General features: G+C 42.7%; 1 protein-coding gene across 3 annotated transcripts; it reads right to left on the bottom strand.

Moving 5' to 3' along the window:
• Positions 1-7755: 7755 nt before the first annotated feature.
• slc8a4b (solute carrier family 8 member 4b) lies at positions 7756-123324 on the bottom strand. Of its 3 annotated transcripts, XM_085759414.1 has the most exons (19): positions 123303-123324; positions 107965-108001; positions 66835-67094; positions 64859-64998; positions 64409-64561; positions 64087-64314; positions 63576-63983; positions 62809-62892; positions 60540-60650; positions 60306-60458; positions 57959-58055; positions 57559-57750; positions 55296-55488; positions 23969-24075; positions 19822-19946; positions 18895-18930; positions 18130-18229; positions 16498-16770; positions 7756-11281 (listed from the first exon to the last, which is right to left on the bottom strand). In XM_085759414.1, exons 3-19 carry the CDS (start codon positions 67013-67015, stop codon positions 10902-10904), a joined length of 2961 nt encoding a protein of 986 aa, XP_085615540.1. In that variant the 5' UTR covers positions 67016-67094; positions 107965-108001; positions 123303-123324; the 3' UTR covers positions 7756-10901. The 3 variants fall into 3 exon arrangements, with proteins under 3 accessions (XP_085615540.1, XP_085615537.1, XP_085615539.1); XM_085759411.1 differs by lacking the exons at positions 62809-62892; positions 107965-108001; positions 123303-123324 and adding an exon at positions 116210-116395 and having other exon boundaries at positions 7778-11281; XM_085759413.1 differs by lacking the exons at positions 18895-18930; positions 62809-62892; positions 107965-108001; positions 123303-123324 and adding an exon at positions 116210-116393 and having other exon boundaries at positions 7779-11281.
• Positions 123325-129211: the final 5887 nt, after the last annotated feature.

The raw sequence follows: 129211 nt of genomic DNA, 5'->3' as shown, positions 1-129211 counted from the left end.
TAAAATAAAGGTTAAATAAAGATATTATGTCAAAACATGTTTGTATGTCTCTGAGCATGAAAATACTATATTTGCTGTGCGAGAGCAGAATATAAAGAGAGTTTAATGAAGATGTAAGAGATAATATTGGTTTTTCGTGTCATTAAACATATGTGATGTATTTTATGGCCTCTCAGGCACTGTAATTAGAAGTAAACACAACACTGATGGGTTTATGGGGTTGAAATGACCAAATGATTCCCCATTTACACTTCCTGCACAAACAAGACACACAGAGAGACGTTTTCATTTATTTGGAGTTGTGTTCCAGTATTCACGCTTCCTCGGTCTCTACAAACTCCTTTCAACTGCTGCATTTTACACTATCTGAGCTACAGCTGTTGGGCAGTGAGAGTGAACTAAAACTATGAGCTAAAGAAGGTTAAAACAGCTTAAAGGGGCTCCAGAGTTTGGATTCATTCTCTATTGTTTGAGGCTTTATTGAACAGACTAAGAAGGACTCTGTACCTTTATGATGTGTTTGATTGCAATCGAGAGTCCAACAGGGTAAACTGTTGTGTTTTGGTGGAAGAAAATCACATCAGCCACAATCAGGATATGATCCATTGATCTTTTGATTGCTCGGGTCAGAACCTCTCTCGTCTCATCTCAATCAGCTGTTCACTGCTCTCACTTTGCTTGGTTTAAATAGGACCAAATGATGGGAGCCCCTGTGGGAGGCTGATCTGACCTCCTCATCACAGTTTGACCAGAGGGAAAATGCTTGTAAATCCAGCCTAATCCCTGCTGTGGTCCCAGAGTGCATCAGAGTGGATGTAGCCTGGTGAATCGTCTTTGCTGTGACCACTCACACATTCAAACAGACCCCAGCTGAAAAGAAACATTGGAAAATGTTGGAGGATGTTCTGTTCTTTTGTAAATGCTCACTTACTAAAGCACAAGCATCAGTCACGGTGAGAGGGACTGAACGTACAGTTCTGTTACAGTAACTTGTTGCTCCCAGAGCCTGGAAAATCAATAGTTTTAGTTTTAAGTAACAGCTGAACTCTTCTATATTTAGAATTAAAAGTAATTCTGCCATTTACTTTTCATTAAACAAACTGCAAACTGTGTAGAGATTGTCATCTACAGTATTGGATCATTACTCACCTCTTAGCTATTAGCACCCCTGCTATTTTAACATCCATCCACCCACACTCACACTATATTGTATATTTCTGTATATTACAAATGCAGAGGTGCAGTACAGGCTTTAAAGCAGATCTGCAGTCACATACTATTTAACTAATAGTCTGTCTATCTATCAATCTCATTCTGACAAAATGTGTATGGTTGTATATCTGCTTAGTAATGTTATTCCCATCACCATAATGAGTGGCTGTTTCTCCACGGATGTTTTTAATGTTATTGTTCTAAAGTGTACAGTTTTTCTCACACTCACTGTAGCCTATTCATGTTTTATTATATTTTTCATGTCTATTCTAGGTGTCCTTCAAATTGCTGCCCAGGGATGAATAAAGTTAAAGTTGAAAATTGAATACTATTAGATTGAATAAAGTTGTGGGACTCACAAGAGACAGTTTAAGAAAGGCAATTAATCAGAGCAGACTTTTTCTCTTCTGTCTGGAATAAACTTTAAAAGTAATCAACAGCTTCTTTGTGTTGGACCCTTGAAATATTGTAAATACCCAGCATCTTCTAAACATTGTTACTGCTTTTCTCTTAGAAATGTATTGTTTCCAAACTCTTGACTAAGACAGATAAATTCTCAGTACATCATTTTTTCCATCATCTGACATTAATGTGCAAAACTGAGCTTTAAACCTCCTCCTGTCACAAATCAAAGTCACACACAGAATGCTAATGTGTGTTTTCCTCTCTGTCTTTGTTCCGCGCTCATTATCTTGTTTATTCAGTCAAACAACATCACCACGTTCCACCTTAAGACTGGAACGTTAATTAGCATTAATTTCTGTTTATGAGACTGACGCCCAGGCCCCTTGATGTGACACAATATTGATATTACAAGAGAGATCTGAGAACGACAGACATCACAGGATTTTCTCTTCTCACATATTTACTCGTTCCCCAGAGATTCATGCCGATCAATTGTTCAGATAATGGATCGTTTTCTAATTATTGAACTGTGTGTGGCAAATAAACACACTGACAGAGTGATACATCCATGCAGGTAGTGTATTGAAATGACTCAGTAACATTTTACAATAAGGGTCCCTTAATAAACATTAGTTAGTACATTATTATTATTTTTTTTAAATATATTTTTTGGGGGCTTTTTTGCCTTTAATTGACAGGACAGTTGAGAGAGAGACAGGAAATGGGAGGAAAGAGAGGGGGGGAAAGACACTCAGGATAGGGCCGCTTGATGCTGGATTCGAACCAGGGCTGCAGTGAGGACTATAGCCTCACCGCCCCAGTTAGTACATTATTTATCATTAATATATAAACTAATGTGTTAATTAATGCTGAGTAATGCATACATAATGATAACTATGGTAATTGCATTATTCAACTTTTATTATTACTTAATAGTATATTTACTAACTTTGAGTAGTAAACATTAATTAATTGCTTACTAATAGGCTACATTAATTAATGTTTCCTAATCCTAAGTAATACATAATAATGATTGTTAATATACATGTATTTGCAAACAGTTAATTAATGCTTAATAATGTACTAACTAACGTTAATTAAGGGACCCTTATTGTAAAGTGTTACCAATGACTCATTTGAAGCATTTTAATTAGGATTATTTTGAGTAACTGATTGTCTCTGATTGTGTCCTTTATTGTATTACAATACAGCATCCTGTGACTCTTCCTCTAGCGCCATCAGCAGGTCAACATTATACATGATATATTCTCTAGTAAAAGACTGCACAAGGTATTGATACAGGATGAGTCCAATCAAGCTGCAGTCATGTTACAGTACAGAGACTTTTCCACTTGTCTGTCTGGACTCTGGACACTGATGATGAAACTCCAAACCTCTGAGTTCATCATCTCTGTGAGTCTGTGGCTCCACAGCTGGAGCGGGGTGTCCACTAATTGCAGCATTGATGTTTGATCTAGAGTGTACAAACACTCTGCAGAGATGCTTGCAAATACAGATATAAACCAGGGGTTTATGTATCGACGGGCTAATCAATTCATTTCAAATAGAATTACATACTAATTGGAAAGCAATTAGTGAAATTAGCATCTTAATTTAGAAAAACATCCCCAACCTCATGAGAGTTCATGTGCGTCAGAAGAAAAGACAAGAGAGGCGCTCATGAGCATTTGCCAGTCAGGTTTTATTTCATCTTTGAGAAAAAGAAAGAGAGAAAAGAAAAGTTTGGTCTTTGTAAACATCTACATCATTTTCATGTCAATGTCATTTTCAGCTTTTAAAAATACTTCACTCTTTACTACGACATTTCCAACATCAACACTGTTTTCAGAATGAGTTTAGTTCATGCATCGACACACTCATGGACGGAATGATATGAGAAGATGCAAACACGCACACGCACAAACTTTCTCTCACACACACATACACTAATAAGTAATTTGTTCCTATACCTATTTGCTGTTCTACTCTCTGAGGGCTTTTTTCTTTAATGTTACAAAACAAATCACTGAAACAACACAAGACAATGAAAACAAATGCAACAAAAAGTACAATAATATAACAATAATAAAATAAATGGAGAAAAAAAATTATAGTATCAGATATTCTTTTTTATCAAAAGCACTTTGTGACCTCGTCAATAGGCCTGATGATATGTTCATGAAATTATGAGAGCAAAGTGATAAAATATATAAATATTTGTAAGAGATAGATAGAGAAGCAATAGAGCGGCTCAAACAGTATGCAGAGAGGGAGAGAACAGAAATTGATCAATATGAAGACACACACACACACACACACACACACACACACACACACACACACACACACACACACACACACACACACACAGAAATGGTTTTAAATCAGAAATGTGGCAAAGCAGAAAAATGTTAATACTTCAAGTTCTTCAATATTTCAAAAGCCTTCACACACCAATCCAGTCATGAATTATCATGTGTTCTTATAATAATGTTCAGCTGGTCAGCTCCACAGTAAAGAGAACCAGCATCCACTATTAGAGAAAATATTAGAAATAAATAAGACATTATAAAATAAATAATTAGGAATATATACTATATGTACTCCAAACATTAAGTTATCATAATCCAAGAGAAACAGAATATTTAAACCAAGATATAAACACAGTAACACATACTGTAGTGGAGTCCTGTGTTTCTGAGTGAAAAGTTTAAACAGGAAAAACTCTGAGTGTAGAAAATAACCAGCAGAAGCTTTGAGACGCAGGATGTAGCATATCAAGATTAGAGTTGAACAAACTGACTGGATTATACCACAATTTCAGGCTTATGTTTTATCTGAATTTATTTATTTATTTCATAATGTCTTGTCATGGATTTAACACTGAACACGTCTGGTTTCCATATGACAAACAGCTTTGCATTCATGTTTATATTCATGTTCATGTTCTCTCCTGCAGGTGAACATCCACGCTGCACAAACATGGAAATGAGGATCATGTAAATATGACAGCGGCCTCACTTCACCTGAACTCTAATACTTTACATAGAATCTTTCACATAATCTCCTCATCATCAAAGTCACAGACAGTAACGTCTGTTTACACCTCAAATATACTGATATTCACCAGCAGCCATGTCCTTACAGTTTGTCTCTGTAAGTAGTGACACTGATGGAAAACATTTGTTCTCACCTAGAACCCTAGGTGGTGGAACATTTCCAGAAACTTTCCATGGGAATTATGGGAATTTATGGGAATTAACTGGAAATTGGGGGTAATTTAAACAAACTGTATCATATCCAAACATAAATGTAAATATCTTGTTTTGTCATAAGCAGACATCCATGCAAAATAATACAATTAAAAAACATGACATTTCAGCAGATTTATTTGTGAGTAGAACTTTATCAAGTTTTAATTACTCACCCCCCCCCCCCCCAAAAGTCTGGCCTCCAGGGTTCAAGAAGTCATCTGTGCATGTTATTAAGGGATATTCAAGTGTAAATCAGCCAAAATTATGCTACAATATATTTTCCCCAACTATATTTAAGTTCCCTGTTAAGGGCCAACCTTCAATTTTGTAATTTTTGGATTTATTCCTGTTTATTCCCATATATTCCCGTTAATTCCCATGGAAAGTTTCCAACTTTGAAAATTCCCGGAATTTTGCAACCCTATTCTCACCTGTCTTTCATTTACAGTCTGTGTGTGTGTGTGTGTGTGTGTGTGTGTGTGTGTGTGTGTGTGTAAATGAACACTCATGTATATACAGTATGTAAGTGTTTGCATCTACAGTAGCCATCGGCCAATCATAGACTGAGGAGTTAGCAAAGTGTATGACAGAAATGCAGTAATGACATGTGTCACATACTGTAACGCACGCGCACACACACACTCCCTTAAAGAAAGTGCCACCATCTATTCCCAGTCTAAACCGACAGCCAGATCTATTATATATCTAATCTTATTTGACAGACAGACACACACACACACACACCTGGGGAGGGAGAGTAGGGCTACACACACACACACACTGGAGGGAATCCAATTTCCAGGCATTTTGGCATCCTAATTCATTAATCTAGCGTATGGGACTCAGCCAGGGACACACAGGGCGAGCCCCTATAAGGAGATTACAACACACACACACACACACACACACACACACACACACACACACACACACACACACACACACTCAAGGCACACATACACATGTAGATGTGCACACAATGGATACACATGCAACACAAACAGGGGAGGCACAAGGAGTGTAAAGTAAAACACACACACATGCTGAAAACAAATGTTGAAAATCACCTGCAGAGAGAGTGAGGGGGGGGGGGTCGTACTGTCAGTCACTACAGGAGAACAGAACAAAATGAGAAACATCAAGAGAGAGAATGACACACACACACACACACACACACACCAGCAACAGTCAAGAAGACAACGGCTTGCAGATAGATGGTCACTAAGCAACAGGCAAGAGACTAAAAATATGGTTGCATTTCTTCACTCTCTTAGAAAGCATGCATACGCACAAAGACACACACACAGACACACACACAAATACACACACTCGCGCACACTCCGCTGTCCTCCAGCCAGGCTTATCAACCTTTAAAAAGCCCACATTTCTAATTCAGTCCCAGTATTCTTGTGTTCCTGTGGCGTCAGCAGCAACTATTATCCTGCCCACTCATTCTTAAACTGGCAACTGTTACACAGGCTTAAGTCATTGAGAAAAAGCGTTTGGCCCGGCGGGCGTGCTGCCGTGTCAGTGGGCCAGGAGCCATGGCAACGTGCTGTACCAGTCATGTCAGAACTGGCAAGCGGCTGATGACCCCCGTCGCCTCGGCTCGGCTCCTGCGCTTTCCAGATGCTGCGTGCTGCGGAGATGAGTGAAGCAGCAGAGACAATGACAGCATCTGGGTGGTGAGTCAGTCAGTGCTGGTTCAGCTGGATGATGTGAACGCCGTAGCAACCGGCGAAGAGACTGACGCCATGGCATGTGTTTTGTTTTTTTTTTTTTACATTTGGCCATTTTAGAGATTTGTAATTTAAGATCAGTTGCAATACGCATCATGATCTCCTCTCTTTCTGCTCTCATAACTCATGATATACACAGTTTAGATTCAATGTGACACACATTATGGGATAATATCAGTATCGGATGTCCATTGTGAATACACATACATAAATCCACTGAGAAATCTAAAAGAAAACTCCATCATTTCCAGGCTCCGGCCTGGAAATGATGATTCTTCTATGTTTTCTTCAGCAGGGCCGTTGTATAGGGGAGAAAGGTGATGATAATTTCAGGGGCCCAGCGCCCAGTAGGGCCACAAAAAAACCCAGTAGTCTAATCTTTGTATGACTGAATTATTCTGCATAAGACCCTGACTAATATCCATCCATCCATCCATCCATCCATTTTCATCCGCTTGTCCGGAGTCGGGTCGCGGGGGCAGTAGTCGGAGCAGGGATCCCCAGACTTCCCTCTCCCCGGACACTTCCTCCAGCTCTTCCGGGGGGACCCCAAGGCGTTCCCAGGCCAGCCGAGTGACATAGTCACTCCAGCGTGTCCTGGGTCTTCCTCGGGGCCTCCTCCCGGTGGGACATGCCCGGAACACCTCACGAGGGAGGCGTCCAGGGGGCATCCTATACAGGTGCCCGAGCCACCTCAGCTGGCTCCTCTCGATGTGGAGGAGCAGCGGCTCTACTCCGAGCTCCTCCCGGGTGACAGAGCTCCTCACCCTATGTCTAAGGGAGCGCCCCGCCACCCTGCGGAGGAAACTCATTTCGGCCGCTTGTATCCGGGATCCCGTTCTTTCGGTCATGACCCAGAGTTCATGACCATAGGTGAGGGTGGGAACGTAGATCGACCGGTAAATCGAGAGCTTTGCCTTTCGGCTCAGCTCCTTCTTCACCACGACGGACCGATACAATGACCGCATTACTGCGGCTGCCGCACCGATCCGCCTGTCAATCTCGCACTCCATTCTCCCCTCACTCGTGAACAAGACCCCGAGATACTTAAACTCCTCCACCTGAGGCAGGAACTCTCCCCCGACCTGGAGGGTGCAAGCCACCTTTTTCCGGATCAGACCCTGACTAATACTCATAGTAAATTAGCATCAAAACAAAGTTAATAAAACGTGATAATACATACGTAGTCTAAGAAAAAAAGTGGAAAAGTCAGGGGCCCACTTTAGTATTCTTTCAGGGGGTCCAGAATTCCTAGCAACGGCCCTGTTCTTCAGTACTGAAGTAACACAGTGATATCTGTGTGCATCCATGGGTACGTTACATCTATGAGCTGCTGATAGCTGATCTGGGATAATCTGCCTAAATGTAAATAAATGGAGGCTGACTTTCTTTTTGGAGTCTGGCCAAAGGTTTCTGAGCACAGTTGTGTTGTTGTGTTGCAGTGGCTTCAACACAACCTCAGTATCTTTAATATTATTGCTTTGGTCCTACAGGTGTCCAACCTGCTGCTGAGCTCCAGGCCACTCCCTCCTCTCTGAGGTGGACACTCAGGGCGTGCCATCGTGTCTAATTTCTAGACAGCATTGTTAAATATTCGCAGCCAAGAGATATTCCTTTGAAACGGGGCAAGAGCATCATGGCAGGAGGCCAAACTCCTTCTATCTAGCAGAGCTGGACGGAGCCTCGCTGAAAAACAGCAAATCAGAGAAGCATTCACTGATTTTTTCAGAGAAAGTTTGGAATCATTTCACTTTCTCCTCTGGTTAATAAGCTGTGAGAGCAGAAAGTGCGAGGAACTGGTGTGGCATTTAAAATGTCACATCTGAGGGAGGGGTTAAGGTTAATGCAGACGGGCAGGAGAGGGGGGGTGGACAGGTAAATGACTGTTTTTTTTCTCCTTTGAGCTGCAGTGGAAGTGAAATCTCAGTTATTGTTTTGTCGGAGGAGGATTTACCTTGAAGCTCTCAGTCGGCATCGTGGGCAGCTGAGAAGAAAGGCCTTCGCTTCCTGCAGAGGTTTTCCCTGTTAACAATGCATTTCATAATAATCTGCACTGACAAGCCATATGTCATCCCTGCTGTCCAGCCTCAGTCTAACCCGTGGGCAGCGCGCGGGTATTAACACAAACATAATATAAATCTGGGCTTTAACAGACAGTCATATGTGGCATCATATTATCTATTTAAACTAGTTTGATATCTTATTTTCACTTTCACACAAACACACACACACCATGCCAGAGTCAATAAATCTTTCACAAATAACAAAATAAATCTGATACAGACTCACACCCATCAAAACACCGATGGTCGAGCACATGGAGCCGTAGTGTGTCCAACTTTATGAATAGAGATTTGCCTGTTTTTTGAACTCCAGCCTGCGGGACGTGTCTAACGCCTGGAGTGTGAGAGAATGAATGGCTCTCTACCTGTGAAATGATTCGTGACAGTGTTCTTCTATCAAATCTTTGGATAACAGAGACTGGTGTTTTTCTTTTTCTTTTTGTACAAAGAAACGTCCCGACTTTGCAACTGCTGCAGAACAGTCATGTGATATTTCAGAGCTGCCGTACTGTATGTTCCCCTCAGAGCGCTCCACTCCTCCTCCTCCTGTCCTCCACTCATCTCAGGCGTTGCGATGGAGTTCCTTAAACAGAGAAATAGAGGGCGTGTGGATCTTTCCCCGTCGTCCTTCGGAGGGTTTTTTTCCTCGCAAACTTAACATAAATAAAAGAAACAGTGTTCTTGCACACACATCAATAAATGTCTCTTATAATATCATGTACAAATAGAAACACTGGGTGTGGTCATAGTTTGATTTGTCATCATCGACACCGTCACGGCCTACGGTTGTTGTCTTCCTGATCCATCCTTCCTGTGTCTCCGTTATTGGCCTTATGTCATTTCCTGCTTTGCTCAGCGTCTTCACATTTCCCTGTAGTTGAATGATAAATAGTGTAGCTCACAATGTGTAGTGCACAATGCTCCTTCACTGTGACATTAACAGCTGTCACCGCTCACTCATCACTCCTCCAGACTCCGTTTCCTCCAGGTGTCGATGCAACATCTTTTCATCTCATCTTACTCTACGTGTGTCTTTTTTGTTTTTGTTCTGTTTTTTCTTTTTTTTTCTTTTACAATTGCACGGTAACAACATCAACACGTGACGCCATTGAAAAGTTTAGAAAAAAAAAAAGAAAAGAAAAAAGGGTGGGGCCAGGGTATAAGGTTTCCTTCATAGGATGAATGAGGCTGTGGTTTGGCATTTAAAGGAGACGGGGGCGTGTGATTGGCTCGTTTAGAAAGAGGGTTGGTGGGCGGTGACTACAGCGTTTCATCATCACGACTTGAAGAGCGTTTTCATACAGCGTTTCATTGTCACGACTTTAAGACAGTTCCTACGGGGGGAGGTAAGAGTAAGGCAAGAGGGAGGGGCAGAGGGGTGTGTCTGTAGGGGAGTGTGTCTGTGTGTGTGTGTGTGTGTATAGACTATTCTGCACAGTGTATTCAAGAAGAGAAGGAATAAAGAAATAAAAGTTGTCAGTTGTGTGTGTGTGTGTACAGTTGGCAGAGGAGAGGTGAAAAAGTCATAAGTCACTGTTAGTAGTGGATGGAGTTCAACAGGTGTGATGGGAGGATCCACTGTTCCCATGGTGACGAGATACAGTTTTGACAGAAGACACAAGAGAAAGTGAGGAGGGGGTCCATCTATTCTTCTTCTACACGTCCCCCTTGTCTTCTTCTCTATCATCTACTCTCTCTATCAATGTTCTACAGACTCTTCTTTACCTTCGCTGCCTCCAGCTTCTTCTCATCTTCCTCCTCACCTACACTCTCCCTCCTCCTGCTGGCTCGGCAGTATACTGGAACAATATCAGCCTGTTATTAACTATTCAACAGAGTCGTCCACTGGAGATGAACAACTACACAAAAGTGCTCTTTAAAACCCGCACTGCAATTTTTATCATTAATGTTTTAAGTTAATTCTTCATTCAGAGGGACACGGACATCAGTGGAGAATTTTAGTGTCTCTTGATGCTTAAAACTCTTTTCAGGAAAAGAAACCCCACGATAAACAGAAACAGAAAAACCCAAATTCTGGACTCTACAAAAAAAGACAATTGAAGATCAGCTGATTCATAAAAAATATCAGAATTGGCCCCAATCAGTCCAACTCAACTTCATATACTTCCTCATCCCTCTTCCTCCTTCTCTCCCTCCTTCTCCCTCTCCCTCCTCTCTCTCTCTCTCATATTGGCAGTGGGTCTCTCACCCTCCCCTCTCCTCTCCATTTAAAAAAAATTTAAATGGCAGTATGCCTCCAGTGAAGCCAGGAGGATGTAAATCAGCCACAGCGAGACGAACATCAGTGACGTGATTATTTTGCAAGTCCGCGGGCCGCCCAGCTCACCGCCGGCCACCGTGGCGCGCCGCCGGTACAGCAGCGTGAGCACGCACACCACGGCCAGGATGGTGAAGAGGGTGACGGAGAAGGCCAGGTTCCCCGGGTCCACCTTGAACGTCTTGCCCTCCGCGCGCCACGCCACGGCCGCGATGGTCCACGCCACGCCGATGCCCAGGAAGACGTTGACGGCGTTGGAGCCCGTGACGTTGCCGATGGAGGCGTCGGCGTACTGGTCCTGGATGGCGGCCACTTTGCTGGCGAACGTGTCTGGATGGAAAAAGGAAATCAGTCATTAATCCGGTGGTTCCCAACTTTCTTTGCCAAATTTCTGGCGACCCCGTGATCACCTGACTGTGATCATGCATTTTATTTGAACTCAATTTATATATTCGAGAAAGTGAAAGTATAGAATACAGTTGTTTAAGATTGTGTGTGGTGTTTTTAATCATAATTTAAATAATAATAAGTTAAAAAATATGTTTTAATCAGTAATTTTTTTTACTAGACATTTTTGGTGACCCCATTTGAATTCCGGGCGACCCCATGTGGGGTCCCGACCCCAAGGTTGAAAACACTGAATTAATCTTAAAGCTTCATTATTAATTCTATACTGTAAACAAACATCCTGCTGTTTTTGTCCTCATCTGTATAAATAAGCTTGTTTTTGTGATTTATCTTCAATCTTTTAGCATGTTTGAAAAATGACACAACAATAATAAGCATATTTCAAACTGCTAATCAAATCTGCAGCATAAACAAGGCAGGAAAAATGAAAATATATGAAATACGGCAACATAATGCAAATGAGCCTCATATGAGTAACGTTTGATGTTGTGGAGAATGTCTTTTCCACAGCCACTGAGGAATTACCTCAAGGTAACATACAGTACACAACCCCCCACTCAGTATTCTCATAGACACACACACACACACACACACACACACACACACACACACACACACACACACACTCTCTGTGGTGTATGTGTATGAAAAGATGCAAAGAGGTCATGGAAGATCAAGGCACTGGGTATCATAGGAAGCCATATGAACTAGTTGTGTCAAAGATGTGAGTGTTTATGGAAATAATTTATTTCATGTATGTTAGAGACAGAGAGATGAACTGCTGCAAAACAAGGAGAAATGCTGAGGGAGCTGAAAGCGTTGCTGTGAAAGACAGAACACATTTCAGTCCATATTTAAAGGACCAGGTTGCCTTTTTTAAACAGCTTCCTGTACAGTAGCACAATTATAGATAATCCTGTGAAATCACATGTGTCTTTACGACATCATTTTCCTTTGTGGTCATATGTTATTCTGGGTCCATATTCTGAGACATATAAATATAACTTGGATTATTTTCAGGAGGATTCAGGCTGTGGCTCTGCCTGGACTCTTTAGTCGTATGCTGGCATCAGCCTTCGCTGGAGCAGATGTGAGAAATGCTGTAAACGCTGTAGGTGTACATGAGTGAAGCTGTTTAGTGCTGAACATTTGAGGAGGAATTGGATAAAGAAGGCAGAGACGCTACAACTGGGTTGGCAGGGAACACCAGGGAAACAGCTGCCAGTTATTGTGCGCCTGTCTTGGCTTATTTCTATTTTTAGCCACGGCTGGTGAGACGAGTCTCGATTCTCATTTGAATGTCAGCGAGATTAGTTGAAATTCATATCCCAACATGAAAATATCCTCCAATTCTTATTCTTTCAGAAGAGAGGTGAATTGTAATCCTGACCACATAAAAAGAAATGAAAAGTTTGGATGTGTTGACACATGAGATTGTGGGTTTGATTGAGTCATGAAAGATGTACTGTACAGTACACACTGTTAAATTTAGAATTTAGAAACACACAGCATCATACACTTAACACCGGCCCAGTTTACCAGTTCTTCTCTCCTAGTCAAGAAACTGTTAAAGGGATAGTTCAACATTTTGGCAAATTGGACCATTGCCATAATCCCTATACTTTTAGGAGTAGGTTCGTTACCTTTAATTGTCAGTGCAAGCTATTTTTAGAACGGTGGATCAGAGCTGCGAGCTACGGATTTTATGTATTTACTGCCCATCAACAGCTAACAACACTGACCGCAAAGGTCCTGTCTTCTCCTGGGTATTGTATTTATGACAGCAGTGTGTTTCTGTGTGCTCGGCTGTCTGATGTCACCGTCTCCATTTAAAAAACAGCCTGACTTTTCCAACGTCTGGAAGTCAGGGGCTGTCCATCTTAGGTTTTAGAGAGATTTATAACACTTGTTGGAAAGATTTTTATTGCACTTAGCTTAACGAGTTATCAACCTGTCTCGCCTCTCCTGCTGCTGCTGGTGAGGAGGGAGGGGCCCACACACACACACACACACACACACACACACACACACACACATACAGACATACAGACGCATATAGAAAGAACGGGGAGAGAAACTGGACTGGAAATGACAGCAGAACACACACAGACTCTCACACCACAGACATGAAACAATTACACATCAATGAGGTAAATATTAGAGAAATAACACATGAAACTGAGCTCAGATCCCAGAAAAAACTTAAATCAGCAGTTTCTGTGTGTGAAAAACACAAAGACTGCTGAGAAAATAGGTCTTTTTGAAAAGTGGTTGAACTGAGTCTTTAAACCACTGAACGTGTCACTAATCAAAGAGCCAAGTTCTGTGTCGTAGCAGTGACTTCAGTCTGTGATCAGTGCAGGACTTCACATATTGAAACAACGCTAACACTGTTCAAATGGCTCAGGTGGTTACGAATGAACAGCCAAAAACATTTATTAGTTCCCCACGTTCAAACTGAGCATCTGATCCACATCTGCCTCTAATTGCCTGAATCTGCAAATCTGCTGTAAATTGGCCCGACAATCCTCCAGCGTCTCTGATGTAATATTGTAGAATGCTTTTATAAATCTGGAGGAGGGCTGAGAGAGAGAGAGAGAGAGAGGAGGAGACCAGAGACAAGATAAATGTTCCTAACAACTTTGAAGGGGATATCATACACACATGCACACACACACATACACACACAAGGGAGCACACACACACTCCCTGTGGAAGTTATAATGACCTGCTGGACTTATTGCACATAAACTTGCGTCACTTCAGCACCGCAAGCACACATCTTCTCCCACACACACACCTGGGTATGATGGATGACACAATAGTGAAAACACAACATCCAATAAGAGGACGGAGGAGAGAGAGCGAGGAGTAAGGTAGCACCTAGTCAGAATAATAAATTGACCGGGACGGGGCACAAGAGCAAGCGTAACAGATAAGTGAGGTGGAATATGAGAGGGTGAGAGAAGGACATAGAGAAAGAGAGACAGAGAGGGGTAGGTGTGAAAGAGACAAAACAAATCAGAGTGAAGGAGATTCAGAAAAGCCACATTAACGTCAAGACGGCCTGCGACAGGACAGGACACATGCACTGATAATGGATATCCAATCCAAATTTACAGCCTCCAATTCCAACACGCAACATAATATGGCTGTTGAGAGAATTGATTCAAACGAGAGAGCGGAGACCTCGCCGCACTGCATCAGAGTTATCGCCTGAAAGGGGAGCAAAGGAGCGATTTCTATAAATCATGCGGAGGGACAGGCAACAATAAAATGGCTGACGAAAGGAAAGGGGAAGTGAATTGAATTAGAGCTCTGGGCCGGAGCGTCCGCTGCGAGCGGGGGAGCGGCTCGGGCCCGGAGGCAGAAGGCTGTGATGGAGCTGGGGTCAGTTCTGATTTCATGCCTGCTTCCTGAGGGCAGCTGCTACCGAGATGAAGACGGAGGAGAGAGGAGCGGTCCCCCCGTCATTTGTTTACTCACTTTTCTGCCACATCGAGGAATCGAGGAAAATGTGCATCTTTCTTGTACTGTTTACTTATTATGTGTGGAAATAGAAACAAGAAATGCAATACTGTGGCTGTATACTGCATCATTTCCCAATCTCATTTTTTGGGCAAATTTATGGAGACTCATGTTTGAGAGCAGGTGGTGCAGACGTTCCTTTAACTTGCCTGGTGATTGGGGTACGTGATTGGCCAGCGTTGAAATCTGATGATTTTTTCCCCCTGGTTTTCAGAGCTTAGACATCTGCCCCTCTACAGCATTTAAAGAGATACGCCAACATTTTTTTTTTGTGTCTTGCCTCACTCCTGAGTTCATGACAAGCAGATAGACACCATCCTTTCGACTGTGCGTGCCGTAAAGAGGGAGAGCCCGTATCGCCCGTAATTAGCTTAGCTCAAATGCTGAAAGTGCATAGGTAGTGTTAGCCTGCCTCCACCCAAAGTCATCAGAGAAACTCTTCAGCAACTCTAAACGGAAACCGGCGGGCCGATCTTCGTCTCAGAGCTGACAAAACTCTCCGGTAAGGCATCTTGAGCGGTCAAACGCCGGTAACGGGACGAGATCGGTCAAAACGGAGGGTTCAAGCAGAGACAGTTTATTTTGGTTCAAGCTAGCTACATCGAGGGTAGGTTAGCTTCCTATTTCAAAGTAAAAGCACAAATTCTATTGTCATGGTTTTCTGTATGTAAAGGGCAACAGGTGTTTTATTTTGTGAAAGTAATCGGAAGTGCGTTGGTCACAACGGCTAGCTTGAGTAGCGCCGAATTCGTCAGAACAAAATTGTAAACAGCTGGTATTTAGACAAATTAACAACACACTGCTGATCTAAACGGCTACTTTCTCGCCTAAAAATGTTTGGAATGTCGATAAAATGATATATTTACAGAGTTTAGAGCTAAAATGAAATCAGCTTCTGACTGCTGATTTCGGATCGGGTAGGAGGCAGGCTAACACTACCTATACACTTCCAGCGTTTGAGCTAAGCTAATTTCGGGCGATACGGTTTTATCTCCCTTGTTACTGCACACACAGTCGAAAGGATGGTGTCTATCTGCTGGTCGTGGACTCAGGAGTGAGGCAAGACACGAAAAAAAAATGTTGGCGTATCCCTTTAACTTGAATGATCCCACACCAGGAAACCTTGCTGTTTCCATGACCTGGTTTTCAGCATGACTGAGCCTTATCTGGGCGAGGGGCATTATTGCCATGGGACTCAGTGCTGGGTTTTAATTAAGGTAACGACAGGAGAGCAGAGGAACGTTCCTCTTCCTCTCTTTGATGCTCTAGGACAGGGGAAGCCAGGTTAAATAGCTTCTGCTCGGACAGTTGAAAGTTAAATGTCACTATTTGTTCATGTTATTTCAGAGCATGTCGAGTCATCTCTCCTGCTCTCACACGTTCTGTCGTTCGTGGGTGCGGTTGTGGTTACACAGGACAGGAAGTCTGGTGCCCTCAGCATCACATGCATCATCCTGTGATTCTAATTACAGTAGGCCAGTGTAGCGTACAGGAACAGATGGAGACACACATACAATAGCAAATAACCAGTGATGATAAAAATGTACATCCCCCGTGGTTTCAGTCTGATTTTGGCCTTACTGTAAATAAACACTAATCTAATCACCAACCTGGCACTGAGGTCCCCAGCGCCACGAACACCACAGCGGTCACCGAGTCCTTTAGTCCTATCGTGCAGCCGAAGTGCGATGCCAGGTCGCCGGTGACCGCCGTCAGGACGCCGATGAGCGATATGGATACGATGAAGCAGGCCCAGCCGTTCCAGTACTCCGTGGGCGGGACGAAGGCGAACAGAACCTTCCAGAAGACGGTGAGGAAGTGCATGATGTAGTCGAAGCAGGACGGCAGCCGCTCCTCGCCGCTCTCCTCCTCGTCGTCATCTCCTTTCAGGTGTGTCAGGAAATTGAAGGTGTGGAAAATAGTAAGGAAGAAAAAAAAAGACAATTGATAGAAGGAGGAAGAGACGGGGGAGTGGACAAAAAAAAGAGGGAGGCAAGTGGAGTGAAACTGATGAATCTGACAGAGGAAACATTTTAACTTTCAATCACAGCGAGCATGGCTCTCTGCAAAGACAGCTAACTAATTAGCATGCTGATACTAAGCTGTGGTGACTTCCTGTTGCTGTTCACCTATAATATTAAAGGTTCATTACAGATAAAATACACAAGACTCTGGTAAATTAGTGAGATCTATAGCTAAAAGCTACATGTTAACCCCCATTCCCAGCCTTTATGCTAAAAGGGATACTTCAACATTTTGGCAAAGGAGACTATTGCCATAACCCCTATAGTCATAACAGTAGGTTTGTTCCCTTTAATTGTCGGTGCAAGCTATTTTTAGAACGGCAGAGCAGAGCCGTGAGCTGCTCAGAGCTACGCTAAGGAGGCTAATGGGATTTCTTGGTTTCCCTCATCAAACTCATCAAATACACAATCCCACAACTCCAAAATGCTCTGGTGGACAAGTTGTGACCTGCACATTCACCACGCTATGAGATAATAACGGAATATTACGAGACAAAGTTGTTTAGAGGTAAATTCATGCAAAACCGCTGAAGCGCATTCCTGTTGAGGGCAGTTTTTCGACAAGCAGTCTCAGCATTTGCCTTGGAGTTGTTGGATTGCGCATTCGATGAGTTTGATGAGGGAAACCAAGAAATCCCATTAGCCTCCGTAGCGTAGCTCTGAGCAGCTCACGGCTCTGCTCTGCCGTTCTAAAAACAGCTTGCACTGACAATTAAAGGTAACAAACCTACTCCTATAACTATAGGGATTATGGCAATGGGCCAATTCGCCAAAATATTGAACTATCCCTTTAACATAAGCTACTGTAACTGCTCTCAGCTTCATACACAGGGACAGATAAAGGAGGGGTGTCTATCTTCTTATCCAACGCGTGTTAAGAAAACAAAATAGTGCATTTTGTTAAAGGAGGATTAAAGGAAATGTTCTTTTTATCTAGTGTTAATGGGTGAAATGGAGAAAAAAAGTCTATAGAGCCTATTAGGATCAGTGTGGCAGTGATGAGAGCTGCATAACAATCAGACTGAGGGGTGAAAATAAATGCATGAAAAGCTTCAAAATAAAAATGCTGATGTAAACATGTAGAAAATGTTCTTTCTCATCATCCATCATCCTTTCAAAATGATGTCAAGATGTCAACCAGTACCACTGTTCATTAATCAAAATGATGCTTTACATCCTTTGTTGGTATGTGTGTGTGAGTGTGTGTGTGTGTATTACCTGCACTGACGGTAACAGCACTGACAAACTGTTCCCTCCAGCTGCTGCTTCCCACTACCAAGGCCAGGTTTGTCTTCTTGATCAGCTTATCTACAGTACTCTGCACACACATACACACACACGCACAAACGCACACACACACAAAAACAAACATGCAAGTGCACACAGACCAGAAAAGGAAAGACACATCCCTCAAGTTGTTAATTCACCCTCAGCCACACAGATAGGGGGATAATGCTGATTTCATGCCTCTCAATTTGCTTCCACATTTCAAAGGTACGATTACAAAGTCGGCGCTTCGCGACTCTGAGATTTCGAGGTATAGGATGTGCTAATTAATGCAATGCAGTGAAATTGTCTGTGAAGCCAGTTGCTCTGCTGATGCTCCCAGTGAAATCTAGGGAAAAGCCTTCAGGCAGATTGGTGGGGTTCTGTGTCTAAAGGAAGAGGAATAATAAGAGACGTTGATGCAAAACAGCTTGCAGCAGCTATGGAGCATCACATCAGCAGTCATTATCATAACCCAGCTGACAGGGCTTTGTGAGGAGAAAGCCCTGCATGGTGTATTATCTAGTAAGTGAAAGGCAACATAAGAGAACCCCCCACACACAAAACACAAACACAAATCAGCCGTTTCAGGAAGAGTAAGTCCAGTGACAATTAAGGGTTTAAAGATACATTACAGGATGTCAGCATCCCATGGAAAATAGAAGAATTGTCTTTGCATGCAAAGGAAAAACTACAGCATGAAGGAGGAGAGATAACCTGGTGATCCTGCCAAAGAAGTTTGTTTACTGCTCTCTGCACACACACACAAACACACACACACAAATGACACAAATGGACAAAATGAGCAAATGAAATCTGCAACAAACAAACACAGTATGATTGGTTACATTTAAAGACATGAACAAAATCATAGACTGAGAGAAGCAAACATGACGGTGTGTGAAGTAATGATCTGAACAAATGTGAGAATTCATCAAATAATTAAGTCAATATAGTTTCTATATCACCAGAGGAACTGTGAACTGTATCAGAACTATTTCTCCCTCTCGGGGCCTGTCGTGTCTGAAACAGGACGTCAGCTCACTTTGAATAAATTACTTGTTGTCTTTTGCATGTCTCTCATCAAAATGACAGGGCTCTCATTATAGAGTCCATTACATGCTAACAAAATGAATCATTCATCCTGCCGACTGGGGCAGCTTTGAATCATTTTCGATCCAATTTGCATTTTAAGTAATTTTGATCTTTGTGAGATGTTTTCTGACAACACCAAAGAAAAGAAAGGACAGAGTCTATATCTGCTCTAGAGACTTGGATCTTATTGACTGCAGGGGACATTCAGACCCTCAAAGACTCTTTCTATGACCGAACAAGCCGATGGGGAAAGCCGGCTCTGTTCTGAGATGACCGCTTGACCCAGTGGAGGGGAGAGGGCGACGGGCAGACGGGGGCTGAGCTAGAATCCCTGTTGGGGATCAGAGTGTCCTACTGACATTTTTCAGTTGGGGCCAGTACATGAATACTGTATCATATCATATCTGATCGGATTGAGTTGCATCATGTCTCATTAGCACAGCTGATTTGATTGATGCCGTATGCACATGAGAATAATTGAAATGTATTGATGCAATATGCATCCACACATCCACACAAACACTAACACACAACAACACACACACTTACCTTGAACTCGTAGGACTCTTCTATGATCACTTCTACTTGTGTGTGTTCACCCAGACTGGGACAGCCCATCTTGGCCACCTCCTCATCCTCTGCTCCCACCAAGGGCTTGTTCTCATTGGAGTCACCTAGGAGACGGCAAAAGGAGAAGTGGTCAGTTATGCAGATGTTATACAGTACCAACTTTAGGAACTTTCCTCTTCCAGTTTTGATGAACATGTATTGTTGATATACTCTGCCAGGACACTGATCACTGACTAGATCAGCATTAACTCTGACATGTCGGCCTCAGTTCCAGTGCTGTCCTCTCCTGTGGTAGATACGTCCTAGTGCAGCCATGTTCAGACTTCTCTGATCATGTGATTTCTTACAGTCGGCCACTTTACTAACCAGAGCAGGCAAAAAACACATCTCATCCAAATCATAAAAAAAACACTCAGAGATACAGATTGTTTCTCTCCTCACTAATGATATGGACTGTGCTGGATGACCTTTCCATTTAAAATGTCAGATTCCTGGAGTCCAGCCTCTCATCAAGCCTCATTTGAAGTCATGGCCACACTCTCACAAATCTGGCCTCAATGTTTCTGCACAATAACACACTACCACCATTTCTACCCAAGTTACACAGTGTGAATATAAGTAAAAAATACTATAAACAATTTCATGCTGTTTCATTTTTTCAGCAAATCTCTTAAACTAATTTCCAATGGGCACTGACACTGTAGTTTTTAACAAATGTTACAAGAGCAAATAATTCTTTTTTTTGTAAAGGCCTTTGGGGGACTCATAATAAAGTTTTTATTTTAATTGATCTGCCAGTCTGACAGCTTTTGCACGCCATCTTAAGTCCAATCACGACCCATACAGTTTTCTTCATTTGCCTGATTCAAACCAGAGCATGAATTACTTTAGTAGTTTTGCTGAGACTTCATTTTATTAAACGTATGCAATCAGCTGTGAAAGACAGTCATGTAAATGCAAATATTCTAACGCTGATGTGTCACATGGGAATCCAGGCTATTAAGCATCTCATGCTATTAATAAAAATATGAATACCCAGAAGGAATTTACTTAATTCTGCGCCATGAAACGACTCTTCCATACGTCTCCTCACTCTCTCTTCATGCACAGTGACACTCATTAATTGAGTCAACTCTTATCAGTGCAAACCTGCTGTAAGTGAAAAGCTGTGTACAGTTATGTTATATAGTGTGTGTGTGTGTGTGTATGTGTGTGAATGTCTGTCCGCTTGCACTGTGACAGTGTAATAAAATGAATTATATTCCTGTGTAATGAAACATGCCCCGGGCTGTCGGCTCTTCATGTCTGACATCCAGAGTGCGGACCCTCGCGCCACCAGGAAGAGTCTCAGTGTGAGTGTGTGTGTGTGCGTGTTAAGAGGCAGAGAGGGAGATAAAACACTTGTCGACCACCGTGGAGACTTGGCTTTCAATCCCAGACTGTGGCTGCAGGCTCCATCAAACACAGCCACTACGGCTAACAAGAGGAACCTGATAAGGGATCATGTCCTTGTTATGAACACTATAAGGAAGAGATGTGGCTCGGCCATAGACTGTGCCAGCAGGCTGATAGTCATGGCTGACAGCTTCATGTCTATTGGAAAAAAGCACCTGTCCAATGGTGAGTCTTAAAGGGATAGTTCAACATTTTGGCAAATTGGCCCATTGCCATAATCCCTATGGTTTTAAGAGTAGGTTTGTTACCTTTAATTGTCGGTGCAAGCTGTTTTTAGAACGGCGGAGCAGAGCCGCGAGCTGCTCAGAGCTATGCTATGGAGGCTACAGTAATGGGATTTCTTGGTTTCCCTCATCAAACTCATCAAATACACAATCCAACAACTCCAAAACGCTCTGGTGGACAAGTTGTGACCTGCACATTCACCACGCTATGAGATAATAACACAACGTTACGAGACGGAGGTGTTTTTGAGGTAAATGCAGAGATTGCTTGCTGAAAAACTGCCCCTGATGAGAACACGTATCAGCCGTTTTGCATGAATTTACCTCAAAAACAACTCCGTCAACTCCTCTGTAGCGTAGCTCTGAGCAGCTCGTGGCTCTGGTCCGCCGTTCTAAAAATAGCTTGCTCCAACAATTAAAGGTTACAAACCTACTCCTAAAATTATAGGGATTATGGCAATGGGCCAATTTGCCAAAATGTTGAACTATCCCTTTAACGAGAGAGACCACATTTGAAAGGATGACGGTCTACGGCCAAACTAGTGGCTTAGACAGGTGTTGTGAATTAATACTTCTCAGCGTGCTAATGGCCTCACCATGACAACGCTGATTAGCAGGTATAATGTTTAGCTAATTTGATAATTATCTTTGAACGCAGATAAGAGGCTGTTACAGGTGTTTGAGCATAAACCAAAGAACTGGGCAAAAAGTCCTGATGATGACATCAGATGTAAAGTGATCATGATATTTGCATATGCTGACTCTTTAGGTTGTTTGCTGTGATCCACAGTTCAAGAGGTTAGAATAACACTCAAAATGCAAAGTACATACTGTAGAGCTGCAGCCAAGAGGAAATTAACAGGGATGAGAAAGATAAACATAAACATAAAGAAGTCAAATGAAGTCCAGATTTGTTGTTGAAATTATTTCAATTAGGAGCAAACAGGGAAGAGGAGGGAAAGGCAGCGCGCACAGCTTTGACGAGCCACAACCAAACCTCACCAGGCGAAAAAAGAAGGTGTGCACAGTGTGGCTGAGAGATATAATGATGTGTTTGTTATTGCCTCTGTCAGTATTTCCAAATAGAACATCATTTAATTTGAACTGTGTTTGGAGCAATGCAATATAATGTGCATCAATTGCAAATAGCCTGCTGCAGTCTGTATGCTCATCATCACAGTGTTTCTATGACTTCCTACAGCGTTTCTCACTAAAAACACACAGTAGGTATCCCTGAAGTCTAACACATGCTTAAAAAGCCTTATTCCGTCTACATAAAACATTTGCAGAGCTGATACGTTGAATAATTTAAATCATGCAATGTTTATGTCCATGTTGTCTTCTTTACTGCCTGTGCATGAAGCGCTGCTTTGCTTCTTTGCATGACGTCGCCTCCATTGGACAAGTGTTACAACTCTGCATCAGCCATGCACTGCATGTCCTTTGGTACTGTGCGTGTAATTTATAGAAACAAAACAGAGAGCCACTTTAAGCTGAATTATACAAGAGTTTGTCTCATTGAAGTAAAAATGGAGGTTACTTCAGATTTCCTTCCATCTTGTAAAGTTCCAAAATCCATTTGAAAAGAAATATCAAAGCAGAGCGAGCTGCAGAAATGAGTTATTGACTTCCAGCGTTAGTTCCCTTTAGCCTTGATCACCTGCCAGAGATTAGCTGTCTGTCTGTAATGAGTCTTTCAGCTTCCTACAATCTCGCAAATGTTGGGGAGTGAAGTGAAATGTTTCACACTGATCGATTTCTAAGCTTTTTGGCAGCTATGCAAATTCAGAAAATAGGAAATGACACAACAGAGCTGAGAGAGGAACTTGATCAAAGAAGTTCATTAGTCAGGAATGAACTGCAAATTGTCCAATCTGCTCTTTTCTTGCTGCTAAGCTCGGTGAGTTTTTTTTTTTTTTTTCAGTGATGACCTCAGAACACACTCAGTGTTCAGAATAGCATCTGGTTATTTATATTCTGTATATCATATCACTTATTTATGTGTAGCAATAAAGTGGGCCAAACACTGTGCGGGTTAGGTTATTATTCCTGTTGTCTGGTCCAACGTGATGCATCATGGATGCTGCCATATCAAACGGCTCGCTGCTCCAGCCTGCTGCTTATTAAATCCAAGCCAAGCTCCTTTGTGCTTCCAAGTAAAATGTTTCCCAAGATAATCAGAGTTTTAGATCGAAAGGCTCAGACGATCAATGCAGGTCTGGGCCGGTTTATAGAGGACAGGTGTGCAGGAGGCCTGAGACGCGGGTGGCAGTTAGACAAAGACTCCATTCTGTCTGTCACACTCTGATTGTTCCTGGCCCTGCTCCTGAATCCTTGATATTCCCTTTAAACACACACACACACACACACACACACACACACACACACACACACACACACACACACACACACACACACACACAAAGCAGACTGGCAGACAGACCCACCATGTTTCTGTCCTATCTCCAAAAGAACCGGCTCCCCCAGCTCGATGGTGAAGGTCTTGTTCTTCTCATACTCTTCATCATCAATGATCTTCACCTCGATGATCTTCCTGTGGAGAAGCAGAGAAGTGAAAGATGAGACTGAGTGTGATGCAGATACTTAACCTTTGCGGTTTTATGCTCTTCGTCATAATAAAAGCCAATGTGTTCTGTGCAGTCTATTAAGTAGAAGAGTTTCTCTCTCTCTGGTTGTAATTAGCCAGGAGGTAATTTCTGCTGCTTAGACAGAAAAACACAGAAACATGAGTAAGGATGGCACCAAGAGCCTCATTACTATCAAAGTACCTTATTAGCCCACCATAAGTTACAAACAGGATAACATCACAGAACACTAAAATGAACATAATTAAATTTGCACTCCTCTGCTTTCTCTTGCAGATGACGGGGAGCCTGTGCAAAGACGGAGCTTGCAGCCCAAGTCAACACAACATGAGGCTGCTAATTTGTCTCCAGCTGATGGTGATGCAACGTGTGTGTGCAGCACAGCCACTGTTGAGACATTTTCAATTAGGAGCACCCGGGGGAGAGAAGCCAAACGCAGCGTAAGCAGTCAACAAAGTGACGAACGCCACAACCCAAACTCAACAGGTGAAAAAAAGAAAGTTTGCACAGTGTGACTGGGAAATATAATGATGTGTTTATATATACGCCTCTGTCAGTATATATACAGATAGTGTCATTCAGTTTGAACCGGGTCATATGTTGTAGCCTATGGACAGAAGAACAGAGACGGTTTTAGTCACTTGAAGAAAAACTCATTTGCTCTTCTGAAAGTTTTGCTCTTATTGCTACAACTTCCAGAAGCGTTTCTCACTGAAAACACTGTGGGTATCCTTGAAGTCCAACACATGCTTAAAGCCTTATTCCTGCTACATAAAACATTTGCAGAGTTGATACTTTGAATAATTCAAATCATGCAATGTTTATGTCCATGTTTGCTAGCCTTTTGTCTTCTTCTCTGCCTCTACATGAAGCACCGCTTCACTTCTTTGTGTGCTGTCGCTTCACACTGGTAAACACTGGATAAATGTTATGACAGAGCAGTTATGTATCACCAAGCATGTGCTTGTGTTGCATGAGTGTGCATACTCATGCAACAATCCAACATTTAACACCACTGCTCCATGGTAATTCTAATGGACAAGAACTTCATGCATACCTGCATCTGCATCTTAGATACCTGAACCAAACAATGTCTTGAGAGTTCAGTAACCACAGCCACAATCTTTGCCTAATATTGAAATGTGCATATATATATATAGTAAAATATTGAATATACACTGTTGCCAAAGTTGGAATAATTTAGTTTTCAAACCCATTCCTCTTTTTATTCCTATTTCTACACTTTGACCAGCTGCAATGACATTCTGAGTCCCAGTTACCAGTTTAGAGAAGATATACACTTTCAAGAATGAATCACATTGTCACAATCATTTCATAAGAAGAGGTATAAAAATATTTTATTCGAACTTTATGGGCCACAGTGTATTATATATATCCTGTACACATTGAAAAGTAAAAGGAGTGGACACATGTGATGCAGATGTGCTGGTGTGTTAGGTTGAATATTAACTGATGGTGTCTGCAGAAAGATAAAGGGGAAGTTACTGATTAGAAATGTCCACAACAAGTTCTGCAACTTCTCCAATTTCAAAATGTTCATGCCACCAAACTGCACGCAAGGTTTATATAGAAATCACATCAGTTCAGTCTCTTCCTATCTTGTTTCACCCAGAGTATATCATCTTCATTTCAGCACTCAGTCTGTGTGTGACAGGCAGAGAGGAAGAGAGAGAGTTCATTTCCACCTGGTTGTGTCATCATATGCTTCACTGTCAGCCATGTTGACTCTGACGCCGCAAATAGGCTTCAGTTCAACAGAGAAAAAAACAGGAGGGAGATGGAGGGGGAAGATACCTGGGAGGATGGAGGGAGGGAAAGGAGAGAGTGATGGAGGTGAAGAGAAGTGGAAGCACATTGTTTTCATTGGTGGGCTGTCACAGCAACAGTGGATAAAACCGGCTGGATTTGCTATTTCTAGCATCACATCGGCTCGAGCAGCCAACTCTCCACAACGGTCCAAACTAAATTAAAATTTAGTGAAGTCAGATGCAAAACAGAAAAGGAAAAACACTAAAACTTTATGTAAACTCATTTGGAGAAGAGGGGGAAGAGAAACACATAAATATATCATATTTTATCACCATGTGTTTGCTTTTTTTTGTTTGCCTTATCTGATCTGCACTATAAAACATAGTCTATACAAAATGAATCATTATGTGAATGACTGCTTGTAAAAAGAGTCTTTTTTTAATCTTTCCAAAACCAAAATACTCATGTGTGTGTAATGGCTATATTTTTCCACATCAGACTACATTAGCTAGATTTGCATATTTAAGACCTGTTTTTATCTGAGACTCTTGGGTCAGCCAAAAACAGCGTGTTTAACCAACCATCTGAGCTAATGGTACTGTAGCTTAAATAGCTACCAAGACAGAAACTCCCAAAGTCGTTTCCCCGCAGTCGTTGGCTAGAGGCCGGCTTTCTTTCTACTATTGCTTCAGTCAAGGAGTCATATGCTCCAGAAACAACTAAAGATTCTGATGTTAATTGTGAAAGACTGACAGGTGCACCGACAGGAAAGATGGAGGTAAGAGAGACAGAGAGAGAGAGAGAGAGATGGGAGTGAATACAAAAAAGATGAAGACAGAGACAGAAGAGGCGGGAAGAGGAGTATGAGTAATGCACAGACTTCACTGAGATATGAAGGGTTACGATCCAATACACTCTGAGTTCACTCAGGGGGAGCACACACACACACACACACACACACACACACACACACACACACACACACACTGAGGGATCACAATTTATATTTTTATTTGCATATATGAACATAAAGAAATTATATAATGTATAATGGTAAGGAACATGTGCTCACACACACACACACAGACTGGATATGGACCCATGTTGCACATCATACACATTACACAGATTGTATGAACAGACAGCCAGCCCACCCCCACACGCGTTCATGCTTCACTTGTGATACAATAACACACTAACTAACACACACATGTACAAACAAAACACAAACTCACAAACAGTTTAGCTCAACGTACACAAACATGCATGAAAGTGTGTTCCAGCCAAACACTTTACTGGATTCGTTAACGTATGTATGTGCGCCAATCTGGCCAATTTACACACTGCAGACAAAACACACACACACACACATATAAACACACACACACAAATACTCTCACACTGACTGCAGAGTGTTCATTATTCATAGTTGGTGCTGGCTGGAGCAGCTCTCCCATCTGTGTCCCGCTCTCTCCAGCTCTGTCTCATCCCCTCTCAGGGTCGCTTTTAGCCCGCACACTCCTCCTCCTCCTCCTCCTCCTCTCTCAAACATTTTCCTTTTCATCAAGACTTTTAGCTTTCAGTCATACAGTATATGAAAATACAACTATTATAAGGATGGGACCTTTAACATCGTTTTTGGTCTGGTTATACAGTCAAATCACAGGGTGTTTGAAAACCTATGTGATGGATTTGTGTGCTTGTGTAAAGCTTTGACATCCCTGAGTTGAGAGTCAACAATACTTGTCCTCCAGGCTTCTACTGGAGGTCCAAGGTCCTTTGAAGCTCTGGCTTTAGATGCCAAGTATTTCAGTTTAGTTTAGACCATAAAAACAGTCTGTCAGGATATAAATGTTTGATATAATTTGTTGAGAGTTTTCAGTCTGGACCAACCAACAAGGCTTAAGTTAAAGGAATAGTTCAACATTTTGGCAAATTGGCCCATTGCCATAATCCCTATAGTTTTAGGAGTAGGTTCGTTACCTTTAATTGTCGGTGCAAGCTGTTTTTACAACGGTGGAGCAGAGCCGTGAGCTGCTCAGAGCTACGCTACGGAGGCTAATGGGATTTCTTGGTTTCCCTCATCAAACTCATCAAATACACAATCCAACAACTCCAAAACGCTCTGGTGCAGTTTTTCAGCACGCAGTCTCTGCATTGGCTCTAAAACAACTCTGTCTCTTAACGTTCTGTTATTATCTCATAGTGTGGTGAATGTGAATGTGTCACAACTTGTCCACGAGAGCGTTTTGGAGTTGTTGGATTGTGTATTTGATGCCTCTGTAGCATAGCTCTGAGCAGCTCTGCTCCGCTGTTCTAAAAATAGCTTGCACCAACAATTACTGTAAAGGTAACAAACCTACTGCTAGGACTATAGGGATTATGGCAATCACCATCCACAACTCTGTTTTTGGAAAAAAAAAACATTTGTGCACATCGTTTTGCTCCACATGACATTGTGTGACTGTCAACAATCTGTGTGGATTTTCTACTGCATAACTGCAAAGTGAACTGACCCCCCACCACAGAACCGGCCTTCACAAGTGCTGAGGTTGGTGCTGAAGCTCACTGAGCAACATCAGCTCCAGTCCCATTGCTATGTACGATGGTGGATTTCACATCTTTTATTGTTGTTCAGTTCTAACTGCACACTGTTGGGGATGTTGCTATTGGAAATAACTGTTTGCCACAATGCCAGGTTTTTACCCAGCACCACTCTGATCAATTTGCTCTGAGATCTGTAGTCTTCCTTTCCCAGTCTCCACCGCTGCTCGCCTACAACTCCACTGAGAATTAAACATCACAGGCCAAATCTGAACCAGTTTCCAATCAAACACAAGACGTCCGGAAAATACAGTTCCTAGTTGCTACCTGAATTACACACATATATCCCATATAAGAACAAACTAGAAAATAGAAGCACAACTGTGCAGACTGCAAACTTGTTACCACACTGCTTCTCTCCCACCTTGATCCCCTCCCCCACCTCCCCCTTCCTTCCTCCTCCTCCTCCTCCTCTGTCTCGCCTTCTTCTCTCTGTATTTCTACCTTGTTACTTTTTGACACCTGCTCCCCGGAAAGTTCTTCTGTCAGAAAGTAGCCTCAGTGCCCTGTCTGTCAACAGACTGACACAAAGCACACACACACACACACACACACACACACACACACACACACAGGTGCCAACTTCACCGAACATAGATTCTGCACAGCCAGAAATAGAGGCTGAGAACGGGAAAGAAAAGAGAGAGTGATAAGAGTGAGAAAGGTCAACAAAAGGTACCAATGATTGAAAAAGCCCCAAATAGAATGGAGAGGGTGTAAATTATCTTAATGGAAAAGTTTTATATTGCTGCAGTGTGTGTGTGTGTGTTTGACTGCATGAGGCTTAAAGTTCTTCCAGAGGTGAATGATTGAGCGACAGTTTGATGTGATTAGTCGAGACCTCATCGCATTACTTAATGGACAAAACCTCTCTTTATATCTCTGTCTCCATCTCTTTCCATTTTCTTTTGGCTCTGGTTCTGCCTTTGATTTACAGCCACTGTGTTTATGGGGCATGTGCGCATATGTGCGTTTTCCGGCAATGAAAGACTGCCCAGTACCCACCATATTTTTAGGTGCTGTGAGGGAGAGAGAGAGAGAGAGAAAGGGCATCTTGGAGAACCGCAGCAGCAAACAACTCATTTTCTTGAGTGATGTTGATTTATACACACTCCAGTTATACCGCTTCTGCTTCCACTCCTCTAAATCTCTCTTTCTCACACACAGACACACAAAAACACACACAGCTGGGAGAGAATTGCTGCGACACAGCCAAATTGAGATCATAAAAAATTAGAGCTAAAAGCGTAAAAACCTGAACAACGGCGCTGGCTGCTGTCATTTTCATTAAGGTAAACATACAGGCCGCTGTGACTCAAAGTCAGGCAGCTGGAGGAGAGAAGATGAGACATACAGGTGCTATAAAGACATGCAGCTGACCACCAGCACTGTGGAGGACAACAACATCAAACAGGATAACAATATTCATTACAGTATCAAAGGGAGAAGCACAGTCTGAGGGATGGTGTACTGTAATGCAGGTGTGTATGGCAATGCACCTGTAGCTTGTGAGTTTATAATCACACAACAGTATATCACACTTAGCCTAAAGCAATAAATCTGCCTTCAACTGCATTTTGATGAGTTCTATGTAGAGTTATTGCTCTTTGAACTGCAGGCTGCAAATATCCACTGCACCTGTTTGTAAAAAGCTGCATTAACAGATTTTTGTGGTGACTCATAGAAGAAGCTGTCAACACAGTCTGTCAGTCAGCTGATAAAACCTCCTCCAACAGCTTCTGACAGGAAGTTTTTTTCTTTAACTTTGCCGGATAGTCAATAATTTTGTCAGCTGTTTGATGTCGGGAAGGTGTGGAACATTTGTGTTTTTGATCTTTTTTTTTTGTCCTGACAACATTTCAACAGTGATGGGAGTCCTGAGCCCAGCTTTAACTAATAAACAGGACGACTGCAGAAAGTTAGTCTAGTCTAACTAGTGTTTCTTTGTCTCTTAATCATGATTAGATTTGCTGCCTCATTTGCTGTACTGTATGTGATATAATAGACTGGATTGCTAAGATTTTAGATTATTAAAATGTTTAGGTGACCACATACAGGTTAATGTACCTTTCTCAGAGGCTATAGCCAGCCACGTTGTAGCTCTGTCTAGTGTTACTGTAGCTGTTTCTGCTTGTCTCACCTGGATCAGATTTTAGCCAGAGCTTAGATTAGAGTCTGTTTTAGACTCACTGCACACACTATTCTCTTGGAAATTTCAGCATAATTACTTTTCACATGGTAACACCAATATGGCTGAATATGTGGTCACTGAGATTTAGTTGTGTAGGTCAGTGTGGGCCATACTGTATGTTTTTAGCTTGCGTTCGCATAAGGGATGATATACTATGGATATTGCACTTAAACTGCAGGCAGCTCAAACACTTTATTTGAACTTTGGCTTGTTTGATTAACTGTAATACTGATAATCTAATAAGTGGGTTTTCTGCCTCCTAAAATGCAGTTGTGCAGTCTCTACAGCCACAATATCAGGAGTGAGTGTGAGAATTGCTAACATTGGAGTTAGCAACTGTGAGTGACAGCAGCTTTTTAGTGTTTAGAGATAGTAGAAAGTGCAGCGAGGCAAAAACATAGAGCAGAGCTGTGTGCGATGGAGTGATATGAGACACTCTGAATCTTTCTGTCGTTGTCACACACTCACACACACACACACACACAATTTTACAGGAGCAGGTAGGTTGATAGAAATCCTTCATTCAGCTCTTCTCGTCTGAGTAGAGGCAACGCAAACAAAACAGTTTGAAGGAGGCCAACAGAGAGGGTGAGCGAGATAAAAAGCTTTTAAAGAGAGAGATATAGGCCCCTTTAATGATATCATGGAAGGAATAATGAGAAACCACAACACACACACACACACACACACTGCTAAGTGGTCTCCAGCTGTGGTGAGTAATAAAGTTGCATCTCTGGTGTGTGTGGGAAGACAGAGATGGATAGGTGCAGGGAGAGAGAAATATGGAAAGAGGGGAATTAGTCTGTGATAGAGAGAAGGTAAACGATGGAGGGTAATAAGACGGGATGAGGAAGCTGAGGAAGAGAGAGGCCATGATATGAAGAGAGAGAGAAAAACAGCAGGTGAGGAAGAAGAGGAAGAGATTTCCCCTGCCGCTCACACAGGAAATTCAATATAGTCCGGACAGTGGGAAAAACACACAGTTGACACTTCCTGGTTCTCCACCAGTAGGTTATGGTATGTCCAGGCCTCAGAGATTATTTTCAAACTAGAAACAGGCGATGAGATCTGAGGGAAAGTTCCAGAAACAACAGTGTAACTCAGACCTTATCAAACTGAAACAAAACCTCTCAAAGTACATCACACATTGAAGCTTCAGTTGGTAACATTTATTCAGTCATATTTGCCGGACCTGTCACTATATTCTGATAGTCGGACATTAAATGGATAATTTAGGACCAAATCCAACTCCTCTGGCTCCACCTACAGCCTGGAATCGTATTTGCCGAAATCCACCGCAACCGACGATTCTCCACCAATCAGGTAGAGGGAGCAGGAGGAGCAGCCAATCACAGCTCGCACACGTCGTAGTAAACTGACGAAAGTGAAAGTAAAGTCCGTGACTTGGTTGGAAATTTCAAGACGATACACCATCAGCTCCCTCTTTTCACCTCTGTCAAGCCCCCTCCCTCCCTCCACACACGCAGACACACACAAGAAGAGTGTGGGTACATCTTCTGAGGGTGCGTTTATGGCTACTTTGTGTGTCTGTGTGTGTATGGGGCGCTTGGCAGAGGTTCATAAAGGGACCTGACGGTGTATTGTCTTGAAATTAGGGGGACATAGGGGGACTGGCAATGGAAATTAGCTTGGTAGCTAGAATTGAGTACATTTACATTTTATTTTAAAATGTGTATCAATGTACATTGTCCGTCTCCATCAAATAAAACTGAATTGAATTGAATTTCCGACCAATTTTCACTTCCGTCAACTTACCAACTGGAGCTTTAAACCATAAAGCCAATAAACTCTCTGGAATTGCTTAATACGGTATGTAATTAACGTTTACGGTATTCGTCATTTAAAAACATTTCTAGTTCTGTTTTTGTGTTTTGTGATGTCGCCAGCGAAGCCACTGCTAACACGAGTGTAAATGAGATTTTGAAAGCACATCATGTGATAATATGCAGCATCCATCTGGGGCTGGCAGTGACGCTGAGACAATTAGTGTGTGAAACAATACACTGAACTATAATCCAGTTGCTGCATAAGAGGCTTCCTCCCTGTGCTGGAAGAGCTAGATAGAACAACTTGATGGAGAACATAAATCCAGCTGCCGCACATCTGGCTACATGCACAACCATGAGAGAACTTCAGGTTTAGAGAGAGCGGTCTTTAGGCTTTCTGCTTGAACTAGACTCAGTGATGGAGACCAGGAGGGAGAGGGAGAAGAAGGGAAAGGAGAATGACAGATGAGCGGGGATGAAAGGGAGGGAGGAGGGGTGTTAGAATCTCTGAAACACTTAAGGGTGATACAGTATGGAGGATGTACAGTACAGTATGGTTGGCATGGAGACCGTGGAGACAGTGAAACCCAGAGAGTATACAGTCAGATGTTAAATGTATGCACACACATCACAGTTGCTTGTACACCTCATATATTGTACATGTACAAGTGTATCTGCAGATCAGTCCTGGATCTCTCTCTCTCACACACACGGAATATGTGCACGCTAATACCCTATCTGTATTAACTTGTGCAGGATTAAGCTATGTCACAAATCACATCATGCATACATTACCACACACACACACACACAAATCTGCATGCTGCACTGTAATCCAGAGGAGCTACTGTGCTGTTATCCACTGGGAATCGAGGAGAGAAAATTGATGGAGGGGAACATGAGAAAAAAAAGGTACAGCAAGAAGATATGTCCAATGTAAAACAGAAGACTGACGGAGAGAAAGCGACAGAGAAGAGGAGAGGTGTGGGTGAAGAGAGAAGATGAAGAAAGAGAAAAGGGGAATGAGGAAGGACAAAGATAAAAAAAGGGGAAGTAGGGAGTAAAGAGAGAGGGGTGGGGGGTATGGAACGGGAAATGAGGACGATGGAGGAGAATCAGGAATAAGAAATGATGAGAGTTGATTTTAGGCGTTGCTCGCATGAGGGCTGGACCGGAGAGAAGAAGCACTGAGACTTCTCCCAGTGGAACAGATCGGAGCTGACACGTCCACATAATGTACAGTGCAACATGCAGAGTGGCAGCGGCACAGCCTCAGACTGAAACAGTGGGACTCTTCCTGGGATTTACATGGGAGGAGGCTGTCTGCAGATATCTGTGTTACTTCTGGAGCCATTTTTTATAAATATATTCTTTCTATTTAGAGCATTTGAGATTTGTACACATTGCGTGTCTCTTTTTCAGCCCTGGTTGTGTGTATGTGTGTGTGATGTGTTACTTGCAGAGGCCCTTGTTAGTTAGTTAGTTAGTTAGTTAGTTAGTTAGTTAGTTAGTCTTTATTGTCTCCCATAGGAGAAATTCGTCTTGGACAAACTAGGAAAAGACTGCACTTTACAATTCAGCTGAGGAAAAGACTGCACTTTACAATTTTCAAGAGGGAATAAATGAAAAAATGAACGAGAAAGCATTAAAATTTAAAGGAATTATGCATAATGATCAAAAAAGAGTGAGGTGAATTAGTAATGGGCAGCCGCTGTATTTGTGCATGTAAGTGTGACTCAACTGTACATGTAACTTAAACACGGTGGCAGCAGTGCACACTTCATTTACATCTTTTATATAGTACGCATGTAAAAAAAGATAGAGAGTTTGATTTAGAGTGACAGGGCAGGGAGTCGGGAACGAGGGCTTAGTGCAGCTGAAGAGTCTTCAATCACACCAGACAGACAGACACACACTCCTGACACTCTCCCATGGCAACTGGCCCTCCCATACTGATCATTTGTGTCCATCCAGAAAGTGAGAGAAGAACATATCAGGACTCTGTGTTGGGTTTTGGCTGCAGAGGAATCTCAGCCCGCTGCAGTTTGCCTCCGAGGGGAATCGAGCACATGAATCTGCGAATCAGCTGAGAGTTAGTTTTATTTTGATGTGGCTCGTTCATCATGGGTCATGGGTTTGACCAAACACTTGACTTTATGTAATAGTTTATGTAATGGCTTGTGTTGTCAGCCATTTTGCATCCTTCCCAAGAAGAAGGAAAGTACAATAGAGCTCAGGCCTGGTAAAAAAAAAAAAAAAAAAAAAAGGCACAACACGATAAAGAGACAAGAAAACATCACTTGACAGCGACCGCTGCGTGTTGGGATAATTGTTATTCATTTAGAAGGCAGCGGTTCATTTAGTCCCTGTGGCATGTGGTTATTTTGAGAGGTGAGCTCAAATTTATTTAAGACACTTTGCTCATCTTCACAGTTACACTATCACCTGAACTTGTGACATAAACACTAACTGGCTTTGTTGCTGCGGTGCAATTATAGATTCTTGATCTGACTGGTATCATAAATGAGGAAAATGGAAACAGTTTTGGCGTCTTATAAATATAAACTTGCAAAAGTGCACAGCAAATATCACCAACCCCAGACTCTTCAGCTTGACAGTATGTCAACTTGAGGCTGTCATTAAGCAGTTGCCATGGCAATGATGGCCAAGATACCTAATGGTCACCCTGTTCTCCCGATTCGTTACTGTTGCGTTTCAGAAAATGTTGTTCCACCGTTAGCGCAGCCGGCTCCACTCGTCCCTCTCCTGCGAACCCTTTTAGCAGCTTTCAATTATACATCAGTCTTTCACAGAGCGCAGAGATGCAGGCGGAGGATGGAGGGAGGGGGAGGAGGAGGAGGGAGGAAGGGGGGAGAAAAACAAATAAGGGAATTGAGACAAAGAATACAGAAATGAAGAAACAAGCCAGTGGATGTAAGGATGAAAGATGGATCAGTCAACGGAGGACAACAGATGAGGAGATTAAGTGAGTGAAATGCAGTTATTCTGAAAGACAGTGAGAAGAATGAGAAAGAGACAAAAACGTAGAGAAATAACCCGACAGACAGACAGACAGACAGACAGACAGACAGACGTTGCTTCATCTTAATTACTCCTCCTCATCCTCCGTCTTCACCGTGGCTGGAACAAACACAGATAAACGAGTGACAGGAACTCGTCCTTCCTCCTCTCCTGTTGTCCTCCCTCTTTCCTTTGCACCCCCCCTCCTCCTCTCGTTCTCTGTCATCTCGTCTGTTCTCATGTATGTTTTAAGATTTTCATCACATATTTATGTTTTGGTCAGATAGGGGGCTGCCATGGAGACCCGAGCTGTTTGAAGAGTCACACACACACACACAAGCACACGAGCAAAATCTGTTACACAAGCATCTCAGTGGTTTGGACGGGACGTCAGGACGTTTAGTGAGGTCAGTTTCTCCTGAACGCAGCTTTAAGGCTGCTGAAGCCGTCTCCTTCCACTCTGACAGCACAGTGCATGTTGATGTGCTCCAATTCTTCACTGAAGCTATATGATGTGTGTTCAATCCCAAGACTCAATCATCTTTACGGCTTCACAGTTTCATCCAATGCAAATGTAAAAATATGTAGTGCTGGGGTCTTCAACGTTTTTCAGGCCAAGGACCGCCAGTTGATGGAGAGATGGAACAGGGACCCCCTTCTGTATAAAATTATGTGTTTTATATTAAACTGGGCCTGTAGTGTCATGTATAAACATACCTTGTTATTGTGAATTCACTACTAAGCTTTTCAAATAATACACAGGTTCATACATTCATGTTTTACAGGTAGAGTGAGTAGGGGGCCACGCCACTGCAGACCTTGTTAACTGATACCAATGCCAATATCAACAATGTCTATCGATTACATGATAATCCTGCACACAAGCTAATCAAATTGATGTTTTTATTTGAAACATAAATGTGGAAACTAACAGATATAAACATTGCCTCATCAACCATAAATTCCACGACCCCCCTGCAGCACCTCCACGGACCCCTAGGGGTCACAGACCACCTGTTGAAGACCTCTGATCTAGTGCAATATTTTCCTCCATATTTCTCCCAGATTCTTAAATATCTAATACAGTAGTTTGAAACACATTCTTCCACTTTTACTGCATTTTAATGGTGCAATAAAAGCTGAGTCAGTTGTGTATATATATATATATATATATATACATACAATTTTATTTCACATTCTGACATTCTTTTATCCCTCTATCAGTCACTGATTGATCTTTTTATTGTATTTTAAAGCGGAGCCAGTGTTATAATCCTCTCTGGTATCATCTCATAGTTGGTGCTGTGTATTTTTGAACACATTTTTAATCAAATTAGCACAAACCAATTGACACACTGAGCTTGGAGCTTTAAGGCCCCTGGAGCTTTGGGGCCATTGGCCAGTTAGCCAGTTTGACCAGTTGCCAGTCAGTCAGTGGTAGACGCTGCTAGAGAGTAGAACATGATTAGTGGCTGTGCTCACTAACACAGACAAGCTGCTGTGAGTGGAATGGCACCTTGGTTTGATTGACCGACATTAGCAGCTCAAGGTGAGAGTCTTTAAGCAGTGGGATATATATATCGTCATGCCAACCGCTGCCAAGCCTGCATGCTGCCGACTGCCAAAGGTTTTCACTCACACACACACTCTGCCCCTGGTGCAAGAAAAACTACTGCTCCTTTATCACCCACCTCTCCATCTCTCTCATTTGTTCCTCCCTCTCTTCCTTGCCCCTCTTCCCAACCTCTCATCCCTCCATTCACCACCCAGGGTGCCAACAGTTGGCCTCACCAAATGTGAGCTGTTCCTCCTCATCCATTGTTCCTTCCTCTTTTCTTCCTGCCCTATTTGTTTTACCTCCCTCCCTCCAGCCATCATTTGCTCCCATTCCAACCTGCACCTGCCCTTTCCTCTCCTCTCTTGTTTTTCCTTCAGTGATTCATCCGTCTCTCTTTCCCCTGACTCTGTCTGTGTCTGTCTTTCTGTCTCGGCCCCCCTCCTTCATCCATTCGTCTTTCTCCCGCTCTCTCTATCTCCTACATTCTCATTTACTGCCTGTCCCTAAACCTATTCATCTTCCCGTGACACCTTCACTCTCCTCCTGTGTTGCCTTCGTCTATCTATCCATCACTCACAATATCTGCACAAGTGTGTTTATAACCTGGAGGTCGTGAGAGGATTTTATCTCCGACCATCAGGGAAAATTGGAGTCAGGAAAGTGAATGAGCCACAAAGGATCGAGTGCTGCTGTAATATATGTGAATTATAAAAGTTAATGTAATTGACCCTCCAATTTCCCAGCTGCATTTGAAGCTCTTAAGAAAGAAATAACATTTAGACTGACATAAGATGAGAAAGTAATGTTCTTGAAATGTCTCAATGTTTCTCTTGAAGGAGCAACTGAGAGAGTTGAGTGTTAAAGAGGGAGGTCTAGATTAAACAAACCATTGGTTATTTTCCTCTCTGAACATTTTAATTTAATTAATATTAACTGCAAATGAATAATGTTCATGTTAAAGCAGCAGTACCAGGTGACCTGGTGGCTGAAAACAAGTCAACAAGTCCTCTAATGAAATAATGCACCTACAGCCGCTGGCAAGGTTATCATAATTAACAAGCCACTGTATATTGATCATCGCCATGGTTATTGAAAGAACACCATGCCAGGATTCCTGGATGTGGGAGTCAAACCCCACTCTCCCATGTCTGTCCTGTGTCCTGTGTCCGTCCATCCATCCATCCATCCATCCATCCATCCATCCATCCATCCATCCATCCATCCATCCATCCATCCATCCATCCATCCATCCATCCATCCCACTTCCTTTTGTGGACTGGATTTTGACACTCTTATACTCTGTCATTGCACTTCTCACTCTGCTCCTGTCATAGTTTCAACAGCATCTATATGTCGCCAAACACAGTTTACAAACAAGACGCCCCACGACAATCTGTGTCTATGTCATCTGGGTTTTTTGAACGGCTTGCCCCTTTAGGAGACTCGCAGCAGGTCTTGAGTTGATTGACTCTAATGGGAGAAGTGAACGTGAACACAGATTATGGTTGATTCTTTCGCCCCAGAGTCCCTGAAGTAAATATTGGACTCATTTTTCACAAGCCACATCTCTTCTGACGTTTGCAAACGTCCTCGCTAATCAATTTTCATAATGCTAAATATGACTGTTAGCTGTGTAAATATACAAAGTTATCATAAGAAAATATAAATAGCTTGCTGTCCTCTACCGACAACTTTTAACCACCACATACATGTTCACAACACAAGGTGGGGATGTGGGCGACCACGCCCACTCAGGAGACATGAAGTGTATAACATTTCATATCATTGTCGCAGTGTGAGCCAGAGTCTCGATATCGCCTAACAACAAAATACAACTATTAACGACTTATAATAACCTTTGCACAAATGGCCAATGGGATGATTTTTTTCTTTTGTTACTGAAGGTCAGTCTCAAACAAATTGTAAACACAAAACTTGAGATTATTATGACCTTTTAATAACAGGTTGTTTATACATCCTGCAAATGTGAGTGGCATTTATTCTGTCTGTTTAGCTGCTAATAAGCACTATGTTCTCCAGCTTGGTGCTTACAGTGCTTCCTGTAGTTTTTATTCTGTGTGTTTGTCAAAAGTTTTTTTGCCTGCAACACTGATGAGAGCAGAGAGAAGAGACCACATCTGTAAAATTACACCATAAAACCAGAATAATGAGCAAAAAGAGCTTTTAATGCTCCATAAAGCAGAATTGAACTACAAATTCATCTAATCTAATCACTATTAGCAACCCCCTTTCACATTATTTGACCTGTTGTTTACATAAAAGCAGTGATGCAGCCTGTTTTATAAATTAAAGTAGAATGAAATACATATCTTTTGATACCCCCTTTATTCTTCTCTCTCCTTTGCTTCTCCTGTGTTCCAACATTAATCTGCATCTCACCTTTATCCCCTCTTATCACTTTCGTCTCACTTCTCTTTTTACAGCTTCTACAGAACGCCCCCCCACCTCTCTATCACCACCACCCCGACTGTGTCTGTCCCTGCATTCAATATGCACTTAGATGAATCAGTGCACTCTTAGGAACACAACACAGGATATTTATTTGTTTCCAGCGTCTCTCTCCTCCACATGCATACCGGTATCTCTCTCTGCAGTTTACCCTTCATCTGCCATCCTGACCACTGTTTTTCTAACTTGCATTTACTGACCCTCTGCAATCTCTACACTAAGCTTTACTGGCAAATGCATTTATGAGAAAGAAATCAGTAATAATAAGACTTGGAGTGCACTAATGATGGCTTATAAAAATGTGTATATTTAAGTCTGCCCGATGCTGACCTTTAAAAACTTTCTTAATTCCTCCTCTTTCCCACTGCCCTGTTCAAACTTCACCACCTTTAACATTCACAGAGGGAAAAAAAATGAACAATAAGCGTAAGGGGAAGAAGGATGCGTGAGAACGATGATTAAGTGAAGGCCGATAAAGATGGAGGGCAAATGATGAAGTGGTAGAAGTAGAAGCGATGCAGCTAGAGGGAGAGCAGAAGAGGTGAGAAGGAATGGATGGATGAACGATAAGACGGTGAAGGATGATATATCATCCTGTAAAATGAAGGAGGAGAAAGAAAAGGTATCGAAAGTGATTAATAAAGGAGAGGAAGGAGAGACTGATAGAAGGATGGATGCTGAGCAGTAAGGGCAGATCGGGGCACGATATTAGGATGGAGATGGAGAAGTTGGGGGGAGAAAGAGGGACAGAGCGAAGGAAAACAGAGAGACAGAAAGACAAAAGAGACGATGAGTTAAACGTGTCGGATGGAGAGGAAGAACTGTATTGGAAAGAGTACGGAGAGGGGAGGGTGAGAGATGTGAGTTGAGATGGAGAGCTTGTGTGAGTCACATTGTCTCCTCCGCAAGCTATTAGTGATTTAATCACTCTGACATCAGTGTGTGTGTGTTTGTGTGTGTGTATCTGTGTGTGCGTGCGTATCATACCAGATTACCCTGAGCTAGTGCAGTCAGGAACTGGCTCATCACTCTTCCACAGCAGCGTGCATTCATCATGTCACAGTCAAGTTTCTCAATCTCTGGGCTGAGACCCCGAACAGGTCGCAGGTTCTCATGTGGAGTGGATCTCACTAATCTACGTCCTCTGTGGGACTGATGATAGCACTGTGATTAACCTCAGAGCTCAGCTAATATGACAGCACTGTGGTGAAACGGCAAAAACACAACATTTAGCATGGAAACACAAAGATGAAACGATGTCTGCACAAATCTTACATCTAATTCAACTTCAAACATGCTACTTTAGCAACACTCTCTTGCTTAAAACAGTTAGCACGTGTTTTTCCCCTCTACAAATAAAAGATCATCCTCATATGCTGCATAATGAAATGTTATATTCCCATGGTCAAGCATTCTGCAATAGAAATTAAAAATAATGTTGCTAGTTTGTCTGACCAATTAAAAAAATATATGAGAAATGTTATGGATCTTAGAAGGTTAATAAACACGAGTAGAAAGACGGTCACTGAGATGAGCACAAGTCTGACAGCGTGAGAAAAGAAGCTCCATCTTAACGCTACCCACTCTCTACTGAATTAAAATGACGCAACATCCTGAAGCACAAAACTTATGAGCCAATTAGAGAGAGGAAGAAGCCCCGAATGAAGACAGGCTAGAGGAGCTATTGTGGCACTAGCGTGTCCAATTTGGCTAGGATGTTAGCGGTAGGAGCTAACCAAGCAGAACATCATGATCTTATTGATCTTACATCATTAAGCTTCAAGAACCAAATACTGCGCGAGGAGACGGATGAATTCTGCTCACATCATAGATACTGGAGGTTGCTGCCTAAATGCAATCAAGATGAAGCATGAATGACTTGATTACTTTCTCAAAATTCTTCTCTGCTGTTTCTTTGATTCACTGTGAATGAAAGACTGTTGATTGAGAGCTGCTATTATCATCACCTACAATCAGCACAAAGATGCTTCTACACATAGGAGATTGTTTTATTTGAATCAAATCCTCTTTCTCTGTAAAAGAAATCCAAAAATATTGTTACCCAAGCACTTATTACCAGACTGCACCATTGATTCGCACTAAATGTGGCACTTTTTGCAATCAGACTGCTTTCTTATTTGTAAACGAAAAAAGAAAAAAAAAATCTGACCAGTGTTTCCCGAGTGTACCGGGCAGGAGTTTAGTATTCCCCATAATGGGGCAGTCCGAGGCTGCATTATCATTTTACTTCACTTCATTAGTTTGATACTGCCATCAGAGCAGTATCCAATCATGCGCAAACAGAGGTCAGTGCTCTGAGTGAATTTAACAATGCCCTCTGACCAATCAGAGGCGGAACTGTTGGGTAATATGAGGCCATGCATGCAGTGTGTCAGCAAAGGCAATTAAGCAACCAAATGAGAGATGCTGCCAAATTTTCTTCAGGATGTGATCTGATGGAAGTCAAATGTGTGAAGGTTTAGAAAGTGATGACAGAGAACACAGGAAGGGAGATGGCTGATCATTAAACTTAACTTGGTTTGGAAACAGAAGCATCAGCAAGCAATGAGTTGGTCAAATTAAATTTAAGATAAAACTCATGGAATATGCAATAAATACTGGAAACAGACCTCTATCCTATGAGGTTACTACATGTATGTGTCAGCAAACGAATAAACCAGAAGCTCAGAAGATCAGCTGAAGTCTGGATTTGAATGTGTGAACCTGAAGGTAAAAATGTTGTACATTGTACATTGAAAAATACTACTATTAAATACTTTTTCATTTCATCTCTGTAAATTCAGAGGTATTTAACTTTCAATTCTGTATTCAGTGGTTTGTAAGATTCAGACTTCCCTGCCTTCCCTGTAGCAGCTTCTGCTCGGCTGCTGCCCCTCAGATTACACTCTACCTCCAGCATGGCTGTAGGGGGCAGAGCAGAAGGAGGGCGCTCTTCTTCCAGCTCTTTCAGGCTCTTTCAATGCCAAATGGTGGAAAGAGGGCAGAACTGATTTTCTTTTTCTTTAAAAACAACACATCCCACATGTTCAGAGCCAAACACACACACAGAGGAAAGACTAGATTTATGGGAAACTAAGTGTTTTCAGAACAACTGCAGTGGTGTGAAACAGAGGCCAGAGGTTTGTAACCTTGAAAAATCTGTGTATAGTAAAAATGTACTGAATTTGTTAACATAAGGGCTTCACATGTTCCATAACCAGGCCTTTACATACACATTATAGCTCATTTAGTGTGCTGAGGAAGTGTTTAAAGACTTGCAGTCAGTCTACATTATAGAAAAGTAGCACCCTGGCTGATCCACCCTGGAGCTTCTACTGTACCACGACCTCATTGGTCAGTGAACCCAGCGCTCGGGCCTTTAATGTGGTTTCAGTGTGGCAGGGCGGGGGCCGGTGGATGCCCGGGGCAGATGGGGAACAGGGAGAAGAAGGAGGTATGGTGGGTGTCTCTGCCCCCTGTTGAGGCTCTAATCATGGGCGAGGTGGGACCGAGCTCCAGCAGCCTCATGGTGGGTCTCCCACTGATTACAGGGTGTGGACGGTCCACGGAGGTTTGATCACAGGGATGCACTGGCAAGAGTCAGAATGTGCATGTGTTGGTCTGTGTGTGTGTGTGTGTGTGTGGGCGCATGCAGGACTCTGACCATAGGGTGTGTGTGTATGCTTGGCAGGGAAAATTGCAGGGACTGCAGGGCTAAAAAAACAACCACAGGGCTGAAGAAGTAGAAAAAGGGAGACACAGAGAGACTGGAAAAAGAACAGAAACGGGGAGTGACAGAGATGCTAAATGGCAAAATTGTATAACAAAGACACAGATGCACGGAGGGAAAGAGGGAGCAGCAACAACGGGGGCAAAAAGGCACAGGCACAGACACAGACACAGACACAGACACAGACACAGACACAGACACAGACACAGGAGGCTGGGTTCACATTTTAAAGCCGAAGCTGCTTCAACAGAAATCAGTTTTGTATTTCAGCATCGCAACATCTCCTCCTCTCAATACACCTGTCTGAAGCGCTTGTATAAAATCCTCCGCTACAACTTGTTGTTGGCGTCTTCTCACACCCACACGGCAACACACTGCTCTCCTGTTGTACAGCAGCGCCGCAAGACAAAGGCAGAGCAGAGCAGAGCAGAGCAGAGCCAGAGGCGGGGATTAAAAATGAGGTGAAATAGTGTTTAGATGAAACCAAAGGTGCTGTGTGGGTATGTGTGTGTGTGTGTGTGTGTGTGTGTGTGTAAGGCAGCCAGTAGAATTATAGCAGCACAGAGAAAAAACGTCAATAGGCAAACAACGGACGGCGGCCGCCACATCGATTTCAATACACAGAAGAAACATACAGTAACACACACACACAAGGAGAAAAGACTGCGCACACACACAAAAAAGCTTCTAAAGTTGTTAAAGATGTTGACTTAAGCTCCTTAACTTTGACTGCTCTGACATTAGAGGAGATGAAGAGGAGGGTGGAGGGGTGGGGGTCAAAGCCAGAGAGGAGGAGGAGGAGGAGGAGGAGGAGGAGGAATAAGAAGAGGCAGGGAGGAGAGCACAAAAGTGCAAAATGAAAAAGATGAAGGGAGGCTGGTTTCATTTTGTCCGTCTCTCCTCTCCGTCTTCATTTTTGCTCTGACTCTTTCTCTTTCTGTCCATCGTCTCTCTCTCTCTGTCAGGCAGACCATGACTACTCCAAAATGTGATTGGCTGTTTTGTGTGCTGTTAATCTTTATAATTCAAAGGGCCAATGAATGATCTCCTTAACTAATTAAAGAACAAACAATGGACGTGTCGTGCGTCCCACACACACACACACACACACACACACACACACACACACACACACACACACACACACACACACACACACACACACAGTGGTAGATGTTGTAGAATCTGACAAGAGATGTGATAGAAATTCAATAAGAGATTAAATCAATAAGAGAGAAAATTGGGAACAAGAAATTATGTGGATCACAGAAATGCGACTATATATTTAAACTTTCAGTGCAAAAAATTGAAAATCACAAATCAAAACTCAACAATGCGTCTCTTTCTACTGCCATAATTTCCCCCTTCTATTCTTTATCTTTCTTTCTGTTTCTCTGCCGTCTCCTCTTTGTTGTGCTTACAATGGTAGGGAGGGATCAAAAGTTGCTAAGGCAACAAACGCAGAGTAAGTGTAAAAAAGAAAAGCCAGCCAGCCATCCTTATGGAGCCGGAGGAATCCATGACGTTGTTGAGCAGAGAAGCAGGGGAAGCTCAAAGTGTTTATCTGCCCATTAGCAGCCTGCTAGTTGAACCTGAAAGGATGTGGTGTGTGTAGAGCAGATGGGAGGGAACAATGTTGCTGCCAAGTGTGAAAACAGTCCTGAAGTGCACAATGAATACTGACGGTCTAATGCTACAAACTTCAAGTGTGTTTATATACACTCTATACTTTCTCTAAATCTGATGAGCAGGTTTGAATGATGACACTAAAGGTGTACAGTACAGACTGTATATAACCAAAAGGACCAATCATATCGCTCCATAACATCTAACACACAAAGTTAAAGGACCATAAACACCATTACAATTCATAAATCTTAACTAACATTTTATCATCTGAACAAAAATATCAAAATGTCCATGTCACTTTTTAAAACAAGATAGTTTAGTAGTGCTAAAAATCCTACTGGCAATCACTTACAATGTAATGATATTCAGACAATAAGAAGCAGTTCAACAAAACTGTATTATTTTACATTTATTACACGGCTCTATTGAATCCTGCTCTCTGATTGGTCCAGCGCTGCGTTCTGCGGTCTGTTATTTCTGTATAATGGACCGTTGTCATGTATAACAGACCGTTGCTAAGGACGGCGCTCTGATCAGCGCAGTACAGAAAAGAGAAACTATGCAGGATATTTACCTTGTGTTTCATTTTTACCGTCATTAAATAGCTTCGGACTAATAGTGATGTTAGATAAATGATTTGTAACCTGTTACAAGGAGAGTGGAGGCTCCTTCCACATCGTGGCTGGAAACCAAACCTGCTGATCAGAGCCTCTGACCCGGTGTCACAACTCTCCTCTCGTCTCGGTGCAGCTGGCACCGCGGCTCCGCGACACAAACGCACCCCGTAAACGGTAAAGTTAATCTCTTGTTTATGACAGATACGACTACACACAATACACACATCGTAACACGTGTATGGTAATCTATCGATCCACTGATTGATTATCAAAGGCTTCAAATGCACGAACGGGAGGAGGCTCGGAAAAACAGCGTAAGTGACCGGTCTTGCAGATTCGCTAAATGCAAATTCGATGAAAGTCGTATTTTGGTCAACATTATGTTTCAAATTAATTATTTCACTCGTAAACCGTGTAATAAGCGGGATAATGTACAGTTGGTCGGTTGTTATGGAGAAATAAACCCCTTCATGTTGAATGAAGGGGTTTATTGAATGAATGAAATCTCGCGTGATTCGCAGTAACCGCACTGACGCCGGCGCAAATCACGCGAGATTTGGACAGACCAGGAAGAGGAGCTTCGAGAAGCTTCCGCTACAAACAAGCTTAAAATATAGACTTATTTAATTTTTTTCGGGACAATTACGCAATTTGGGGCTTCAGCACAAGACGGACATTACATACGAGCATCATGGAGGTATTTGGATGTTTTTTTGTGTGTGTTTTTTTACGAAGAGCTCTGGTGTCCCTTTGCAACCGTTATATGGACATGCACTGCTACGCCAAGACCCCCTGTAACTCAGAGAAGGGACGGTGGACTCTGAGAATTCTTCCAGCCCTTAGTCAACATGAGGGTGAGTAGATAATGAGTGAAATATCATTCTAGGGTGAACTATCCCTTTAAGTAGAGCAGATTTATTTTAAATGATTAATTTATTCTAATAACTATTAACACTTGCTGAAATCCCACTGCACGGGTTATGCTTTCCTTTTAAATATTAGAGCTGGTTCAGAAATAATACAATATAAACAATCTAATTTTATTTGCAGCAAAGCGTCTTTGGATAAATACAAATAAACCAAACAACAGCATGGCTGCAGAACTGCATGGTTTATAACCAGAAGCTGTTTTAACTGTACAAACTGAACAACTGACCATTTTGACACACAATCCATGCAGAAATCCTTATAATAATTCTTCATACTAGCTCACTGTATAATTGATGAATTGTGTCATTATGAATCATGATGCACAGCATGAGTCACTCCAGGTCACAAATGCCTAGACTTCTAACACATCCTTGGAGAATACAATCCAAGCTGCTACCTGAAACCAGTTCACTGTCACTGTGATGATAAACCAGGCAGACACTCATGATGTCACAACCTTCCCAGATCAGAGAACCCTACAGCTGGATTAAGACAACACAACATCTCTCAAAATAATTAAAGGGATGACGAGGAGTTTGTATTTGGTTATAAAAAAGTCTCATATTATGTGGATGAATCTACGTTACCCACACTTGTTAATGGCTCCATTTTCAATAAATATATCGTTTTGTCTCTATCGTTATTTTGTTATTGTTATTAGTGGTGGAAATGCTGGGCGAGCCATAGTTATAGTTATAGAAAGCTGCAGTACAATACTAACTCCTCATCATCAGACATTTGACCAGATGATCAGTGACACATCTCATCCTGGTTTGAGTTGATCCATCTCAGTGTCACTTGGTGATTTACTTGCTGCTGTCGTCTCTAAACGCACCATAAGAAAAGACTACTGAAGTAACTTCCTTCAGTTTATGTGGTTTATAATACATGTAATATTATATCTGATTTTAGAACGGTGGACAGCAAGGGTACATTAGTCACCACATCCAAGATCTGGCGATTGTCTAACTGTAAATGCACAAATGTCCCCTCACTACTGACATGCCCAAACTTTATTAATGGGACATGATTACACTCAAATCAAGAAAAGAAACAATAGTTGTAGGTCAAGCTAACTTCCAGAGACAATAGCCACAAGGAGTGCCTTTTTTGGATGTAAGAACAGATTTGACTTTACTTCAATACCATTCATATTGATTCTTGTTTGAAGCTCTAACTGGTAAAACACTGTTTGCCTTGTCTTTCTTGTCAGCACACCACTGTGATAAACAGTTTATTTATCAAGCAGTCTGCTGATAAACACGAAGGGCACTATGTGCAGACATGCTGATTCTTTGAAGAATGTTAAAGATGTTCGTGTGTGTGTGTGTGTGTGTGTGTGTAGGAGTAAGCAGAAGAGATGAAGTGACACTCAACAAATTGACTATATGCAAACACAGTGGGCTGTTGACACACACAAACACACAGACATGCACTTGTAGCAGCAGGCAAAACCAAAGCCCTTGCATACATTAATGCATCAGTATGTACACGTGCAGAAAGACACACACTGGAATGCACAGACACTCTAACGCACACGTACAGCGCACAGCTCTCGGGGATTTGGAGTTCAAAGGATGTTTTATTTTGGGAACAGCTTTGGGTTAGTCACCCTACTTTGGTGACAGACGGAGAAACAGGTTGCAAATATCAAACACTTTATAAGCACTGTAACACACGCACACACCCACCCGCCCACGCATACACACGCAGGCTCACACTCTTACTTTCCGCGAATTTCCTCTGAGTCTCTCTTATTTCCCAGAAACATCTAGCCGAGGGGAGAATGTGTTGTCTAAAACTTACACTCAGACTTCTCCCTCTCCCTCACCAGCAGCTAATGCATGATCACAGCTCTTCTGACAGCTTTGTCAAAAACACTAAGATGTCGAGTTTGGGATTCATTAACACATAAAGCGACATGGCAGGATGCTGGGATTACACTAGGTAAAACTCAATATTGTTGAGTGATGATGCAGAAAAGCAATATAACAGCTTCTGTCTGACTGCTCATCGAATTGTGCTGTTGTCTAAACACAACAATCAGAAGTTGATATACAGTAGCAGGCCATGGAGCTGTGTAAAAGCTAAACTAAATAGAGTGTTCTGGGCCGAACCGGTAAAATAATAGCATTATAACCCTTAAAGGGATATTTCAACATTTTGGCAATTTGGCCCATTGCCATAATCTCTATAGTCATAGCAGTAGGTACGTGACCTTTAATTGTCGGTGCAAGTTATTTTTAGAACGGTGGAGCAGAGCCGTGAGCTGCTCAGAGCTACACTACGGAGGCTAATGGGATTTCTTGGTTTCCCTCGTCAAACTCATCAAATACACAATTCAACAACTCCAAAACGCTCTGGTGGACAAGTTGTGACCTGCACATTCACCACGATATGAGATAATAACAGAACGTTACTAGACAGAGTTGTTTTCGAGGCAAATGCAGAGACTGCTTGCCGAAAAACTGCCCCCGACGGGAACGCTCATCAGCTGTTTTGCATGAATTTACTTCGAAAACAATCCGTCAGCTTGCGGCTCTGCTCTGCCGTTCTAAAAGTAGCATGCACCGACAATTAGAGGTAACGAACCTACTCCTAAAACTATAGGGATTATGGCAATGGGCCAATTTGCCAAAATGTTGAACTAACCCTTTAAATAACAAGAATTCTAACCCCTTCCCTTTGTTTTAGTGCAAAGAAGTACACTATTTAGATAATTACATTAAATGAACTCTCCTTTAATAAAACATGATGCACAACTTGAAATTTTTTGAGACAGATGTCCAATTTCAACAATATTATATCATTTTCACACTTGGCAAATTCATCCTAAAGGCCGGATTGTTTGGCCAGTTTTGGTCCACGGGCCGCATGTTTGACACCCCTGTGCTACATGGTACCAATGCTAATGTTGCTATCAGTAGGCAACATCACAACACTTTACTACAGTTTACAATTTTCATTCATTTGAATTCAAAAATATTTTTTAATAATTATAGTGGCTACAGCCTCAAGTACATAATTTAGAAAATACATTGTTGTGCAAAATAATTTCCAAAATATATTCATCTAAAAATGTTGCAAGTGGTTTGGGAGGTAGTGAGCGCACAAACACACACACATACCCACACATACACACACAGGGGAAGGCAGTAATTGAACAGGCGTTGACGCAGTTTGATGGCGACACCTGTTTGAAATTTATAATGAGCAGCCAGGGGAGAGCACCACACAAACACACACATAGAGTCATACACACATACACATGCACACACACAGACAGAGACAGACACACACTCACTCACACAGCGTTGTCTGTGTCTTGGCTGGGACTGCGCTGGGTTGCAGGTCAGAGGAAGGCTAAGAATAAACTGGTCCTGCTGAGCCTCTCTCACACACACACACATACTGTTCACTTGGCCTTTGATTTCTGCACACACACATGCCCTCTGATTAACAAAAAGACCAAGTAATAGAGGGATAACAGAGACGGAGCTGCAGATGGATGAAGAGGCAAAGAGAAACGATTCCACTGGTGAACAAAACAGAAGTAAATAAAAGATGCTCTAACTGACTGAACAGAGAGAGTTAATTCCTTCCTCTAGTCCCCGACTGTCCACTGCATTAATCTATGATCACTTCTCAGAGCGTCTGCAGTGGTATGTTTTCAGGAAACTCCCGCATTGAGCTTAAGAAATGCTTCTAAAATGGATTTTACAATCTTCTTAGCCTTAAGATGCTTTTGGGAAATATGGCCTGGGTCTTTCAAAGTGGATGTCCCGCAAGCTTATAACACAAGCTTCCTGTTATAGTTTGAGCTGAAATAACCCTGTTGGCATTACTATGACATCAGCAGTTCATTTTATTTTTTTTTTCAGATTAGACAAAACTCCCCCAGAGCCACAATACTGCTGTTTCCACCGGAGTACGTCTGATGGTGGAGTGCCTCTCAGTAAACAACTGGCCTGCTGAGGTAGAAGTGAGCAGCAGGGAGCGCTGGGCTGAAACCTGACTTTTAACCTCTGACGAATGGCAGCAGAAGAAACTGAGAATTGAGCGGAGATGTTTTCCTTCCTTTTCGTCTTCTTTGCTCTTGTCAGTTCAGCTCTGGCGCCTTTCCGACTTTCCCCATGAACGGTCAGCAGTTTTCACTTACAGTTTTCTCTCTCACTTTGAGGAAATTTCCTTCCACCAGACAGAATAAACAATAGAGATGACGGATTAATATTGGGTTGCTATAATGGATCAAATAGAAGAAAAAAAAGGCTAAACAAAACTATTATGAATGAGTGAAAGAAGACGTGGGCAAGAGAGTATGGAGGGACACTGAGTTATGTCTGGGTTATGATCCAGCTCAATTGCCTTGGCAGCAAGTGCTTTTTCTCTGAGTAAAGAGTCTGACAGAGATGGATAGATGGAGAAGGTGAAGAGAGGAGAGAAAATATGGGAGGAAGAGGAGACTCAGGGAAAGGGTGAGATGAGGAAGAAAAGATGGAAGAAAGTGTCATGCAGAGGAGGAGGGAGAAAGAAAGAAAGGGGAAAAGGGGAAGAAAAGTGTGATGGTGTAAATAAGTAAAGGTGAAAGACAGAAGGGAGGGAGATGCAAATGAAGAGGAGTGGATAAGGGAGGGGGAGAGACACGAGATGACAGGAAGGTGAGGGTAGAGAGGAAGGTGAAGGAGTGAAGGAGGGAGGGAGGGAGCGAGGGAGGAGGGTGGGAGAAGGATGGCAAAAACTCATAGTGCGTGGAGGAATGTCTAAAAATATCAACAGAATAGGGGGTGGAGGTGGAAGAGTGTGACAAGTGACGTGACACAGGGAAAGAAAGAAAGAAAGAAAGAAAGAAAGAAAGAAAGAAAGAAAGAAAGAAAGAAAGAAAGAAAGAAAGAAAGAAAGAAAGAAAGGCTGCGCAAACCAAAGCCAAGGTCAACTAATGGGAAAATTAATGAAGCAAAGACAGAGGGGACAGAAAAAGGAGCTCACATTAGTGTAGAAGAGGAGAGAAAACACAGAGGTAGCAATGAGGACAGAATAAAGAGGGGGAGGAATATTATTATGTTGTGCAAACTGAACAAGTGGAAGAAGAGACCTTGGAAAAGAGACGAGAGAGAACAGGGAGATGGGAACAAAAAGAGGGATAAATAAACCGAAGGAAAGAGCTTGTGGGATATTGATAATGAGGGAGGTAGTAAGCTACCTTAAGCCCTCAGGCAGGAACTGACCCGACATCTCCAGAATGGACGGATGGATGGATAAATGAAGGAATGGATAGACACATGGACAGAGGGATGGATACCAAAGAGGGTATGTGATCTTGAAAGAAATGAAGGCACAACCACAGACGAGCATTGACGGCTGAGGAGAGGGAGGATGCTCCAGAGAATGAAGACGAAAGGATGAAAGGATGGAAGGAAGAAATGAAGGACTGTGGAGGGAAAGAACGGGAGAAACAGATCGATATGTCAGTGGGGTTTCCTCTCTGTCACATCCCTCTCTCCCTCTCCTCCCACTCCTTTACATGGAAACATCTGATTATGGATCCATCCCCACCCTTTCCCCCAGTTTCACTCCACTTATCCAGCTTTTCTGCGACCACGACCAACCATCCCTTTCCTCTATTCCTCCTCTATTTCTCATTTTGAGGAGGACACATTGATGCAGCCGAACCGTGACCGTGAAATCTGTGAAATTACACTGCAGCCGAGGCTTACAATAATCGTCTTATGTTAAAATAAACAGGGATAATGGCTAAACAGCTACTTCAGAGCGCGCTGAAGTATTAAAATGCACCAAGATTCCAGATCCATACGGCTCTGAGGCTCGGAGCAGCAGCAGGTGAAACATTTACCATGCTCATCATTCTTAAGATGATGATTTAAGTTTAATGAAGGATCATTGCTTATTTTAAAACACGTTACTGGATAAGTTTTAAAGCTACAACCAACTGACCAAACAACAGATGGACATCAACACAGAGCCATACCATAATCACAGCTAAAAGAACAAATTAGCCTATGAAAGGATACGAAGACCTATTTTAAAGGGATAGTTCAACATTTTGGCAAATTGACCCATTGCCACAATCCCTGTAGTTTAGGAGTAGGTTCGTTACCTTTAATTGTCAGTGCAAGCTGTTTTTTGGAACGGTGGAGCAGAGCCGCGAGCTGCTCAGAGCTACGCTACGGAGGCTCATGGGATTTCTTGGTTTCCCTCATCTAAATCATCAAATACACAATCCAACAACTCCAAAACGCTCTGGTGGACAAGTTGTGACCTGCACATTCACCACGCTATACGGAACGGAGTTGTTTTCGAGGCAAATGCAGAGACTGCTTGCTGAAAAATTGCCCCTCGAAAACAACTCTGTCTCCTAACGTTCCGTTATTATCTCTAGCTCTTTAGCTCTAAAACTATAGGGATTATAGCAATGGGCCAAAATGTTGAACTATCCCTTTAAGTTTCAGTTTGGGTTTCCCCACACAGGCCCTACTGTACAGATGCTGTAAGATGCTTAAATTTGCTTATTGTTTGCTCTCGACACACAAAGTTACAACCTTTTAGTTGTAAAATATCTGCGTAATCCTCTTGTAGCAAACACAACAATGGTGGTTTCAGTTTTCAGATAATCTAATCTGCTGCGATCTCAGCTCCATTCACATCAGCCCTCTATTTAGCTCCCTGTTCTGACACAGCAGCAGCAGCAGCAGCGGACTATTACAGAGCTACCAGAGGGCATCCTTGATCCTAAGCTATATCTTTATCTTATCACTCTCTTTCTCTCTCTCTCTCTCTCTCTCCCTCTGCAGCTCCTCCCTCCCTCGCTCCTCTCTCATCCCCTCCTGAACTCTGTGCTCACTAAGAGCGGTGATTGCATCATGGATAGTGCATCATTTCTCACACACACACATGCAAAAACACAGTGCCCTTGTAGTGACACTACCTAGAGGCTGCTTGGTATCAGATGGCGAGCTTCTTGTCCATGAAGCCATTAATGACATGTTTTCCTGGCACAGACCCACAGCTGAACTCCTACACCTGTATGGACCCTCACTGACATGAAGACCTTAACCATCACAACTAGAGTCCACTACATAACCACAGCCCTTAAAGCCCCAGTATGTAACTTATTTGGCTTTTTATTAGCAAAAATCAAATACTGCTTTCATAAATACGTATTTCACTGAAGTGGAATCACACCCGCATACAAATGAAAGCTTTCTCTACCTCAGAATGAGTTGTTACAAGTCGTTACAAATACATAAGTGGGCGACGCACTGAACCGAGGCGGCCATTTTGCATCGCCATTTTTTACGTTGAGTGGCAGCGTGACCGGAGGTAACCACGGAAACTCAGCGGAGCTGTGGGCTCGGCCTGTTAAAACTGTCACCACTGTGTAGTGTGAGGAAGAACGGAGGCACTGATGTTGCATTCAGGTGCAGTCAGGCAGACGGCCGTCGGCAAACCAACCGGATGTCATTTTACTCCGCAAGAGAAAGACGGTAAAACGTGGGTCAGGTAAACAATACGACATCACCATGACAACATATTGCCACGCCTGTATTGTTTTGCCTCGTGCTGGCGGACCACTTGTTTACATAGACGCTTGTTTATCCTGTTACATGCAGCATCTGTTGTCTGTCTGACGTCTGCCCGATTTCACGTGAATGCAACATCAAGAATACTGTACGTTCCGATATGCAACTGCACCGCTAGATGGGGGGAATTCCTACACTTTATACCTTTAACTTTGACTTCCAAACAGCCCTACAGACATAAATGTCCTCACTTAACTTTAAAACTACTACAGAAGTATGAGAGCACACACTCTCTCACACACAGGTAGACACACACTCCATCTTCCCAGTCTTCCTCTGAGGGTAAGCCACAGATGAGCAGCTTTTGAATGGGTTTGCCAGCATTCGCTGCCTCGAGTAACACAAGCACACACATATCTGTAGTATTATAGTTGTGAGGAAACTGCCACCGTGTCGCAACACATGAGCACCACTCACTGTTCAAGATGTCCCGATCCTGACTCCGCTCTTGACCTTGTCATTCATACAGCAGTTTGAGGAAGTGGGAACTGAGCAAAACACCCTGTCAGAAACTCAGACTGGTCCCCATAAAGATACATACAAAACTGCACTCTCTCCCTTTCTCTCTCTCTCTCTCTCTCTCTCTTTCTCTCTCTCCCACACACACACACACACACAAACACTGAGCACTTGGTTTATAGGCCCCAGGAGGAAGACTGCATTCCCAACCGTTTTATGTATTGGTCAATTTAACACCGCTAACATCAGCATATTAAAAATGCATGCGCCTAAGGAAGCGAGAGCAATTTGGCAAGTGTGTATGCGTGTGCACACGCATGTGCAAGCATTTGAATGCAGAGTAGCCTACCTTAAAGAGCGGCATTATTACGCTGTTATCTACCTAATAGAGCTATTTACACTGCAAATGCATTTTAAACACCCAGTTAACCTTCAGAGCGGTTTTTGAATGGGAGTCAATCACACAGAAAGGAAACAGAGAGAGGAATGTGTTACTGCCAATCTAAAAATATGTCAGATTTTGCTTATACAAGAAACGTCTTTATGAGAGAGGATTTTTTTTTTGAGAAGTTATCCAGTGGTCAACTTGTGCCAGAAAGCGAGCAGCTTGTACTGGAACTTAATGACGGCCGAGACCTCTGACTGCTCAGTTATGGAACAACCTGGGAAATCATGCAAATGTCTCGTCTGTGATATCAGCAAGTGTTCAGAGACGGAGAGAAATAATATTTCAATATGTTGTGGAGGAACTCAAATTTTTGGCTTTAGACATTCTCAAATGAAATTACTGACAGCGCTGACTCACATGGTCTCGTCGTTCTGAAACTCCAGCTTGCCGGCAGCCAGCTCGTAGTCCTCCCCTCCTCTAGCGGTGCCATCCACGGTCCGATACGGGACGGCCACCAGGCCGCGGGCTCCTGAGGTCCTGAGCACCTTCACCTCCATCACACCCACGCTCTCACTCACCCTCTGACTGGCACCCTCAAAGGTAAAGATACCTGAGGAAGAAAGGAAAAGAAGACGAGACAGAGAGAGAGAGAATATGTTGCGTCACAGGGGAGAAACACTAGAAAGACTTGAGAGATGAGGTTGTTGAACACCTACGCTCTCTTACCAGCCTGCTCTCCAAGGTGTATGGTATATATAGTGAGAGGATAATAGATTACCACCCACACGCTCTAGATAAAAGATAATAAGCATTAGGTAAATGCTCGCCCTCCACTCATCCTCCAGCACTTTGATTCTCCTCGGATGTTATCAAAGTCCTGTAAATGAAGTGGGGAAGAGGAGACTAGAACTTTCTAAACCGCTATCTGATACCTTTGTGTGAATATTATGGGATTACTTGCTGTAACAAAGCCATACATCCATGTGGATTTACATGTTCCAGCTTCACAGAAGTATAATGTCAAAGTGAAATTATTGTTGTCTTTGTTCTGATGTGTGTGTGAGCATCGTAGTAATTTTTTTAAAAAAAAGAAAAATTAACTTATGGTGTGATGGTGTGAATCTTTATAATGTTTGCAATATCATTTCTGTCTAACATCATCACAGGTAGTTACTGTAACCACCCTCTTTGTTGTAATTTTAGTAGGGCTGTCAGAGTTAACGCGTTAATCGCGATTAGATTAATTTAAAAAATTAACGCGATTAAATTTTTTAATCGCGGTTAATCGCGGCCCATTTTGTCCTCTGTCTGCTGGACTGGAGGACTGGAGTGTGGGACCTCCAGTCCAGTAGGTGGCGGTAAGGCACCTTCAAGTTGGTTGCTACACAAATATACACAGTCTAACATATATCCACAGCTCCATCCATTCATTTTTTGACGGCTTTGTTGTCAACAAATGCAAGTGGCGATGTATTGATTTTTTGACGGCTTCTGTTGTCAACAAATGCACATGGCCAGGCAGAGGCGTAGCAAAGTAAAGGGCAATTTCCACTGGATGCAATTCGTTTCAATTCTGTGTGAGTTTCATGCATCATGTGTTATGATTAGGTAGGCCTGCTAGGTCTGGTCTAAAAGTTGTTTGTCTAGAGATTATAACACTTTGGAGGGTTGAAAGTCCAAAGCGCCATATATAATATTTTTAATAGAGATTAATCGCGAGTTAACTATGGAAAAAATGCAATTAATCGCGATTAAAAAATTAATCGTTTGACAGCCCTAAATTTTAGGTTCCTGTGTCTCTGAGTAATTACTCAACATTATAGTTACAAGCAGAACAGACGATTCCTTTAAAGAGACCCCAAGGAGTTTGCTTTTGGTTATAAAAGAGTCTCATATTAATGTGGATGAATCTACTATCTAATTGCCCACACTTGTTAATGGGTCCATTTTCCATAAATATATTCTTTTGTTTTTATAGTTATTTTGATGTTATTATTTAGTGGTCAACTCGCCCAGCATTTCCTGGTTTCCCGGATGCTGCTCGGCGGGAATAACGCCACCGGATCGTTAGTTGGCATCGTTTCTGGTCGGAACTACGACGGTATCTGATTGTCGTCAACCTCCGACTTTCGTTCTTGATCAATGAAAACATTCTTGGCAAATGCTTTCACTTTCCACCGTCTTGCGCAGGTCCAAAAATTTCATCGTGCATGCAGAGGCTCATGGGAAATGTAGTGTGAAAACACTTTCCGAAAGTCCTCGTAGTCCATTTCCCATATTCTATATTATAGAATTTGACTTTATAGAATCTTCCATGCGTTCTTTTATTTTTAAAAGCAGGTGTAGTATCAAAGGTTCAGTTCACAGAGATATGAACACTGTACTCAGAAACTGAGTCTTAACCAAACATCAAGACTTCCTGTGACTTTGTGATGTCACCAGCCATGATCTGAGAGCACACTACCCAGACCTATAGTTCAACCTTGCAGGATTTGGTTCCTCTGTGGGTTTACATAAAATCTGAAACATATCAGTTTTCTGAGGTATCTTATCTCCAACAGGAAATGTCAAAACATATAGAGATGGTTTAGGTTCTTAATACCACAGCTACATCTTCTTATGGATATCACAAGTGAAAAGTGTTAAACATAGGACCTTTAAGATTCTTCCTGGTTCTTACCTGCGTGATCGTCGTCGTAGATGGTCACTGTAGCCGTGTGGTTGTCGCCCAGAACAGCTTTAGGAGTGGTAACACCATCCAGAGGAACGGTGCCGACCTCGGGGTAACCGACCACTCGAGGGTTACTCAGGTGGACGTAGAAATACTCATCCTCCTCAAAGATGTCGTCGTCAATCACCCCCACTGTGATTTCTGGGAGAAGAATTGTTATTTTAGGGCGATGAGAGAGATAATGGTGCCATTTAAAAACACTTTCAACAATAAAACCATTTTGTCAAAGCCAGCAGAGAAGAAAATCTGCCTGGGGTTGTGCAGATGACCTCTGCTATTTGAGCCTTAGTCTCAGTGACATGTTTTTTGAAAATATATCATGAATTATTGCGATCACTGTTGTTTTTACCTTTCAGGGTCTCTCCGGGCTTAAACAGCAGCGTTCCCTCTGCAAATTCATAATCTGAACCTGCGTTCGCTGTACCGTCCTCTGTGCGATAATCCACCTGGGGGGTGGAGGGGTAGAAATACAGAGAGATAGGAAGTCGAGGGGGGGAGGGGGCAGTGAGATAATGTAACAAAAAAAAGAAAGAAAAAAGAAAAAAGAAGGAGCCGCCGGAGATGAAACAGAAGTGAACAGATGTGAAAAGGGCAGATAAACACAAAGGGAGAAGAAGAAGAATGCAGAGAGTAGAGAAAGAGAGAGAGAGGAGGACAGCAGAGAGATGTAGAGGAGAGGCATTTGGGGAGATGGGAACAGAGGGTGAGAGAGAGAACATGAAAAACAACTTCATTAAACTGAGCCCTCTGGATAGATACAGTCTGATAATAAAGACTTTGAAGATAGTTCAACAAAACTTTCCCTGTATCCTCTGCTTTCTGTCTGTCCTCTCACCATCTGCTGCTTCATTAACCCCCTCCATCCCTTACTCACTTACCTACACTACGCCATCACCTTTTATGTCAAATTGAAAAAAAAATTCTGGTTAGTTGAAAATCATCTGTGGCTGTGAGCAGAGACAAAGTGACTCACTGTTGTACTCATCCTCATGGCTCTGCTCCATTTTTAGCCCTTTATTAAATGTGTACAAGTGACAAAGCTCGAAACGTATTTTTAAGCTCATCCATTAAGCAGGCTGATATTGCTGAGACTACAGTTTACTGTGGTTTGATCAAATTACAGATATTCCAGACACGGGTAGTGCTGCTTTTCAATTTTTAGATTAATTTTAGATGATAAATCATATTTTCATACGATCCTAAAAGAAGAAAAATGATAAGATGATGTGTTGCATTTAAACTTTTATGGAAATGACGACATACTATATGCTCGGCATGAACTGAATTTATATTGTAGGTTTAAATTAATGATACACTTCCTTCAATACTCCTGTTTTATTTGAAATAAGCTTCGCAATAAGAGGTATGAGGAGTGGCCTACATCTACTCTAATACATTTTAATGCTGAATAGATAGTAGGAATCCTGCTGCCCCAGATTTTAAAGCTGTTATAATCAATATTTCCTTTTACAGTGTTTAATTTCATCATACTATGTGAACTTGAAAGCTACTGCCAGCAGTGACAACCCAATTGTGAATTATTGCTTGACTCAGTAGCATTTAAGCATCATTAACATCATTTTAGGATTTAGCAAATTGGTTTTGTTTCCAGGCTTCACCTTTCACTTTTACTGCATTGTGTTACAGTAACTGCATCGGTGTACACTGTAGTGAACATAGTGGAGCACTGAGCAGATAAAAAAACAGATATTTGATGAAGCAAAGCAAAACATGGTTAAAAGAAAAGTGAATATTGCATTTGTATTCATCAGATAGTCTGGAAAACAGCTCGCGGCTACTATAGCTCTGCTGGATATGTAACTAAACAAGTGTTTGTTCACAAGTTAGCAATATTAGCTGAAAAGAGAATGTGATCAATCCTTTCTACTCTCTACAACTGGGCAGAAAACAAATGAATGAGGCTGAAATCTCTGCCTTGTGATAAAATGCTAAGCCTTCTAATGAGATTTATTCATGGTAGATCCTCTGAACTTTGTTTAAGTGCATTAAAAAGTCTGGGATTGTGAGTAGATTCCTAGAACTTTTCACCCCGTGACATCATTTCTTCATCATTAGGTGTGCAGGTTAAATAGGCCATTTGACTTAATAAAATCAGCCCTGACTGAAGCTATGCTATTAGCATACGTATATACTGTACACAACACTGATGTTGCATCGTTGCTTCATTGTACACAAGGAGAAGAATAGAGGGCGGCCTTGCAAATTCCCTGTAGTGGATTAGATCAGATAGCACATCACCGCCACAGAGTCTCTGTGGGAGACTTCAAAGAAAATCTCTCATTCAGATTATCAGCCACGGTTAAACCCTAGATCAATGAGCCTTTGCAAAAAGACATCCTTTTTTTTAGGTCATAACAAGAATATGTAGAAAATGAAGAAAGTGTCTCCCAGTTCTCCTCTTCTCTCCTCTCTTCACACATTTCTATCCCTTTACCAGCATCCAACCAGAACACAGAGCAAAGATGCTCAGAGCCTGTCGAGTGGATGATTTGAGTAAAACCAGACCAAACCCAGGAGAAGTGCCAAAGCCGCGAGTGAACTCAGTCCAGAGAAGAGTTTTGTTTCCTCTGGAGTCTCTTGGCGTCTCTCCCTCAAACACAGGCTTTGATACAGCCTGAACATTTTAATTCCTGTTCTGTGAGCAGTCTTGTGTCTTGTATTCATTCCACACGCACCTTAACAGTAACTCCAGGTTCTCCTCCGTGTCTGCCCACGGTCAGCTTCAGGGAGCCGCAGTTTTCAAAGCACTGGTACAAAGCGGGTTCAAACTCCAACCTGGTGGTGTGGGGGTCGTCCTCCTGGGCCTGGGTCTCATGGCTGCTCACCACCTGGAAGGAAAACACACACTATCAGATGTAATGTTCTTCTGCAAAGGCTGAACAGATTTGAAACGGGGAGTCGTGTCTCACTTTGCGAGCCTGGTCGGCAGCGTGCTTCTTGAGGATGTTTCCGGCTCCGATCATCATCCTGGTTGCTTGGATACGGTAGAACGCCCTGCTCTTCTGCTGCTGCATCAGGGTCTGATCAACAGAACCAATTAATTAACACAGTGATCTATTGTATCTACCATGTCAATTTGTAGCTTCATTTGCTTCCCAGACTCAACCTGTGTGTATTTATAAGCTTTATTCTAAAATGTCAGCTAGAACACAAAGGCAGCAAAGTTTGAGCAGCAAATCTTGAGCAGGAAACCACAGGTTGGTTAGAGGTCACAGGTTAAGCACAGAGTTAATCAAAGACTCTTCATAAGTGTGGATGTTTGACATTCTAACCCAGATCCAGCACTTAAAGATGAGGGATGTGTTGGAGCTTCAAATAATTTGTGTTTTTTGATATACTGCCAAAACAGACATTATACATCAGTGGAATCACTCTGACAAAGAATGATTTGAGGCCGAAGCCACCCACTTGCTTTGAAATGAACCTCTCTAGACTGTAGCTGGCTCTCTTAGCTGCAAACTTTAAATCTAATGAGCCTAATCAATCTGAAGTTAATGATTTCAATAAAAACGTACATGTGACTGGCAATTTAATATCCTCACAATCCACCAAATTGAAAATGAACAAATTGGCCACTCTGGCCGTGGAGATGATTAGATCAAATGTGGCGTCAGAGCAGAAAAAGCTGCATTTTTATTTATTTAAAAGGAAGCGAGCCGGCAGTTTTGCCGCAGAATCCTCATTTAACTCTCTAGATGAAAGAAGTCAGAATTAGTGTCATTCTTAGTTTAGTTAAAAAATGTATCTGTTTTTGCTGCAAAGTTGATGAAACTTAATAAAAGTCCAACTCCCTGGACCAGTGACTGAAGAAACTGTTTACTTTGACCACAAGAACCTCTGTTTACCTAGTGGAGTTTAATCTCCAGGGCAGTTGTCATTTTTATTTGCAGCCTGGGGCTGAGCGAGCAGCAGCGAGGGGAGGGAGGTCTGAATGCATCTGTGCCTGCCAAACTCCTTTCCTTCCCTCCTTCTCTACCACAGGCAAAGGCCAAGAAACTGACTTGGAGAGGAGGCAAGGAGAGGATGAGGGGAGGGAAGAGAAAGGGAGAGCAGCGGCGGCTTGGACAGCCTCTGTGGTTAGGCATTAAAGGATAAAATGTGTGCAATGAACAAAACTGCAGAATCCTTAATGTGCCAATGTGATGACTGCTTGTCACAGTATAAACATGGGTTTTCTATATTGTAAGCAACTGTGGTAAATATCACAACAAAGAGATGTGTGTGTAGTGGAGCTTGTTTCTTTTCACCAGGGATTACAGCCGATTAACCAAGTGGGTGATTAATCGCTGTGACAATCAAGACTCAGCTAAACTAACAAAACATAAGCAAAGCAATAGGTTTTCATCATTTATAGATATCAGTTAAGAAAATATCAAATCTAGATTCCCCAAAAAATCTTAACTCGAGATTTTGCATCTCATGCAGGGTTCCCACTCTTTTCTTGAAATCATTTTCCAGGACATTCTCAGCTGTTACACTATGACAGACATTTCACCACACCATACACTAATCCATCCCTCCTCCCATTCATGCTTTGGAGAAGTGTTCTTTTCAATAGTTGTACCTTATCTTGTACGTTTAAGCAGTTTGTTTCTATATTTATTCCTCTCTCACCCCCAGAAGTCTGATTTAAAGATGTGCAGTCCTTTCCTGTCGTTCCCCCTCTCTGCCTCCCCATTCCCCGTGTCTCTCTTGACTGTGCTATCGATTAAAGGCAATAAAAAGCCCCAAAAATATACTTTAAAAAAGAAAAAAAGATGTGCAGTCTATGGTTCGGATTTATCTACGTATGAAATAATCCCTTACATGCTTAGAAGTTATGACAAATTTATCATAGAGCAATGCAAACATGTTGTTTTTGTTTTTAAACCACACCCACAACAGCTATCTGCTGCTCCTATCTGTTACTCAGGTCAAATAGAGATCGGGTAGCTGATGTCACGATGTGATAAATCATTTTCCAGGACAACTCAAGCTTTTCCAGGACTTTCCTTGTTTTCCATGTGTTATCCATGACTGGAAAATTGGTCAAACATTTTTCAGGTCTTCCAGGATGCGTGGGAACCCTGTCATGGTTGGAAATTGAGGAGCGAGGCAGCATGTGGACCTCGAGTTAAACATTTTTTGTCCTGTTTACTGAACTTTCACGCTCACGTTTCTAAAGATCGTGTAACTTACCGGGCAAAACTTCAGCTGGATGGCAGAGGGGTTGCATGTTATAGTGTTGTCAATCAGGTGAAGCAGCAGCTTCCTCTCTGCAGACTAGTATATATATACAGTATATATATATATATATATAGCTTCTTTTAGGTTTAGTCAGCACATAACATTATTATAGGAGGAATGCCCTGGAAAACTAGTTCCTCTGCATAGCTGTTTGGAAAGTTACAGTCGTCTATATTTGGTGTGTGTGTGTGTGTGTGTGTGTGCGCATGATTGGTTGTCTATTTTCCCCCAAAATAATCATTGCAATAAAAGACACAAATGGTGCGATTAATTTTAATCAAGTTTAGTGAGGCGGTGATGTAATGATTAGCCGTGGAATTGCAAAGTCATTTGTCAAACAGCTGGGAAAGTGGCTGTGGAACATTTTTAGAAATGTTCTCTGTGCAGCAGCAGCAGCTCGGCGCTGTCACCTTCAAGAACTGTCCTACCTGCACTGAAACATCTTGTTCACAACCAAATGTGCCACAACTAAGCGTCTTCTCCAATGCAATGTCACCCTGAGAGAGGGGGGCGCATATGAAATGTGATGCGTGATGCTGTGGCTGCTACTGTTTCATTCTGTTACATGTAAATAGGTCAGAGAGCTCAGAAACAGAACTGCAAGATGAAGCTGAACGGGGCAAATACAGCAGAAGCCGAGACGGAGCAAACAAGTGGTTAAAGAAGCATTAAATTTCGCACTGTTCCTTTAATAATACACTATACAAACTCATCCTAACCTGATAATTGGCCATCTCGATCAGCTGCTCCATGTCTTTGTCCGGGTGCCTCTGCTTCAGCTCCTTCAGCGTCCTCGCCATGTCCCTCCTGGCCTCGTCCTCCTCGTCCTTCGGTCCTCCGTCTTCCATCATCCCTCCGTCCATCCCGCTGTGGCAGTTGAGCGCCAGCTGTCCGTCCAGCTCCAGCATGTCCATCTTGGTGAAGCCGCCCGGGCCCAGCGCTCCCCCTCCGCCGTCCATGCCCATCCCTCCGTCCGCCCCTCCCTCCGTCTCAATGATGATGCCGCGGTGCTTGTCGGCACGGTAACGCTTGCGGACGTACTTGTAGATGAGGAGGCGGCGGTCGGCCACCCAGGCCTGGACCACGCAGAGGGGGAAGTAGAGGAAGGTCAGCACTGCCTCCCATACCTACAAGAGAGAAGACACCTTTTACAGTAACACCTTTGTTCCTTCCTTTCCTTTCCTTCATCTTCATCTTCCTCTTCTTTCCAAATGTTCTTTATACCCTCACCTCCACCTCTCCGGGCGAGAAGACGCTCAGAATTAAGTAGAGCCATATGTAGGCAAAGATACTCCAAGCTGCCGTGACGAAAAACACCCGAAGGTGTTTGATTTTGCGCGTCTCCCCGTCTGGCACCACATACACACACAGGGCGATGATGACAAACATGTTGAAGGCAGCGCTGCCCACGATGGTGCTGGGGCCCAGAGAACCAGCCTCGAAATTGTGGCCGCAAACCTATAGAAGGGAGTGAAAATCAAATTACTGCGTTCCCATTACACTTTGTACCGGTTAATCTAATGTGTAACCACCCGGCTCATATTGTACCGACCTCAATAACAGACAGCAGTATCTCTGGGGCACTAGAACCCAAGGCCATCAGAGTGAGATTAGAAACAGTCTCATTCCAGATTCTGACCGTGGCCGTGGTGGTCTCACCGTTCGACTTCTTTATGGTGATCTCCTTCTCCTGGGAAGTTATGACCTGGAGAGAAAGAAGGAGAGAGAATGAAACATAAAAGGGAAAGAAAGTAAAGTAAAAGAGGCAAAGGAGTAAAGAGAAGAAAGGAAAGGAAAGGAAAGAAGAAGAGGGGAAAGGAAAGATAAAGAGAGGAAAGGAAAGAAGAGGAGAGGAAAGGAAAGGAAAGGAAAGGAAACATCATGATAGCTAATATGAATGCATGTATAACTTCATTAACCTGCATGTAATACTGTGGAGGAATACATAATGGAGCAGGTTAATGCTGAGGTGTGTGTGTGGGTGTGATGTTATGTTACCTACCTCTATAGATGACATGAATCTGTCTGCTATAATGCTCATGCCCAGGAACATGTAAATGAGTGCTACGAAGTAAACAATGGCCCGCGCCACTTTGTCGCCCACAGAGGGGTTCTGCGGGTTCCACACGGGCAGCACCACTCCTGAAATGAACAAGACGGAGACAGAGTGTTGCGGCAAAAGATCACAAGTAATATTTGGTTGCAACGATTTTATGTAATAACCTCACTAATCTTTGCCTCTCTGAGCTTGTATAGGCTGTCACTGTGGGCATTCTGTGAAAAGCCCACAGCCTGATTAAGGATTATAATAAGTGGGGGATTTCCCATATGGTCCCATTTGTTCTACTGAAACTTATTGAAATGGATCCATGCGCTCCAGTTCCAGGGCAGTAAATTGGCTAAAGTAGCAGATAACTCACCAATGGTGCTCTTTTAGCTCGGCGAGGGAATAAAACACCATCACCTTCGTATGCTACGTCGTAACTGCTGTGGGTGTTTTTTGTGAATATTCTGCTGACAGCTCCAACTAGTATATTATAGCACCTGGTCATTTTGCCAATAAATCTCTTGCCTATTGTTGTCAGAGTAGTCTGGAGTCGTCACACAGACTGAACTGGCAAAATATACCGCAATACATACCAGGAGGTTAGGGTATGTCAGGAAATTAAAGGAGACATATTATGGAAATATAACTTTAATTAGGGGTTTTGTCTTGCCTTCCGGCCCCCAAAATGTGAGAATTGACCAAAAAAAAGTGTAATTTTCTGGCTCCCTAGGTTAAAATCCATGTGGTTTTACTAGCTGTTCCCTTGGTTGTCTGGCAATGATGTAATTAGTTTTCGAATTTGCATAATACCACCCCTACCTGTACTGGTAGAAGGGGTGGGGCGGGGTAAGCAGTGGTTGATTTGCATTTAAAGGGACAGGCGCAGAAACCAGCCGCTCTGAACAGGGCTGTTTTGAGCGGATGAAAAGAGCTGTGATGTTTGATACTTGGGGGATTTTGCAAGCATATGTCTTTAAGACACCTGGGAACTATTTTAATTTGTGGAAAAGGGGCATAATATGTCTCCTTTAAAGAAGCCATTTCCAAGTTTTCCAGTTGTTCCATAGGTAGCGTTAGCATCAACAGCTGTTTGCTCACCAGTTCTAGCCAAGAGCTTTAGTCACAGTTGATTTTACAAGACAAGAACTGACAACACAATCTCTGAGAGGCTTCTTCAGGGCCGAGAGGACAGTGATGAGTCAGTGATTGGGATTTCCCAGGCAGGGCTAGCTGGTTAGCATGCTAACTTCAGCTAAGCTAAGCATGCGGGTTGGATTCCACAGCTGGAAACAGCTCTTGGTGAGTAAAGGAATGAAATTTGATGCTGAACCCACAACATTTCTCCTAGACTGGTAAGTAAACAGCCGTTAATGTGAATATCATTGTATGTCATTATGGGAATGGCATATTACTGAGCTTCAGCTGACCCTCAGGTGAACTGTAGCGCTCTGTTTCCTTTATCTGAATAGCTCCAGAGTTGAGACAATGGAGGCTATTAAATCTGCAGGATACTATCACTGACTAACCACAGCCGAGCCATGTAATTCAATATATGTGCTGCCTCCATTATTACATGAGTATAATAATAGATCATAAACGTCATGCTTCATTGTTTCTTTAACAAGGACCAATGGGATTTGTTGAATAATCCAATAGAATGAAAGAAGTACTGTAAATGAATGTGGAGGTATTGGATACAGTGTATTTTTGTAATGATAGTGAACATCATTATGTTATATCTGTTTACGATATTAATGTCCTATATACCTAATACATCAATACGGCTTTTAACTCTTTCCTCTGCTTAATCCAAGATGCACTTGTTGAAAGCATTACAGAGGTATTGAATCTATCCTATGTAATCGTTTTAATCCCTCCCTACATACATTAAACTGCAGCACATTCGCGGATAAGACCACCGACCAACCCACCTTCCTGACAGGCGTCTCCGGTAGCTGTACAGTTTTTCTCAGATGAACCTGCGTGGGCCGACCCAGGACACGACAGGAGCAGCAAGAAAGAAAGGGAGAAGAAGAGGATGGAAGAGGAGAGGCGGGAAGGGTGGAGGGAGGTCAGAGAGGTCGGAGACACAGACATGGCTGCTGGAGCCATTTCTGCTGATGCGGCTGGGCCTTCACTGGACTCTACTGCGTTCTGCGGGCTCTGCTCAGTGTGAGGTGACGTCCAAATCCTAGAGTTAGACAGAGAGAGGAGACAAAAGGAGAGTTTGTTTCAGTCGCACCACTTGAGCTATTTCAGTTTTGTTTTAATTCCATTCATTACAAGAAACGTCCTCTGCTGCTTTTAGATTAGATTAGTTTGTGTGCCTTCAATTAAAGGGGAGGGAAAACAGCCCTGAATGAGCTGTCCTGTTAGAAAACCTCACACCTGTGATTAAAGGCACTAACATTCTTTATTTTAATAAAATGTAGCTGAAAATATGCTTAATTTGTGGATTAAAAACAGATCAAATAGAATAAAAAACTACAAATAAAAGGCCATTACATCACAGCAAGTCCATACAACACATTAAAGAAGGGCTGTAAATGATGTTACACATGTAGCCAGTGTGTGTGTGTGTGTGTGTGTGTGTGTGTGTGTGTGTTAAAGTAATCACGTCTGTAATAAAGCTGAAGAAGGTGCTGCAGGCCGATAAGAGAAATCAATCACCTCTTGTTTTTAGCCTGGACTGCAGAACAGTCAATAGGAGCCTTTTCTTATAGATGGATCAAAGAGTGGACACACATTCCATTTGTAATATGGACATTAGAGCTAGGGTCGTTTTTAATTTAGCTTTAGTTTGATAGAAATCTCTCTCAGCACTGCACAGTATGAACTGTCTCATTAGAGTGTTTTTCTTGCCGGGTCTTCCTTCACTGAAATGTGACCAGAGACCTCTTGAAATCACTTGTGATAATAACAGATAACCAGTGTGAAAATGGAAGTGGGTTTATGTAATCTAGGCCAGAGCAGAGGGCTTTGGTTTTTTTTATAAATGAGCAGAGTCACGGCCCCCTCAGCCAGAACATGACTCTGAATCCCAGTGGTGATAAGTTTTCACAGCAGCAAATAAAATATAGATGTTCACAGACACTTCCCAAACCACTTCCTCAGACAGCACACTGGTGGATTCTTCAAATAAAATCAGAGCGTACGTTTTAGGTTATGGATGGTTAAAGCTACACTGTTCACATTTCTATGTGAAAAATGAGACAAGTTACATGTGGTCTGGTCTGTGACTGTTGCTGTTGCAGCAGCTCCCTTCAGCTCCACAGAGTGTTTTAGCATCTCTTAGCTCAGTGTATTGGTTTTGCAGGTTGCACGTCCTAATCAGCACCAAATGCTGCCATAGAGGTTATTAATTTAAGATAATAATACAATATGTAATATGCTGTATATGTGTAATATGTTTCTGTGTACAGGTACAGCTTGTTTACTCGTTTACCAAAGAGAAACCCAAGAAACCAAAACAAAAAAGAATTGTATGCAGTCAGAGAGGAGGTGCTGCGGCTGCCTGAGGGTATGAGCTCAGGGTCAAACATCTCCACGCTCTCTTCTTCTGCTGAATCTTGTTGCACAGTTAAAGGGATAGTTCAACATTTTGGCAAATTGGTCCATTGCCATAATCCCTATAGTCATAGCAGTAGGTTTGTTACCTTTAATTGTTGGTGCAAGCTATTTTTAGAATGGCGGAGCAGAGCCACCAGCTGCTCAGAGCTACGCTACGGAGGCTAATGGGATTTCAGTGTTTCCCCCAGAAAATGTGTTATTTAAGGTGGTGTGTGACCTGTCGACGGGGGGGGGGGGTGGCAGCGCGGATCTGTTGACGCGGGGGGGGGGGGGCGGCGCTGATCTGTTGACGGGGGTTGGAGCGGATCGATCGTCGGGGGGGGGACACGCACACGCGCTGCTGTTATGCATGCACGCTTCTCTGTGGTGTGTATGTGTGTGAGAGGATGCGGCCATCGTCCGACGGGGGTGGAGGGGGGGGGGGGGGGGGGGGCGGCGGCGGCGAATATCGCTACATTATTTTTTTTTTTAAAGACGTTAGTTTAGGCGGCAGCTCTTTGTTGTTAAGGCGGCCGCCTTAACAGGAAAGCGCTGCGGGAAACCCTGGATTTCTTGGTTTCCCTCATCAAACTCATCAAATACACAATCCAACAACTCCAAAACGCTCTGGTGGACAAGTTGTGACCTGCACATTCACCACGCTATGAGATAATAATGAAACATTGTTTTTGAGGCAGCTGAAAAACTGCCCACGACAGCAACGCTCATCAGCGGTTTTGCATGAATTTACCTCGAAAACAACTCTGTCTAGTAACGTCCTGTTATTATCTCATAGCGTGGTGAATGTGCAGGTCACAACTTGTCCACCAGAGCGTTTTGGAGTTGTTGGATTGTGTATTTAATGAGTTTGATGAGGGAAACCAAGAAATCCCATGAGCCTCCGTAGCGTAGCTCTGAGCAGCTCACGGCTCTGCTCCGCCGTTCTAAAAATAACTTGCACAGACAATTAAAGGTAACGAACCTACTGCTATGACTATAGCGATAATGGCAATGTGCCAGTTTGCCAAAATGTTGAACTATCCCTTTAAGGACAAAATGTTCCATCTATAGTGACTCTTAACACTCGGGACTAGGATGAGTCTCTCTTAACTGCAGTGGGTCTAGTGTATAAACCAGTTCTTCGGAGCTCAGCAGTCCCCAGCGGAAATAATGGCCTTGAATCAAAGGGCTTCATGTGAGCATCTCTACACATTAGTCATTATAGACCACCCTATGTGAGTGCAGCCAGCTGTAAACGCTGCTCTACAGTGTCAGTAAACAGGCGCTGAGCTGGGATACAGCAGCAGCAATATGTTTCCATGAGGAGGGAGCAGAGTGTCTTTCCCCATGGACCAGAGACTGAATGTGTTGTGAGTGAAAACAGGAAGGGAAACGGGTCAAATCAGTGAGCACACTGCAAACAGAGGAACAGAAACACACATACATACAGTATATTAGCCAGGCACACATGTACACACACACAAAACACAGAGAACATACAGTACACAAACACAAACTGTGTCAACCTTGTAGTTCAGAAGTTGCCAACCTTGTAGATACTCTCTCACACACACACACACATACACTTCACACTCGGGGTTAGTCAGCCTTGGACCAAAAATTGCTGACCCTGCCTCCCCACAAACACACGCACACACACAAATATACACACACACAAACAACCGCAGTTAGTCATCTGCCGTGACATTAGCGGGGAGTTGCTGACCCTGTCGTCATCTATCTTCCAGGGTCTCGCTGCTCCGACAACAACCTGTCACTTCAATACTCCACTGGCTCCTCTCCTCCACCACCCATCCCTCCGCCGGCTCCCTGCACTCCCTCCCTCGCTCTCCTCTCCCCTTGTTTGTTTCTCTCATTCTCCTCAGACAGAAATTAGACTTCACACACTGCTGACTGATGAAAGACATTTTTTTCTTTCTTTTTTTTTTTTTTAAATAATGAGGTTGGGAATGAAATGTACAGCTCAAAATAGTAAACAGAGTAAATTAATTTTCAGCTGTAGGCGTCACAGCTCTGGAACCTGACAGCAACTTCCTGTTACATGTTTGATCTGATGATAGAGAAGATGAGTTATAGCTTTAAATCAATAAATGTAATCAGCATAGGTTCAAATATTGATGATGCTGAAAGTGTCGGCTCCAAAGTTTTCCCACGTCCGCCTTCCTCCAGGCTGTGTCATCAGCATCACTCAGCTTTTTTCTCCATCTTCTCCATCTCCACCTCCCTCTCAGCCTCCGACAGGTTCCTTCACCTCCTGCTCGTCCTCATCCTCACTTCTTCTCTGTGTATGTGCAGAAGTTAATGTCCCGTTGCCCTCCGCCTTTCCCTCTCTCTGTCTCTCTTTCTCTCCGCCTACACACACGCTCACCACTTCACGTCTCTAGCACCTCTACATATCCCCCGCTCGCTCGCCCTCTCCTTTCACACCTCCTCTCGGCCCAGCCTTATCACTCCTAACGTGTCGTCCTCATCTGTAAACAAATCTCTGACTGCTGCCACTGCACAATGTGTGTGTGTGAGTCAATCTGCAAAAATAGTTTTTTTTTCTGTTACCTCTTTTCATACCAGTGAGTGTGTATCCAACTCTCAAAGGGATAGTTCAACATTTTGGCAAATTGGCCCATTGCCATAATCCCTATAGTCATAGCAGTAGGTTCATTACCTTTAATTGTCGGTGCAAGCTATTTTTAGAACGGCGGAGCAGAGCCACGAGCTGCTCAGAGCTACACTAGGGAGGCTAATGGGATTTCTTGGTTTCCCTCATCAAACTCATCAAATACACAATCCAACAACTCCAAAACGCTCTGGTGGACAAGTTGTGACCTGCACATTCACCACACTATGAGATAATAACGGAACGTTGCGAGACAGAGTCGTTTTCGAGGTAAATACAGAGACTGCTTGCTGAAAAACTGTCCCTAAAGGCAACGCGCATGAGCGGTTTTGTATGAATTTACCTCTAAAACAACTCTGTCTCGTAACGTTCTGTTATTATCTCATAGTGTGGTGAATGTGCAGGTCACAACTTGTCCACCAGAGTGTTTTGGAGTTGTTGGATTGTGTATTTGATGAGTTTGATGAGGGAAACCAAGAAATCCCATTAGCCTCCGTAGCGTAGCTCTGAGCAGCTCGCGGCTCTGCTCTGCTGTTCTAAAACTATCCCTTTAAAATGACTTCTTAATCCTTGTGCATGTATGTATGTATGTATGTATGTATGTATGTATGAGTGTGTCCCTTAATTCCCCCGGGCTTCCTTTTGTAAGACATGAATCATTCTGACAGATCATACACACACACACACACACACACACACACCATGACTTGCACTGACTTTTCTCAAGACTGACAGTGATGCTCATGCACACTGGGACATGTGGAGACATGTATGCAAATGTGCACACGTACACAATTGCACACATGAAATTGAAAACCATGCCACCCTGAAATGTTTGTTTTGTTCTGCCTTCAATCAAGCTAACAGGTGTTCACAATGTTGGCGCGTACATATGCTTGTGTGTGTGTGTGTGTGTGTGTGTGTGTGTGTGTAGCATCAGGTAATTTGATAATTGGATGATGCATGTTTACAGCATTTTCTTGTAAAAGGCTGAGAGACGTCGATGTAAACTGAAGAGGAGACTTTTATTTTTGCAAAATGTCTTCAAATAAAAAATCTGGGGGAATAAAAAAAAACTGCTGATGATGATCAGATCTCATTTTTGATACATTTTATGGTCTGCATTACGCAATAGCAATTCAACATATTCATATTCTGTAACTACCCCTCTGTGCAGCAGCAGCAGCAGGGATTTACAAGGAAATGAAGCAGCATGTAATCCAGTGTAACCGTCTCTCTGATAACATCCTCTCTGTTTACGTAATGCGTACCTGTCATGATGGTTAGCACAGACAGTGATCACTCACCAGAAATGTGTCCACAGAACTGGGGCACATTTGGGTTTTTGGGGGTTTTTACTCAGTGGGCTGGTTTAGATTATGTTAAATCACATACGATGTTGCCAAAGTGACACAGATGTCAAATCGATCTTGATTGAAATCTTAAGGGTTAGATCTTAGAAGCCTAGATAGCTTAGATAAATAAAGAAATCATGTAAAATTCAGCTGTGTTATCTGTACAGCTACAGACACCAGCAATGACCTGCCTGCAGAAACAGTGGCTGAATAAACTAGACTAACAATGTTTGCCTCAAAATTGAAATTTGGAAAATGTTAAGTATAGCATGTGCCCCAGAGGGGGTGGAGGAAGAGATGAAGGCAGACAACACACATATTCACACCCACAGTAAAGCGCGTGCGCACACACACACGCACTCACGCACGCACAAGCTTCAACCAGTTTATTGAAAACAGTAAGAACACTGACCGCGGTTGTTGATTCATATCACATCAGCAGTGCTTCGCTGCTCTGCCTCGTTTGGCACCATGAATCATCACACACACACACACGCACACACACACTGCAGAGGGCTAATGTTGTCTCAGGGTTAAATGACATTTGATTCATCACGTCTTTACAGACTCAAATCGCATTCGGACTTTCATTTGTCCATCCGTCTCTGTGCATCTTCCTTCTTCCTTCACACAGCCACCGCCGCCTTGACTACAGATACAGTATGACCTAATACAGTATCAAGTGTTAAAGAAAAGTGAGGGGCAATCACATCAGAGTTTTGGTGCAAATCACCAGTGACTCCTCAAACACCCCGAGGAACGCCTGAGCTGAAAAGTGCAGGTAGTGTTTTAGGTTTTGTAATATCTCTTCTCCCTGCAGGTGAAGACATTTTATGTAACTACAACACAGTAGTGGCTCAACCTGGATTTATACTCTCTGACAGCTGGGAGTTTATTTTGTCATTGCCTTCTCCAACTTTGAATCCAGAGTTATGCTTTTGTTTTTATGGCACTTTAAGGCCACTATGCCTCTTAAGGCACCGTCTCAGAGTGAAAGACAAATAAAAAGGGAGAAACTAACATTTTCTCTGTGATAGATTAAGACTATTTCATAACGAATCATCTCTCTGTCTATAGAACTGGTGTTGTGCTGTGCATCACAATTTGCAGGGTGTAAGCATGTGCATGGGGAAGTGTCTGTGTGTGTGTGTTCATAAGAAGTGCATGCGTGACTGATCTTTGGATGTAGCAGTGGAAGCTCCATGCTTGGGGAGGATGCAGAGGAGGGGGGTAATGAGGCAGCGAGGCAAACCCAGGGGGGGGGCAGTTACTGTGGGAGGGGCAGCGGAGTGGCTCTGGCTGCCTGTGGTACAGAGAGCTCAGAGCCCGGGTACTTGGTTAGGACGAAGATTAGAGGAGAGACGAGGGGAGGGGGATGATGCAACAGAGAGAGAGGGAGGGAAGGGGGGGTGGAGGAAAGGAGGGGAGTAAGAGGAAAAGGTAGAGAGAAAAAGAAATGAGAGGTTGAGATAAAAAAAAAAAACCCAAGAAAGGCAGGAAGGAGATGTGCAGAGATAAAGGAAGAGGTGGAGATGGAGAGGCAGAGCGTGAGGGTGTGTGGCTCTGGGATTACAGCTATCGAGCGGCTGAAGAGCTGATGAGATGCGTAATTAGGCAGATTTAAGGGCGATAGTGAACGCGCCCCACTGGGCTGTGGATACAGCTGTCCAAGCATGTTAGAGAGCGCTGCCCGTACTCTGGAGCGCCGCGCAGATTGAAGGCGATGGCGAAACGCAGCCCAGTGGAACGAGAAGAGAAACATCAGGGATGCAGCCTGGCTGTCGCCTCCAAACGCCGATAGAAGTGGCTGCAGACTGCAGAGCGCTGCACATGCATCACTGAGCTTCTGCTTTTGGGCTTTTGATAACATTTATAAATATATGTAGGCTACATACACACACATGCACTCTTTTTATATATCTTCTTTTCTTCTCTTATCCCATGACACCTTTTCAGAAAGATGTAAAGATGCCAGTGAACGCATCGCATTCAGTCTAGACGCTCACTGCAGAGGCTTGTTTTTTGGTTTTTCCTTTTTTTTTTTTCCAGATTTTGCACAAAATGGAGCGCAGCACATATTTTTGTTGCTTCAAAAGCATCCCACTGGGTCTGGAAGCAGCCACTGATGCACCTGTTCCTCACTCTGCTTTCATTTGGAGAGACAGACAAAGTCACGCGAATTAACAAAAAAAAAAAAAGGAGGGAGGGGGAGGGCTCATTTACTAAATTTACTCCTTCAAAAGAACACACACTGAATATTCTATTTGAAAGTCGCACACAGTTGAAGGAAAAGTTGCCCTAAAGTTTACTAAAACAAAAATACTTCAGCGGGGAACAGCTGTCAGCAGTGTGTGTGTGTGTGTGTGTGTGGTCGGTACTCTGGTGGTCACTCAGTGTCTCTCCCTACAGGACTGTGCTCAACATTGATCTGCCTCTGGGCTCATCCATCACTCTTTGGACAAACACACTTTTTCAGAAGCACATACACACACACACACACACACACACACACACACACACACACACACACACATCCATTCATATCTCTAAGCAAACACACAACGTGCAGCCACACTTGCACAGATGTAGGCTACACAGTGTATATGTACAGCATTGCACACCCACAGGTACAGTATACTGCAGAACCAGTACTGTGTGCATGCTACAGTACTGTATACGCTGGGGGCACATATTGCTCACACACATGCAAACACACCATTGCATGTCATGTTTGGACGTCAGCTGGAGTCATATGATTTGTAGAAAGTCGGATCAAGCCTGCAGCCAAGGTCGCAAAGGTTAAGACTGGGAGAAAGAGAAGAGCTTGTATATAATCCCACGGCTTTTGGTCACAACTTCCTCCTTTTCTCCGCTCATTCTCACCCTCTCCTTCTGCTTTACCCCTCCAAAAAGCCTTCTCCTCCTCACTTAAAAGCCTCTCCTCCTCCTTCCCCATGCGGTTGCACAGTAGGACGGCTCTCCGGCCTCAGAATAATGTAAGAAACTGGAGAAGGTGAAGTGAAGTTCATGACTAAAGACGTCTTGCTGCTCCCTGCTCCCAAAAGAGTCTGGCTCCTTTATTTGCAGCATACCAATTCACCACAGACTACCATGTCACCGTAGGTTAATATTATCCTGCCTCTGGCAATAAAGCTCAACTCTGTTCCTTTCCCTTCACGTCTGTTTCTTTCTACGTTTGAATGTTTTTTCTTTTACTTCTTCATACTGACGTTTTTCACTGCTGTTCTATGTTACGTGGAACTATATGAAGTGCTACTACGTAGAAGACTGTGCTGCTGCAGCCGAAGATCTCATGTATCTTTAATAGTGTTTCCTCCCGTTGTCTCTGTCCCTTCATCAGCCGCATGAACACGTGGAAGTCTGTGTAGGCGAGGACATCAGTCAGATGGGGTTAAAAGGGTTTTAATGGGCTGTGACATTAATACGGGAGAAGATAATGCATGATATGATGAGACGGGCTGTGTGTGTGGTGTTAGCACGTGTGTGTGTGATCATGTTTGAGTGTGTGTGGATTGAACATTATATATTGTGTGTGGGTGTTGTGTGTCATTGGCAAGAGGCATCAAAATCAGCTCCCAACTTTGGAGGTAGAATTTTTTTTTTTTTTTAAATACTTATCACAAGGAGGGTGTATGCTCGTTTTGATGTTTTATGGATGTTTTTTTTTTATATACTGTATATATATTTTGCTTTTATTTGATAGGACAGTGTAGAAAGACAGGAAAGCAGGGAGAGAGGGAGACTGGGGGAATGACATACGCTTAAAGGGATACGCCAACATTGTTTCGTGTCTTGCCTCACTCCCGAGACCATGACAAGCAAATAGACACCATCCTTTTGACTGTGCGTGCAGTAACAAGGGAGATAGAGCCCGTATTGCCTGTAATTAGCTTAGCTCAAACGCTGGAAGTATCGGTACAGTAGTGTTAGCCGAAACAAGATCGGTCAAAACGGAGGGTTCAAGCAAAAACCGTTTATTTTGGTTCAAGCTAGCTACATCGAGGGTAGGTTAGCTTCCTATTGCAAAGAAAAAGCACAAATTCTATCGTCATGGTTTTCTGTATGTAAAGGGCAATGGGTGTTTTATTTTGTGAAAGTAACCGGAAGTGCGTTGGTCACAACGGCTAGCTTGAGTAGCGCCGAATTCGTCCGAATAAAATTATAAACAGCTGGTATTTAGACAAATTAACGACACACTGCTGATCTAAACGGCTACTTTCTCACCTAAAAATGTTTGAAATGTCGATAAAGTGATATATTTACAGAGTTTAGAGCTAAAATGAAATCAGTTTCTGACAGGCAGGCTAACACTACCTATACTACACTTCCAGCGTTTGAGCTAAGCTAATTAGCTCGGGCTCTATCTCTGATATGGGCTCTGTCTCCCTTGTTACTGCACGCACAGTCAAAAGGATGGTGTCTATTTGCTTGTCATGGACTCGGGAGTGAGGCAAGACATGAAAAAAAATGTTGGCGTATCTCTTTAAGATCGTCTGGGTCGGGAGTCAAGCCAGCGATCGGTACTTCAGGCACATGCCAACATGGGACTTGCTCTCTAACCACTCGACCAACGAGCACCCCATGTACTGTATGTTTTTTTCATGCATATACTGTACATGTGTAAGTGTTGAGAAATGTGTCTGCTGCAAATGTGGTTTTAAAGGTCCCATATTGTAAAATGCAAGATTGTCCATATTTGTGGTGCGATCATAAAGGTTCTATCATCTACACTGTGGATGTTGTGATGTCACAACGACGCAGTCCTTCCCTCAGCCTAGCCTCAATCCCGCCCACCTGGACCCAACATCCAACCTTGCAGGATTTGGTTTGTCAAATCACTCAGAGATCTCTCGAAGAAAAAGTCAGCCAATCAGAGGAAAGGCTGTGACCCTCCTCTCCTGATTGGCTCACTGACCTGCTGTTACCACAGCTCCAGGGAGAAGCCTGAGAGAGGAGATGTAAAACTGCACTAGGAAGGTTTTTGCTGCTTAAAATCCAGAAATATATGTTCCTATGGATCAACACAGGGGAAAGTGTAAAACCTGGGAGCTTTAAACTTTCATTTGGAAACTTCCTGCACATATTAGGAACAGGATTATCACTGCACAACAGATCTGAGTTTTGCTTCTTTAGCTGCAAACACGGCTGCCAATTATGTGGGTGTGTAAGAGCTCAGGCAAGTTATAAGGATAAGTGTGAGCACCCGCGGGGAAATCACACTGTTGAGTGACATTATAGGGAGAAGAGCGCATTGTCAGATGATGATAGATAGAGGAGTGTGTCATCTTCTGAACCGTTATCCGTCTGACTTAAAAAGCCTCTATGTGGATTCATGTCTCAAGCAAGTTCCTGGGGGGGGAAGAAAAACCTAAATTCATCACATATGGTGGCGAGTGATAAATGACACCTCTAAATGAGCGTTTCAACTAAGATTCATTATCTTCAGCAAGTAAAATCTGGATGAAGTGAGTGACCGTTTATTTCAGCTGCATGTTGAAGCTGAATCAGTGCTAATAAACAGCTGATGTATGAGCTGAAGGCGACCGACGACTCAAGCTGCATCTGTGACAAAAGCTGGCCAGCAAGACGCAAATAAGGAGGACGCACATTTGCATGTGTGTGTGTGTGGCAAAGTCAGTGAGGGTGAAGAGTTTATCATCACAAACATCCTCCTCACCCCCCGGGCTTATTTTAGATGGATGATGTAAGTTTTTCTTGCTTTCTTTTCCTCTTTCTGTTCCCTCTTTTCTCCATCCATGCCCGTTCTCCTTCTCCTTCTCATCTCTTTTCTCTCTACATCATTTCTTTTGTCTTCCGTTTCTGTCTCCCACCCTTTTCTCCTCATCCCTACTTCCACTACCTGTTCCTTTCTCTTTATGTCTTAGTGCTTTTCGCTCAGTCCTCTCCTCCTCCCCCTTCCCTCCATCTCTCTTGTGTGACAAATAACAGCAATCTTAATAAAAAGGCTAAAGGAAATCCCCTTGTCACTGAGAGCTTAAAGGAACGAAGAAGAGAGAGAAAGGAGGAAGGTCATTTGTTCATTCACGAGTGTTTGTCCAAGGGAGGAGGAGGATGGAGGGAGGAGAGGAAAAAGAGAGGGAGAGAATGCAAACACAGGAACAATAATTGGAAGTTGCATTAATCCCTCCTGATCTCTCTCTCTTATATTCCTGAGTGATGAAGCACACACACACACACACACACACACACCTGTCAAAGCTCACACACACTTAATGTCATGTCTTCACACTCACCAACACACAATTTTCCACTTTGTCCGCACAAGCACTCTCTGCCCTAAACACACACTCTCTTGTGTGGATCTTTCTACACACTCACAGCATCAGCCGCCCCCTGCATGCTATACACTGATAATAAGTTTGGTATCCCATTAGTCACTATGGTAACAGCGTACAGCCAATCATGTTGTTCAAGCCAACCATTTTCCACACTTTTCATGCTTCTTGCTGTCATTTCTCAGTTTCTATATATACACACACACACATACACACACATAATGCGTCTGTTTTCTCTGGTTGGCCATAATCCCACTCTTTGCCCGTCACCTGTGTGCTGGCAAAATCCAACACAAAGACAAGCAGAACGACCGGCACACAGAGTAACAAAGTGACCACAGATAGACTGAAAAGAACGCACAAGACAGCCACAATGACAAGCAAAATGACTAGATGAAAACACATGAAAAAGACCAGAGGGAGAGTTAAAGTGGCTACAAAGAAGCTGAAAACAACTACAGTGAGATGCAAAAACCCAAAACAACCAAAATGATCAGAAAAAAAAAATGAAATGACTACAAAGGTGGAAAACATTTGTTAATTGAAGCTCGATATTAAAACTAAAATCCAGGGGATTTCATACAGCAGCTTACATAAAAGTGGACTTCTATCGGGCTAAATGAATGTTTTTCCTCTATTTGCTTTCAGATTAAAGTAAATCTAGATTTTTATTTTCTTCTAAAAGATAAATCTGTTTGATGGTCAAATGAGAGGATAAACACACGCAACTGAACCGTCATTATAAAAACGACCATTAACCCTCAGACACCATTAAACTGTCCTGTGGTTTAAAAGACGTTCACACTTGACCAGACAGTCATGTTCAGTAACAGTTATGTTAGATAGATAGATAGATAGATAGATAGATAGATAGATAGATAGATAGATAGATAGATAGATAGATAGATAGATAGATAGATAGATAGATAGATAGATAGATAGATAGATAGATAGTAGGGGTGGGAGAAAAAATCGATTCACATAAATATCGCGATATCTTTTTTGACGATTTTTAAATCGATTTTTTTTTTTCAAAAATCGATTTTTTTGGGGGAATTTTTTTTGGGGGGGATTTTTTTTGGGGGGATTTTTTTTAAATATTGTGCAATGTGCATTTGTTAGCCTTTTTTTACATACAGAGAGTACAGGTTTTGAAAAGGGTTTAAGTTCACTTTATAATGGAGTATGTTAATTTATAGGCTCCTACAGTATTTGTGTGCAGATAAATGTTAAAAATGCAGACTAAAAATCGAGAGAATCGGCAATATCGTAGAATCGCAATTTAAATCGAATCGCCATCCAAAAAATCGTAGAAGAATCAAATCGGGAGAAAAGCATATCGTGCCAGCCCTAATAGATAGATAGATAGATAGATAGATAGATAGATAGATAGATAGATAGATAGATAGATAGATAGATAGATAGATAGATAGATAGATAGATAGATAGATAGATAGATAGATAGATAGATAGTCAAAGGTATTGATTAGAAGATGCTGCAGGTGAATTAGAAACGTGTGTATACTGTAATATATATATGAATGAGACCACAGTGAGGGAACCCTGTGGCTTAATACAGAGTTAGTGCGTGATCACTTTTGCCCTGTGATGAGACATGTCAGTGCTGATGATGACAGATTGTCTCCTGAAAGGTCACTGAATGCTTTGATGAGTATGAAAATCACATGCTCTGACCCCTCACCATCTTAATATGGGAGATTCTGGGCCAAGATGTTAAACAGCGGCTTTTCACCACCTTCATCAAAACACCAAATGGGGGAAATCCTTTGAATAAGTGGAGTTCAGAGACTTAGAGAGATTCAAGGCCAAGGAGCAGCGAGGCAGTTCCAGCAGCATGTTGGACCCAACACCTCACTGAGACTTCGCTGCGTTTTTCTTTTGATCATCCTGGTCTTTCATTGGAACACACAGACATGCGACAGAGAGAGAGAGAGAGAGAGGTGGGGGAGAAAAAGGACAGAAAACGAGAGTGGGAAGCAGAGAGCGAACACGCCTCTGTGCTGTTGTGGTGTTACCACAGTGATTAATGGGATGGGAAAGTTATTATCATTATCATTATGGGTATGAAATGAGTGGGTGATGCACTCAGTGTGCGTGCGTGTGTCTGCGTGTGTGTGTGTGTGTCAGCCAGATGGGAGAGAAACCAAAGAGTAATGTCAGCTGATTATTCATAGGGACGACATTAACTAAATCAATTAGATAAGAGGGTTTTCCTCATAAATTAAACTGTTAAGTGGAGATTACCGTAACAAGCCGAGGCCAACGGCACAGCACCACACACAGCATCTCCTCAACTAAACAGCACTACATTTATATTATATATTATATTAGGAGAAGTATAAAGTGGTCCTTATATTTTCTCCCACTGTAGCTATATTAAAGCCTCAGTGGGATCTGGGATTGATTCATCCAACAAAATTACAATGTCAATCACAGACTTGTGTTGCACATTTTCCACAGGTGTGAAAAAACACTGTGTCCAATATCCTGTTGACATCCTGAGAAGCGCTTCAATCAAAGCTCAACATGAACAGATTTATTTATTTATTCTCTGAATATAAACCGATACTCGTCTTAAAACACGTTCATCTGCGCTCGCAATCTGCTGAGAGAACGTCCCTGCTGTAATTACGGAGCGGGAGTGTGGAGCAGCGCGTGGGTGTGTGAGTGCGTGGGCGGGTGGGTGGTGGGTGGTGGGTGAGGGAGTGGGTGGGCATATGTATTGTTGGATATCAGAGAGGCGAGGGAGCTGTAATGTTTCGCTCTTGGGCTCACGTACACCCACACAAATGCTGGGTGAACACAATGTGAAGTCGCTGGAATGAGCCTTTATTATTTATTAGGAAGAACAGAACAGATCGCTGCACCTGCTAGACGGGATATCGGCACACACACACACAAACAAACACACACACAAACAAACATTAGCATATGCCTTCCTCACATGCACAGAGACAAACAATGATTATGGATGGAGCGGTGCTGTCAGGGTTGTAATGACTGGGACAGATAAGCGATGAGCTTGGCAACACGGGGGCGCAGGCTCAGCCGCAGATGAGCGAGGTGAGCAGGGACAAAGACACAGAAGACAAAAAAAAAAAAAAATGAGCGAGGTAGAGAGAGAGATTCAGATTAGGAGAGGGAGAATTTTTTTTTTTCAGGGGAGCTCGGCGCTGAATCAATTCACAGCATTACCAGCGGCAACACCAGAGAGGCCCTGGCAATCAGCGGCCGGACGCGCCTCAAGGTCACAAGGCAACAACACACTGCCTATACGCACAAATGAAAGGAGACGGCGGTGTGAGAGATGGAGGGCAGGGCGGTGTTTCTGGGGATTTCTGCCTCGATTCCAACCCACTGTCTCACTGTCACACACATTCACTCTGCTGAGATCCACCCTCCAATTCTCATCTCCCCAATAAAGTCACCATCTTGACTTCTACAGCGTCCTGGTTGCACAGCACATGCAGTTTTCGGGGGTTGTACACTCTGTGCTCCGTCTCCATTGAGTATTTGGGGAGCTCAGTAGAAGGATTAGCCTGTTACTTGTGTGAGCATTGATTAAAGAACGACTCCTGCAGCCAAACACTTCTTCTTCGGGGGCCTCTGAGATTTGAAGGAGGGGAACAGGGGGAGGAGGTGGGGGGGGTGGGCACTTTGAAGATACATCTAGATGTTTCTAAGCCCATTAATTGCTCCATATCCACAGGAAACCCACAAGCGATCAATTGACTTTTGCTTTATAGCGAGTAGCTTTATCACGAATCGGACTGCGCCCGTTCAGGCTGCTGCAGCACAATACGCCGCTGCATATGGATGATGAGAATAAATAGAACAAACACAGCTGGAAGTTTTTCATTTTCATTGCTCTGATCTGCAGTAAACGGATGATTTCACAGCATCGTTTTATGTTCCTTTCACACACCAATAAAGTCTAATAGAGATGCTGTTTCCCTGCAGTCATTTGTGATGAAGTGAAACCAAAAGTTTTGCATGTAGTCAGTCAGGCCGCTCCGCCCAGTGGTCACACTGACCAGAAATCAGATAGAGGCTTAACTGCCCCCAGTGCTTCTATATATTAACACAACTGTTTAATCACTCAAAATCACATAGCATCTTCCATTAAGGGCACTTTAAAGGGATAGTTCAACATTTTGGCAAATTGGCCCATTGCCATAATCCCTATAGTCTTAGCACTAGGTTTGTTACCTTTAATTGTCGGTGCAAGCTATTTTTTGAACGGCGGAGCAGAGCCGCAAGCTGCTCAGAGCTACGCTACGGAGGCTAATGGGATTTCTTGGTTTCCCTCATCAAACTCATCAAATACACAATCCAACAACTCCAAAACGCTCTGGTGGACAAGTTGTGACCTGCACATTCACCACGCTATGAGATAATAACGGAATGTTTCGAGACGGAGTTGTTTTCGAGGGAAATGCAGAGACTGCTTGCTGAAAATCTCGACAGGAACGTGCATCAGTGGTTTTACATGAATTTACCTTGAAAACAACTCCGTCTCGTAACGTTCTGTTATTATCTCATAGCATGGTGAATGTGCAGGTCACAACTTGTCCACCAGAGCGTTTTGGAGTTGTTGGCTTGTGTATTTGATGAAACCTACTGCTATGGCTATAGGGATTATGGCAATGGTCAAAATGTTGAACTATCCCTTTAAAGGTCAGGGAGGGGATCTTTTTCTGGAGTATTTTTTTACTGCATTACCTGAAATGCTCATCACGCCCCTATTGCAACCAATTAATTAAATGCTTCTTCACAAAAATAAAAATAATCAGTCACCTGTGGAACAGATAACCCTGTAAAACACCGTCCAATCATTTTGAACGCCACAAACAAATTCATTGGATCGCGATGTGTCTATCAAATTGCCATCTGCCCCTCCCTCCCATCTCTGCACATACTGTACCTACTACATACACAAACAATGTACAACACAGAAATGAATCACAGAGCCAGAGCTTATGCTAGCTTGCTAAATTCAAGACAGTTGCAGCAACGTTATGGTAGAAAAGAACAAGCATTGCACGTTCCTGCACTCTGGAGGCGTGGCTTCAGAGAGAAGTCTGAGGAAAGGGGCTCGGACTTTTGAATCTTGTATTATGAAAATGTAGCCTGCTGGAACTGTTTTCCAGGATCTGCTACCCTACCTTTAATGTGACAAGGACAAAAGAGACAAGTCTGCAAAACCGTGCACCACATCCATTATCATTCTATTGTCAAGGTTTTTGTAACATCTTGTTACATTTGGCAAATGTCAGTCAGAACGAGTCATGAGGTGCAGAATAACTGCCAAACTTTTGAGAACAGTTGAGTTTCCTGTGATTTCAGTTTAGAGAAGTAAGAATGACACACAGATGTATAATGCCTTTCCCACTTATGAGCATACAGAGTGATTAGGAGAGATGTGGGATCCAGTGTGACAACACTGACAAGATGAAGAGACAACTTTCCTCTGTGTGATGTGCAAAAGCCTGAACAAGCTGCCTGTTGCATCACCGGATAAACAGCAGGAGGCCTGCTGTTCTGACAAACACACACACACACACACATGAATGCAAACAGAATGTACTATCCCCCCTCCATCCTCTAGGAAAGCTTCCCCTGTGAGATATTTCTGAGACATAAACCCCATAATGCTCAGGAAACCCACAGCTCACCCCTTGATTTCTCTTTTTCAGAGAGAGTTGGCAGCATGAAGCAGCTATTTTCCAGTTGTTTGGTGCAAACCTCCTGGGTCCGCTGCTGCTATAGCTGCAATCTAACTCAAATCAGCTCTGGTGCAAAGCCAGGGTGGTCTGATGACTGTGACCTCGCGCTTGAAGGTCTGTCTGCACAGCAAGAAGCCGTCTCTACCACCGCAACAAGGTAATCAGTGTTTGGCTCATTAGGAATAAATTCTGTTAATTAACGGCAGCCGCAATCAATAGAGGACGAGGCCGTGAGAGGAGAGGAGATTAGAAAACAACGCTTTATATTTACGACGCGGCTGACAAAAGAGAGAGCATCAAATACAGCGGTGAGCGGAGGGAATGAGGGAGCGCTATTAAAAAAAAAGGAGGAGAAGTCAGGAGCTGGAGATATACAGTACAACCTGACTAATATGGATGGTGTGGATTTCCATTTTAACCTTGAGGAGGAATAAAAAATCCTACACACACACAAGTGCAGATACAGGCACAGTCTTCAGTGGTGTATAAGCCTCTGGTAAGATGCTACATCCTGCACGAAATCCTTAAACCCTCCAATCATCTGCAGAGTGAAAACCACAGCACGCAACGCCACGTTATACTCTAATTGTTCTATGAATGACAATACTCGCTCATCGTCTGGAATCTCTTACATAAACATTAAAAGATAAAGAGGAAGAGGTCCTTGCAGAAAAGAAAAAAAACGAAAATGCGTGACATAATATTTTGCACAGGCACAATCTGTGCAGGCAGGGATCAGTTTCAGCAGCAGCCACGCAGGGCAGTTTGGCCACGGCCTCGGTAGCGGCTCCATTAGCTCCGTCCAGAGTGGTGGGGGCCACAATTTCACCCAATTTGTCTGGCCTCTAATGCATTCATCTCCGGCCTCGCAGGCGAGCTCGGGATGTTTAATTTTGAAATGCACTCCATGTCAGATTACCCACTACACTGAGACAAAGTGGAACTGAGACTGTAACCGCAAGAGATCAAAGTAGATCAGGTAAAAAAAAAAAAAATTAAAAAGTAAAAGCAGATCAGCTTAAGTTACTTTTTGGAAGAGCTGGATTCTGAAAACAGCTCAATCCCCGTGGGGATCATTATGAAAGTTTCTGATTGTGATACGCAGCTTCTGAACAAACATGTTCCCAGATCAGTCACGGGTGCCAGAGGTAATCCTGAGCTTTTTTCAGTACTTTGGGGGCAATAATGGATGACATAACGTGTCATGTAATGTAAAAGATGTCACACGTAGCGAAGAACCCACAGAGAATCAACGGCCTGTTTGATCCCCTCGGCTCTGAGCATCCAGCAGCTGAACTACCAGATCCTTGGATGTTGGTGGAAATAGACAAAATAAAACCTAAAAGACAAATAATAATTGTTTCCAATTTCGACCCATCACAAAAGAATGAGAAGCTTGTTTTGTGGCTGTATAAGCAGCATAACCCAAAACAATCAGTTTGCATTTCATTTGTTCCATTTTTTTTATTTACTAAAAAGTCAGTGAAGCAGTCAAATGAGTTTTCCCTCTGTTTTACAGTATAAACTATTTAGGAAACAGAGATGGAAAACAGAGATAAAGTGTAAGCGTGTTCAGCTTGTACCTACAGAATGAAACAAAAGTGAATGTCAGCAAAACAACTCCTAACAGTGTTAGAAATGCTGAAGAACAAACTTCTCGGATGCTTCACTCCTGAAACGCTGGCGGGCAAAACCTGAACACAACGAAGCCGAATCCTGTCTGAGAAACATCACACAAAAGGATCTGATTTTTTTTTTTTTTCCCCCATTACATCGGTTTTTCACAGAGCTGAGAAATGATCAAATCATCTTTTTCTTTTTTTCTGACACCGCAGCCTGACACAGACGCTTCTATGTGATCTCCCAGTGAACTTTGGACAGACAACAGGCTCCTTTGATGAAATGGCACAAAGAGCGGGCCACAGTCATTTCACCACTTCGCCCATTTTTTTTCGGATTAATCTAAAATTGTCTCTTTCGTTTAAAGAATCGGCCGAAAAAACGCTGATAATGTCTCGAAAGTTGCCAAAAAAGTGCTCCGAGCGCGGGAGAAATTACAGCAAAACCTATTTTGTCCGATGACCTCCATCAAAAATGCCCATTACTGTCTCCGCTGTGAGACAAGGCTTTAAAATGTCCTCTCAGAAACTCACTAATATCAGAGCAGACGGACACGATGCTGCGGCCGGCCGAGACCTTTCTGCCGGACACTTGACGATGCACAGACTAATTGTCCATTATGTTGGTGGGAGCGTCTGATCCCACCTCGTTCCTGTAATGATAATGGCTTCTCGCAGTTATCTGTTAATTACTGCTGCCGCGCACGCGTGTGTGTGTGTGTGTGTGTTCCTTCATTATGCTGAGCACGCTCAATGAGTGTGTGCAGCCATGGGTGTAACCTCCCCTCTGCTGCAGAGAGACAAAGACACAGAGACAGAGAGCAGGAGAGACAAAGTTAAGACAGAGACTCCTACAAACAGGTGTGGATGATCCCTGAGTCACCCTGACCTTCTGATTGGTCCACACACACACACACACACACACACACTGATGAACACAATATGATCACACAGAGAGCGACTGTGGCGTGGTGATGTCAGAGCACTTGATTTCAGCGGTCAGCACTTGACACCACCATCTGGCTTAGCTGCAGGAACCACACACAAACAGACACACACACACACAAAGAGAGACACACATACACACACAATATTGGTACTATGAATGTCAGAGAACCACAAAACTCATCCATTTTCCCAAAGATTGAGAATAAGCATTCAAATTAACACTCTGTTGCTATAGAAACGCTGGGAAACACAAATTATACAATACCTCACACAAACATTGTGCACACTAGCTACTAATAAGCATGCATGTTTCCATGCATGAATAATGTATTTATATGCACATCATTTAAATGTTTTAAAAATATCCAGCTTCATCAGTTGATGCAGACGGCCTCGTCTCCCCCGACTCCCTGACAAATCTCCTCTGTGTCGCTTTGCCTTCGGCCAACAGTAAACTATATGAGTCTCTGGAGCTCTCCACCAAGCCGCATTAAACTACCAGCACTGAAATATTAAATGCGGACGTTTGAGAGAGAGAGAGAGAAAGAGAGGGAGAGAGACAGAGAGAGTAAACAGCCATGTGGTGGCTGTGAAGTCCTTCTGTTGTGGTGTCTCCACACTACACTTCCCAAAATCACACGTTAATTCATTAACGTGGGTGGAGACTGTGACGTCTTTACCTCCGTCTTGTGTTTGGCATGTTGCTCTGAGCTACAGTTGATCATTAATCAGTAGGGCTGACCTGCAATAATCGACGATTCGACGATTCGATTCGGAGAGGTCTGATTCGACTATGAACCTCGTAGTCGAATTGTTGGAAAATGTTGTTATGTAACCAAGACCGTTCAATTCTGACTATATGGGGGTGCCCACGGCTGCTGAGCATAAATTGTTACATAAAATGTATTTTTTTCGTTATATAAAGGCCTATTTTGATACAAAATCTGCCTACTTTCTGTGAATAAAGAGTTCAAAATGATGTGTGTGTTTAAACGGTAGTCTTAGCTTCTTACTACGTATTAATTAATCACCCACTGCAGTTGCACAATCCAAATGAGCGGAGGTGAGCAGCACACCACAGGACCGTCAACGTCTCGGTACTCAGAAGTCAGTGCAGAACGCTCACTGAGCCGCCAAAGTTTAAAATCAAGGAAAGTAACAAGGCGATTTCCTCCGAGCCCATACCAGTCTGACATGTCTAACTTTGTCAGCATGTACATCATGCATGACCTAACAGAACTGCAAAACATGAGGATACGTCTGACTTTGACCGAGTTACATTCAAGAACCTGCTTTCAACCACGGAAAGTAAATTAACTCGATCAGCTGTGTTATCAGACTCATTTTCCCAGTCAAATGCGTGTTTGTTCAGTTCAGTTCAATTCAGACAACTTTATTTATCCTGCAAGGGGCAGTTCATGTGTTTCCCAGTGTACATTCGTTCACACATCAGACAGTCAACACAAACTGTCAAGAAAGAGTCAAGAACTATATAAATATGTAAAGATGTAGAGATGAAGCAAGATGAGATAAAAACAATAAGGTAAAAACAGATAATACAGATGTAATAAATTAAAAAAACAGTCATTTAAAATGTGTAATGTGTAAAATGTGTTGCAAAGCATCAGAAAAAAGAATGACTGTGTACTAATCCACGTCCACACCAACGTGCTGAGGTTTTAACCCATGAGGACCCAGCGATTATTACTTCATTAGCGACGCTTCCACAAAGGAAGTTCCTGGTTTCGATCATTGCGTAATCATTGTGCAACAGTTTTTTAACTGCTCTAGTCGACACCGTCACTGTAGACATTTTCTAATAATGCTGAGGTTTTAAAAATGCCGTCACATCCCTGCTTTGAGTACTGTATACCCAATCAGCACCGCGTAATCCTCAAGTTCCACCCTGGAGTTCCTGCAGTGGAAACGGGGCCATTATTACATCAGCGCTCAGACATACAGAGATACATACAACTGAAATCCTCTGATAGTTCCTGTGACACGCGGGTGAAAACAGTAGCACTCAGGCATGATCACTGCTGCTAACACACTGCTTATAGTGGAGAAACTGATCGAAGACGACTGTGGAAAACAAACAAGTATGTGTAAAGCCTCTGAAAGACATCTTTGTTTGCTCAGTCCCGGCACAGAACTGGCACTCAACCACTGTTAGAGAGAGGAACCAACTGATGGATCTCACTGACAACCGACACACCAGTAGATCTGTTACTGAGGAACACGTCAGTGTGTGTTTGTTACACCTCTGTGTGGTGATCTGACCAGTGATGGGAATATCCGGTGTTATAAAATAACAACGCTACTTTTTTCAGCAACAAGTAATCAAAAAAATTACTGTTTACCCCGTTATAAGGCTGTTACCATTACTGACAATAAAATGTGCCGTTACCCCCAGTTACTTGACTAAAGAAGTCCCATCACAGAATACACCCGTTAAGTGTACGTTATAAAGCCTACACATTTTTTTTCAGTCCATCAACTAGTCAGAAAAACTACTCCTGTTATCTATTCATGAAAATCAATTATTTTGTTCAAAAGTCTGTTTTTCATTAACCATTAACCATTAACCCCATCAACAAAGTGAAGTGTTCCTTTCAGCTCTGAATGAGCCGTTCATATCATTCATATCTCCATGGAGCGGGTAAGCTCGGTGCTGCTGCCATGTGGTGTCGCCATGTTTTTACGTTCAGTGGCAGCGTGACGGTAGGAAACCACGGAAACTCAGCGGAGACACCGGAGCTGTCGGCTCAGGTCGAGGTGGCGTCTGTGAAAAGTCACCATGGTAACGCAGTGAGGAGGAATGGAGCGTTACACTGATGCCGCATTCACCTGCAGTCGGGCAGACGGCCGTCGCTAACAAACCAGATGTCATTTTAGTCATAGAAGTTGAGAGAAAGCCGGTAAAACGTGGGTCATGTAAACAATACCACATCGCCATGACAACATATTGTCACATGTATTGTTTTGCCTCGTGCTGACGGACCACTTGTTTACATAGAGGCTTGTTTATGCCGTTACGTGCAGCGGCTGTCGTCCGTCTGCCGTCTGCCCAATTTCATGTGAATGCAGCATGAAAAATAGATTGAGTTGCTTGTGATATACAAGCACAACGCTAGATTGGAGTAATGTACCTTTAACGTTTAAACAGGAGGTTAGGGGTCGAGTCCAAGTAATTTGACATATTTGAGCATTTTATTTATAAAAGTAACGCAATAGTTACTTCTCTTGTAGTATTCTCTTGTTGTATTGGTAATTAGTTACTTTTATAATGTAGTAATTCAGTTACTAACTAAGTTACCTTTTGGGAAAGTAACTAGTAACTATAACTAATTGCTTTATCTAGTAACACTTCCTCTGTAGCTAAGCACACAAAAGTATAAATGGTTTCTACTGCAGAAACAACACTGCCGGTCTCTTTACAATTAGTATGTAGCAGAGAGTGTGGAGCATATAGATGATCTCATTTATCACTATATCAGTGAGCATAGGGCAGAAAAAAGGGACATCTACATAAAAATGTCACACATTATTACTTCAACCTTCCACTGGAAAAGGTTGATTAAGCACAGCTGCCTTTTTTCACCAAGCTTTACACTCGCACTTCTGCACTGTCGGCCTCAGTTAGGACTTTACTGTCTTGTTCAAGGGCAGGGTGATAGTGGCTGAGGAAGGAGGACAGTGTGCGTGAGTGGGTTTCTTTTCCCACGTCAGCCTCTCCCGGGATTCAAACTGACAATCTTGCGGCCGCAGCCTCACCTTAATAACCGCTAGGCCCCGCTTGTCTCAGCTAGAACGACTTTTGTTCAATCATATTGCCGGGCTGGGGCTAAATGTTGCATTGGATGTAATATACAAACTACTTCAGATTCACCTCCATCAAATTCCAATATGAGACTCGACGGCGGCGTGAAGGTAACGGCTCTCGTAGGCGTCGCTGCATGACTGTGCACGCTGCAGACGAGGGCGTTTATTGAGGCAGTGAATTACAGATATGAAGCAGGACGGCCTAAGTGGTCTGTTGAGGATGTAACGCAAAGAGGAGTGCTCACCTCCGCATACGTGCACACACACACAACTGTGCAGAGAGTCAACACTGTGCTATGTAAACCGTTCTCTTTGTCTGTTCCAGCTCCGAGGTGAAGCTCAGAGACGTCTGATCTGTAGATCCTCCCTCCTGAGTGTCACATCAGATGAGACAGCATGTCTTCCACTCTTGCATGGTGCTGATGAGCAGAACGGAGCAAGGTCAACGCACGCCAAGGGCGAGAAGTGAAAATATTGTCAACCACACACAGAAAATGAATCAAACACATCCTGAGGCAAACACACATCTTCTAAACTTCATTTCAAGCCGTCCAGTATCAGCTGAGATGATGAGACATGCTCCTTGCCTCATGCCTTCATTTTCTCATGTCAGTTAACCGTTGATCATTTCCTCAAGGTCACAGGTGAAGCTGACAAGACAGGACCCTGCTTCCCCCTTCTTTAAAGGGATGGTCCAACATTTTGGCAAATTGGCCCATTGCCATAATCCCCATAGTTATAGCAGTAGGTTCGTTAGCTTTATTTGTCGGTGCAAGCTATTTTTAACGGCGGAGCAGAGCCGGCAGCTGCTCAGAGCTACGCTACAGAGGCTATTGGGATTTCTTGGTTTCCCTCATCAAACTCATCAAATACACAATCCAACAACTCCAAAACGCTCTGGTGGACAAGTTGTGACCTGCACATTCACCACGCTATGAGATAATAACAGAACGCTATGAGACAGGGTTTATTTTTAGAGGTAAATGCAGAGGCGGCTGCTGAAAAATTGCCCCAACAGGAACGCGCATCATCGGTTTTGCATGAATTTACCTCTAAAACGGCTTCGTCTTGTAACGTTCCGTTATTATCTCATAGCGTGGTGAATGTGCAGGTCACAACTTGTCCACCAGAGCGTTTTGGAGTTGTTGGATTGTGTATTTGATGAGTTTGATGAGGGAAACCAAGAAATCCCATTAGCCTCCATAACATAGCTTGCAGTTCTGCTCCGCCACTCTAAAAATAACTTGCACTGACAAATAAAGGTAATGAACCTACTGCTAAGACTATTGGGATTATGGCAATGGGCCAATTTGCCAAAATGTTGAACTATCCCTTTGTATGAACCCTCCAGGACTGGGTTGTCTGGACGAGGAGAAACCATAGAAACAGGGATTTATCTCAGAGCCGTTCTCTCTGCTGCTAATCATGGATCATCTCCTTCTTCTTCTCTTGACATGACCTCTCTCTCTGTCTTCCTGTCATGTGACCACTTTGATCTCTCCTCCTCACATTCTCTCCACCATACTGAAATCTATCTCCATTCAACACAGCTTTTCTCTATTGCCCTTGTTTATTCTCCTCATCTCTCTTCATTCATATCTCTGCTCCAGCTCCTCTTCCTCAAAAAAAACGAAAAAAAAAAACTGACCCTGGTTAGAATCAGTGTTATTCTTCATTAAAGAGCTGGCCTGTCTCCATTCCTTATCTCCAGCATAATGGCTTCCATCTATTCGTTTCACCTTACAAAGTCATTATAATGTTCTAATTAGGTTTAATCTTGTCCCACACTTCATCTCCATAGAAATCATCCATCCGTTCTCCTCCACCTCCTGCAGCGGCCCTGCCATCAGCCTTTCATCCCTGATCATCTCTGCTGCTCTTCTCACCTCTTTTCCTTCACTTGACCTCTGTCTGCTGCGCCGACTCCAGACAGATGTGAGTGGAAGACGGGCACATCTGTCTGCAGTCAGCTGCACTGTTGTTGCCAAGTCGCCCTCACTTCATCACTCTCTCCCTTCGTTTTCCTACATCTCTGCGCCAGTTTCATCACTTTCCTTCTCATCCAGTACCATCCTCACCCACTTCCACCTGCTACAGCATTTCCTGTCTTCGGGAATCCTTCAGATTCTCATTTTTCATTTTCAACAGCTCACTTGTCTCTCTTAAGTTTTTTCTCCCATATCCAATTTCCTCCGTTCCTCCGTTCCGCTCTTTCTGGCTCCATTCATTTGTACAAACAGCAATAAAACAGCAACCATCTGCACACATCAGCATCTCTGGAACATATGGCGACAAATTAGACAGTGGGTAAGTTGAGATCAGCAAAACTAATTATGTCAACACTGGAATTAGTCACCATGGTAAATGATTCAGAACCAAGGCAGTAACTCCTAATCAATATATAACAGAGAATGCAAAAGAAACAAGAGCTCTGGGGGTCAGGGACCTTTGTTGCAAATCATAGCCACTGTTTCCTGTTTTTTAGTCATTATCAATTAAAGACAAAAAGAAAAAATGAAGAAAAAATCCTCTGATCAAACAAAAGAACGAAAGCAAAATCCAGTGAATAAATTTAAGAAGCAAAAGACAAAAGCATAGAAGGAGCCAAAGTTCAAACTTGAGTACAAATGGAGGATTCGAAGAAACAAAGCCAAAGAGCAGAAGAATGAACAAAGAACAAAAAATAAATCAAAGGAACGAAACAAAAAACTGATGAAAGAACCAACTAATTAAATAGTGAAAGAAAACTCAAGCTCATTCTCATTGCTGTGGTTGGAAGCTAATGAAAAAGACATTTTTAATTATTCTGGGCCAATCATGCTACAGTAGAAGGACTTCATTTGAATCCGACTCACCCCTCGGCCCCTTCGGGAATGTGTTTCAATTACTACTCATGCATTCATCATTGATCCTGTGGTGAACCAATGCAGTGATTCAGATATTGATCAGAGCCATGATCCATATGGACGTGCTTACTGTGAAACCAGCACACATTCAGCAGCCATTAGCAAGCTGTTCCCGGGTTATTTCATTAAACAGCACGCATTTAAAATAACCTTTGACCTGCTGCTGTGAGACGGACAGACTCTACTTCTGTCTCTCCGTTTCTCTCTCTGTGTCTTTGCCCCTTTTCCTCTTTTCCTCTAATTCAGTTCATGACACTGCAATAAATTATTCATGGATAAAATCAAATATCATACAAATTCAACTCCAGAATTAAACATTTATATCTATCTGTGTCGCTCTCTCTGTGTCAGTGTCTGCGCAATACACACACACACACACACACAGTGGCTTGTCTATGCGGATCTACGGTGAAGCAGCGGTGTGCAACGAACCAAAGGGAATTCCAAAGGTCAAACAGAAACATGGAGCTTGCTTTCAAATAGAGGCACAGGCCAACACGCACAAACACAACATGCACATGCATTGTGTTGTTTACCAACACAGACGCACAGCTTATGCTGCACAGGCAGAGAGAGGCAATAAAAGAATGAAAAAATAAAAACTTTTTTTTCTAAATTGCATGGCTGAAATGCGAAACACAAGTCCACATAAACAAGACAAACACGCACACACGTGCACACACAGTCACAACTGAGAGTGAGTTGCGGTCTTGTCTAAAGGGCACTCTATTGAGTCGAGGGTGACTGAGTGACTCACTGTTGCAGCTGACTGCCTATTTGGCTGTCTGCAACGCCAACAGACACAGAGAGTCAATAACCTGTGCACACACACACACACACACACACACACACACACACACACACACACACACACACACACACACACACACACACACACAACAAACAAACATTATTTAACGATTAAAAAAAAAAAAGAACCAATATTGACAGAGCCGATCTCAGGGATTCACAATTTTGTTACCTTTACCTCTGCAGTGTTTGATTTGAAGCTGGGGACTTCATTACTTCATAATGTAATAAGTGAGTAGTTTAATTATCAAAAATACTTTTCTATTTTTTGTACATTGCACTTCGCTTTGGTTAATTTGGTGAAGGTCGCAAAAGTGTAGGGTCAACAAAGTGGTTTTAAAGGGACAACGAGGAGTTTTGGAAAAGCGAAGCGTTTTCACACTACATTTATGAGCCTCCGTGCGCACCGTAGAATTCTTCGACCGGCGCAAGACGGACTCATGTTTTCATTCATCAAGAATTAAAGTCAGAGGTTCAAAGAGGTTCAGTTACCGTCATAGTCCCGACCATAAACGGCAATACGGCGGCGTTATTCTCATGAGCGTCCACGAAACCGAAAGTAAGGAAACGCTGGTCGGCTCGCCCAGCATTTCCACCATTAATTAAAATAACAAAATAACAATAGAGACAAAACTATATATTTATCGAAAATGGGCCCATTAACAAGTGTGGGTAGCGGAGATTCATCCACATTAACGTGAGACTTTTTAATAACCAAATAGAAACTCCTCGTTGTCCCTTTAAATGGGCTGAATATAGACAGTTATTTCCTGGACCTTATGACTTTTCAAAGTGTTTTATACTACTATAAGTCAATCTCACACAGCCTCACACATTCATACAGTGCAAACCAGGAATTGACCTTCTGGCAGGTGAGCAACCCACTTCATCTCCTGAGCCACAGGAAGACGTCCAGAGATAACCAGATAAATGACAGTTTTCTTGTTTTGCGTGTTTTTTTCTAGTGGTTTGCCAGTTAAATGTATTCAGTGTGATGCTGCAGCAGTAGAAAACGGTCAGTGTTCTGCTGTTACCATAGCATGTTGTGGGAAAGTTCCCAAAATACTCAATAATACTGCAAATATATTGAAATACTTCATATCAGCATTGTGTAACCTCATGTGGTGATACATGGTAACTGAACAGACGTGTATTAGAATTCAAATCTTGTTTGACTTATTGCTTGACACTGCTGATATGAAAACTTCACATTTTGTATTCTCATTGAGTTCCTGTCAAGAAAGCTACTGTATGTGAATTACATTAAGAGGAAGGAAGCTGGAGCACAGCACAACAGCAGAGTTCTGAGCTACGAAGAAGAGTCGCAACGTCGAAACGTCAGCAGCCGCACCTTATTAAAAAGTTTGGTAAAGTTTTAACTTGACCGTGTGCTCCAGCTTCCTTCCGCTTAATGTTGCTCATCTGTCTCCGACCCTGAGACGCACCGGTCAGTTCGTCCCAAAGCTTAAGCGCGATTATTCTCTCACTTGCTGGTATGTGCATTAGTTTGTATATCTGACCTAGTACTGTATAGGCTAGAGAGAATTCTGTCAACAGTAACATGTTTGCAGGAATTTAAATGAAACTACATGCGTGTTTAATAATGTCAAAGTAAAGATATTACCAAGTCAAACCAGCATTAGCAGGTTGTCATCTTGTCTACGTGTTGCACGTGGGCTTCGCAACACACAGCTATGAGCAGACCACCACCTCACTCTAACTGCATTTCAGATCAGTCTCAAAGGACCAGGTGGATACAATGGCACTGACTTCCTACATAACCCAGAATCCTTTAAGACAACAACCACAGAGCTCACCAGGAATTGTTGAATTCACTGTGGGTGTTACATACGAGGGGAGAGTGTAAAAGCAGTAGTGATCTATAGTAACAACCAGAGGAGCAGAGTCCTTTTCTTTCTGCAGCAGCAGCTCTCAGCACCTCCTGCTAACCACTGGGCCTCGGCCTGCAGGCTGCTCAGTGTCAGAGGCCAGGCAGGGCAGCTGATGGCAAATCACCTGGTGCTGATGTCTTTACCTCAACACAACCAGGAGGAGATAACTAACTCAATTTTTCATCACACTGACCTGTGTTTTCAGCTAAGTCTCTTCTATTTGCTCAAAGCAGAACAAATTTAAATGTGTGTTCCTTTCTAAAAAGAGATATTTTAATTTGCTTCCGGTGTTTCTCTGCTGTCCTTATAGGATGGCAGTTGTGTCATTGCATGCTTTGCTGTGTCAGAGGTCATTTAAGGGCGCTGGTGATCATGCCTCAGGCCTCAAACACTCCAGTCTTGTTATAATGTCAGCAGCAGAGCCGGAGAAAACAGCTTCTTGTCACTTTTCTTCAAAGACAACACGTCTGTGCAGCCAGTCGGAGAGGAAATGGAAAACACTTCTATAAACAACAAAACTGGTCCAGGAGCAGCCAGGTGAACCACACACAGACAGACAGGTATTTAACATGGCATCGGGTGCAGATGTTTCACTAAAAAAAAAAACAATCTCACAAAATGATGAGCTGAAGAATCGGTAAGCCCGCTTATAATTTGTTTCCAAAGGTCACATCCAAAAACTCATTCAGGCTTGTGAGTCAGCACCGTTGAAAAACATGATTGATATTCCACCATAACAACACCTCGCTCGAATTGTTATAGATTTTGCCCCGACTCTCAAATCCTCAATCCCTGCTGAGAAGCAATATCCCCCCCACCCAGCACCTTCTGGAGTACTTTGATTTAAAGTCTTTCAGTCTGGTTGCAGCAGCCGAGTATCTGGACCAGTTTTGATAGAAAACATCCGCGAAACAACGGCGAATCCAACTCTGAGGGAAGAGTGATCTCAAGAGAAAGAAAGAAGGAAGAGGGAAAAAAAGATGACAAATGTAACAAGCTACATCGGTGCGGCGAGGGTTCCTTGTAATGTTACATTTGGAGCGTAGTGGAGAAAACACACCACGGCCTTTGGAGCGTCAGCTGCCTGCCAGGAGGGAAAAAGTAGCTTCAACTGGCCAACAATATTTGGCAACTACGACCGTCTACAACACAGATGACCCTCCTGACTGCAGAGATGATTGCTTCTTGGAGAAATGACCCCAGAAGTCAGGGTCAGCATCAGACAGGGCGATGACGTCGAGGCCCTCTGGTCCTCCTCAAGATCTTCAGGGTCTTACTAGTGTTGATCTTGAAGAAGGCCGAAGGGCAGAAACGTCATCTCACTGGCTCAATAAGGGGAAATTACATATGCAGTGGGGAGTGTGGGACGCTTTCCTGCTGCTCTTTGATTCATCACATTCAGCGCAGACGGGGCCAAGAAGCCTTCATGTGGTCGGGCTGAATTTACAGTCTCTCTACATAATGACGGGGGTATTGGCTGTTTGGTATTTTCAGCCCAGCGTTGTGATTTTGATTGATGAGGCCAGTAAGAAATTAAAAATAATGCTCTGCAAAGCTTTAAGGTCAGAGTAACAGTTTGGGGAACAAACCACTTTGGATGCAGAACAGAGTCATAATTCCTGTTCGGAGCGTCGACTCGTCACATCGCCTGCTTGTTTGTGCTTTGGCTGGTAAGACTGTGTTTGGAATTGTGTTTATATAACCTCATCAGGGTGACAAACCACACATACATACACAATCAGCCGCAAGACACACACATACACACATATACACACACACACATACACGTTATAAATGAATCATGTAGCATGCACTCCAATAACATTTGAATTCCCATCTGCTCTCGCTCAAAGACATCTTGAGCTGTTCACACCTGCTTTTACACACACACACACAGGTTACGGTTGAGTTGTGTATTTATAAAACCTACATTAGCAATCCATATTGCCTAGTAATGCGGATGCCCCTGAAGCGCACACACACACACTGAGAAACACACACATGAAGGATGTAGCACTGCTCTGTTGACAATGTAACTCTGCCCTCGGGGGGTTACACACCTGCTACGCCTTCCAGCACACTCTCACTCATCACCGCTGCCACTGCTCCCACACACTCACTCGTATTCCTGCGCACACACAGACACACACATACTATACTGTATACAGTAACTCCTCATGCAACATACATCGCACAACCAGCAGGAACGAAACCTAAGCAGAGTGAATGTGTAGCAGTTAATAATGACATCCAATGTAGAATTGAATGTAGATGTTGTATCCACCTTTTTCCAAACGTCAAAAACGTAAGCCGGTTTTTCTCTTCAATTGCTTCAATGCTTTTTCAATGAAAATCTGTAAAACGCATGGATCATCACACCAGCTTAACAATAGATATCACACAAATTGACATCCGTGTTAAAAGCCAGCGTTAATAGATCCATGTGTTTACCGCAACTATGACAACGACTGAAAACCATGGAAACGTAAACGTGCAATTCCACCGGAAATGCAATGGTTTCGGTAGTCGCGCTAAATGCATGGATTTTTTTTTTTCAATGAAAATCTGTAAAACGCATGGATCATCACACCAGCTTTTACAGTAACAATAGATATCACACAAATTGACATCCGTGTTAAAAGCCAGCCAGCGTTAATAGATCCATGCGTTTACCACAACTATGACAACGACTGAAAACCATGGAAACATAAACGTACATTTCCACCGGAAATGCAATGGAAATGCTGGTTTAGACCATAGATGACATTCGGAAACTTGTGGATATAGACAAGAGGAATGAAAGCTTAATCTGTGTGTGTGTGTGTGTGTGTGTGTGTGTGTGTGTGTGTGTGTGTGTGTGTGTGTGTGTGTGTGTGTGTATAAGTGAGAGAGACAGTTAAACAAAGACGGAGAGAGTAGAAAGTAGGTCCCAAACTGTTTCCATGGTGATTAATGAGATACAAAAGTCTTTAACGTTATCATTACTGGTATGAGGGGAGTGGGTGATTATGTATGTGTGTGTGTGTGTGTGTGTGTGTGTGTGTGTGTGTGTGTGACACAGAGAGAAAAAGCGAGACAAGAGAAATGAGAACTCCTCAGTGAAATGAGTTTAGTCCAAGCCCCCCGGCAGCTTTTCTATCTTTGGATCAATACTGTTTTCTCACATTTAACCAGGACACCATCTGACAGGACGGGTTGAAGGAGGTCAATAAAAACACACACTGAATATATATACCAAAAAAAAAAAATTAAAATCAGAGTGAATCAGAGTGAAATCATCTCTTCTCTGCCTGCCAGTCATTTCTCCTTTAAAATATGAATTAAACTGCTGCTTTTGAGCAACAGCTCCGGGTAAAACAGCTCTGAGAGCAGAGAGCGCTGCACCGGGGGGCGGGGGGAGCAGAGAGGTTAGAGGAGCATGAGTGGGTTTTTGCGATTGGAAAGCTGCCAGTTGAAATCCCTCGACTTGGCTCTGTAAATGTGACTACAGTAGATGTAATGAATAAGTAACCCCCCCTCAGCCCTTATTCCCCCAATGTCTCAAGAGTTCGAGTTCTGGTGCAAGGAGTGGTATGTAATGCTCTGGAGGACTGCACTCTTGCCTGTCAGCTCCTGTGTGTGTGTGCATTCACAATGACTTCAAGTTCCCACCAAGCCATGTGATGTGACCACTAACCCGTCAGTGAACATTTGATAACCTGCTTTTCTTTATTCCTCCTCTGTGGATACGTGGTAATGTAGCTGTAGGTGTGAGCCAGGGCAGCAGCGTTCCCCCTGTTTGTTTGATTCAAGCGCTATTGAACTTCTTAGATCAAAGACTGAGCTTTCTGTCCTTGAACACAACAGGCTGAGCCTTCAGAAAACTGCTCACAGCTCGATTTCAAAGAATGACTACTTGAGGAAAAAAACACATGAAGTTGACTACATGTTCACTTTATAGGATTGTGTCCAGCAAAACCCAAGTTCCTGCAGCTTCATTGTCAACCCTTGCATGAAAACATGACATCCCTTCTTCTTAATTGAGCTTTTTTATTATACTCTTACTATATTGTCCTTTTCATTTTCCCTCAGTCATTGAACAATTGACTTGACTCACATTAATGATTTGATTGACATCTTTTTGACTATTTGTAAATCATGTAAACAAAAAAAATCTACTTGACACACACACTGAACTGACTTATTAGTTTTCTTTCACAATAAACTTTAAACTTTACTTGTATCAATACACTTTGAGTGGATTTACTGTTTGGCTAATTGAAGTGTTGGTTAACACTGTGTTGGCTGATTATGAACACACTCACTGTCTCCACTGGTCCATCCAGTTGTCTTTCCTCCCACTCATCACTGATCAGTTCTTGATAAAGACAGTGTAGTTATTAAGCTCACTTCCCAGGGCCATGTTCATTAGGTTCATTCTCTAATGTAGGATTCATCTAGAGGTGGAATGAAACATTCATACACACTCCGCTATTCATCTGTCTGCTGATACTCCACCAAGCCTCTCTGGCCTGTACAGCCTAAAGGGCCCACTGACACTTTTCTCATTTCCTCCTCTGTTCTGCCATTACTCTTTTCTCTTATTGTCTGCTTTGTTTTTTTCTTTCACTATCCCTCTCTCTCTCTCTCCCCTCCTCTCCCCTCCCCTCCGCTCCTCTCCTCTCCTCTCCTCTCCTCTCCTCTCCTCTCCTTCCTTTGTCTCTCCTCTCCTCTCCTCTCCTCTCCTCTCCTCTCCTCTCCTCTCCTCTCCTCTCCTCTCCTCTCCTCTCCTCTCCTTCCTCTGTCACTTTGCTCCTCTCCTCTGCCATTACCAGCATGACAATCTGTTGCTTGCTTGGATCTAAATCGCAGCTTCAAACATGCTTTTAGATGGATCAAAGTAGATATTATAAGCACTAATACACACACACACATGTGGGAACACACACATGTGGCCATCACATGCGTCCATCTCCACACCCTGACAATTAGCCTGTTGCCAATTACTGGCTTCAAAGACTGAGTAAATGCTGTGCAGTGTGTTACATCTGAATATTCACATGCACGCCCGCACACTGTCCAACTCACCCACTCATACACACAGTTAACATGCATATACATAAAAAATGTATGAAGGTGGAAACAGGAGCATTAGAGCAAACCTGTACGTGTGTGAGTGAGCGTGTGCAGTGCAGTGGAGTGTGTGACCGGCTGTGTAATGAATGCTTGTTATTCTCAGATGTGCTGGTGGAGTAGGATGTCGGACGAGAGTCAAAAGCTTCAAAAGCTCTTTCATGCCTGCCTCAGTCAGGTCGCATCGACCTCTGGATCTGCCCATCGATTGACCAGCCTTAATTTGACCCTTTGGGAAAAGCAAGAACTCCCTAATGGATCTTTAGGATGCTCACACACACACAGACTCACACACACATTCACGTTTTAGGGACGTGAGAAATTGTGACGGACAAGCTTTTCAGCAACGTGGAAAGTAGCTGTGACCAGTCATCAATAATGACTTGATGACTTATTCTGTTGACTGTTCTTTCTTTATTTCTGGTTCCATATTGTTCTCTATTCACACACATTTATTGTATCATGCTTTTTTACCAAATAGAGTCAGTAGGACAACCAGTAAACACAACACTGGTGTAAAGGCCAAATGTCTTTGAAAACAGTTTTGACTTTAAACTTGTCTGATTTGAATATTTAAAAATTATTACAAGAGAGAAGATTTCAAGATAGGTTTTGTGGTTTTCTAAAAGTAAAGACTGGACTGTGCACACTCTCTGTACTTCAGGACAAATGCTGCTTACAGTAGCAATTGTTTTTCAATGAATAAAGTGAAAAACATATCCACTTTGATATGAAATCCTCCATAATCTAGATAAGCTATAGCCTATAGGGGTGCCACCTGTCCTCGGTCATCATTACATCATTTTTTTCACCATATTCAGGATCAGCTGTTACTGTCTCACAGTTTCTACCGTGACACGTTGGGCTGAGCTCTGATTGGCCGGTGTCTGTCTGTTAATTTAGCGTAATATGACAGAAGGTGTCAGATCACCATTATGAATAAATGCTCCATTCGTTGGATCATTAACTGTCGTGTGATGTTGTGTGTGTGTGTGTCTCATGCACGTGTGTAATATATTTAATGTCCAGGTGATTGATAATGAGCCTGAAGCTCCCTGCAGCGGTGGACGGTCAGCGTTAAGCCTCCCTCTAACTGGCCCTGGCACTCTGACAAATCTGGAACTCCAGCTTTAGATAATCCCCGTAATATAATGTATGCAATCTCATAATGCACATTACACATACGGTGTTACGCAACACACAATCAGCATAATCTTTCCCCGGGCTTTCTATGGATATGAAGTCATGGATATGTTTGGTTCACACACACACGCACACACACACACGCATGTCCTCTGCTCTGGCTGAGCCCAAGTCATATTGCAGATGTTCATATCCAGTATCTGCCAGCCTCCGTTTGTTTGTTTTTGTCTATGTGTGTGTCTGCGTGTGTGTGTGTGTGTGTGTGTGTGTGTGTGCACGCAGATGAAAGCGTGTATGTGTGTATGATGTTGAGAGGTACTGGCAGCACGGTGCTCAGACTTCCGTCCCTGGCTAATGTCACACACAGAGAGGATAGCGCAGTGCCTGAGGGAGTAGCAACTTCAAGCACGCACACACACACTTAGACACACACTTATCATGCATAAATAAATGCATAAGAACATTCAAAGTGAACATTTAAACCTAACACACTCACAACAACGCACCATACTTCCACACAGGCTGTCCTCTAGTGTTTCCTCACTCGTATGGATTTTTTTTGCTTCGGTACAACAACTCGGTGACACACTCAACAAACAAATATACACACACAATCACTTACACTTCTATGCTGGCTGTTCATTTAAGTGTTATTGTGCTGCTGCAAGGTCTTTATGACACACACACACACACACACACAAACTCAAATGGAGTTCACAACTAAAAGCCACTGCAACATTTACACATAATATACACACAGAAACACTCTCTTATTGCAAGCCGTCCTGAGGGAACTTGGAGTATTTGCACGTTGCTCACCCTAGATGCCTTTACACCTCCACCCAAAGCCTCCCTCCATTTTCATGTCACAGCCATTTGCTGCAGCAGCTGAGGCGTTTAGTCCAAGTGACGTGAAGCTGTAGCTACAAACCATAAAAAACATAAAAATAAATAAATAAAAATCAAGATTTGAAGGGACCAGCAATCGCTTTATGAAAAAAGCTTCACAAGCAGCAGATTTAGTCAAGTCGACGTGTTTATGGATCTGCATGGACCCTATATGGTAAATTCAACAGACAACAACAGTAACAACAGGGAAGAGGAGGCTTATAAGTAGCAATACAACAATGTGGAAAACACTCTATTAAAGGATTACAAGATAATACTGCATTAATGCTCCTACTTAAGCAAAGGCACTGACAAACTACCAATAGTGCTAGTAGACTTTCTGTCGACATGTTTCTAATCTGTGTCTCTTTGTGAAATGTTGGGTATTTTTAGGCTGGAAATAAATCTCGAAATGAACTGCGAACAAAAAAACATCTGGAGCCCCAGATGTTTTCTGTAAGGGGTCACAAGCCCAAAGGGTTTGTGAAGCACAGGCCTAATATCTAAAATTGTATTTTAATTATCTTATTGTGTGGTTTTTTCACTTTCATTTAAATTTAAAGGGACAACGAGGAGTTTGTATTTGGTTATAAAAAAGTCTCACGTTAATGTGGATGAATCTATGTTACCCACACTTGTTAATGGCTCCATTTTCGATAAATATATCATTTTGTCTCTATCGTTATTTTGTTATTTTAATTAATGGTGGAAATGCTGGGCGAGCCGACCAGCGTTTCCTTACTTTCGGTTTCGTGGCGAGTCATGAGAATAACGCAGCCGAATCGCCGTTTATGGTCGGAACTACTGTACGACGGTATGTGATCGTCTTCCAACCTCTGACTTTAATTCTTGATGAATGAAAACATGAGTCTGTCTTGCGCCGGTCAAAGAAATGTATGTTGCGCGCGGAGGCTCATAAATGTAGTGTGAAAACGCTTCGCTTTTCCAAAACTCCTCGTTGTCCCTTTAACTTTGTAAAGATGAGATGTGAATGTGTACTAGAGGAAAAACTGCATTATTGCATAATAATTATAAGCAAAAAGGGAAACTTTGCTTAACTGCTCGAGTGCAATAATTGAGAAAATGTATTTCCAACTAACACCTTTCACTTCCATGGAAATGTATTTCCTAGGAAGGAGATTTGCGAGTGTTGGTTGCAGTGTAATTAATCTCCATCCTCATCTATCATCGCTTCTTTATTTTATCCCACTGTGATTAATTCCTCGGTTGTTCTCCCTCCGTCTCTCTCCTCTCCTCCACACCTCTCTGTTTTCTCCACATCTTATTTTCATGGCTCTCCTTCCAGCTCCACTGCCTCGTCACTGCTCTCCCCCAGCTAAGGAACAAGTGCACTTTACAAGTCCTCTGGCTCCGCGCTCAGCCATATTCATAAAAGACTGGCGCTCCCCTGCGCCCTCGCTCCTCCATTTCTTTAATTTCAAACGTAAATACCCCTGTGGTGATGAAAAATTACTGCCGCTTTAGCTGAATGCCAAAAAGAGTGTGTGTGAGTGTGTGTGCGTGTGTGTGTGGGCCTGTGAGCTGTGCCAAGAAGCAGTCCAGTTTGATAACAGAGCAGATGGATAACACCGTTGCTTTTGATTTGTTTGTGTTCAGGAAATGGGAGCGACAGAGCTGTGGTAAAACTAATGAAGTTAAATGGAAGCGAGTCTTTCATTAGCTCAGAGCTCGACCGTATGATAAACCTCCACCACACTGGCCTTTTTTTTTTTTCAATTTCACAGGAACAGCGGCGAGAGGTGGTGGAAACGCTCCATATCGGGAAAAATACTTTCAAAGCAGGACAATATTTTCAAGGAGCGAGAGAAAAGATAAAAGAAAGGGTTTTATTTTCAGATTCATTCTGGCATCCGTGTCCTTTTGAAATGGGTCACACCGAGGTCCGAGGGGCGGGTATAGACGACACAGAACTTCCACACACACAAAGACAAACCATGGAAACGTGAACAGTGAGAGGAAGTATAAAGAGAAATAGCGCTTTAGTGTCATACTTTGGCGTGTGAGCGTTTGAAAAAGAGATAGAAGCTGGAGATGTGCATAGAATGTGTTGTACAAAGAGAGAAAGACAGTTGGAAATGGAAATATACCCGTAAACTGTGTAACTGAAAGATATTTGTAGATTTATTTTAGATAATATCTTCCGTGACTTTAAGCTCATCTTGCAAAATGTGCTTTTTGGTTTTTTAAAGAGTGACATTTCAGTTGAAAAAGAATATTATTTAATGAATCTCATTAAGTTTTACATCCACAAATGTTTTTCAGTTATTATCAATGTAATGTTTCCCTGTTGTTTCTATGGTTACTGCACTACTACTATGTATGTTTTGTAAATGGGTCGTAAATAAAGCTGAAAAAAAAGAGAGAAAGACAGGGGTCATAGCATGACAACAGAGAGGATTATGGGTATTTAAGAGCTCCTGTCATCCACTCCTGCTACATTTTATTTTGTATTCTTTTCCTGTGTATCGCTCGCCTCTTACTAATGTCATCCCTTCTTTTATCCAATTAGGGAAATCACCAGGCACGACAATACTTCCTACACACACACGCGCACATACGCACCTATGCACACACACATACATACCAACCACCCGGTCCCGGTCCGATGGAGCCGACACTTGCAAGATTTGACAATCACACATGCACGCACCGGTGAACCCACCGTCACACGCACACATTGCATGACGAAACACCCTGCAGTCAGGCATGCAACACGGCTGGACAGCTTATATGTGTGTGCGTGGACTCTTATCAGATTATGTAAGACAGGTTTGGGTTTATGCTGCTGTGACAGATTACACACAATTGAAAAAGAAGAAGAAGAGAGGGACCGAAAACAGCCGGGAGAGAGAGAGAGAAGGAGAGAAGACTAGAGCAGCAGAGATACGTAGATTAGAAAAAGTAAAGTAAGATAAAGTGTAATGAGACGGAGCAGAGTGAGATCTCCGGTGATTGAAAGTTGAAGCCGAGTGCGGCAGTTACACAGACACTAACAAGGACGTATGGGAGCAATGCTGGAAATTGGACGGAGGACAGGGGAGAGGTGAGGCAGCGGGGAGAAAGGTTGTAAACAAGGAAAGGAGAGAGGTGACAGACAGAGGGTGGAGGAGGGCGAAAGGTGAGGAGAGAGGAATGGGAAGAGCTGAGAAACACAGGTGAGAGAGAGAGGGAGGGAAAAAGAGGGAGAGTGAATGAGAGACACAGGAACAGGAGCGACTAGAGAGCAGCGATCCAACCAGCAGTGTGTTCTGTGTTACCATGATTGAATGTGATGTGATTGCAGTGTTTTTATATTAAACCTTTTGTACATCAATTATCTGTTTTTTTTACAATGGAAACCTCTTGCACAGACAGTGATCAGTTGTGGATCAAAAAGCTTCAGCTGTAAATTATTAGTTTACAGTAGTTGCCTGCTTCTCCATTTCGCATCAATGCCGACAAATGAAAAAGGAATTACAATTGATGCAGCCTGCCACTGTGAGTGTTCACACTCCCATCGTGTGACGAATGCTGCTCAGGCTAGAGAGAAGCTCCACTTAAAGCAGAAAATGTAATGTCTGACTCATTTAAAGGTTACAGGTGCAGGTCTGATATTGCAGCATCTGGAGAGCGCTCTGCCTATTAGTGACCTCAGCCAATAGCTGCTGTTGCACCGTTACCAGAAATCAATTCTTAGTCATTGCTCTGTAACAGTAGTGGTCAGCGGATCAGTGAGCTGATGTAGAGCTGCAAAGAAGAACTGACTTCCATAAGATTGCTGTTTTACCTGGCAGTGAAACTATTAAAGGGATAGTTCAACATTTTTAGCAAATTGGCCCATTGCCATAATCCCTATAGTCATAGCAGTAGGTTCATTACCTTTATTTGTCGGTGCAAGCTATTTCTAGAACGGCGGAGCAGAGCTGTGAAAACTGCCCCTGACAGCATCAGAGGTTTTGCATGAATTTACCTCTAAAACAACTCTGTCTCGTAACGTTCCGTTATTATCTCATAGCGTGGTGAATGTGCAGGTCACAACTTGTCCACCAGAGCGTTTTGGAGTTGTTGGATTGTGAATTTGATGAGTTTGATGAGGGAAACCAAGAAATTCCATGAGCCTCTGTAGCGTAGCTCTGAGTAGCTCACGGCTCTGCTCCGCCGTGCTAAAAATAGCTTGCACCGACAAATAAAGGTAACAAAAGGTAGGGATTATGGCAATGGCAACATTTGGCAAATTTGCCAAAATGTTGAACTATCCCTTTAAGTCTATCAATTAATCACATGGTATTGGATCAGGGGCACAAACTTGTGTACTCACCAATTCCCATTCCAGTATTTGAGACGGTTTTGAAGGCCTTTCAGATAACCAGCATCAGAGTCAGATCAAAGAGGGAAGAAACAGAAGGAGAGAAACGTGGGAGAAACAGGAGAGAGAAAATGTTACACTGTGATCTTACAATGATTCCTGCAAATATTTGAGTTGAACTTTTGCCTTTGCTTTGGTCTAAGGTCTATAACTTAAATATTCTGGTTTAGTCTTGCTCTGTTTAGTCATCATGTAAGAACCGTCTCATGCACTTGATGCTCCAGCTGTTGAATGCTGATCCTAGATAGAGATGTGTACTGTACTGTATGTCCCTCTCACATACTGTAAAATATAAATATAGTGTATTTTGCCACGCAACTAGGCTGTGGCGAAGAGCAGCTGAGAGAGTCGGACAGATGAAAGCTGAACTTTGGGAGGATGGACAGGGAGCGAGACGGACGTGGAGACAGAGAGGGGGGAAATTAAAGAGTGAGAGCGGCGCAAACAGGGTGGAGAGCGAGAGAGGAATAACAGGGCGGAGAAGGGAGGGAAAATAAAGAGAGAGCCAGAGGAAGAAAAAAAAAACAGTGCTTTAGAAACAAGTGCTTCATCTGCTTGACAGCCAGTAGCCACTCCAGAGTGGCTCCATCTCCTTACTTGTACTTATTGCTTCAGATTTCCCCCTTTAACAACAAACACACTTCACATGCCGCCTATTCAAGACCATCCATTCAGAAGAGCTTTAAAGGTCAATGTATATTTTCATCCCTGCCCGTTTTCACACTTGATTGGTTCCGTCTGTGATTGTCCATTTCATATCTCGCTTGCCATTCATGAATTCAAAAGAGCAGATTGTGCTGAATCCGAGGTGCTGAGGAAAAAAGGACAAAAGCTGTGTTTTTTTTCTAACTCTCTGTCTTTTAAAATCATCACCACCTTAGTCACTTCTCTCCACTTAGCGCAGTTTCATGCTGCCAAGCGCCAAGCCATCCCTGAAATGTAATTTAAGGCAACAACAACATCGCCGACAACAATAATAACATCTCCTGGACGGTGTTCCCTGTGAATCATGGGGGCACACACACACACACACACACACACACACACACACACACGGACCGAGGTGTAGACAGTTGTGGGCACAGAGAAAGACAGATCCACGGACACGGTTGCTACCTCTCACACGCACTGTCACCAGTTCAAGTGTGTGTCACACACTGAGGTTACTCATAAAACAAATGGCTCTCCTTCACCTTGTATTCTCTATTCAGCAGCAGCAGCAGCAGCAGCAGCACCAGGGCGAGCCTCTCTGCATATCAATGTGCAGCTCATCTTTAAACATCATCTGGTGGTGACAGCACCAACCAGTGTGCTTGTGTCTGTCTGTGAAGTCACGTCTGTCCGATTTTGGCAGACTGGGATATGTTGTGTGTGTGTGTCTGTGTGGTTTTGGATTGAGGATGTCTGTGTTGGATGTTGAGTGGAAGTACGTGTTGACCCAAGGACACCGAGGACATGGAGCCGTCACGTCAGATCATGCGTAATCTGTAAAGATCAATGAGATGACCTGGTCAGAGGGTCCTGGTGCACAGGCATCTTCAGCCATTCATCAAAGGACACCAACGCTTGACATGTAAAACTATAGCTATTCCTTTATCTGTTACAATACTATATAAAATGCTTTCATCAGGTTGCCACAGGAATACCAATACGATTATTGTTTATATAACAATTTATGATGCAAAAAAAGGATTAGGATTGACGTGTGTCCTTTAAAGGTACACTGTGATTTTTTTAAAGGAGACAAAACACAATCATTCTCATGTAAATGACATTTTGATGTTGTAAGATATAAAATGCACTCTTCAAATTTGCTGCTGTACACAAGCTTGGTCTGGTATTACCAGTAGTTTTTGGTAGCTAATATTAGCTAATGCTAGCAAATGTAACGGAGGTCCGCGGGTGTGCCGCAGTCACGAGGGACCAGTAACGTGAAGTGACGGTAGTGTGGCGGTTAGCGGTACCGGAAGTAAACTCACTCACCCATAAAAGACGTGCTAACCCGCCTGCCAGCAGTTGTTAACCTCTTGGCGAAACGGTTAGCATCGTCGCCTGCGGTGCAGGAGAGGAGACCGTTCGATCCTTGCCTAGGGCAAGTCCGAACCAAGAACATCGGTCACACAAACATTAGTTACTTCCTGCCACAGATAACTGATACTACTTTAGTGATGATTTTGACATGTGTTACTGTCCGTCTTTTGTTCAGCAAAATGTTCCCAATGTGTGTAAAAAAAAAACAAGCCACAGTGAACCAACTGCACAATGAGGAAGAAGTCATTCCTATTCATCTTCTCTGCAGCAGGTGAAGCAGACTGGTGTGAAAAAGGGAGGGAAACAAGAGTTTAAAATGTTTAAAGCAGAAGTAAGAGAGGAGTAAGAGGAGAAAACTTTTATTTTATTTCCTCGTATCCTACAACCTTTATCCAATGAGGAGCGAGAACGGCATAAAGGGGCGGTCCTCTCTGTGTGTGCAGCCAAGGGATGCGGGTGAATGTGGTGACGTAGGGACGAGGACCAATAGATCCATGACGAGGGCGGGGGCTGCTAACTCCATCAGCTGACAAAAAGTTAGCCAAAACGACCGGATCGCTTACTTCTGCTTTAATGAGGGCAAAATGTACCTGGAAGCTCTGCAGCGTTTTGCTGAAAAAGTGACAAAGAGAAAGTGTAAGTGTAGCGGTCAGGATATTAAGTCTTCACCTGCTGTGGATAAATGGCTGCGGAGAAGATTATTATTTCAGTGTCTGGGATCCCTTACTGCTCATCAGCTTGCAAGCAAAGACACATGAGCAAGAAATCACTGAGCTGAAGCTGCATAATTTGTTTAGGCACAGTTGGTCTTTATCTTGAAATGCTTACTAATTTCTAGGGTGTGAGTTGAGTGAATTTTAACTGTGTTGTTCTTTGTGGTGAACTTATTTCCCGACCTTGGTCAGTTGCTTAGCTTCACTTCTGCTTAAGAGAGAGTCATTAAAGCCACACGGGCCTTTACTGCATCACGAATGACCTATTGAGGCAGCTGTCAATGGAGCTGGTGGCTCTGTCTAAACTGTGATGGATTGTTCCATATTGATGATTGATCAGTTGAATTTGATGCTCTTTTACATTCGCTACTTACTTTAAGGTTTGACTCAGGAATGCTAAGTATATGACAGCACTGTAATAAAGATATGAAGGTAGATTTCTCCTCTCTGCCCCATGTTCCTTCCCTCTCACGCGTAAATATGAATAAAAACCTGGAGCTTTATGATGTTCACAGTCTAAGAAGGTGTTTGTGATAGGCCACTTTATGAGAAAATAACTTTACCCTCCATTAAATGTGCTGCATTGTGAGGTTAACACGCAGCATGTGATAAATGCATGAATTTAGCACTTCTAAGTGAAATAACACTAACTATTGTTGAAACCAGAGTAATACTGCATCCCACTGTCTTTGATCAAGCTCCTAGGTTTGGTCAATATCAAGAAGGAGAAAAATGCTGCGCGCTGCATTCAGCGCTAAATGCTGTTAAGGACTCGTTTCATCATCAGCCGCTTTGCCATCGAAGGTCTAAGTGGGGTACACAAGTGCGAGGGCCAAATCAGTCTGCTGTGCAAGTGAGATCACTGATGGTACAGTACATTGGAAACCGCACTCCCAGCTTGGAAATCACACCATTTGGCAATAAATGTGTCAAATGAATCCCCAAAGCGATGCTTTGAGAGTGATTGGAGACCGGGTGGATTGAATGATGTGAGAGGCCAGGCCAACCTGTTTGGCCCCCGGGAGGGAAATCAGGGCGGTATTAGGTCAGCACTACTCATCTTTATTGCTTTTTTAAACTCCGAGGGTGTTTGATCCAGACTAGGTCTGAACCCCTTATTATTCCAGCCATCTGCATAAGTGAGCACTGATGTTTTAGCAGGGAATTTAGTTTCCTTTCATTGTTGATAGTGGTGAAATACTTTGATCTTAAATTAGTTGAGGCTACAGTCGCTTTATGTTAAACACAACTTTTCTTTTATTTCCTAACAGCCTACTGTTTCATCAAGTGCAGTATTTTCCAGCTTTATGGCTATATTAACAAATGCCTGCAATGGCTCTGAACGTTTAGACTTTGATATACTATAGTTCGATAGAATAGGGGCCACCCCTGGATTCACAAAAGACTAAACTCTCAGTAAGTCCAAGAAGTGTTGAGGTGCCAGCATGAGATGTGGTGTTTGGGCACAGCAGACAGCGTGTTGGGCACTTTCCACGAATGTATAATACTGCTTAAATAGTACAGGATAGGCCAGTGACTTAATGCCAAAGCTAAAGAAGAGATGAAGACTATGATACTATATCACTGTCCTAACGTTCTATTGTTATAGTGACTTAATTAATCAACTTGTAGGCAGGAGGCCATGCTTTCAGCCTCCAGGGGCGACTCACATTTGGGCTGCGGTAAGATTAAAATGCCTCCTGAAATTATCCTGATTAAATGAAAGTCTAAACTGATGAGGGAGATGGAGTGCACTTACTTTAAATATGAAATCAAGCCACATTCCCAACGCAAGATTAAATTAAACTGAATTAAAATATTGTTGGCGAGTTGGTTCTAAATCTTGAGATGGGAAAGCTGAAACTTTACCGCCAGGAAAATGCAAGGTAAAACTGTAAAAAATAAATAATATGAATGTGAAGCCCCAAAGGGCTCAACACTAAATTAGTTTTTAATATCATTTAAATAATTATACCAATAAATCATGTAAAATATAGGCCATGAATTAACTAATGAAATATATTATTGGTTTTGGAGCTTATTTTCCGTTACAGAGAACTGTGTTTAAAAGAGTTAGAGGTCTGCTTTTATTTCGGGGTATTTTTTCCACTAACACTTTTGTAGGCTACATTGTGTTTTGTAATCTACCCCTATAAAGTCTCTCTTGACAAGACTATTACAAAACTCAACAAGCTATCAAACTGAGCCACCGTTTATCTTTTGTTAGCTAGAGCAACAATAATGCCAATGTTGTTCTGAATCTACCAACTAGAAAGCTGTGATAAACCCTGTACGGAGACATTTAAGAAGCTTGTCCTTCTGTTGAGTGGTGAGGTTGGACTGATAGGCCTACTCAGTCTGAAAGTCAAGTGTCTGTGTTAGCTGCTGTTAGCTAGCAGAGACACACCAACAGAAAGATAGAGCTACGTCTCTTAAACTAGCAAAAACTAAATGTTTTGTTGTGAAAGCTCAAGCTAACACCGGTGCAGTGCTAGCTAACACATCTCTGTCAAGCTAACACAGCATTTTAAGGTTGAGTTTGATTAGGCTATTTAATTTCTTTCACAATTATTGGCTCATTTATTTATTTCATGATAGCCTACTCTTGGCCACTTGGGGGCTCCGTACAAGCATTGACCAAAATCTACAAAACTCTAAACTCTACTAAATGACTTTCAGAATTGCTTTCAGAATCAATAAGGTCAACACCCTCGGGAGCTGTTTTAGCCCAGAAAACCCCAGAGACCATAAAAAATAATTGGTTAGTATTTTAAAGATTTGAATGTGATGTGTCACCTCAGGGGAGCGTCTACCACTTCTAACTGTGACATGACAGGACCCACCCACGCCAGTGTGCTGTGTAAATAGAATCAATTGTTCAATTTAAAATCTAAAATTATCATGTCAACTGTTGTTAAATTGTGAAATGTCATTTATGTAAGTCCTATCCCTCCTTCTTCTTCTTTAATTCGCTTTTTTTTTTACTTTCCTGTTATTCTCAGTATGTCTTTCCCCTGAGTCACCATTCACAACACAAGGCATCTCTCTGTAGGGCTACAACCCCCCACTGACACTACTAACAGCATGTAACACACTCACACACACACACACACAGGACAGAAGAGGATTATGACCACAGGGACTTTCCTGTCCCTCCCAGCCATTGGACGGACACCACTACGCTGACGGACTAGAGGGATCCCTGGGTTCAGGATCCACCAACAACACAAGTAGCCTGAGACCTGTGCCAGTGATACACATAACCAGATTAACATGGACAGGAATAGAGGCCAAGATGTGGGCTACCACCTTGTCCTGCGGGCAAGCGGGTCTGTTGTTTAAGTCATTAATGGATTAGTTGAGGACACAGTCACAGGAAAGGAAGACACAGACGGAAAGAGGGAAAGTCTTTGATATTTTTGGCAACAGCACAAACAAACAGAGACTTAGCAGGTACAGGCAGGAAGGATGTATTATGTACATACACAAAACACACCTCCAGGCGGACTATAAATGCTAAAGGCCTGACCAAAATCAATGTCAATATTGACATTTCTAGGCTTAGGCTGCTCGCAAAATTAATGAATAAATGCATGTGTTTCTACTCCCAGACACCTGGTTTTCTCTTGACCTGCAGTCATTTACAGTCCCACATCACCCAGGGTGAATAACTGAACAGACAAGTGGCCAGTAATGGAATCCCAAAACACACTGTTGCTCTCTAAGTCAGTTCACAGCACAAATACAAAGAGTGGAAATTCACTCGGAATAACTAACAAAGTTTCCCCCTCGTCTCACCAAGTTCTTCTGTCTGGCTTGTGACACAGAACAACTTTGATTCAGCTCAGCCCAAGTCAGATTTTCTCTTCCTTTAATCATTAAATCATTAAAAACACTGATATAAACTTCTGACCCTGCCATTGTGTGAATTGTCACTGTTGCCTCATGTATCATCACCCCGCAGACGTGGCCCACATTGGTTGAGTCGATAAATACTCACTGGACAGTAACAGCCAGACGGCATCAAAGCAGCTTAACACAAAGACTTACTGATGCTGATGTAAGCTGAAAAATGGTCCGAGATACGCAAATTAATTTCTAGCCTACATTTCCTTAGACAGCTTGGGTCCTTGAATTATTGAGAGGGTGACATATCTTTAATTAATTATTCATCTTTGTTCAAAAAGTCCCCATAACCATTATCATGCTGCCGTTAGCTCAGATAATCATCATCATCATCATCATCATGAAGACGTCCATCATTATTATTATCATTATCACCAGCACCATTATCATCACCATCGTCCTGTCATTATTATTAAGACCACAATCACCATCATCTGATGATGATGGTGATACCACTGTTTCCCACCTTCATCACAATTACCATCCAGGCTCCCACAGCAACCAGTTTCATCATCATCATCACCACCACCATAGTCTTCCTCCTCTTCATAAGCATCATTATCAACAGCAGCGTTTTCACTGGCACCAATCTTCCTCAAAATCCTGTTGCCCCAAACTCAGTCACCATCACCTTCATCCAAATCACCACCACTGTTATCATCATCATCATCATCATCATCATCATCAACAAAAACAAAATCAAAACTGCCATCTTCATTTAAAAAAAAACAAACACACATAACAGCCATGCATCATCCACACCACCATCTTCGCCCGTCAAACCCCAGAGAGTTCACAGCACCAGTCGCTGCCTTTCCGTCCCCTCCTGCGCACCCTGACCCTGTGCGCAGTCCCTCCAGACCACCGCCCCCCAGCCCCCCAGCCCTGACCTCATCCTCCCTCTCCAGCCGGCGGCTTCGCAGCTATACGCGGATCCTCCATGCGCGACCCCGTGGACAGGGTTGTAACCCTGCAGCTCCAGGTTAATGTCACTCACCACCGCTCTCCTCTCCTCCCCAGCTCCGCTCCGCTCCGCCTGGACTCGGTCCTCGGTCCTCGGTCCAGACCCCCTCCTGTTTACGCACTGTAGGACGAGCGCTGCCTGGGTTAAACCTTAATTGGAGCTAGTGAACTGAAGGCGTCTCCCGGACAGGAGCGGAGAGGAGCGGAGCTCTGCGGTGTCACACGCACCTGAGAGACCGGACGGATTCCTCGGCTCTCTCTCTCTCTCTCTCTCTCTCTCTCTCTCTCTCTCTCTCCATCAGCTTATAGACTAACCGACCTCGGTCTCACTCCCTCTGCTTGATCTCGCCCTGATCTCGCCCTGACAGCCTCTGTGCTCCGTCTTTTACGCACACACGCACGCACCGATCTGGAAATCACACCACCCGCTGCAATTAACGCAACTGTGAAAGTGATTGCTCCTCGCGCGTCTTCCACTATACACACACATTCACGCGCAAAAAGGCTCTAATATGACCAGCAGGGCAACTAACTGTGATCAACGCGTATACGTTCATTTTCTTAACAACAATGGTAATACTCACGTTGTTTTTTGTCTTGTGTCCTCCGCTGAAACAACCCCGGGTCGAGATCCGTTCATTCACTCACTCCTTCACTCATCCCTCTGTCTGCTCATCTCATCCTTCCCTCCGCTTCGCTCCTCATTCAGCAGCTGAATAAACGCCTCTCCTCCTCTGAAGCGGCGCGACACAGCACTTCACCCTCTGGCTCGATGCGCTCTCTCTCTCTCTCTCTCTCAAGCAAGAACCATCTCCCTCCTCTTTCTCTCTCTCTCTCTCTCTCTCCCTCCTTCTTCTGCAAAACAAGAAGACAGAGAGGAGAGAGATGTGAAACTGAGGGGGGAAAGGAGATGGAGATAGGGAAGGATGAGCTGCTGAGCAAGAGTGTGTATGTGTGTGTGTGTGTGTGGGGGGGGGTAAATAATAAGCACAGAGCTAGACTGTCGCTATTTCTGTGTGTGTTTGTGCCTGTATGCAAGTGTGTGTTGGGGGGTGGAGGGGGGGGGGGGGCACAGGATGAATGTGAACCAAAGGAGCATGCACTCCCAGCAGCATCACCCCAGCACATGAGTCACAGAGAGAAGAGAAGAGAAGAGAAGAGAAGAGAAGAGAAGAGAAGAGAAGAGAAGAGAAGAGAAGAGAAGGGGAAATAGCTGAGCTGAAAAGCAGCGTGAAAAAGAAGTGAATGAGGGCAAAAGAAAAGTTTGTGGCTTTCACAAGTTCAGAGCTACAAGCAATTATTATTCTCTCAGGACTCTTTTCATTGAAGTCTTTGAAATGTCAAAAAATAAGTCCTCATTAGTTTTCTTATGATGGGTCCAAACCCAAACATATTAAATATACAATTTAAGAATGTCAAATGAAGAATATCGGAGCTGAAAGTGCAACTGTTTGTAATTTTTGTTGATGACCAACTGAGTTACAAAGCAACAACATGCCTCATTTGGACCTTTTGTTTCTCACATCTCTGCAGTTATCCAATCAAAATGCCCTGGAAATAATATGGAAACAGCTACTTATTAAAGGGACAACTAGGATTTTGAATTTGGTTATAAAAGAGTCTCATATTAATGTGGATGAATCTACGTTACCCACACTTGTTAATGGGTCCATTTTCGATATCATTCTATCATTTTCGTTATTTTGTTATTATTATTTAGTGGTCGACTCGCCCAGCATTTCCTAGTTTCAGTTTCCCAGACACTGCCCGGCGGGGCGGGTCATGGGAATAACACAGCCGGATCGCCGTTTCTGGTCAGAACTACGACGGTATCTGATCGTCTTTGAACCTCCAACTTTCATTCTTGATTAAAGCGATAGTTCACCCAAGATTGAAATTTCACTCATTATCTCCTCCCCCTCATGTGGACTAAGGGCTGGGAGAAGTTTCAGAGTCCTCCGTGGCTTCTCTGAGTTACAGGGGGTCTCGGCGTAGCAGTGCATGTCCATATAAGGGTTGCAAATGGATACCAACAGTCTTCGTAACAAAAAGACACACAAAAAAACATCCAAATACCTCCATGTTGCTCATATGTAATGTCCGTCTTGTATTGAAGCCCCGAAATGCGAAATTGTCACAAAAAAATTAAATAAGTCTATTTTTCAAGCTCGTTTATAGCGGAAGCTCCTCAAAGCTCCTCTTCCCGGTTCGTCATATTTGGACGAACTGGGAAGAGAACAGACCCTGGTATGACGAACTGGGAAGAGGAGCTTCGAGAAGCTTCAGCTACAAACAAGCTTGAAATATAGACTTATTTAATTTTTTTGGGGACAATTTCGCATTTCGGGGCTTCAATACAAGACGGACATTACATACGAGCAGCATGGAGGTATTTGGATGTTTTTTGGTGTGTCTTTTTGTTACGAAGACAGTTGGTATCCATTTGCAACCGTTATATGGACATGCACTGCTACGCCGAGACCCCCTGTAACTCCCACGGGTAACTCTGAAGCTTCTCCCAGCCCTTAGTCTACATGAGGGGGAGTAGATAATGAGTGAAATTTCAATTTTGGGTGAACTATCCCTTTAATGAAAACATTCTTGGCAAATGTTTTTGCTTTTGTCCGTCTTGCGCCAGTCCAAGAATTTCACCGTGCACCCCGGAAGCTCATGGGAAATGTAGTGTAGTGTAGTGTAGTGAAAGCACTTCGCTTTCCAAAACTCCTCGTTGTCCCTTTAATTTTCCATCAATCAGCTAATCATTTCATCTTGTTCAATGAAAACACCTCAAGTTCCAGATCAGAAACAGGTCAGATCAGGACGAAGGGTTAAATTCTACCTGAACCCTGCACGGTAGGCTACCTACCACTTTAACTGTGAGCGTGTTTTTTCAGGGACCCTAAAATGCGGTGTTGGTACTGTAATTCACTTGCAGATTTATAAGGTGCTGTTCTGCCTCACCTCACCTCTCCTCAGAGGAGCGGGCGAAGAAAGATGGCCTCCAATGTCGGGGGATGAGATTAAGCAAGAGTTGGATGAGGGGAGAGAAGGGCAGAGAGAACAATGGAAAAGTGGACAAGGAGAGACGAATAGGGGAGGACGGAGCAACCAGAAAGGGAGGAGAGAGAATGGAAGGCGACAAGAGAGATGGGTGGGGTGGGTGCTGTGGAGGGGGGAGAGGGGGGAGTCAGTGTAAATAATGAGAGAGGGGAGAGGAGTGGTTTTACATTATCTGTCTTTTCGACACACTTGATCAGAGTTCTGTCCCAGCATGAAGCATGGCCTTTACACTGCAAGCTAATTCACACCCTGAGGGGACATCTCACAAACACACACATATACACACACACACACTTACATTGAACAATTCCAGCCCAACTTCTTACATTCACTGGCAGAACACACATACACACACATACACTTACAACCACCCACATCCAAATGCATTCCAGCTAAATGCACAAGAACTAATTCACAGCCGGACAAACAATCACACACGCAGCATGACAAAATATGCATGAAGGAACAAGACACACAAGCACATGCATGTGCAGACATGCAGAGGCCAGTTGGTCCACCAAGCCTGTACACACATTATTATAGCTGCATGTCCAGAAACAAGTAGAACAAAGTATTCAGTGAATGGCTGCGCATGAAATATTAAAGCACTTTGTTAATGAACAGGATGGGGGGGCTGTGTTTGCACACGGGGAAATATTCTCCTTCAGAAGGCAAAAAATACTATTTTGCTTTCATCTTCTGTAGTACTGTATCTAAAGGATCATTTGCACACATTCAGTAGGAGAGAGGAGAGAGTGTATTAGACAACAGTGGCCATGATCGCAGTAATGACAGAACATGAGAGCCAGTACGACGCTGAGCGCTGCAGCTCTGTGAACTGGATCATGAGATTATTTTGCTGTAAGAAAACCATCGTCTGAAGAGCTGAAACAAAAGGGAATTTAGAAAGATTGTTTTTTATTATGAGTTTTATGGGTTAGTGACAAATAAAATTTTGTTTTAAATAAATGAAAATGAATGAATAAATAAATAATTGTTTTAAAAGCATGCATCATATTTGTTAAAATGTACATTTTGTATTGATTTTATGTCATTTGAAATGACATTTGAACCATTTTTAAGAAGAGTAATACTGAACGACCCTGAAAATGTCAAATGGTGTAACCACAAAAGAATGATAAATATCAAATATCTTGGTTTCTCCGATTTTTCCCTGTTAAAAGGGTTTAATGGAGTTTTTCCTCAGTGGATGTGAGGGTCAAAGGGCAGAGGATGTTGTTATGATGCCATGTAAAGCCCTTTGAGACAAACTGGGCTATACAAATAAAATTGCCTTGCCTTGCCTTGCCTTATCCACCTACACTGGATTTAAGTGAACTTAGAAAAAGTATATTTTCTTCTAAAAACATTAAATTGAAACAGATTTTTGCTGTGTTTCTATATCTGAATTTAAAAGCATTTTAGCAACACTGGGCAGGATGAATCCTAAAAACACAGCTTTTCTTTTGAATAATGTGACAAATGATGTAACATTTGTGAAGAAACATAGTGTTTCATTGCTAAAGTGAATAACATTTATATCATATTTGAGTCCTGATTCATTTTCATGACAGATTTTTATGAAAGAATAATGATTACACCACTTGACATTGGGTTTCATCACGTCATTGACCCTGTCAGTGAATGCCTCGTCAAACTTTTGTTGAGTTCATTTAACGATTTCCTTTCCTCCCTGTGTGTCGTTGATTTCAATCAAACCATAGTGCAACAACATATAGTAAACTAGTGTGTGTTTGTCCTAGCTTTCACACCACTTAACTGTCCAGTGTACAAATTGGCGTTGCTGTAAGCTCCACACCACGCTTTTCTCTAACAACAAAAAAACTTTGACTCTGATTGGAAGCTTGACACCAGAATCTCTTATGGGGGGGTGGGGGGGGGGGGGGGTTTCCAACTCAACTAGAGAAAAACTGTGTCTTCACACACCATCATGCTGGAAGGGGAAATGGGTAATACAGTGGCTAAAGATGGAAAAAAACATAACAAGTTTGAGCAACCTGTGAATTTTCCGAACACAAGGCATCTCATCTTAATTTGTCACATGGAAGAAACAATGTAGTACAACAAAGGCAATAAACCAACAAGTACAAAAAAAAAATAGAAACGCAAATGTAATTTAGGAAATGAAACGCTGTGCTGCAGTTCCAGGGTTAGTGTTTTTCAGTGCTAGTATAAATCACTGGTTAACAGCCCTGGAGTTAAGCACTGAGATAACTAATGTAATCAAGCAGGAAACATCAGTTTGCTGTAGGTGACTGGAACATGGAGGTGAAGGTAGAGCCGATACATCACCTATAGATGAGCATATTACAGTAACACTTTATAATAAGCATTAGTTAAGCATTAAATACTGAATTCAATATAATCATTAATAGGGTTGCAAAATTCCGGAAATTTTCAAAGTTGGGAACTTTCCATTGGAATTAACGGGAATATATGGGAATTAACGGGAATACTGTATATGGGAATAAACAGGAATAAATCCAAAATTTACAAAATTGAAGGTTGGCCCTTAAAGGGACAACGAGGAGTTTTGGAAAAGCAAAGCGTTTTCACACTACATTTACGAGCCTCCGCGCGCACCGTAAAATTCTTTGACCGGCGCAAGACAGACTCATGTTTTCATTCATCAAGAATTAAAGTCAGAGGTTTGAAGACGATCACATACCGTCATAGTTCTGACCATAAACGGCGATTCGGCGGCGTTATTCTCATGACTCGCAACAAAACCCCCAATTTCCAGTTAATTCCCAGAAACTCCCAATAATTCCCATAAATTCCCATGGAAAGTTTCCAATTTGGAATATTTCCAAAATTCCTCATAACTTCCCATGGAAAGTTTCTGGAAATTTACTGAAAATTTTCCACCCCTTTGCAACCCTAAATTTCATTAATAATTAATACTTAACTAATGCTTAATAGTGTGTACTCATTATAAAGTGTTACCCATATTACTCCTAATGAAGACAGGAGAGCTCAACTCACAATCAGTCATCCAGTCAATTGATATAATCTGAACACTTGTGAGGTAAAAACCTGAAACAATATGCTGTGCTAGATTCCTTTTCACATCACTGTCATCCACCACACACACCGTGCCTTCCTAACTCTTCAGTACATCCCCCTCTACCAGCTCAGCACCACAGCGTTACAGATACTCTGCCTATTAACCCTCCCCCATCACCTCGTAGCATGTGTGTGTGTGTCTGCTGACTGCCTGCTATATATTCCCAAACAAACCTCAATGATATCTTCAGAGAAAGCTACATGTCTACCCAGTTTCTATGGCAATGAGAGAATACGCAGGGCTTTCTGTCTTACTACTGTAATGTAGCTGAAAAACCATGAATGTAGCACCGCAGCGCGTGTACTGTAGGCTACGCGTCTTTGAAAGCAGCAGTGAGAGCAGCTCCTGCCTGGAGGATAATTGCTGTTTTCCATGAAATATTAAGTTCATTCTTCAGCGTCACGCTTAAAACTAAAAACACCAGCGACTCTTTTGTTCATTATGTATCATTGGGTTGGGTTTTGGTTGTGTTTCACGTGATTTTAAGTAAGTAGTAACAGATTATTCAAAAAAATAGGCCTATAGGAGAAACATAAATAGTTTGTTTCCTCCATTTAGCCTAGCTCCAGTATCCACCCACACATTCTATTTCAGGCAAACTTTTCTAGAGAACATCTCTCATTTTAATATTCCTACACAATTACACCCCCCATGTTACTCCAGGGTAACAAACTAGCCCTAATTAGAGACGCAGTGAACATGAACAATGTAACACTCCTTTTGCCCTTTAAGCTGTCTCACTGCTGATGCCCACAGCCCAGCTTTGCATCTCAGCAGCCAGTAAAAAAAAAAACAGCCTTTTATCTGAACCCAACATACTGGTGTGATACATTACACACATACAGTAGCCAGCTATACGCGCTCTTACTGCTGGCCTGAGGTTTTTTTTTTTAAGCAATTATGTGTGAGCAAGTAGCTATCATCTCATTAATCTGTATTAATCAGATCTTGAAAACTGAGCATGTGCAACACAGATATTACAACTAACTAGTTTTGACTTGAAGCCTGTTAGTTGATACCAAGATGACAGCAGGCTTCCATTAAGGTCTAAAGATCAGGGAAATAGAAGAAGAAATGAAGGTTACCTTTAGTGGCAGAGCTGCAGGCTGTGACACCTGTGCTGCGTTTTTCAGCTGAGACTCTTTTTAATAACCATCATTTTCACGTTGCCTTTTGGTCTGACTCCCTGGATGAACAATACATGCTGCTCTCTGTCATCTCTTTCACAGACTTTGGCAGACGATCAGTTGGCTCGACACAAAAGCCGGTTAAAAACTAGGCTAGTTCTTCCTCACACTGATTTGGCGCATGTTACTGTTCCCTATATCGCTTCCCTTTGTGGGTGACATAAGCTGCTCTAAACTGGCTGTACGCACTGCACCTAACTGTGAGCACTAGTGCAGCTCACTTCCTGTGACAGTGTACTCAGATATTTAACATGTGTTTATCAGGCTTCATCCATGTGTTGTGTTGTATGTAGGATTATGTTGAGTATTACTCTGATGTCCCAGCAGAGCAGTGAATGGTACCTGTATTGCACAGCTCCAGAGTGTGAATGCTCTTATTGGAATCTACGTCATTTCTCTCTGCCAAGTGTTGGATCAGGTGACTGATAGCACACCCATGTTGGTACGATAAATATGAATCTGTCCTCAGTGGCCAAATAGTTTAGCTTAGCATGGAATCTGTAAACAGGAAGAAGCTCCAGCCAAAGACAACTAAATCCAAAATAAATAGCCTAACATACTTTCAAAGCTTGCAAACTAATGTTACACACCATTTTAAAGTGGAAAGCATAGACCACTTTCAGAACTGTTGTCAATCAGGCCTCTGTCATTTCATTTCACTAGACTTGACATTTTTTTCTGACAATAACTGAAAACCTGAATAGAAGATTTTCTTCATTTTCGTGTACATATAAAGAGGCTAACTCAAGAAATTATCTTACATTTCTTCATATAAAAGCCACCAAATATTATACATTTCAAAAACATACTATTATTATTCATGTTCTTGCCAAGAGTTAGGTGATAAGATGGCTGTATCTTTAAACTGAAACAACTAACGTTACTAGCCTACAGTAGCAGCTCATTAGCTGATCTTATTTTAGCAAGAAAAAGGAAAACACTGCAGGAAATAACTGGACAAGTTCCATGTGGTTCTATCAGTAGCCTACCGTTTTTTCTTCTGTGTCTTCCTTGTGACCCTGCCCTTCAGTTCTTCTGTAGCTTCAAATCCAAACTCCTGCCTCCTGCCTCCTGTCTCGTCTTGCTAGCTTGAATCTTGTTTACCTGCTCAGCTCCGTGGATTCCTCTGGTCCATTCACCTGTCTGACCCGTTCTGTGGTGTCCTGCCTGCGAAACGCCACCATTGCCAGACATGAAGAAAATAATTACATAATAATAATAATAATAAAAATAGAATCCGTAGTAATTAGCCTATGACAGGAGCAAAGGGAGAAGTGCAGTGACGTAATCTAAAGTAGGCTATCATTCAGACCTAGGACTATCATGCAGTATGAAGCAGCCCACTACCGTTGCAGTTGTAACCATGGCGCATGGTAGGCTACAGTCACTATTGTTATTATGGTAACGCATAGCTACTATGCATAGCCAACCATTGACAATATGTCTATGGTGCCAACCTCATATGGGTGAAAAAACGACCTGTGTGATTGAAAAAAACAAAAAAACAAAAGTTGGGTTGTTTAGGTTCAAGGGTAATGATGTAGCCTAAACAAAACCTTACAGTCTCATTCATTTATCCCCCAAAAAAAGAAGAGAAAAAAAATAGGCCTACGTGACAAGAAGCTCGCCAGCTCTACAAACTAGGTCAGAGTGACCATCAACCTTTTTGCCTAACTCATGGCAAAAGGCGAAACTGTTCCTTTATTACCGGGAACAAGAATAACTTTTTGACCTTGTTGGCTAATCTCCTTTACAAAATCTTATTTCATTTCACAAGTACAAAATGTGATTCTAGTTTTATTCAGCAATCACATCACTTTCACTTCTTTAAATGCTTATGCATGTCCAATTCCTCCCATGAGTAGCCTATTATAGGCCACAGAGACAAAAGTCATCACAAACACCACACAGACTGATATTTAACAGGGTGTTGCTGGAAAGTCTTATATCAGAGATGTTACCTTTAGTAAATAAAGGCTAATAGAGGATGACTCCCTAAATCCCATCTCAATACCCTCCCATGTAGGCCTATTTAGTAAGAGAGCTTAAATATTGGACATGATTACACAATAACCTACAAATCAAGCCATCCTGCTTCATCTCCAACCTTATAAAGCATTGCTGCCTCCTGATTATTCATGAGCCGCCACAGACTCATTGTGTCAGGCCGCCGAAGCAATTGGAAGTCATGCTGAATATGGTCCATAGGGGAGATGTGAAACAGCGCTCAATGATGATGAGGAGGATTGCGAGCAAATGAGCCTTGATAATTTGAAAGGGAAAAGATGAGCATCACACAGCCACACTACGCCTTTTCATTGAAATATGCAGGATAAGACCTATTGACTATACACACACTCATGCTCATGCCCGGACACATGTGACCACATTCAGAATCCCAGAGCCACGTATTCTCCCACACCCACTGCTTGATTGTTTTCTGTCCACTTGGGTTATTATAGTGCTAATGGCCACACAAGCGCATCAAAGCATCTGTGGCTGTGGTGCTCTGGCTGTTAGGCGCGTCGTCAATCACTACAAAAGTCGATTGCTAAGTGCTTGCGTGTCTCTGGGACCGACTGTTATGTGCACCAACACACACACACACACACACACAAAATCAGTGTACAGTAGCCTTTGAGACTGTGTGTATTCACTAAAGCAAACACGCAACACACGCATACACATAGGCTACACATTTTTAGCTGACACATATAATATTCAAACTGGGGGAATTCTCCTATTGGGACACACACTCAGACTCATACAAAAGATTCAGAATAGATGGACCACCTCCATTAGCCTGCTGGGTTATTGATTAGTGTTGAAATGAAGTCACTGATTTATCAGGAGGCAGAAACCAATCAGGTGCATGACACACACACACACACACACACACACACACACACACACACACACACACACACACACACACACACACACACACACACACACAGAAAACCTCCCAGATGTCATTGTGATTTGTGAAAATGAAAATGCTCTCTGTAGGCCAGTCGATGCCTGTACAACTAAGATGATGGTCATCTACACCTGTAGCAACAAAACCAGAAGTGGGGGGATTTTCTTGTGCGTGTGCGTTATAACCAGTCTTCCATCTGTGACGTAAACTGACACCACCACTTCTTCCAGACCTCCACATTTCATTGCGTGACTGTAGACTAAATTATGAAAAGGGGGAAGTTGCTGCAAACAAAATGAGTCATGGGAGGCAGATCTACGCTACTGCCAGCGTTAAGTGTGAGGATTTGCCCGTTTGGCACAATTCACATAATTTTTTGCAACTGAACAAGTCAAAGGCAATCATATAGCCTACCATAGATTTCTGCAAAACATACTGGCGTCAGTATGCACCTGTGCTCCTTCTCCCTGTGTGTCTCATACACACCTACAGTTCAATGTAACCTGTGGTGTTGCACGGAAAATGGTCAGAGAGTGCAATTCATCACTTCTGTCTCCTCTGTGTCTTCTCCCCTCAAGCAACACTGACCTTTCACTGTGATTCATATCACTACACACAGGCGCACACACACACACACACACACACACACACACACACACACACACACACACCACACACACACACACACACACACACACACACACACACACACACACACACACACACACACACACACACACACACACACACACACACACAAACATTAGACACATGTAAGTGTGCAGACACACACATCTTGTGCCTTTACATATGTCCATCTACACCTCTGGTTTAAACACTGAGGACTTTAACAGATGTAAGATGAAAAATACAACAGTTTATTGGCAGTGTGTTCCAGCTCCTTTCCTTGTAATGACGGCCATCTATCACAGCCTTTATTTTATTATTTTTATGCAGATTTGTATTGTTATGCTAATGTTAGAGTTACTTATCCCATTTCTGTTCTGCTGACTGGGACTTCCCGGAGCCAGCAGTCAGTGGAAGTTCCCATTAGCATTCAATGGTTTGGTAATGTAATTGTGCCGCTCCCTCAGTACAGTGTTTTACAGCACTTTTCTAACTTTGCTAAAAGTTCAATCAGAGGAGTGAAACAAAAGTTGTACCCACTGTGAAACTGCCAAATTGAATCACTAATGAATTGCACACCCTGCAAGTAAAGTCCCAACGTCAAATCACATTGGCCCTAAAAATTGCACTTACCTCTTGATTTTCACCTCGTTTTTATTTGTGCTTGGGTTCTTAAGACTTTTGTTACCACCTGACTGAGTCCGACAGGCGGCTTGTTTCTATCAAGCAACATCAATTAAACAGGGAAATGATGCCATCAAACAGCAAGCTCTACATGAACTAGTTCAGCCAGCAACCCAGATACACAATGGGGGGGAGGAAAGGATAGGGGAGTGGTGAAGTGAAACTGCAAGAAAAGGAGGTAGAGAAGGCCAGAGAGCATAGGGGATAACGGCTGAGGGAAGAGTGAGAGGTGGGAGAGAAGAGGAAACAGAGAATAGCAGATGTACAAACCATGAAGGAGGAAGAGAGACTGGAAGAACAAAGGAAAGCAGTGCAGAGAGATTGTGAGAGGGTGAAAGGAGAGAGATGGGTGACAGGATTGAGACGATGAGGGGGACAAATCCAGTAATGCAGATACTGTGTACTTTCATCTGGGCTGAAAATGTGGCTTTGTTTTGGAGCATGTTGTGCCTCTCCATCCAATTTCCTGCTTCTCATCACTGTCAAAACAAAACAAATAAAATCTTTAAGGACGATGGATGACCCACTCCTGTTGTAAAAGGTAGAAAGGAAAACAGAGGCATGGATCAAAGACCCTGAAGGCATCACATGACCTAATAATTGTGAAGAACAAACACCATCGCCTATGACGTAAAGACATTGTAATATAAAGAAAAAAGAAAAAAAAACTGGCTTCAGTGCTCACATACTGTATACCACCATATAACACCTACAATCAAAGCAATGTTATGTTTTTTCCTATGGTCAGTGTTATAATTGTAGAGAATTCTTAATCTTGTTCATGTAATGCATTAACAAGATTTAAATGTGGTTTTTACAAGTGAATTTGCATCTATGTTGATAAGATACTTTAGCATTAAAGTAACCTGTGGAGTAATGAGCCATAATCATTGGCTATATAATGCATGACTCTGTGCTATGTACGCTCTACCATGATAAGTAAGTGAACCATGAAAATATGTTTTGCCTCAGGCTGAACTTCATAGTCGTGAACACAAACTGATTAGCCAACAAAAATTACACTTACTGTACACAATTAAAGCAGCGTGTGATAATGCTCATGGTGGGGTCATAGCTAAAGCTTAATGATCTATTATTTAGTTCCAGTAACATGTGAATAATTAAAAAGCTGAACTTGTTCACAGTGATATTTCAGGATACGTTCATACAACAGCAGGTGAAGAGTTTAACTTCCATATCATCATCTTGTCTCTGAACCAGTCAGAATATGCTTTTTGTGAAAAATAAAAACAACTATTCATTAACTATCATCATCTACACAATATAATGACAAGCATGTATAAGTATACACCTAAAGTTCACATATGGAGTACATATGTTCTTGTTCAGAATACAGTCAATACCACTCCAACCACATGAAAACAGCCCAACCATAATTGATGATGTAGAGGGTTAAAAGAGAGCTGGACCAGTGTGTGTGGCTTGTACGATGAGAAGTTAGAGACCAGACATGGGTGGAAGTGAGAGAGTCCCATAAAGTCTTGAGTTTTGATGCTCGCTTAGTTTAGCTGGACCAGAGACCGTATATGAAAAGAGACTGCAAGCGTCTGAATGTACAGTAAAAACTTTGAAAATTCCTAACAAACCAACGGTACGTGCTTCACCAAAACCAAACGATTGACTGTGAACAATACTGTAAACATGTTCCACACAATTCTTGCTAAATACATTTTCTATCTTCCTGGGAAATACATTGACAAAATGGTCTGCCCTCATGGGAACAATTGCAGTCAGTGTAAGAGTGGCATTTTTAAACATTAGATTTTCACTTATGGAGCAAAATTGTTAAAAACAAATAACCAATATTTCTATAGTGAAGATGCAAAATACTTATTATCATAATTTTGTTTTGATAACAGAATTTTTGACAATTTTTGAAATCTGCTTTGACAGCTGCTATCACCCTGGTGACTGTCTTTGTGTCCGTTTGTGAAGCCACACACCAAGTCTCACTTCCAGCCATTTAGCTCCATGAGTAGGGGATGGTTCTTGGTATCAG

This window comes from Trachurus japonicus, chromosome 18 (assembly GCF_045865225.1).
Source record: "Trachurus japonicus isolate A0001 chromosome 18, Traja_1.0".
In the NCBI taxonomy this organism is placed as follows: Eukaryota; Metazoa; Chordata; class Actinopteri; order Carangiformes; family Carangidae; genus Trachurus; species Trachurus japonicus.
This window is presented reverse-complemented; position numbering and strand designations above follow the sequence as displayed.

Bases quoted from the DNA above. Each gene is read 5' to 3' on its own strand.
- slc8a4b (XM_085759411.1), bottom strand. From the start codon at position 116,265: ATGAACGGATCTCGACCCGGGGTTGTTTCAGCGGAGGACACAAGACAA. The intron at 67,095-116,209 runs GTGAGTATTACC...GTCTAACTCTAG, and splicing joins GACACAAGACAAAAAACAAC to GATTTGGACGTCACCTCACA. The intron at 24,076-55,295 runs GTGAGTCAGCGC...GCTTCTCCACAG, and splicing joins TTTCAGAACGACGAGACCAT to GAAGATCATCGAGGTGAAGA.